At 43.7% G+C, this 144179-nt stretch overlaps 4 protein-coding genes and 1 long non-coding RNA gene across 6 annotated transcripts; 1 reads left to right on the forward strand and 4 right to left on the reverse strand.

Moving 5' to 3' along the window:
- Positions 1-14197: 14197 nt before the first annotated feature.
- ACBD3 (acyl-CoA binding domain containing 3) lies at positions 14198-32655 on the reverse strand. The gene is made up of 8 exons (XM_027713018.2): positions 32382-32655; positions 24910-25051; positions 23784-23924; positions 22893-23051; positions 20917-21091; positions 18083-18275; positions 17116-17400; positions 14198-16313 (listed from the first exon to the last, which is right to left on the reverse strand). The coding sequence occupies exons 1-8, from the start codon at positions 32638-32640 to the stop codon at positions 16102-16104; spliced, it is 1566 nt and encodes a 521-aa protein (XP_027568819.1). The 5' UTR covers positions 32641-32655; the 3' UTR covers positions 14198-16101.
- Positions 32656-40372: 7717 nt separating this feature from the next.
- On the reverse strand, positions 40373-57679 carry LOC113983624. The gene is made up of 3 exons (XR_003539153.2): positions 56523-57679; positions 41332-41435; positions 40373-41127 (listed from the first exon to the last, which is right to left on the reverse strand). It is a non-coding gene; the product is annotated as an uncharacterized LOC113983624 (long non-coding RNA).
- Positions 57221-58509, forward strand: MIXL1 (Mix paired-like homeobox). The gene is made up of 2 exons (XM_027713011.2): positions 57221-57622; positions 57699-58509. Exons 1-2 carry the CDS (start codon positions 57335-57337, stop codon positions 58110-58112), a joined length of 702 nt encoding a protein of 233 aa, XP_027568812.2. The 5' UTR covers positions 57221-57334; the 3' UTR covers positions 58113-58509.
- A 1788-nt stretch (positions 58510-60297) lies between these two features.
- Positions 60298-100573, reverse strand: LIN9 (lin-9 DREAM MuvB core complex component). Of its 2 annotated transcripts, XM_027712933.1 has the most exons (15): positions 100495-100573; positions 90745-90777; positions 89615-89709; positions 87223-87327; positions 85154-85287; positions 80963-81088; positions 74743-74900; positions 73502-73635; positions 72414-72533; positions 72107-72208; positions 67152-67232; positions 63666-63791; positions 63142-63324; positions 62936-63033; positions 60298-61670 (listed from the first exon to the last, which is right to left on the reverse strand). In XM_027712933.1, exons 1-15 carry the CDS (start codon positions 100571-100573, stop codon positions 61565-61567), a joined length of 1680 nt encoding a protein of 559 aa, XP_027568734.1. In that variant the 3' UTR covers positions 60298-61564. The 2 variants fall into 2 exon arrangements, with proteins under 2 accessions (XP_027568734.1, XP_039234613.1); XM_039378679.1 differs by lacking the exons at positions 87223-87327; positions 89615-89709; positions 90745-90777; positions 100495-100573 and adding an exon at positions 85625-87135.
- A 5826-nt stretch (positions 100574-106399) lies between these two features.
- Positions 106400-140615, reverse strand: PARP1 (poly(ADP-ribose) polymerase 1). Its single transcript, XM_027712932.2, has 23 exons — positions 140445-140615; positions 136324-136486; positions 135316-135434; positions 134039-134253; positions 128566-128662; positions 127022-127138; positions 125322-125498; positions 124733-124874; positions 122936-123076; positions 121953-122195; positions 120746-120814; positions 119869-120001; positions 118477-118672; positions 117078-117206; positions 113770-113853; positions 112829-112951; positions 112228-112356; positions 111398-111496; positions 110705-110857; positions 110302-110429; positions 109859-109920; positions 108657-108771; positions 106400-107244 (listed from the first exon to the last, which is right to left on the reverse strand). Exons 1-23 carry the CDS (start codon positions 140562-140564, stop codon positions 107163-107165), a joined length of 3036 nt encoding a protein of 1011 aa, XP_027568733.2. The 5' UTR covers positions 140565-140615; the 3' UTR covers positions 106400-107162.
- Between the last annotated feature and the right edge of the window lie 3564 nt (positions 140616-144179).

Here is a 144179-nt window from a genome sequence, read left to right on the forward strand (position 1 = left end):
CTGGCTGCTGTGATGCCTAGCACTGAGTGACAGAGCAGGTCACTGCAGCTTTACCTGAGCAACCCAGCCCTGACCACTCACCTGCAGAAAATGACAACTGGGGATGAAAAGGGGAAGATGACAGGACCGGGAGGTGATTTTGGGTAGCAAAGGGAGAAACTGTGGGTATTTACTCAGCAGATGTGCTGAGGCTACCTGGCACAGCAAAAAATGGATCCCTTCCTTCCTCTGAGCCAGATATATCAAAGGAAAACAAGAGGCCAGAGGCTGAGGTTTATGGCTGGTGTGTCTGAAACAAATCAAAGGACAGAATATTTGGCTTGTCCAAGAATGGCAGGGAGCCTGCCAAGTCTTTCATGTGGGAGCACAGTCAAGGTGTTGCTCTGTGCTGTGTTGGGGTAGCAGGTCCTGATGTACAGGCACTGATGGCAACAGCAAGAAATAGGCCAAAAGTCACAGATATTGGACCAGAATTTAAATAAAATCTCTAGAATAAATTATATAGCTCAGTGGGACAAGGCTGGGAACAGAAAGCTGGATGTCACCCCAGGGGACTGCAGTCCCCTTTAGGGACCTCCAGTTGTACTGCTCTGCTTATCTCCTGTCTTCCCAGTCCTTTCCCCATCCCTCCTCCCTTCTGCAGCAGAAGCTGACTATATAAAAGGATGGGATTTCAGAGACAAAAATGGTTTTTTGTTTCCATCCATCTGTGTTTGCTCACTCAGTGTCTGTCTGACTTCCTAAGTCAGAATTTAGCACCTATTACCTCCCTCTGCCATCCCCATTAGTTTTCCTGCATTATGATCTGGGTTTTCCCTGGTCCTTATCCTACTCCTTGGGATGCGAAATTTCCTGCCATGGCCATTGCTTGAATTTACATGCATAATGCAAAGGCTGACAAGGGGAGATGAGAAGCCTGGAAGCCCTGTGAGGGGGAATATTGTTTGAAAAGCTTCCAGAAATGACAAGAAAGCACTGAGCTGCATGGCAGGAATGGCTCTGCAGCCTGAGCACACCACATTGAGCCAGCTTTGGGAAGGAGGTGGGTATGGTGCTGGAGGAAAACATCTCTCCTTGCGCAAGTTACTAGAGGAGTAGCAGAAACTCCAGTGCAAGCTGAGCCAGACAGAAAGAAGCATTGTTGTGTCTATTTTAGGATTTTGTGCTGCTGCTCCTCATCACCCTGTCCAAGTACATCCCTTTAATGGATGTTGCCCGAGAGGAAGCACATACATTCTCCTGTGAGAGGGTGCCTGGGCCCATAAGCCTGTTTTTCCAACACTATAAATTGGTCCTATAAAAGATGTTACTTCTCCCTGCCTCTCCTTAATAACTAGGTGCTGTGGCTATAATAGCACTTTGTTGCCATCATATTTTTCACTAGGACTCCAGTCCCCCCTCTTTTTTCCTCATGGGTACTGAACAGCTCTTAGTGAAACCAAGCACTTCAGCATCCCAGCATCCCAACATTCCAGCCCCAGGGGAATGTGGTTGTGAACAGAGAGGTCTGGTGAGGATGCTTTGGGAGGAGGTGGGACACTGGGCACAGAGGGAGGGCAATGGCAATAGGGCCACATGAGAATTCAGGAGATGGGAGGGGGTGGCTCGGGTGCATACTGCAAGGCCCTTGGCAGCTCTCCTGGATCCGTCTCTGCAGTCACAAGGGTAAAACCGCTGCTTTTTCAGACTCTCCCTCCTGGGATGATCACTCTGACGATCACAGTGCCCCGTGGGAAGCCCGGCCCCGAGACAGTAGCTGCAGTGGAGGTTATGGGTTCATCCTTAGGGACTCAGCATTCCTTGTTGTGTGAGGAGCATCTCTGCTGCCCTCATCAAAGGAAGGCATTAAGAACCTTCCTGACGGATGGTGCTGCCCCCTGCCAAACAATGCAAAACTCATGGTGAAACGGAGCAGCGAGAGTGCCCATCTGCACTGTGACAGCCCATCTCCTTCCCATCCCAGCCTCAACACACCCTTGGCACAGTGCCAGGGCCCACAGAGAGCACCAGAGACCCTACTGATGACCCTTGCAATTCAGAGAGGAAGACTCTCAGTTTTATTTAAAAACAGTAAATGCCCAACTCCTCCCCACAAGTGACCAACTGGGGAAGTGCTCACCTGCACCCAGTTCCTCCCTCCCCAGTGCCACTGGGACCAGTAGTAAAGTGAGGTCCTCTGCATGACAGGCAACCAAGTTGTGACACCTGCTGGGTTGTTATGTGGCTGCTGCTGAGGGCTGGTCCTCTTCCTTGCACACACAGGGAACATAGCGACAGGACAAGGGGAAATGGATTCAAACTGACGGAGAGTAGGTTTACATTAGATATTAGCAAGAAATTCTTTACTATGGGGGTGGTGAGGCCCTGGAACAGGTTTCCCAGAGACACTGTGGATGCCCCATCTCTGGAAGTACTCAAGGCCAGGTTGGATGGAGCTCTGAGCAACATGGTCTAGTGGAAGGTGCCCTGGCCATAGCAGGGGGTTTGGAACTAGACGATCTCTAAGGTCTCTTCCAACCCAAGCCATTCTATGATTCCATGAAATTGCATCTGGAAGTTCACTTTCCCACATTTCTTTTCCTCAAGGGCCATAGACTCTTTCACTGAAAACTAAAGATGTGATGTATGCTCCTTCAAAACCGAATGTATTCCTTGGGTGCACAGTGTGTAAGCAGAGTGTAATGCGGTTGCTGAAAATCTGCACAAATCCAGCATCAGAGAATTATATATTGAGATAAAAAAGGTTTAAAATGAACCATTAGAGGTTACTCTTACAGCTGAAGCTTTGAGGTATCCTTTGGCACTGGGTAAAGCCTTGGTGGGGACTTTCAGACGTGGTTCACCTCTTGTGTCACTTGTATGCATGGCTGGGTGCCTTAGGGGCAACATGGCAGGGCTGTATGCTAGAGAGGATTCACGTATCTGGGGTCAGTTGCATCTTTATGCATAGAAATGGGATTTAACCACACTGATCCTCTTTGCTGTTTATTGTGGGAAGGAAAAGGGGAACATCTAAAAGCCAAGAAATCTTGTCAGCTCACAGCTGGCATATCTGGTCAACAGGTTGAGGAAAACCAAACAGCTGCAATGTCATCTCTCTCACTCGTGCCTGGGTTCTTTTTACAGAAGAACCCACCCCCTTGCTGTATGTTCATTCCCTCTCAGCTGAGCTGTGACTCTCCCACTGCAACCCCGCAGTAAGTTGCTGTCAAGAGCAACCTCCTTGCTTTGTGCTCTTACAATAAAGCATGGCCAAGTATTTGCATGAGGGCAGCTTTAATGAGCTGGTTTTCTGACAATGCATAAAATCTTCTCATCCTCCTGACAAATTAATGCTTAAAAAGCCCCCTTTTTTAACTAGCTGCAGTGTTAACCATTATTACTTTTGGGCTTATTAACATTGTGGTGTACAGTAGCGACGCTGGGAAGACTCCAGGAAGTTGTAAGTATTAACACTTCTTTGCCTGTCAGGGTATTTAAGTCTTAGGTGCGGGACGTGGGTGATTTAAATAATTCCCATAGATTCTCCAGCTCCCCTTGTCACATGCGAGGGGACGGGAGAACGTACAAGCATGATTAACTAATGAGCTGCCTAATGAAGCGCTTTCGACTACAGGCATTAACCATCTACTGTCAAAGAGATGGGGGGGGGGGGGGGGGGGGGGGGGAAAGGCATAATCCAATGTCAAAATTCCGTACTGTGTCACGCTGCCTTTGATGACAGCAGCTGGTCCCACCCCACATGTGAGAGGTGCTCCCAACAACACACGGGTGTTCAGTGTATTTGGCCACCCGTAAAACATGAGGGCTCCAAGTAAAGCAGACACGGTCAGTGGGAAGCTGGTGAATATTATGAATAAACTAAAAAAACCCTAAAACTGAAGGAACTGAAAAAACTAAAAAAACCTCCCACTTAATAGTCTGATAGGAAGAGGCTTATTTAACAAACCTCAATGAAATCTTTTAATTTAGCAGCCTTGAGCAGGAGGTTGCCAGCCACAAAAACCAGAAGAAACCCAAAACTAATAGCCTATAAAATGAGGAGAAATTTAACATGAAATTAATTTAACAATCAAATTTTTTCATAGCTGCATGTATTAAATAGAGGCTTTCAAAAAGATGCTCTGACAACCTAAGGATAAAATATTTGTAAGGCCAGGCCCTGCTTCTGGAACAGGGCTTGCCAGCTGCAGGCAAATGGGGATGGTAGGGCCAGGAAACCAATGCACTGGGCAGCTCTGCTTCCTAACAGCATGGGTAAATCTAAAACGTTCCATGGAAGCGGGAAAAATATTATCTGCAATTTGCTGAAAACCCAGGCATTGGTCAGCAATGCTTTGGGGGGATGTGAGATGTCACCTGCTGCTGTGGGATGCAAGTGCGTGCATCAGCAGCCACCAGCTCCTCCTGCTTGCTGCAAGGAATTAAGGCATCTCCTGCAGCTCCAGCCTTTCTGCCCCCAGGTTGAGACTGAGTTATTTATCCATGCATGACATTTCTCAACTCCTAAGCAATCTGGCTCCCTGTTTTCCTCCTGGAGCAAAAGGTGAGAGTGGAAATGAAGGGTTCCCCCTCCAGGCTCAGAGAGGATCAGTGACATTGCTGGTGGCTGACTCCTCGCTGGGCTGTTGGGAGGGGCTTTGCTGATGGGATGGGATGTAGATTAGATACGGGTCCTGCAGAGTTTGGTCTGCCTGTTTTCTGAGGTCTAGTGCATATTCATTAATCTTCCCGAATCCAAGGTTCTTGACACATCAGGTGGAATTTTTACTCTGGATGTGGGCTGTAAGTTTCCATCTATTTCCCTGTGCTTTAGTCTGTGTCCCTGGAGGCAGCCTGGGGCCCTGCTCAGCCTGGGCTGGGCATCTCTTCTGTGTTTCCTGACTCTCCACGTGCAGGAAGCAGTTTTGAGGGATGTTGCGGAAATTCTTTGTCTCCGCTTCCTATTTCTTTTCCTGCTTGCCTCCCTCATACAGGCACGTGTGCTGCCTGCTCAAACAGCCTTGTGCTTCCTTGTTCTGGTCCATGTGTGGTCATCCATACTTTATGAAAGATGGGAAGGGCTGGTTTTTCAGTCACTGGTGTTAGCCTGGGCGATGCCCCATGCACTTGGGCATGACCAGGTGCTGGTGTGGTGCTCTCTGGCAAAGCACAGTGGATTTCGGCCAGCCTGCTCCATCCTTCCCAGAGACCAGGATGGCCCAGTATGGCTCTGCAAAATGTCCTCCCCTTCAGGTGCCAGGAGAGCAGAGTGGGTTTGGGTGCAGGCTGAGGGCACCCCTTCTTCCTCTCATCCTGGCTAAATGGCTTTATTCCCACAAATAACAGGATGTGGCATGCTGTGAGCGCTGCCAAAAATCCTGGCATTTTCTGATAGCATTGTCAGCAGCTATTCTTGGGCGCTCATGTCCTCAAAAGGGGGCAAGGGCTGGAACTAAACTGCTTGTTAGGAAGTAATTTGCATGCTACAAAGAGGATTTCTGCTACACAGAACGCGCCTGTGCAGGGAGCAGGCCAGTGGACATCCCTGCAGTTTGGTTTTGTGGCTTATAATCCAGTAGTTACCACTTGGTAGGAGAGATGCTGATGCTGCTGGGGCGAGGGCCAGCCCAGCTCCTCTGCCTCCGGTGGCTCTTCAAGCACTGAGAAGGCACCTGAGCTTGCATGGCAAAAGAGATGGGATGGCCCCACAGTAAAGGGATCTCACTGTGGCTTGGCAAACCCTGTGCAAACTGCATTGCATGTCTCATCCTCCCCATCAGTGCCGTGAAGATGCTGATGCCCCCAGGGATTGCTCAGCTTGGTATCATTTTGGAGCTTCAAAGTCTTCAGACAGATTTTTTTTTTTTCCTAAGCATTTAACCAGTACTTGAAGCCTTGACAGTTCTCTAGTTTAGGTCAAGAATTGGGGACATTCATTCTGTAATCCAGAAGGAGCCCATGGGCAGATTAGCACCAGGCATCTCCCTTTGCCAGAGGTCTTTCCCATTGCTGTGATCTGTGTACTGCACCAGGGAAAAACAAGGAGTATTACAGAAAAATCAGAGTGGATAAACTTTGCAACACAGACAATTTGGTAACTTTTCCCACCTACAGCTTCCTGTGGACTCTGTGGGACTCCCATCCCTCCTTGCTATGCCTCTGCATCCCAGAAACATTCACCCCCTGTGGCAGAGGGCCAGACCAAGGTAGAGATGACCAGTACTTACCTGCTGCTGGTGGCCAAGTCCCACTCAGAGTCCGAAACATAATTTACAAATCCAAACCTTTAACTATAGCCCCATCTAATGGCACAATCCCGGCTGCTCCCTGTACAATGCCTGTGTTTGGGTAGATGTGAATCCTCCTCTGGAGCTGGGGGTTCCTCATTGGCATGGCATGCCAGCAGTGCTGCTGGGCCATACTCAGCCTGACAAATGTTTCTGGCCAGAGACACAGCAGCAGCTGTCACCTCATTTGGGTGCACCATCAACTCCAGCTGTTCTCCAGGATGCTCCTTGCAGTACCAGTGTGAGGGATTGCCCCCCTCTCTCCCTTTTCACTCGTGTGAAAAAGCTACAGCACCTGCAGATGCTTTGATGAGGCTCTGATTCCTGTCACCCAAGTGCAGCCATGCTGGGCTGGACACTCCAGAGCTGATGCAGGCGGCTGTTGGGAGCAGCAGGATTTGTGCTGTGGGAGCCTTGTGCCTGCTCTCCAGGAGGCTTGACCAAGGTCCTCTTCTGGGCCTGGGCAGGCATCTGGCATGTCTTCTGAGGTGCCTCCATTCCAGAGCAATGCAGAGACAAGGGAGTCTTGTGCCAGTGCTCCCACACATGCCATGGGAAGGCGTGGGGTGCCCAGCACAGCGGGCACTGTGACCAGGGGAACGCATTTATGGGAAATCCCTTGTCTGGAGGGTCCCCTGCACACACGCAGGAGCCACATGCTCTGGTTGCTGCAGGGGCTCTGGTGCTGATGGAATCCCAGCTCTCAACCCTGTCCGGCTCTCAACCCTTTTCAGCAAGGAAAATAGGGAAAATTTCCAGCAAACCCATGGGGAGTGCCATGGGATGTAGAGCCGGTTCAGCCACTCCCTCCCCCGGGGCCACCTGCTCCTGGGCTGAACCCCTGTAGCCAAGCAGAACCACGCTCTAGTGTGGCAGTGGCAGCAGAAAGTTCACCTGACGGTGATTTTAGTTGAATTTAAATGCTATCTATGGTTGAGATATGAAAAGCCATGAGAAATTAGGGCTGTGGGGTTTTTTTTACAAAGATGGCTCAGTCTGGCTGCTGCCTGGAGGATGGGGTCCTGCGTCTGCTTTGTGCTTTGCTGGCTGAAGCATCCCTCTCCCCACTTCTGCAGGCAGGGATACAGGCACTGATGGCACTGGTGCTGGGTATGGGGTGCTGGTGGGGACTGTCCTGAGCCCGAACCAGGTGTTGCTGCTGCCTTTGGAGGACAGTTTCATGCCTGGCAGGTTAGTAGATGGTTTAGGTTGGTTTTCTGGGGGTTTTTTTGAACTGCATTTGCACATATCTTCAAGTGTTGGTGGCGGCTGAAACCTGGCCCCCAGAACCAGGTGTGGCTGACCTTGTCATCCAGGGCCTTATTGTGGTGTTGAGATGATCTAACATTGGAAAGCCTGGATCCTCCACTGTGTCCACTCAGGATAGAGAAAGGTGAGTGGGCAGGAGGTGCCCTGCTGCCCTCCATGATGCTGTGGGGATGTTTTAGTCATCATTCCACATGTCTCAGGGTGTGCACTGGCACGGTGTGTGCATCCACAGCCCTGTGTGTGCGTTATCCAGCCTGCCTGGGTAAGTTTGTTTGAGACTTCGTGCTGCTAACAGCATGGAGATGGAAAATAAAGAGGACAGATGCCCAGCAGAACCCAGCTGCTGGGCTGCAGCTCCCTGCCTTAAAACAACTGTTGGGTTGAATCCTGGAGCAGGATTTTTCCAAACCTGGCTCAGAGAAATGCTCCTATGGCTGGGAACAGCAGCTCCTCTGTGCAAGAGGAGGTTTTCTACACCACTTTCAGTGCTGGTGAGTATTTCCCTTCACCTCCCACTTTCTCCTTGCATAAGGTTGTGCCTGGAGCTCTCACATGGCATGGTCCCTAAGACCCTCATGCTGGTTGAGTCTGAGTGGAGATGGTGATGTTTGGGTTTTGGAGAGCCCTGAGGACACAAGGGCATTGAGAAGGAGGTGGCATCATCCGGCATCATATCATCCCTTTGCTTCAGAGCACACACCATGGTGAGAGTGAGCCCCAGCTCTCCCACAGCCCAAACCCAGCTCCAAGTTATGCCCTATCCCACAAAAGCACAGAAATGTAGCAAACTAACAGCTGGAGCCTTCTGCTATTACTTTTTTTCTACTGTTTTGGGTCTTTGCCCTTCCCTTGGCACTAGGGAAGGGGCTCCTCCAACAGCTGGGGCCAAACCAGGCTGCTTGGGTAGTGCTGTGGCTTGCCAGGCTGGCACTCACTGGGACAGCCAGTCCTGGCTGGGCTGGACTTGCCAGTGGCTCTCTGCTCCCCTGTGGTTTTCATTTGCTTTGTGGCCACTGCAAGTCCCACCAGCAAGGCTGGTGAGGGAAGCCTGGCACACCTCCTCATGGGCTGGCTGGCTCTGGGGGAGCAAAACGTCGTTCTTTGTGGGGTCCCTCCTGCTGGAGAGGGGCAGCTCACAGCCCCAGCCCCCCATTTATCCAGCACCAGTGGGCTGGATACCAAAATCTACCTGTAAAAATTAGTTTTTGCATAAGTATCCCTGGGAAAGCCTTTGCCAAGGAAAAATACTGTCGACAGACTCTAGGAAAACAGCATTACTCATCCAGGGGAAAATAACCCAGCCAGGTTAAGCAACATGCACAGATATATTCAGCACAGCTTTATCTCCAATTTAGCAAAGGCATACAGTGCTCTCGGAAAGCTTCATAAAAGAGTTTGGCGAAATAAACACCTGAAGAAAAGCACAAAGATCGGTGTTTACAGAGCCATAGTGCTGTCTGCTCTCCTATACGGATCTGAATCATGGGTCATCTACCGCCACCACCTGCGTCTCCTAGAACGCTTCCATCAACACTGTCTCTGTTCAATCCTAAACATCCACTGGTCAGATTATGTGACCAATACATCTGTTCTAGAACAAGCAGCAGTCACAAGTATTGAGGCCATGTTGATGAGAACACAGCTGCGATGGGCAGGGCACGTCTCCAGGATGAAGGACCACCGCCTCCCTAAGATCCTGCTTTATGGTGAACTTGCCACCGGCTGCTGCAAGAGAGGAGCCCCGAAGAGGAGATACAAGGACTCCCTGAAACAACATCTCAGCCTTGGCCATATTGCCCACCATAACTGGTCTACTCTGGCCTCCAATCGGGAGGCCTGGAGACACACCATCTATAACGCTGCTGATGCTTTTGAGAAAGCACGCAGGATCACCCTTGAGGAGAAAAGGCAATGCAGAAAGAATCGTGCCTTGCAGAATATACCATGTAAGGAGTCTTTCTGCTGTGCCTTTTGCAACCGGACATGTCTATCTCGTATTGGCCTTTTCAGCCACCAACGTGCTTGCAACAAACGTGGGTAGAGACCTTCCCAAATCTTCGTTCGCGAAGCCCGGCCATGAAATCTCCAATTGGCAGACGTGCTTTCAAAAGGCTGGTGCTTTTCCTCAGTGTTACCCCATGTCACCCAGTTTGCCTCACCTTGGGTTGCTGTGGTCTTGAGGGTCCCCAGTCCTCACCAAGGGACACAATGGGCCAAACTGGAGCATTTCTGGGATGTAGCTGCCTGGAACAGGGGGTGGTTTCTGTGCCAGAGTTGAGCTGGGATATTCCCAGTGCTCTGCTGTGCCAGGGCAAAGCCCAACCCTAGGGCACTGGCTGGGGGGCAGCTGAGTTTGCTTCCTGCCTTGTTCCTCCCAATGTTAAGTCCCTTCCCTGTGCGTATGAAGCAATCCAAGGCTCAGTGACATTTTTTTTCTTTTAGACATTAAAAACCTCTATTCTCTTCAAGCCAGAACCAAATTCAACGAGCAACACGCAAAGCTCTGCTAGTTGCTCTGTGATCTTGGCTGTCCTGATGCAGGCTGCAAATAGCTTCCTGATGTTTTACAGCACGTGCCAAAGATCAGAGCCTGAGAGATGGGATTTGAGACTCTTGAAGAAACCCTCCGATACAAACTACGGCTGCCCTGCAAGGGGCAGAAAGACCTCGTGTGGCTTATGAGGTAGGAGACTCTTCTTCTTCCCCAACATGTGGTTACCCTTTGGTGCTGAACACACCCGGACTGCCAGCCAAGGCACAAAGTCTGGTTTGCTTCATGTGATACAAAAACCTGGTGATGAGGAGGAATGGGGTTCCTCTCCCATAAAGCTGAGGTCCCCCTGCCTCGAAAGGGAGATCCCCCCTCGCTGCCCCTCACCTGGGGCAGTGGGTGTAGCGAGTTGCATGGTCTCAGCACCACGGCTTGGAGGCCATGCTTGCAGGAAGGGGCATGAGCAGGGGCTTTTCTCAGCGTGATGCTGCAACAGGCAATAAACATCAGTTTGTGATGATTTTTATTTTAGTTTGTGGTAATTCCGGGAGTTACTTTCCCCTAGCAAGGCAGTGCATAACGTCCATCCAGGCAGGTCTAGAAAGCACACCTGGGTCACAGCTGGCTGCTTGTGTGGCACTGGAAGGGTTTGAAAGCCATGGCTAAACCAGTTTCCTGAACAGTGACAGCCAAAGGGGCCCATGCCCATTCCTGGGCTAGAAAAGGGTTTTGCTGGGCTCCCCGTGGCTGCATTGGCAGAGCTGCCCCTCAGTCCATACTGCAGAGCCTGTTCCCACATGCCCTAAATGCTGTCCCATGCCTCCTGTGCCGTAGCTTGATGGCTGTACAGGCATTTTACTAATGAAATGCTGGCAGAAGGCCAAGCATTTGTTCCACTGGGTGAGCAGTGGCAGCCCTCCTGCCCACAGTTTCGTCAAGAGTGCAGGGGGAGAGCCCGTGGTTGAGCTTCCCCAGACAGACTAGATGCCAGCAACCCTGGTCAGGCTTCTCCAGCACGTTCCTGCCGCACCAGGGGATGCAGCCACAGCGGGAAAGGAGCTGTAAGCTGGACTGAAGGGGTGGTACAGGAGCTCAAACATCCCTGGGGAAAGGGAACAGTGAACTGGCCAGGCCAAGGGAATCAGCTTTTCCATTCAGACCAGGTACTCCATCAGGGGAGCATAGCCAAGCCGAATTTTTGCTCAAATGTGCTGCGAGGGACAACATCAAACCTTCTCCTGGGCCCCAGCATAGATCAGCTGCCAGGTCAGATGAGAGCAGTGACCATTGCTGAGCAGCCGCTTCCTTAAAACAAAAATGTATGAAACCTGAAGTCTGATGCTGAGGAAAACACTGAATTCCAGAGAAGTGGAGGCTGGAATAAGGGGTTACTCCTGCAAATCTGAGCACCAGTTAGGCATGCCAGTGTTGAGCTCCCTGAGTAAAAGGAACAGGTTTCTCACCAACTTCATGATGGAGATGATACAACACAAAAATAACAGGGGCCAGGAGAACTTGTTACAGAGAACCACTGTTGACTTGTTTTCCCTCATTCCTTGCAAGATTCTTATTTTTAGGATACCAGACAATAACCTTGCATATGCAGTATCCGTACTGCATTGTTGTATTTAATTAACACTAGTCCAAATAGTTTAATATACTTCTTTAAGCCAGTCTGATGATGTTTCAACAGAACACCTTTGAAAGGCTTTTGATGTCCAATTGGCAGGTCTCAGATGAGCAGTATTTGGGGAAAGATTTGGGATGTCATTTCATGCTTTGCTTAGTCTTCCAGTACATGGTGTTGGATGTAGACGTGGTGTGAATTTAGAAGTTTTATTTTTTTCAAACAATGGACCCAAAAGCAGGTAGTTAACATTTGTAACCTGCCCTGTCAAACCAGCTCTTGGTGCAAGCAAAACTGGCACACCTGAGCCCAGGGCCAGCACGCTGCTGTCACAAAGCATGGGACCAGCATTTACCACAGGAACTTGCACATCTCTGTGACAAATACATCAGCAACCCAGTCCCAAAAGTTCTCCCTTGTGTGTGCTGCCTCCCTGCACAGAGAGCAGGAGTGAAAGCGCAGGCAGGGTGGCTGTGGAAGCTGAAATCTGCTGCAAATGAACTAACAGCAGGAGCTGGGCTTAGTGATCTGAACTGTGTTTTGGCGGGGGGAAAGTGGAACAGAGGAGATCAGAGCAGAAAGAGCAGCTTGCAAGAGAGAAACTGTAATTTCCATGAATCCTGGGGGTACATGCATGTTCGCTGGGCTCTTGCTCTATCGGGCACCTTTGAGCAGTGCCATGTGGAAGGTGCTGGCCACGTCCCCACAGTGTGTGAATGAGGCAGCCAAACATGGCAGAGGAGCTCAACGAAGGGCAGGAGTGACAGGGCCTAAATCCAGAGAACAGGAACATGAGTCAAGCAGGTTGGGAGGGATTAGAGATCTCAAGTGGGCTTCTCCCAGCCTCCTCTACAGTCTTTTCAGTGGGAACATAACAGGAGGTGGAAAGAAAAGGATGGGAATCTCAGGATCTGGTGCTAGAGAGCATCAAGCAGTCAGAAAGCAGCCTTCACATTTCTCTTTTGGATTAATAAGGCTAACAACTGCTTGAGCTGTCAGCCTGGAGCTCAGCTAGCACTTTTGTGAAGGGCAACTACTTTGCTGCTTTGTACTTTTAAGAGGCCTGTGCAGCCCACTCTTACTCCTCCTAAAGCAACAGCGTAAGTAGGAGGTTAAATGGCTGAACCCTGCCCATTACAGTTACCTCAAAGGTTGCATCCAGCTGCTCTAAATCGGTGTCTAATCGGTGACTTACAAAGCAAAGTACAAGGCAGAAAGTGCTAAAAGCCAAGGTGTGGGAAGGAGAGCAAAGAGGATAGCTGAGGATAATTTCACAGGGCAGCTAAGTGGTTTAATTAGCAAGTTGTTTCAATTGCAACTGCTTACCCTTCTGGGACAGCAGAGTCAAGGAAGACCGTGCCTTGCTGTCTCCTACACAACTGCCTCAAAGAAACTGCAGAAGGAACATCCATGTTGATGGTGCTTTTGAGAACAACATCATTTCTAACAATGGCTTGTCCCTCGGATTGCTTAGCTTTCCTCAAAGGACCAGCATATCTGGAACAGAGCTCTGTGAACCTGTTTATGTTGCACCACCTGGAGTTACTGGCAGTGACTCAGTTCTTTTCAGAAAGTGTTTATGATTACTCTCTTGTGGAAGAGAGCTGCCTTGAGTGAGCTGCAAGGAGTACAGTGCTTCACTTTTAATTGGAGAAAGGGGAATTTATACATTCATGAGACAGGTAAAATAGGCCCAACTGGGGTAGGCTTGCTGCTGTAATTACTTCAGTTTTCAATGCAGTTGCACATTTCACGTGAAATGAGCTTGTAACAAACTCAGACTACGGTACATTGAACTTCTCAGCATCTTGCCTCTCACAGCACAGCACTTGTTTTGTTCTCTCTGAAGAGATTTCTGCTCCTCAGGTGAAATCTGAGAGCACCAGCTTGAGAGGCTGCCGTCCACAGGGGCAGATGGGGCCACGGACCAAACTAGTGCACAACCTACTTGCAGCCTCAGATCTGGGATAAGCTACTTACCAGCAGCAGGTAAGCGGTAAAGGGTGATTTTGGCCAACAGAAACCTTGGAATAACTTGCCTTTTTGCCTCTAGGTCCTTGCTTTTCTTCCTGTTCAGTCTAAACTGTAAATGGTCCTGCCTGTCTCTTGCCCTTCGGACCAAAGGCTTCTCAGGACAACTCACCCAGCCCCTGCTTCTCAGGACAACTCACCCAGCCCCTGCTGCCCTCGGGGTCTGGGTTCATTATGCCTCAGGGGGAAAGGCAGGCGCTTTTCTTCTCGGCAGAAAGAGAGCTTACAGGTTCTAGCTGCCCACATCCAACCCCTTCTGCTACCCATTCAAAAACCAAAGCGATGATGCAGTTCAAGCTGGGCTCTTCCAACACTGACAGATGGCCTCATCCAGCGAGCCAGAGACATTCTTGTGCAGAGCCTTTGGCCCGAGCAATTTGGTTGCTAAGACCACAGTGTGAGCATGGTACTGAGCCTTTAAAAATGAGGGGGAAGGTGACAAGCTTATCTTAGCTCAGTAGCCATAAACAGCAATGCCAAGATTTGCAAATTAATAAAAAGCCAACAGCATTACAGATAAATGTCTTTTAATTAGGATTAAATACTATCTCAAGGTATCTTGAAATCGCACTTGTACTGTACTAATCAACAGCCAGAGGCAATAAAAAAAAGTCTGAAAACGTAAAAGTTCTAACATCCAACACATGACAGTAAGTGCTGCCATTTAAAGCGACAAACACCGCTCCCAAGAACAAATATTCTTAGAGGAAAAAGTTGTAACATTTTTGTATGGACAAAAAAAAATGTAAATTGAAGACCAGAAGAAATATATTAGTGCCTGCCTTTTTAAAAGGTGTTTGTTTGGGGTTTTTTTTGTTTCTTTTTTTGTGTTTTTTTTTACATTAAATACAGTTTCCTTTAAAAGCAAGGTACTTTCTAAAGTCATGGTTTATATACTGTATGTACACAAGAGCAGAACATTGTACAGTGTTTTTGGATAAAGCAGCACTAACTAGCTATAAGCTGGTACGGTGTTGCTGAACCAAAAGCAAGATGACAAGTTAAGCACTCTAGGAGAAGTATCTCCACGGTTGGTATGAGAAAAGTAAAAGTATCATGTATGTACAAACTGATTATTCAAACAAATCCCACAAACTCAACATCATTTGCCGTGAAACTGCACATGCTGCAGCTAATCAATGGAAGTCCTACTGCAAGAGCTGATCTGAGACCCAAAGTAACCCTTTCCTTTCAGCAACAAAGTGCATTACCCATGCAGAGAGCACTTGCACAAGTCATTATTGCAACACATCACCCCTGGGCCCCGGGGGGTGTGGATTCTTACTGCAGCCTCAAGCCAAGTTTTTTTCACTGTACAAAATACAAAATGCCCCAACCAAACCATATGAAACTGAGATTAAAGCTACGTTAAGTATCTGTATGTGCACTCTGCCTTTCTGCTGACAGTTACAAATTAAAGCAGAAAGTTCACACCCCAGTATCACCAGTTCAGACTAAAATGGAGTGGCAGTGATTTCTGCAATTAGTGCAACATTAACTCCTATACTTTATCAAAGTGACTTACTGCTCTTCAGATGCACAGCGTGCTTATTCAGGTCTTACAAAAACAAACCAGAACGCTGTGCAGAAAACTGGTTTCAAGCCTGTAGACTTCTTTTTCTTAAAGTCTACCCCACTAAAAACCCATCAAACTCAGAAACAGTTTGTGCCCTTGGTTCTAAGCCAATTGCATCAAAAATGACTTTTTTTATTTTAGAGTTAGCAGTGGGGCAGAGATTAAGGTTCTTCTTGTAACATACACTTTTAATTGTCGTTCAGTTTACACCTTCAGAAGAGGTTATTTGCTGTACTCTCAGAATGCTGGTCATCCTTGTCTTAGACACTACACTGGTTTAAGGAACTGAATGTTTCTTTGATGAGGACAGAAGTGAGACAACTTGTTTCTAAACTGCATCAACTTAAAGTTTCAAGTTTTAATGGTGTAAAAAAAAATCTGACATTCAATTACAGTTAAGAGAAACTTGCTACACAGCAAACTGCATCCAAATCTACCAGTTATTGATGGGACCTTTAAATTAACCGTTAACAAGTTATTCAAAGCATCCAGACCTGGAAACATCAGATCACCCAGCCAGTGAACCAGCAACTCCCTCCCCCTTTTTCATGAGACTCTAACAAATGCAACTGATGTGACCTTAGCACTGGAGCCAATGACTTCCATTGGTTACCTCCAATCCCCAAATAGGTTAGGGAGATCCTGTGTTAAGCCCAATGCAATATGCATTAGTGTCATGGAGCAGGAAGATCCCAGTGTCTACTTGTTAAAAGTTCACACAAACCATACAGATACAGACAGGATAAAACACAGACTCAAAAGGATCCATTATGCTTGAAGAAAATTCCAAATAAAATGACATCTTCTGCACAGCCCAGCCTCAGACACAGCCACACCTTTATCTAGTATAATAAACTCTGTAGTAAACTGTTTTTGACCTCCATAGAGAGTAGGAGTTGTCAAATTTAAGAAGATAAACTCCTCTCCCTGGGTACTGGTGGCTGCCAGCATACACTTCTTCATGACAGTCTCGTCTGTACACAGGCACTATTTCATCTAGCTGAGGCTTGTTGGTATTCTTTTTGGCTTTTTCTTCACTGCTAGTATTTTCTACAAGAGAAAAGAAGGGTGTCAGTTAACATGGGTGGACGCTTCACGAGAGAAAGTCAGACTGATCTACAGTGGACAAGGCACCCTTTGTTAAAGGGATTCAAACCAAGGCTGTGGCTAAAGCACCCAGAAGCAGGAGGAACAGTAAGCACGATCACTTTACTGTAATTTATACAGCTTGATATTAAAACTCACCACATCCATCTCTCCAGGAAAGCTGGGTCAGTTTGTAGAGATGCCAAGCTCTAGTTTTCAGTAACACGTTACCCCACACTGTCTGCTACTGACCTGACATACTTACTACTAGAGATTAGTTAGTAGTAATTCCCAGAAAGCCACTGCTTCCTCTATCAGGGCAGCTCCTTCTAAGCAAATCACATGCTCACTGCAAAACACTTTTTGTGATGGTTTGCTAGACTCCCCTGCAGGCAAAGGCTGTGACTTGTGTCCCAGCCACTGACAGTATTGCTCTTTGAAGCTGTTTTGCTGAAGCCTCAAGGGCAGGATTTTCCTTAAGGTTTTCAGCGTGCACATCCACTGTGCTTTATTATGGCACAGGTTTCAGTCTAGCTTACTGAGTAGTTGACTTAGGAAAAGGATTTCCCCAGACTCAACTCCTTGAACCTATCTCTGATCAAAGGAGGTGACTGAAGGTACTTTCAGAACTGCACTTCCTATTCAAAATTGAAAGCATGATTCCAGCTAAATGTAAGCCAGGGAAGCCAGGAAATTACACAAGACAATCAGTTGGGGTTTTCCCTCACAGCAAACTCTGACAGTTTATATAAATCAGCATGCTTACCTTCCTCTTCCTCCTCATCATCACTGGATTCACTGACATGCACACTGACTGCAGTATTAGGGGAGTCTGTCCATTCAAAATACACCCCAAAACCAATGTCATAATTGTCTGTAGCAAACTCCCAAAAGAGGTAAGACCCCTCTTCATGAGTTGGTACTCTGACTGTAACCACTTCTCCTCGGCCCACCGTGATCACAGAGTCTGCATCCTGACGGATTTTTTCCTTGAAGTCTTTTATCTGGGGTCGTGTCCACATTGATGGGGCAGCTATCACTGGAACAGAATCTGCAGAGATGGGAGGAAATACTCCAGTTAGGGTTTTTTTTTCAGTTATTTATGCTGGATACTTAAGTGTGCCTTGAGAGCATTTGAGGACCACAAGCATCAGATTTGCTTCCAAGTAATTTTTTTTAACTGAAGAAGCAGGTTTCAACACAGAAAACATGTATGAAATGTAGTGCAAATTTAGTTATAAAACTACTAAATGCTACCAGTTCCCCCATCAGTCACATTTAAACCAACAGTGCTTAGACAGAAAAGACTCAGAAGACAGATGTACTGCCACAGGTGACGGGTTTATACTGCACAGAACCCTACACTGAAAGGATCTTTAATCAGTTTTAACCTGAGTTCACATAAGATTGAACATATTTCTGCCCAGAACAGCTTTTATTCTAGAACTTTTATGCTCCTTTCCTTCAAGTTCAGAGTAAAAGGAGGTTCTGGATCCCATCGGCTCTGTTGAAATACTTTTGTTGCTTCCTCTTCCCCTCCCCTCCCAGAGCTGTTTTGCCTACACAATATTGCTCTGCATTGAGAGACAGCAGACCCAGGAATCAAACCTAGCTTTTCCATAGCCCAGTGAAGCCAAGCAAAGAACCACAGTAACCATCATGTCTTAAGACATCTGAATCATAAGAAGGGCTTTTGCTATTTATTTTTAATTAAGAAGTCCAGCTAGTCCTACCTTTTGGTCCATTTTCTAGTGCTTCTTCCAAAGCCTCTGGATCCAACTCTTTTTCGGGGCTGTCTGCGTGTGCACTGGCCTGCCCATTAATAGATGGGGTGTCCCCTGGGGCAGGTGTATTCACCTTGGATGCAGTAGTCAGAGGTGCTCCTGTCGCTGCCACCACTGCCTCCTGCTGCTTTTGTAAGGCTGCCTAAAATGACAGAAATTAAGTCAAGGAAAGTCAAACCCTCACAAGATGTCAGTTTTATACCTTCCAGCAGAAGGTGTAAAGACAACTTAAAAGAAAAAATCTCCCCCTGCACCCCACAAGGGGGCTTGACTCAAAAGACAGAAGCAGCACACATTAACCAGTGAGAATAACATCTACTTTTTATCAAGGGAAGCGAAGCCACTTTGTTCTAGACTGGTGGATACAATCTGAACAAAAAAAAAAAAATCAAATTAATTAGGGTACACACAATAAACTCCTGCACGTAACTGTGGAAGTTCTGCATTCCTATAACATATATTCCTAATAATAACAATGAAATTTTGATGAACAAATGGATTATAGGTATCCTGCAGGAGTATGAAGACAATACAGTCAAACATTAGTTAAATTTAAAATCTGAGCACTTGTACAGATGCTGTCCAGATCCACTTTCTACTACAGCAGTTCTACTACATCACTGAGAGAAAGTGGTGAGAACTTTTCTAAAACCTTATTGCATACAGCCTTTCCAAAACTAACTGCATCACAAGCCGATCTCTGAGCCACCATGGGAGAAAACCACTTTGTAACTGCACCAACAGATCCCAATGCAGTTGAGTCACAGGCATCCACACAGAAAGCATTCCTTGGAAGTGTTATGGAAGCTACGTGAGTCTTCAGGGGAGTCCAGACTTGAATTAGATAATTTTAGCTCTGTTACATGCTTCTTTTTCATGTTTTCCTCTGCATGAGTTGCCCAAGTAGAGATTTGAAAGATCAGCTTCATTGCCTGGCAGGATTATTTTGTAAGCCATTATATAAAGGAAAGGCTGTTTCGCCTGGGTTTTGGAGGGCATTAGGTCTTCTGTGTGTAGAAAGCAGCCAGCCATGATCTAAAGGAACAGTGTGAATAGCACTGGAAAAATCTGGCAGGAGCTTCTCCTACACCTCAGTCTCAAGGGAGCAGCATCAACTACAGAAGACATCAAGCCCAAGTCTGATGAAGCTGTAGCTTTTGCTTACCACTGTGACACCAAAGCACTGGTACCAAGGGCTCATTAATCTTCAAGAGCAACTAGAACAGGGCAGACTCTCTGCCCTTTCTATACCACTTGAACTCCATCAAATCATGGCTTGGCTTGGAAGGGAGCTTTAAAGATCATCTAGTTCCAAACATACTGCCATGGGGAGGGACACCTTCCACTAGATCAGGCTGCTCAAAGCTCCATCAAACCTGGCCCTTAACAGTTCCAAGGACAGGCCTCCCACAGCTCCTCTGGGCAACCTATGCCAGTGTCTGACCACCCACACTGTAAAAAAATATAAATTCTCCCTTTTGTTCAATCTAGACCTACACTCTCTCAGACCAAAACCTTTGCCCCTTGTCGTGTCACTACAGACCCTGGTAAAAAGGTCTTTTTTCATGTTTCTAATAAGCCCCTTTAGACACTGAAAGCCTGCAATGAGGTTTTCCCAGAGCCTTCCCTTCTCCAGGCTGAACGACCCCAGCTATCTCAGCCTGTCTCCTCAGCAGAGGCACTTCAGCCCTCTGAGCATCTTCTTGGCCCTCCTCTTGACCTGCTCCAACAGGTCCATGTTCTTCTTATGTCAGAGACCCCAGAGCTGGATGCAGCATTCCAGGGTGGGGGGTCTCATGCGAGCAGAATAGAGCGGGGAGAATCATCTCTGTCCCTCAACCTTCTAACCACATTTGTTTTTATGCATCCCAGGATATGATTGGCTTTCTGGGCTGCAGTTAAGTTCTGGATATGAACTGCATTGCCAGTTCATATCCAGTGTTTCATTCACCAGCCCATCTCTGCAGGACTGCTCTCAACCCATTCACCCCCAAGTCTGTACTGATAATGAAGAGTGCCTTGAACTGGTGCAGGGCCTTGTTTAACTTCATGAGGTTCACATGGCTTCCTTCCTTGAACGTTTCTTTGCTGAGGGCATCAGCCTCAACAAAATGCAAATGACTTAACAGGAAATTAATTACTGTATTTTAAGTCCTTAGCTCAAGAATAGACCTCAGGCTGGCAGTTACAGTCAGTCCTCCCACCCAACTCACAAGCAGCTTATTGCAGGCAAGCAACTTCATCAGACACTGATGTCAGACAATAGATGCAAAAGGAGAGAGAAGTCAGGAGAGCTCAAGCTGGCAGGGAGGAGCAATCTCAAACCCAGTAGTGATGCATCAGTGCTGCATGCTCAGCTGGAAACACAGGGCTGAACAAAGCCTGCTGCTCTGCACAGATCTTCATACCTACAGGGAGAGTCACCTGAGTAGGTCTGTTCATGCTCAGATGCACTGGTATGTACCCCCATTAAATTACCCACACACCACTGATGCTGTAGCAGAGCGTTTCACATCGGTCTCCAATAATAATAATAATAATATCGGACCAAGTCATTAGTAAAGACTGCTTAGAATTTTCTTAATTAACAGCTGCTTCAGGAAACTACTCGAAAAGATCAAATAAAGGGGCTTTGGTGTTTGAATCTGAAGCAGCATTACTCACTAGCACAGTAGCTCTCCTCGCAGCAATTATCTTTTCAAGGAGATAACAGCAGTCAAGGCAACACCTCCCAGTGACAGCCTGGGACACAAAATCCAAGTTTCTCGGCTGGTCAGCCATACCTGTTGCTGTGCGAGCTGGACTTGATACAACTGCTGCATGTACTGCTGATAATGCTGTTCCTGGAGCTGCCGAATCAGGATCTGCTGCTGCTCATAGTTGCCCGGATACTGCTGGGCTGCATATTGCTGGAACTGAATGGCAGTCTGGGAGTTCAGAGCTGCCATTATCTGCTGCCTGGATTGGTGGGAGGAGAGTAGCAGATTACAAGCAGCTGAGGGTATTGGGGAAATCCCTGTATTTAAATGACTTAAGTGGCCTCAAAGACAGTTAATTCTGTTCCTGCAAAACCCAATTAAAATAAATCTACATAATAGAGCAGTGCCCAGATCTAATGCAAATGTGAATTTGCCTAAAAAATATGCTGAGAATATACAGAAGGAAGCAACAATTTCTACCCAATGTTTGGAAACATCAAACGTTAAAACAACAAGACCTCTTACATAATTCTAAATCTGTAGTCTGATAAAGAGGTAAGGCTACAAAAAATGCATGGCTAAATTTCTCCATCAAGCAAAGGAAAAAATTCACCTGTGGCTCTTCCAGAAAACATCCTTCTAGTGGACCTACAAATATTGATAAGAACAAAACTGCTGTGGTACAGCATGCCAGTGCTTTTTGGTAAGTCTAAGAAAAACATACCACATGACTTTCTTAATTTTTCCCGGCCAGTATGAAAACAGGTATGAAAAACATGACTGATAGTGGACTAATTCAGGAACAAAAAAAAAAAAAAATAATGCTGCCAGCTAGGGCACCTGCACCTCCAGTAAACTCAACTGCTGAAACTTCAGGAACACATGGGTAACTTATGTGCAGACTCAGTTTTGATCCTCTCCCCAAAAGATTAATAGAAACTATAGAGTAAACTACTAGCTAGATCCAGGGTTTGTCTCACATGTTACATCCATCAGTAACCAGCTATCAATGTTTCAGAGGAAGAAAGAAGTATTACACAAATGCAGAAGTAATTTTTTCCTTCCCACTCATTTTCCGTCCTAAAGAGCAAGATTGAATACTTTTCAGCAAACTATGACCAGTTTAGATACACTCGGTCGGTACATAAGTATCCACATTCCTTTTCTGTCTGAATTCTTTGTCTCTGTAACCTTCTACAACCACTTAATACACAACTCTTATTCCTGTAAAAATCCCTCTTAGCTTCAAGGCATACCACACTTCTTGTTACTTAGCATTGTGCAACACTTTAATCTGTTAATCTATGTCTTTTACACTCTTCTGGCTCTCACCATGTTACACCAACAGTAAAACTTGTGGATTAATTATTTGCTCCCTTCTCAAACCCACTACATAGCAAGTACAGGATCTACTTCAGAGACACCCCCTGCGAAGACATTTTTATTATGGAAAATGACTGTTGACTGATGTGGAACAGCTTTACTGCTCCCTTAAATATTACATGTGCAAAGCCAGATCCACGTTTTCAGCATCTGCATGTGATGGGAACAATGAAATATAACTAGAGTTTATATTCCAAGTAAACAATTTAATTCAGGCTACAAACAGTGATTAAGTGCATTTGAATGTGAATTCTGTACTCCCCTGAACTGCGGTTATCCGATTTCCAAGGCTCTGCCTTCTGTGACAAGTTAAGAAACTTTCAAGTCACAGTTCAAACAACACTTCCAGCTGGACACAGCTCTGCTCAGCTGAATGCAGCATTAATCATTTAAGAAGCAGAACCACAAGTTTTCATGAGGTTCAGCCCTTGAACCCCAAAACCTCCAGAGCTTCTCTTTAAACAAAGCTTCTCTGGCACTTTCATCTGAGAAAGCTGCATACAACAACACGTTAGGATAATTTTTTTCTGCAAACCGTGTCCCTCTTAACTAAGGATGCAAATGTTACTGCCAGGCTCGAGTGCTCTGACCTTTAGCAGAACCATTTAAACAGATACAATTGTCTCAAGTGCAATGCAGTTATTTTCTTTTAAGTGTTGTTTGCTTCTGCTACTCACTTCTGTTGTTCCATCCGAAGTCGTTCCTCCTCTATTCTCCTCCTCTCCTCTTCTTCCCTTCTCAGTCTTTCCTCTTCTTCTCGCCTACGCTTTTCTTCTTCTTTTTGTAAACGCTCACGCTCCTCCTCTTCACGCCGCCTTCGTTCTTCCTCTTCTCTTCTGCAACATCCACTCAATAAGCTATTTCAGCATTCCTACAGTCCTAGGATGAGTTATTTTCAACATGCTGTAGCCTGCTTTTTGCCTGCCAATAAGGCTTTTTGGGCGGTATGATCTCCTCCCACTTAAACTGGCCTAGAGAAGCGTCTTATCGGACACATGAAGAAAACACATTATTGTACAGTTTTACTGTGCTCAGCAGCATGACAGGTGTAAATCCTGTGTCACAATTTGATATTCATGCTAACCTGTTACTATGCTATCTGTAGCAGAGGGCAGTAGAAAAAATTGCCTGAAAACCTTATAAACACATCTTCCAAGCTTTAACACATGTTGAATAATGATGTGGATACTATAGTTTAACAACCACATGACACGTAAGCAATAATAAGACAGCCTTTGTCAAGTTGCTAACCCATACTAAGAGTTTAAAACACCTGACAATTTAGTCCACAGAAATTGGGACAGACATTTTGTGAAGCATCTCTACTTAAGCAGATGACAGTATCAGCAAAATTTTTATAATTCCTTATATTTTAGCTGTCTTCATCTCAGAAACAATCATTCATTTCTGACAAAGTAAAAAGGCTTAAAGAGATCAAATGGCACCACGGCCACCTAAACTTCAAGTATTTATCTTCCTAAGATAACTTCAGCCTAGGCCAGCTGTGATACTCTCTGCAGGTCAAGAGTTACACAATATACACCAACACCAAAGCACTGAAATGTTACCTTCTCTTTTCTTGTTCTTCTTTCTCTATCTTGTGGGAAGTGACATACGTTGAAAACAAGTGGCAGCACCTATGTAGGAGCTTGACAAATTCTGTCATAGCTTTTTGCTTTGACATGTTTCCAAGAGCAGCCCATTCCTTCCTGAGAAAAAGGGAGAAATCACCTGAAATAACACAAGACTCAACTCTTTTCACATCATTAGTGAACTGAGAACACAGCAAAGAAAAAGAAGTTGGAAGACCAGGGACCAAACTTGGTCATATGCAGTTTCAGAGAACCAACAACTTTTCCCCAAAGACAGCACTGCCTGCATCAGAACAAGTCTTTCAAACAGACCTAACTCAGTTCTTACCTTGAATTCTGAACTATGTCAAAAAACTTCCCAGCTACAAGTGAATCTGATGTATTTTTTTACCCTTCTTGCACTCTAGTTTGTGGAAAAAAAAGTATACACTTTCCTGAACGAACAAACACGGTAACAACTATTGATTACAGCGCTCCAGTTAGTTAAAAGCAAGAGCTTGGTTCTTCCTAAGGAAAGCTATATCCATTTGTCCAAAAGCAGTGCACTGGGTCCAGCTCAGAGAAGCCACTGCTGTGTTGCACATTGCCTTCACACGAGAAATAGCAACAATGAACACGAGGAGTGCAGCCTGAACTGCAAGCAACACCAGAGACACACCTGAGACTGCCCAGATCTCATAAAAAATTTACTCAGTGTGAATGCATCAGGTGTCTAATTTCAGAAATTATCTTTGGTATTAGGACAAGCTATGGTGAATGCTTCTACCACTGGCAAAAGGCTTGGCCTGCTGTAACCCTGGCATGGAGTTAGGATGAAACATGGGCCTGCACTTTAATGCAGCCTTAAACTGCTATGAGAAACTGGACTGTCTGCACAGCAGCATCTCCTAATGCGGCTGAAAAAACCCGTCTGTTAGTTCCTGTACTCAACTGTGACTCAAGAATTCTAAGATGTATTTGAAGAGGCCACTTGCACTTTCCATTAGCATACACACACACTGAGATAACCCACATACTTGTACTCTTCTTGCAGAAATTGGATGATGTTATCTTCAGACAGGAAATGCAGAGTTAAGACCAACAAAAGCACCAGCCTTTTTACCTTCTATCATTCCCCAGCACATCAAAGAATCCAACTTCAGGGCAAGTGTCAGGGTTGTAAGGTCCCAGCAGAACCTGCTTGTGCAGTGCCACAAGTTTGAGCTTTTCTTCATAGGTTGGATGAAAGGCTTTGCCATCTTTTTCTGTAGGAAAAAAAAGAAAATTTCACTGCTGTGATTAATTGATTAAATGCAGGAGAGGAAAGAGGATTTTGTATAACCATTACCATAATTTTCTCCATAAAAAAAGAATAAGTAAGTCAAGTCACAAAAGGTTAGACAAATTGCGACAGCTCTATTCAAATAAAATATAGATCTGTCTAGAAGAAACATATCCATTTCAGCTGCTAAAACTTCATTGTGAAATGTTTTTCCTCATACTATCTACATGTTTTCATCACACTATCTACAGCCAATCTTAGCTAATAAGTTACCACAAATATTTACGTTAATTTGTTGAACATTGTACCATATAGATCTACATCTCCGAAACATTTAAAAACCCCAACTGAATTCAAGTGTGTCTGCCAAGTCTCCTCTAGTGTGGATAGGAAGGATTTTCCACAAAGAACGATGTGATGTTAACTTTATAGATTGCTCTCCTTTTGCTCTTCACACCAATGAAAGCAGAACAACCAAGGTGGAAGGCAAGGAAAACTGCACAGACAAAAAAATCAGACTTAAGGAAAGCTCTCCTTGAGGGAATTTGATTGCTGCACTTTGCCAAGGCAGCTGGAATAGCCCATCACAATGAAAAACCTTAGAGCTGACTCCATCAGCATCAACACGTACAGAGATGTAAGCATAAGGCAACATAAGCCTGAACGTATTCCAGTGGCTCCACACCAACTCCTTCTGAAGCATTCCAGGTTAGATCCCGCTGCACATTTACAGGTAAGAAGAGTCTGGCATTGATTTAAAAAAGATATATGAATTAGTCAGCTAGGATTTATCTCAGCACATTTAAACTGTCAAAACAAATCACAGAAACAGCACTGCTATATGCAGCTACACTGCTCATTAAGAAAAGACATTTGTCTTGAACAGGAAAACAAATAAATAAGCATCATCTCCTTTTGGAAGGGCTGAAATGAGGAAGTTATTACCAGAGGTAAGCGACAGTCACTTCATGACTGTAGTGCTCTCTGGGTAGTCAGGAGCTGGAGGCAGAGCTGCCACTAGTTTCCAGTTCTCCTTTGGAGCAAGTTGTTTACAGCCCCAAACTGAACAGTCCACACCTAAATTTCAGAGCTGACACGTATTGCAAAATGGCTTGGCTGATGCTTGTGAACAGAGGTATGAACAGGAAACAAAGCAAATCTTAGAACAAGAGAGGATGGAAAATACCTCTACTTACAGCTTATCAAGAAACTGAGAACACATACTTCTGGAAATCAGAAACAATCCCAGAGGGAAAGTGTGTGCAGGTCACAGCAAGAAGCTCTATTTCTGACAGAGAAAGTTCAGTACGTTATTGGACTTACTCAGTTAAAACATCACAAGGAACATGTATGCCATTTGTTTTGAAGCCAGAATCAAATGATTAGGAAGGCAAATATTTAGTTACTTATTATCAATTCCTAGAGGTCCACATCACTCTTGCAGAATCTGAAGTATTTGCTCTTGTTCCAGTGTCCCACAACCTTACAGCAAATATAGCTTCCAGCCTCAAAAACAGAAGCCTTTCTCCACAAAAATATCTATTTCCAAAAATAGCTGGAGAGATATCTCCAGCTATATCTAGTGGAGAAGGGGGGGATATAAAAACTGAACCAGAGTCTACTCAGTGGTACACAGTGAAAGGACAAGAGGCAGCTCACACAAACCAAAATATAGGAAATGCCACTTAAGCATTTTTGTTGGGTTTTTTTGTTTGGTTGTTTTGGGTTGGTTTTTTTTGTTGTTGTTTTTGTTGGGTTTTTTTTTAATACTTTGTTTTGATTTTTAACTGAGAGTGATCAAGCATCGGAACCCACTGTCCAGAGTTTTTAAGTCTCCACGATAGCAGATATTCAAGACCCAAATGGAGACAGTTCCACAAAGCCTGATCTGAAACAGGAGGGCTAAACCTGACAATCCCCAGCAGTCCCTTCCCACCTCAAGTCTGTGATCCTTAAGAGATGCAAATCACTACATGCTGGTAAGCTCTCTCCATGGGTCTTGGGTCTCCTGCTCTCAGGCCTCCCAAAGAGCCCTTTGGCTTTTCCTCAATTCTTCACACTTCATATTTAACTCGGAATTTACTCATTAGGTAACAAGCATTTCCATTAGCCTCAATAAACAGCACACGCTTTGAAATAATACTTAATATCCTGGGGCACTGTGCTAAAAGCATGTCAATTGACAAGGGCACTAAACTGAAATTTTGCCAGACTTTTGAGCAAAGTGTGATTCTCAAGGGGTCCCTATAGCACAGTTTACCTTGGACAACCTGTGTACCTACAGCTGTCTGCCAAAAAACATACCTATTTGATGTACTAGACTGCTGCCTAAGCCAGATAACTTCATCAGTATTTGAACTCACTTCTGAAGAGAATTAGAGTGAAAAAAACCCCCATCATTTCCCATGCTATGCACAGCACATCTGCATTTTCACAGAACAGAGAAGTCAGACCTCATGCCCTAATTACTGAGAGAAGCCAAAATCTGCATTTACGAAGAATGGTGACCCAAGGGAAGAACAACAAACAAGTTAAATAAGAGAGGAAAACAGACAGATGAGAAAAGTATGAGAGGCATTCAGTGACTTGTAGATAATGCAGATTAGAAGCAAATTATCAGAAAAACCACTTGGAGCCAGTCAGACAGTGAAGTTGCACGCTACTTATTTTTCAGTTGAATTCTTCAGCATGAACCACGCTGCATAATCATCCCGAAGATTTGGAATTGTTGCTGTTTAACTGAACCAGAGGACCTGAACTCATCTGCAGAGTCAAATACGCCAAAAAGTGCATTAGTGTGTCCAGACAAGTAGGACTGCCAAATCTGTTCAAGCATCCGTGAACGTACCACTTAAGTAGGCATTACCCACACACCTAACACAGCTGTCAGGAAGCTGAAGCTCTAGGGAACACACTGAGAAATCCAAAGGATGTGTGTGCACAGCAGTAATACAGCAACTACACAACGCTCCCTACGCCACCGGTATGCCTGACCCAAGAGGTCCTGAGAGAGGCTCAGCCTGCAAACACAACAGAAAGATGAAGCTGCTATAGTAATGAGAGGCTGGTAACAGGGGCTTATGCCACTACGTGGCACTGTATTATTGACATGAATTGACAAAAGCCCACAAATTTAGACTCAAAGGAATTTAAGAACTATGCTTAAGAGACTGTATTGTGCAAGACACTGTTACTCGTGTGTAAATTCTGATTTTTTTTCCCCCTGTAAGAAACATGGCACAACGTGCTGCACCTTCTTCTCCAGCTTCACCCACTCTAAACACCTAATTCCTGTGGGATGGCATTAGGTCAAGTCATCTAGAAGAAGCTAGAAAAGTTTGTGAAATGTGATTTTTCACCTCAGCTCTTAAAAGCAGAAGTAACATATGTTAATTCTATTCACTTGCAAAGTTTTAATGAGCAAGACCAAAACTGAGAAGTGCGAGGACTGAACTGCTACTGCAGATCCCAGTACGCTCTAACACTCCTAATTCTCCTCTCCTAAAGGTGTTCTGCCTCACCAGAAGAATTACCAACCAGCCCTTCCAATTAAACATGATCAAAGCTCAACTTCACAAATGTAGATAAGTTATAGGGGTTTTCATATCTTGAAAAAAAGAGCCTACTTAACTTACGAATTACAATCATGCCATCAAATTAGTGCTCAAAAAAGAGGTCAAACAATTAATTCAGAATGATGTTCTGCTGAGGTTGAAGATGCATTCTTGTTAGGATAAGAGGAAATAACTTGAGCAGTCAAAGAAAATTGGAGTACTTAACATTCCAAGAAAGCTTTTAGATACCAAAATGATATGATTTGTGTACTGTCTACTCAGATGTGTTGCACTGCAAATCACTTTAGACAGTGCATGAACACTTCAGGGACTGTCATATATTGAAGGTTGGGTGCAATGGTATTTCAATGACAGGATGTGGAAAACAACAACGCCAGGCTGATCCTGGAAGATATTTGCTGGCAGAATTATGCAAGCCAATGTCTCCTACTGCAGGACACAACTTACATCTTGAACAGGCTGCCTTCACTGGCATAGCTCGTACCAGCTCAACGAGCAGAATAAGCCATCAGAGACACTTGTACTCTGTCAGCTGCCCCAGGGCACAATTACAGACAGTCCTAGAGACAAAGACATACACAATGACTGTAACATGACTGTGTTCTCCACTGTACACTGGATCCAGCACAGTGGAGCAGCTCCTTAATGGCAAGCCAAAACACTGGTCGACCTGCACTAGGCTCGACGGAGCAGTAAGGGAAAGAGTGCATAAGGGAAAGAAGGCTCTGGTTTCCCACAGAAAAATGGACTGGAACACTATTACCATCTATTTTCTACGCCTCTGTTCTTCTGAAAAGCTCTCTTCACAAGCCATTATGAATGCTAAAAAAAGGTAGTGCACATCTCCTGCACAGCCTAAGGCCTGACAGTGGAAGTGACACAGGGTCAAGCATTTTAGATCTGCTTTAGATCTGTCTTTATCAGAGACAAAGTAAAGTAGCTCTTGAGTCTCTTCAGTATCCTAGCCTAGTTCAGTTGCATTTTGCACATTGTTTATGTCCCTCCCTCCCTGTCTTGTCTTCGAGCAATTCTGTTCCCTGCAATATGCCACCACAGGCAAGTGTCAGCAGTCATTGTAATAGGCAAATCTGAAGTATTTTGATCACATTCAACTTTTCTAGGAAGAAAGTGTATCATGAGTTCCAGACAACTCCGTCTGCACACTGAAGCAGAAAGGAAGCTGCTTAACTAGAGATTGCTGCTTACCCTTTGACCTCACACAGGGCTCCTCTGGCATCCCGACCCAAGATCCTTCCATCCCAATCACCATAGTTAAACCAGATACCATCATTCTCCCAAACTAATACTGCTCCGAGTCACTCGTTTATTCCATGGAAGTTTTTCAGAGCCACCTCTATCTCCAAATCAGCACAGTTTTAGAAGAATGACAATGAACAAGGTCTCAGCTTTGACCTATTAACATCGGGGAATCTTCAGATGCCTCATATGTTGCTACTTGAAGTACAGGAGGAATCCATATTTGCTCCTTGGCATGTACAAGGCTGCTAAACAAGCATGCCCACTCCCACAGTTGTTTTGACAGTGGATGCATGAAAATCATTTGGAAACGAGACCAATTATTTTTGGAGCCATGCAGATATAGAACAAGCTGGCAGAATCAGTAACCCAAGTATTACAAGCTCCTGTAACTCACCATCACATCTATAAATAAAAATCCTCCTGTTACGTCACTTTCAGGAAAAAAGCTACAGATGAAATGATGGGCAATGACTTTGTGTGAGTTACTCCAGCCATAAGGATAGAGAAATAAGGTCTTTATTGGAAAGTCTGACAACTTAGTACAACGTGGAAAATTCTCCTCTTTTAAATAAAACCATGAGTTACAAGAAATTGCAGAAGGTTAAAAAAGGAGCAGCAGTACGTCGAAACATGTTGATATTTAGTTTTGATTAAAAGGAGAGCAACAAACACTGCTGAGACAAGATAATGCAAGGAACTGGAACCTACACACAAGTAACACTACACTGACTTTTCACCATCCAAAAGGAGATAAACTTGAGCATAAATTCCATTAAAACGTGATATAATAGATACAGGGCATTGCTTATCTACATAGCAATAATGCAGATAAATTCACTCATGGTGTGTAATTTTTATACCCTAAATACAGGTTCCAGTAGAATATTCAGCCCAAGACAGACTAAGACCACAGTTGACTGAGACAAGGAATTTGCTGCTGCAGAGATGTTTCTTTCTCCATCATGTTTTAAGAACAAACACTCATTAAACCAAACCAGTATTCTTCTAAGCAACTCGTTTTACAGAAAGAAGAAAGAGATAGAAGGTACAATGCTTCCTGGTAACCAGTCGTAGCAGCTTCTGATACAAAGGAGAAATAAATTTAAAAAAAAAAAAAATCAAGATTTTAGGATCTCTTCTGGGTGTTTATACAGCTTAAAAAAGTAATATCTCTGTACATTAGCATGCTAACAAAATGCTTTGTGGAAGGGCATTAGAACAGGGTCAAAGAACCAGGGCTCAAGAAACTGCTTAAAGCCTTACATGCTCCAAACAACTAAGCAATGTGAAGAAAACAGACAACTTTGTCCTTCCAGCACAGTTTCCACCTGCCAGCAATGCTTCCCCTCAGAAGAGAGAGCCTTTCTGGGAGGTCATCTAACAACTGACTGCCGCAAGACTGACCTTTCCAAGTACAGAGCTGTCTTCCCTAGTGCAGGCATGTTGCTGGACACCCTGCTCTGCACCCCACATGAAGCAGCAGCTGCCTGAAATCCTCTGAGCGACACATCACTCAACGTGCTGAACACAGCTACAGCGAACACAGCTCTTCTCTAAACCACACAGCTGATTTTCTTCTCCTGAAGAAACCAAGAGTGGCAAGGTACCTCTGGCTTCCTGCAGATGTAAACCTGGATACAGGGAATCCCAGGAAAAACGCTCCAGGTCTACACCCTGGAGCCACTGCTGCCTCGCGCAGCTGCCTGCGGGAGTCATGACGGCAAACAGAATCAATTAGGTCGGAAAAGACCTCTCAGATCATCGAGTCCAACCTATGGTCAAACACCACCACGTCAAGCAGACCACGGCATCAAGTGCCACCTCCAGTCTTTCCTTAAACACCTCCAGGGAGGGTGACTCCACCACCTCCCTGGGCAGTCCATTCTAACGTTTAATCAGCGTTTCTGTACAGAAATTCTTCCCAATGTCCAACCTAAACCTTCCCAGCCGCAGCTAAAGACTACGTCCTCGCGTCCTGAAGCAGCAAAGCCAGCCCCGGAGTTGGCATCCTGCGGAGACGGCCCGACACCTCCCGCCGGCATCCCGGCTGCCAGCAGACACGGCACCGCTCAAAGCGAGCGCTCCTCGCCCACGTCTGCGAGCTGTGCCTTCCCCTGCCACCAGCAAGGACCTCTGTAGCTCCGTTTTTAGGTCGGGCGCTGCAATCCCCCGGCAGTGCCCTGCCGGCCCCGCGGCCCAGGGCAGCCTCTCCCGGCTCTTCTGCCGCCGCCCGCCTCGGCTCGCGTCCCGAGGAACAAGGAAAAGCGCATCCCCAGGAGCCGCCTCCGACGCCGGGACATGCTGCTCGCCTCTCGCCCGGCACACCGAGTCCCCCCCCGGGGCCGCCCCCCGCGGCTCTCCGGGGCTCCCCCTGCCCCCCGCAGTCCGGCCCGGGCGATGCCGCCCGAGGCTGCCCCGGGCCCAGTGGCTCCCCCGGCCCGTGCCGGGGCTGTGGGGCCAGGCTGGGGCGGGGCTCACCTTTGAAGAAGCGCAGAGCCAGCCCGTACAGCTCCTCCAGCGCGAAGCCCCAGCTCCGCTCCAGGCTCAGCGCCGCCTCCTCCGCCGCCTCGCCGCCGGCCTCCGCCGCGCCGGGAGCACCGGGGCCCGGCCGGCCCCGCCCCGCCGCCGGCTCGCCCTGCGCCGGCCGCGCTTCGCAGGGCGGCACCTCGGCGTTGGGGCTCAGCGTCAGCCCGTCCACCGAGACCTCGAGCCGGTCCGAGCTCAGCACCGCCGCCATCCTCCGCCGCCTCCCGCCCGCCCTCCGCCTCCTGCTCCGCTGCGGCGGCCACGTCCCGACTTCCCGTCCCCTCCGACCCGGATCTTCCGGGACCGCCCACGGCCCCGCCCCGCGCGGCCCCGCTCCAGGGGCACGGGAAGCGCCCGGGAATGGGGCTGGAAGTGAACTCGCCTCCTTCCCTCGGGGTCACTGCCCTCACCAGCAGTTTGGGGAGCTTCGCCCCCTGCAAATCCCGGGTGACGGGAGTGTCTGGGGGAGCCGCCGCTGGACACTTCGTCAGCGCTGTTTGGTTGCTCAGTAGAAGGGATAATGATTTTTCGACAGCGTTAAGTCGCAGACTGAAAGCATAGGAAAGACAAGGAGCTACTGGAGAGGGTCCAGCGAAGGGCCAGAAAGATGATTAGGGGTCTGTAGCATCTCTCGTGAGGGAGGTGGACCTACTTAGTTGAGAGAAGACGGAGAGGGGATCTCATTAATGCATATAATATCACAAAGGCGGGCCAGGAGGACGGTGCCAGGCTCTTTTCAGTGGTGCCCAGCGACAGGACAAGGAGACATAACCATAAACTAAAACACAAGAACTTCTTTACATTGAGGGTGGCAGAGCACTGGGACAGACTGCCCAGGGAGGTTGTGGAGTCTCCCTCTCTGGAGACGTTCACAACCCACCTAGATGAGCTCCTACCACCTGCTCTAGATCACTCTGCCTTGGCAGGGAGTTTGGACTGGATGATCTCCAGGGGTCCCTTCCAACCCCAATTATTCTGTTATCCTGTCATGTCACAGACTGAAATCCTTTTGCTCCAGAAGAAGGTGATGTGGGGTCTGTCGCTGACCTCTCTTCCTCCTCTTCCAGGAATTGTGCTTCAGGCCTCACACGGGAAAGGAAAGAAATGAGCTAGAGAAGGGAAAAAAGAGCACAAGGCAATTACTTCTCCAAGAGCTGTATCTGCAATTAGCTCACTCCCTTGTGACCATGAAACACCACTCACAATACTACTATTATCATGTGCTGTGTAAGGGGAGAGAGTTGCTCTCATGCATGGCTGAGGAGGTTTATTCCCAGCACAAGCAATCCTCCTTGCAGGATTTCGAGAGGGGCTGTGTTAGCATGGAGTGCTTTTGGTCACATTTCTCACCAAGGCTGCACACCTGGGAAGTGGCGCATCCCTGTCTGGTGGTTCGTGAAGCCAATGCAAAGGAAGAGAACAGCACAGCTTTGCAGCCTCCTGAAACTCGGTTTGGGGGTGGGGAGTCCCTCCTGTCCCCAGGCTTCACCAAATCCTGCGCCCCTTTCTGGGGTTATCCCCCGAAGTCTGTCACATTGCCTAGGTTATCTACAGTTCAAGGTAGATTTGGATCCATCTGTTTCTCTCTCAGGAATGTTGAAGAGATTTTATTGTCACACTTATAAAACGCTTTGAAGCCTTTGGAAGGTGAAAGGGAGAAGAAATGTAAAGTACTTAATTTCCAGTTAGTATTTCTTGAGAGACCACACAGGGCACTGTTTACAACACATGAGGCAGAATTTGATTCAGATGATGAATCACCTAAGCTTCAAAAGAAATTTTGCAACTAATTGGAAGTCCTTTGTAGCTCCTTCACTAGCATTTTTTTCTTATTGAGGATCAAATGTAACACCATATTGTTTGCTTTTTTCCTACCAAAGACTGGAAAACAGGGGTGTACTGTCCTCTTTTGATGGTTGGAGCTCTCCAGAGCACACAGTTCTCTGTATTGACCATTTGGTGCTACCTCATGGACCAGACTAAGAGCATAACAGATGATTTTGTCTCCTCATACAAGCCTGCACCCTGCCTTATAAGTCTGTCACTTCAGCATCCAACTTCACTTTAACATTTAATAGTTCATTTATAAAATCACTTGTATTGAAATATCTGTTTTCAAAGTTTGATCTGGCACATTTCCTGCTCGTCTTGAGGAGTTAACACTTCATAAATATTTTTTTATGGCATAAATTCTACACTTCAATCCAAAATTCCTGCTTTAAGAAACTCTAAATTCTTTATCCTTAAAATGCATCCTTAGAGTAAAAGAAACTGAACGTCTGACTGATCCCTATTGATTTGCTGCATTTCACCCATATGGAAGAAAAATCTCACTTTATTTACTGTTAAAACCAGAGGTGTTTCTGCCTCACGGTAGGAGACTGGTCTGAAACCAGGCAGCCCCTAGTTTGTGTGTTTGGAGGTCAAGCTAAATCCAGGATGCTGAAAAGCTGGTTTTGGGAATAATTACAGAAAACTGATTTATCTCCTGACAGGCTGTCTCCTGTAGCAAATGTTTGGTATGCTTAGCAAATGTGAGACTATGCCTCTCTTCTCGTGCCAGCTTTGCTATACTGTGCAAGAGGCATGTGAGCTGGCAGCAGTGGAGCAGGTTCCTTCATGAAGGGCAGCATAAACTCTTGGAAGGATCCCAGCTGGAGAGTGTAAGCAAGATGTCTTTGCTTTGCCTCCAGTCAGGGAGCCACCAAGCAGCACAGAGCTGCCCTCAGTGGCTCTCAGCCTGCCCTCTCCATAACACAGCTGCTCTGGAGAGCGGGGAATGGACATGTTACATTGACGTTCCTCTGTTTCATGGTGCTTCCAAGTTGGATTTACAAATACGGAAACTTGCTGTTACACTGTGGTGTCAGTAAATGCTGTGATGTGCAACAGGGTGAGTGCCTGATCAGGTGTAGGAAGGGGATTAGCTGTGAGATGATATATTAGAAAAAAATGGAAATTCAGATTTTAAGAGGCGTCAGGAAGTTCTGGTCTGTGATAATTTAATAAAAAATTATTAAATATTTTTCCAGAAGAAAATTCTGCATTTTCAGAGATAGTTATCTGTGTTACAGCGTAGAATCCTGGCTCATCAAAGATTTATCCAAAGCCACGTATCCAGGCAGCCGTGGGGCCCTGTGTACATCCTCCTTACCGCTGGAGGTCTGGCTGCCAGGGCTCAGGACCTGCCATGGGGAGCACTCCCAGGCAGCTTGGTCGGGAGGCCACTGCCAGAACCAACACTGGCTCCCTGGCCCTTGGGAGCTCCTTCAGCTGAAGCTCTTGTCCTTGGCCCTCACCTGAACTATGGCCACAGGCCCCCAGGTTCTCACCTCATCTTGCACTCCCAGCCCCCTTGGCTCCCTGGCCCTCTGGGAGCAGCTGGTCCTGGCTGTTCCCTGCCAGGCAGCTAGTATGACTTCCAACACCTTCAGTGAAATGCTCATCAATCCTGTAAATGAAGACATATTTCCCAAATGATTATGACAAATTCCCAATATTTTATGTATTTGAGAAAACCCTTAGCTTAATTCACAGATAAGATGAATATGCTCAGTTCAGCCAGTAAATTATTCACTTGTTTCTTGGAACAGCGGGTTCTGCATGGGAAGGGAAACACGGAGGAAATACAAGTCCCAGAGAGGCAGTCTAGTCCAGCAACAGTGCCCTCCAGTAAGAAACGTAGACCTAGAAAGTTTATAGAGAATAAATCAACTATTTAATTCAAGATGCTGAATGTTTTGACAGTTAAAAATACCAAGCTACTCACTGCAATTATACAATGAAGCATTAAAACATTCATAGGACATTAGCCTCATGTAAACAAACAGCTATTCCACTCTTCCTGGTGCAAGAGTGAGGAACCTACTTCTTGTAGGTACCAGACCACCAGCTCTTCCTCCCAGACACCCCTGGGAGAAACCTGTGTGCTTCCTGTGGCTTTGGCTGTCCTTTGAAGAGTCTCACTTGCACGGTGGTCTCTAACAGAGGAAGGAGCCTCAATTTGAAAGATGTGGCCTAACGTGGTGTTTGCTACAGCAACGGCTGCTAAATATTTGATTATCTCAAATGAACATCTCTGAGCAGCCGGGTCTGGCACTGTGCTATGGGCTCAGAAATGCAAATCACTCACTGTGGAAATATTGTTATCAGCTTCTCAGGAATGGCTGTGTTAAATAAACTGGGTGTGAACATCACTCCCAGCTCTAGTGCTATTGTACTAGCCCAAAGCTTCCATAACTGGGAAGGACTGGAGTGTCTGGAAAGAAAGGCTACGTGTACCTCTGGGAAGATGACCAGGTTAATGGATGAATTAAATTCTCCAACATTTGGCAATTGAATAGCATTTGTGAGTATTAACAGGATTTACCTTTTTCTAGGACATGACAGTTCTGTTTCTCTTTTTATTGTCTTCTTTTTCTATTCATGAGAGTTGTACTCACTGAACAGACCAAGACCAGAAGGAAGAAAGTGTTCAAGTCCTTTTACTTTAATTACAGGCTCTCTCTTTGTCTGTCTGCCTTTCCTTACAGGACAGATACAAGCTGTTTGGTTAGGAGCAGATCTGACACTGTAAAACCACCCAGGGAGACACCGTTACAGTGTAGTGGATTCCAAGCTCTGCTAGCAACACAAAGGAAAACAAATTTGGTTTGTGCTTATGTCTGATAAAATCTAGACTAAGAGTATATGTAAATATTTTTGTTTTCCCCTTGTAGTTCTCTTGATCACAGTCATTTTACAGACATCATTTTTTTTTTTTGGAAGCATACTGGAAAGTATCTTTGTCCTAGGACTTACAGTGAATCACAGAATCATCTTTATCATCTGCCAGTGTTGCCCATTTTGGTGACCACTCAACCTCATCTACCACTGAGCTCCTTTTTTTGTGTGTGCTTGTTGGTTTGCCTTAAGTTTAAGAGCTCGTGGTGACCCTAATGTACGTGTGACAGACAGCAGATATTCTCAGTAACTTTTTAGATGTTCAGGACATGTTAAACTCAAGGATCACACACCAACCATTCATGTGTGCACAGTAAATTGGGTTTGGACTTATTGGGTCTGGAACAGCAAAGGCACAACAGGAGTCACAGAGAGAAAGTTCTCTAAGTCATTTATATGTCCTTTTTCGTTACTACTTGTTTATGCAAATGTCTTATGTCTGTGGAGGAAAATAAGCTAACTCAAGATTTTATGTTCCTGTTTTTCAGTGAAGCAAGAGAGCACTCTAAATCCAATTCTGCAAGACCTCCACCACGGTCTCCTCTGAATTGAATAGTTTCAGTTTTTCTAGGAACTAATCACAGAATAGCAGAATAATTAGGGTTGGAAGGGACCTCTGGAGATCATCCAGTCCCACACCCCTCCCAAGGCAGGGGCACCTACAGGAGGTGACACAGGAACATGTCCAGGTGGGTTTTGAATGTCTCCAGAGAGGGATACTCCACAACCTCCCTGGGCAGCCTGTCCCAGTGCTCTGCCACCCTCAATGTAAAGAAGTCCTTCCTCATGTTGAGGTGGAACTTCTTGTTTTAGTTTATGACCATTGCTCCTCCACCTGTTGCTGAACACCACCAAAAAGAGTGGCACCAATCTCTTGGTACCTGTCTTTGAGATATTTATATGCATGAATGAGGTCCCCTCTCAGTCTTCTCTTATCCAGACTAAACAGGCCCAGCTCCCACAGTCTCCCCTCATAAGAGAGATTCATTTATGAAAACTGAAAACCTGAGAGAGAAGGGGAAAAAATGGAGAAAGGTAATTTTCCAAGTAGAAACCTGCATGCAATTTCTGAGTGAAAACCTCTATGCAGTTTGTGTCAATGCCTGAAAATAAGTGCAATTCCATTTTCTTGTTCCTTCAGGAGGTCTCCTTTAAAGCATGGTCTGCTGTTGCCTGGCACACAGAAGCAAACAGTGCCACGTGCTGCACGTCCTGTTGGACAGCTCTGAAAGACAGCAGTAGAGCTGCAAGTTTGGAAATGAGTTGTGGTTCCTTCTGGGGCCTCTCTACAGCAGGTGGATAATAGTTGTCTCTGCTTTGAAGCCAATACTGTTCACTGCGCTGCTGCCTCGCATTTATGCAGTTATTTATGGTGATGTTCACACTGATTTCTCTAATTTACTATGTGAGGTGTAGAATAACAGTCAATGGGATGTAGGATCTGGCAATACATTTTCAGCTATGTCAGCAAATACTGCTGAAATGACATTTATTGACAGAGTGCTAGAGTGACTCCTGAGGAAACATACACATGCTAAAGTCCATCTTCACTAAATATTCTCATTTTGACAGACAGCAAACATCCCATAGCACGGCCACAGTTATACCAGCTACAGGTGACTGTAAAAGAACAGTTCAGTCTAATAAATGAAGTGATACCATTTAATTATCTTAGGCTGATGTGATTGCATCTGCTGCAGTGTAACTGTGTAAACAGTCACACCTTCCACAGGCACATGAGCTGGGAGAAGTACTACAGCACTTTTATCAATTAGTCTTTGCCAAACAAGATACGGCAGGAAATTTGAGCACTTCCTGAATTTAACCAGCTCCCCTTAATAAAGTGATTTTACAGAAGAGAGAACAGCGAAATTGATGCAATTAGCAATTGCATTTTTGGCTCTCTGCCCAGAGAAAACTGAACCAACAGCCAGATGAATGATTTCTATCCATGTAAATTTAGAGCACATATGGATGGTCTTTTAAAACACCTCCAGAAAGCGAGTTGTACCTCTGTGTCAGGGTCTGACCCCAACTAGCACATGTTCCCAAAGGGGACAGGAATGACACATGCCTGCCCATGACCTCTGATGCTCCAGACATGTCCTCCTCAGCCCTGTGCTACATACCAGCTTCTTCCCTCCTGTGTCCTTTCCTTTTGGCTTTATTTTCAAATGAGCTGTACCTACCTTTGGGACTCCAAGCTGTCCAGTGGCACAGGAAATGATAGGCAGGGAGATTTCTTAGCAAAACTGCTGACTCTCCTGCCTCTCTCTTGGGAAGAGCAAGGCTATGTGTGCAATACATGGCATTATCCGTGTCACTCCTTCCATTCAGCAAACAGAAGGATAACACACCTTTCAAAAGCATGCATTAAACCTGTCCCTTTTCATCTAATTATCAGATGCGGTCTTTAATGGAGACCATGCAGCTGGTTCCCATCTGCTCAGCTGTGGCTCACTTTTGTATGTTATTGTTTGGGATTGTTTCTCCTGCTTTGGGTTAAATTAAGAATGAGGTTTCAGAAATGGCTGCAGCTCTGGCCTGCTCCCAGCCCCACACCACATGCTCCCATCAACATCCTGGTTGCCAGCTCTTAAGCTCATCGGACCTCTCAGGAATCCCTCTCACCTTATCATGCAGACAGAAAATTATTCGCTTCCTAGGTTAGTTCTCTGCTGGCTTGGAAAGCAGGCCTGGTTCACCAAAGGGTCAGGAAAGCACTGGCAGCAACAAGAACATGCTGCCAGGGACAGGGAGGCAAGGATGGGTTGTCCCTTTGGGGGCAGCTTGCAGTTAGAGCTGGGAGCTAATGCCAAATAGCGGTGGTTGCACTCCACCACTGCTCCCAGCTGCGTTTCCTGCCCTTTCCCTTGCACCAAATCTATTCTTGGAGTGGCTTCAGGGTGAGTTGTTTCAGCTGGCTGATCTGGCTGAAAACTACTCATTTTTATGGCATGGTTAGTTTGCTGCTGTTGTCAGCCAGATGAACAGATTCACCCTGTGGCCACACAGCCACTAGATGCAATGTAAGGAAAGCAACACAAACAGGAAACACAGACCAGCTTGTAGATACCTCAGCTGCAATACCAAACTGCAACCTAAAGAGCAGCCACACCGATCCAGCCATCCTGCTGTTCCTGCAATAGGCAGATAACTAGATAGTTTGCTTCCCTACCTGTGCTCTTCTGCTCTAAAGAACATCTTTTCAGTACAGGAAGTGTATTTTTATCTCCCTTTATTCTGTGTGAGTAGAATTGCACTCCAGCAGGCAATTTCAACCTCTTCTGATTTGTGGACTGCTAATGGAGAGGCAGGTCCTGCACAGAGGGACTAAATCTATTGACTTCCATTCTTTTGTGGACTCTGGAAGGTACTCACAGGGGCAACAACCACAGACTGAAATGTACCGCACAGTGGAACTGCTGAGAATCACACAGGTCCCACCTGACTGGCAATAGTCTTTTGACATCTTTTTCTTCTTTCATTTCTTTTTATTTCTCATCAAGGATAATAAAATCAGAGCAAATTACCGGGGTGAGGCTGGTGAACAAAATCAGAAACTTTGAGCTAAAACCTCCTTAGTCCAGTTTCCTAATGGATAGTGCAGAACAAATTACTGAGACAGAACTTTCCATTCTCTCTATCTGTGAGTAGGCTGTCCTCACAGGAGATAAGCAGTAACATCCTTTTTTACAAAAGTAGTGCAAGATCTTTTGTTGCAAGGCAGAGTCACAAAGCTGAGTCTGTGTAGGGACTGCACTAATAACTCTGCCTCCTCTTGGCTTATAGATGCTCCTCTTGGCAAAACTGTGACTCCTCTCTCCATCACTGCAGAAGGCTGTCTTTTGGTATGAGGGGGTTTCAGTGGCAATACTGGCTTGTAGCGAAATGCAGCCTCCTTCCTTTTATACTTCTCTCACTCTCTTTCTCCTGGCTTTATTCCCAGATCTGGTTCACTGCCCAGCCCTGTAAACTGAGTCAGTACAATTGTCAGGGTGAAGGGCTGCAAGGAGAGGAGTGAGATGAGGGAGATGGCAAAGGGAGAAGGCGGCAAGATCTCCTTAAGCTGCCAAACCCTCACTTTTCACCAACCCAGAGTTCAAGACTGGCACATTTAGTACATCCATAATCTCACCCAGCATGTTTGGCTTAAATTGTCTGTAGTTTATTTACACACCTTCTGGTCTCTATCTTGCTGATGATTGAGAGGAATTGCTGCTGAAGAACTGTTTTCTTCTTAAAGACAGGGAGACATGAATCCTCTTTCTTTCACATGCTTTGCTGCAAGATAATGAAATCTTTGAATGAGGAAGGGAACAACATATTAACGTATAATTTAAAGCAGTCATGAAGTCATCCACTGGGGACCTCATCATGTATCTCTTGTTAAATGGGGTCTGGGATGGCTGGCATGTGTGGGAAAAACAGGGCAAGAGTTCTCAAAGGGAAAGTTTAACCAAGGTGATTACATCTCACCAGCCAGTTTTCTGAGCCCTATTCCCAGGAGAGAAGAATGCCTGTTTCAGTGGTGATGCACTCCTACACACCAGTCCTAAAACAGCAGAGGTTAACAACATTCAAAATATCAGCACTGCCCCCTGAGATAAAACACTATCATGATGAAAGGAGCAATTCTCTGGCATCCTTCTGCCTGCAGAATCTGTATAAGCTGGGCTCCACTAAAGGAGCATTACCAATGCAATTATGTGAGTTAAGAGCTGGGTCTTTTGGTGATAAAAGCCCTCATTTAGGTGTAGCTATACACACATAGGCAGGAAGTGTGTGTCTTTAACCTCACTGAGATACAGCAAAAAAACATATCTCTAGCATAGACAAGCCCTTAGGGTCAAAAATACATGAATATAATATCTCCTTTTGTGTGTGGCTTATATCACAGGCCTCCATAGAGTGCCCATCATTGTAATCCTTGAGTAGCAAACAACATTATTTTCCAGCTAGGGAACAGGCTCTGATATTCACAACAGCAGCTGGCATTTCTTTCCAGATCAAAACCTGTGGAAGGAAATTCCTTGCCAGATGGAGTCCCAAGCACCACTAGTAGTGTGCCCAGTAACCTGTTATCCATGACAGACAGCCGGTTCTTGCTAATCCTCTCTACTCAAAAAGAGGGCAGTAGCAATCTTTGCCAGTTGAACCTTATCACTGTGGTGTGAAATGTCACTTGCAGGTCAGTGGCTGTTTGTTCTGACCCCCTCACTACATTTTACTGCAAAAAGTAATTATCTCACTGTTGATCACTTTAGGAGACTGATCTAGTCCCTCAGCTTTAGTGGTCATGTTAGGAAAGGGCTGGTCCTGAATCCCACAAAAGTAAGTAAGAGTATCCAATATGACTGGTTTGATGAAAATAACACTTATTTAGAGGCAAGTAATTTAAAGCACAAAATATTTAATAATTTTGATCTTTTTAACTGTCATCTACAAGTCAGGAGAAAAATCCTTCAGGAGGGCTGGAAAGTCTTGAAGATCTGAAGAAGGAAATTTCTCTAACCACATGTGAAAGAAGGAAGATGTTTGCTTTAGCATCACATTAATTTAAAAAAGATCCAAATTTTTGGTTAATTTTACTTTTTGAAAAATCTTGTTTTCATCAACTGGTATATTAGAGGGAAAATATATTAGAGGGAAAACATCTATTTTGTAAGAAAGTCCTTTTTTTTTTTTTTCCCCCTGTGGCACATTACAAGATCTTCCCTTTTAATGCGTTGAAGGAGTTGGTTTGATGATTCTTTCTGACACCTCAAAGAGCCGAGACTCTGCAAATAGGTAGTGAAAGGATTAAATAAATTACTTGATCACTGTGGAAAATCATAGCCAGGGAATCAGAACACCAGGAGCCTGAGGTTTCCATGGCTATTGTATGAGAAAGACACCTTCATCTTGTAACCCATCTAGGATTGCAGTGCTATTTTTTTGAACAAATGGGATCATGGCCAATGATTTACCAGTCTCAATTCTAGAAGTGTAGAAGTCACTCAGTCGTCTCAAAGCCTCAAACAAAGGCAGACAAAAGCTTTGTAAAAAGTCTCATCTGTCCCTACTTAAAATGGAGACTGCTCAATAGCTAAAGAACTGAGCTCTTAGTTATCAAGGGGTATAGTAAAATCCCAAATAATCTGCAGACTATTAGAGGACCAGTAAAGCCTCTGGCTGGGAAGATATTCAATGTTCAAGGATTTCCAGTATCCTGTTTCCTAGGCGCCATTAAAAACCCACAGTCTTTAATTCCACAGCAACTCGGCTCTCCCTGTGATACCATTATGTGTACATGGCTGGATGCAAAAATTGTGGCAGTTCTCACCTGACAGCATATTGCTACACACTGTAACATGTAAATTAGTCTCTGTGCGTTGACACCAGTCACCCTTCTTCAGTGTCACTTTATTTAAACAACCATGCAGTGTGTATTTGCATGTGTATCCCTACGTAGAAGAAACCACCTCCCCAGTCAGCTCTTCATCCTGCTCACGATCCTTGTGCCCACAGCACAGCGAACAGCCGAGAGCCCTGGTGAAGTAGGGGAGCCTGAGGGATTTCCGGAGAGCTGCCAGGGAAGGATGGGGACTGGGGGTGCTCCCTGGCTCCCTCCCAAGCTTCCCGTCTCACTGGAGGCCGCTTGCTTTCATTTCTGGGTGCCTCTGATTTCCTCGTGGATAAAATATTCCTGCTTGGGAGCTGGGTGCGGCCAGTGCTCAGAGACACACCCAAGCCCGGCCTGTGGTGTGTGCACTTCCACCCCAACGGCTTTGTCTGACACCAAATCGTTCCTCACATTGCCTGACTGTCCTGTCACCTTTGGTAACAGCCGTGTTTGGCAGCCAACCATTTCCTCGCAGACTGGTGAGCTCACGACTGCTTCAAACCGGTGTCAGAGAAGTTTACACGTCCCTTGGAACAGGCTGTTCCTCACCCACACTACAAAGGCCCTATCTGAACTACAAACCACACAAAATCAACCTGCCTGCAACACTGTGGCCACTTCGTTTAGTCCTGTCAAGGATGCAGAAAGGAGCTGGAGCCCAGGCTGATCCATTCAGCTCTGTGAGGCTGGAGGGTGTTGTCCTCCCTCAGCCTGTCTTGTCCCCATGCTACACCCCACCAAGCCAGGGCTCACTCAGCCCAGCAGGATTTCAAGCAACCACTCCAGCAAACTGGGCACTTGTGAATTTTTTTCTGAAACTTTCTCTGTCTTTTTGATGTAGCTGTTGCTTCCTGGACTCCTATCATTTGAGCTGTCTCATGTGGTTGCAGAAAATGGAACTGCATGGACCACTGGTAACATCAGCTCACCATCCAGTAGGCCAGTGACTCAAGGGAAGGGGGAAAGCAGAACCAAAACAGCCAGGCTCTCCTTTCTGCTCTTCCACTCACTGGCTTTCACATAACTGTGAGCAGGCCACTCAGTCTTCCCATGTTCTAGTAAAACAAGGACACATCCCTGGAAAATATATCAAGGCCCTCAAGAGAAGGAATTCTGCAGAGTGAAATGTGGGGGTTACTCCTAAATGCCCATTTCTCAGATTTTGGAAAAGAATTGGCTTTACTAGAGCATCCACCATTTCAGGGCTGTCCTTAACAGCCCTGAAAGTCAAGACCTCTCTCCAGTGCCAGCACAATTCCACAGTCATTCACTTCTCTCTATTCACCCTAGGTTAACAAATCACAATTTCTTAAGTAGTCCTGCTTTTATGGGAAATTTCGGCCTGGTTGGTGTTTTTTGACATAAATGTGGCTCCATCCACTTAACAAAAAGGTTTCATATGTTGGATAATGTATTTCTGGACTTACCCCATGCAAGAAGTCAGTTTATCCAGAACTGCCAAAAGCTTTTCTGCTTGGTTGTCACTGTGTAGGGATCACTGATAGCACATAGTCAAGTGTGAGGTAGAAGTCACGCTATGTTGCATAGCCAGATAAAATTACCTTTCTGTTAACAAACTGTGTAAAATTACCCAGTTTGTCTAACCTTGAATTCCTCCTGGTTTCTGGGGAGATTTTGTCCCAAATTCCTTGAACTATATAATGATTGCTACCGTATTTTATTTTGGTTGTGTGCACATGAAGTAGGGCGGACTTGTAATACACCAGGGACTGTGTAGAGCGGCAGCTGTTACACTTTCAAAGAGCATTACTGAGCTTTTTATAGTTGGCTGCAGTTGACATCATGGCTAAATTGAGTCTCGCTCTAAAATATATTCCACCCAGCCTGTGCAACCTTAAAGCCATGCATTGCTGGGAGAAGAGAGGGTCACAGGAAGCAATGCAATACCGGCATGGAAGTAAAAGCCTGGGGATGTGTTTGCTTCTTTTTCCTGTATCCAGTAGAAATGGTCTTGAAATATTTCTTCAGGAAGAACAGCCACCTCTGGAGAAGACAGGATGAAACCTTTCATCTTGGGATCAGCAATCCAATCTGGCCCAGGTGAGCAGTGACTGACAGCTGGAATGACCTCGCTGTAGGAAGCTCTCTTAGTGCCTCACAGGTGGCTGTCCAGATTGAAAGAGGCCAAGTGCTTTTACACTGCTATCACTGGTGCCACCGTGATGCTGCTGGAACCTGGGTAAAAGCTGCTGCACAGTAAAAATCATTGGTGAGGAACATCACACACTCAAGCCCCTTTCCAGACAGGACCAGCAGCTTCCAGAGCTTTTGGGAGAGATCTCTGCACTGTACTTCACTATTAAGAAAATAACAAAGCTAAGTTTGGGGAAAACTTATCCAGAACTCAAGGGTATTGACGATAATGGTCCCTGAGGATGGCACCTGCTGCAGCACAGATTTCCTGGATGAAATCTCTGCATTGCTTTAAATCCTTGCAGGATGGAAAACTGCTGCCAAGGACCTTCTGCAGTGGCCTGAGGGAGAACAGCTGGGAACAAGTCCCATAAACCTGAAGCTGGGGACTCACCACACTGATTCAGAGCAACTCAAACCTGGCCTGTACTCTGCAATCCCTGTAGCTAACACAAGGGGATTAGGGACTAAGAAAAGTGGGCAAGGGTGGTCCTCCACACTGCAATGCTCTATGAACTCATCTGGGTTACTACAGTGTATAAAAAGCCACACAATTCTCCTGCCTGCTAGAGATATGGGGTGAAATACATGATGTGCTTCTTCCCTGTGCCTGCCTGGCATTTCTGGTCAGCTAGCAATGATCACAGCCCTTAGAGCTGAAGTCACACTGGAGTCACACATACTAATCAAGTATTTTTCCCCAAAGTATCCAAAGTGTTGCCCGGACTCCTTCCAGGCTCCCTTTTCTCTTTCCATCATCACAGCTGTCAGCCAAAACCAGAGGTCATGATACAAGAATAGGAGCAGCCACTGTGACTGCTGTATGTAACTGGTTTTTTTGCCATGGAATATTCAAAGGATACTTCTGGTTCAAAAGGGTGACTGTCCATGGGGTACAGGACACGCAAACTAGGGTACAATAAAATAGGGGAGGCTGAAACACTGCTGAATAAAGGTTTAGTGCAGAGGTTTCACCAGTGTTGATTGGATGAGGTCTAGCGTTCAAAATGTCCAAACCCACTCTGTACTTGTCTGAGCATCTATACTACTGTATTGCTGGATGTATTCCATGTGAATGTGCTGGGTTTCCTGGGGTACCTTTCACAGTTTTACAATCACTGCAACTCCTCTCCGAGTCTGTGACTCAGAATTGTTTGTTTTTTAGCTGTGGTTTCTTCTGAGATCCTAAAAGATCCCATGAGGGAATGTCAGTGTCCTAGTATTTCCTGTCCTACTCTGTCCTGACCTGCTGTGTTGCATCTTGCAGGGACCCACCACCCTAGGAAGAAGTCCTTTTAAAAGGTCAAGCCAGGGATATCTAGCCTACCTTCACCAGGAAAGGCTGCAAAATGCAAGGAGACAGTGCATCACCCGTCTGAGAGCCTTCCCTGGGCGTTGGTGAGATGGCCTGCCAAAAATGTCACAGGTAAGAGTTACTGGTACAGCCCTTTTCACAATCTAACACTTGTTTACTGTCTCAAGGGTGTGATGGCACAATTTCTCCTTAAAACTACGTGGACACAAGCCTCCTCTGTGCTGCAAAATGCATCATCCTCGTAGCCAAGTGAATCGGCACGTACCCAGTGCAGCAGCCAGGAATGATCAGCGCTGCCTTCCCCCTTCCAAAATGTAAAATTAATTTCTGCTTAAGCAGATGACACCAGCAACCATAGAAGTCTCCCAGCCTCACCCCAAGGTTGTTTCTGTCTTCTTTATGCTGTACTCTCCTTCCTATTCCACATCCAATGGTCAATTGAATGGTCAGTTCCCAAATGGCCCGAACTCCACCCAGAAGAAGAAAAAAAAAGCCATTATCTAAACTAAGGCTATTCTGCAAGTGCTCCAAAGAGCACCTCATTACTCCTTTTTTTTTCACAATTCATGATTTCTACATCCCTACATGGAGAAAACCATCAACCCAGACCCACAGAGAGGATTTCACAGGAGTGCCTGTCCTTTTGTCATGAAGAAAAAGTGAATAAGGCTCTCCTATTGTGTGATGTGGTCCATGGTTTCTGCAGCTGCTGAAAACACCAGTCAGAGTTTGAGAACTGACCCTGGGAAGTGTGGAGAGAGAAGTTCACGCAGACCTGGAATGAATGATCTGTCTTCTGCAGCTCTTTGTGCATACACATTTCATATAGTCCTAAGTAAAATTCCCACCTGAAACCAGCTTTAAAAGTTCAGTTAGCCAAAGGAATCTGGTGAAGCTGCACTGCTGCAAGATTAGATAAAGGCCTGGAGAGCAGGAAACGGGCACCAATCTAGCTCTGGAATAGGGATCTTCTAGGAACAACCCTGTGTGTCTCTGCCAGCATGCCATGCACCTTCCCTTCAGCAGTAGAGCCACAGGCAAGTTACAGTGGCATTTGATGTGTACGTTTGGACAGCCCAGACTTGGTTTTTCACTGTAAATGGCAACTTGCTGCTGTGCAAAGCTGAAATGCAAAGATTTGTTTGAGATGAAGGAGGTCAGGTTGGTCGGATGAGGAAAGAGTGCAACACACAGGGGTTTGCTTGCTTGGGCAACTGTGTGGCTCTCTGCATCTCAGTTAGAAATTATCAGTCCCTCAAGCAGGAGCCTGCTCCATGCAGCCAGAGGAAAGATGACCATTTGGCTGAAGAGATGTAAAATCAAGCTCTGTGGGCAGGGCCTTCGGTCTGTCAGGATTTTCAGTGGTAGCAGGTGCCCTGTTTCTCTTGGACTGCTCTATACATGCCAGGAGTCCTGCTGCCTTGCCTGATAAGAAATACAAAGCATGGAGGAAGGACAGTTCGACCAAGAGAACTTAATCAAAGGAAATTCCTTATCTTCTCCCTTCTGCCCTTATCCTAGCAAGATTTGAGAGAAATACAGCCTTTCTGAAATGCTAGAAAACCATGAATGCTGCTATGCTGGCACTGACCAAGACACACAAACTGTGAAACACCAAGGTGATGCTGTGATTGATGTGATATCGAGCCCACTTTTGCAATTTTCAGCCATGAAGACTTTGTCTACAGCCATACTTCAGGCAATGTCAGTGAGCCCAAGCGTGGTGACAAAGGAGGACAGCAGCAGTAGAACTGTAAACAGAAACCTACACTAGGATGCTGCTGCACCCTTTTTTGATCACTCAGCCTTGCAGCAAACTCTCATTTCTCCTTTGTGCATTCTCTTACCTGAAATACCTTAGGATAGCCTCCTACATGTGAAAATATGGCTGCAAAAGAGGAAAAATGTGATCTCAAAGATATGGGGGATGGCTAAGATATCAGTAGAGAGCTGCTGTGATCACTGCCACCTGGAGTCACTCTCCAGTCTTGGATTGCAGTTGTCTCATTTGGAATAATGAATTTATCTGCTCTTTGGCATGTGTCCAGCAGCACGAAGAACCTTCCAGGGGCAGGGAAGAAAAGCTGTCAAGGAGAGAAGTCTTAAATCCCCCAAGTAACATGTGCAAGACAAGCTTGGTCACATGCAAAAGAGAGGGGTAAGAATCAAGGGGACTAAAAGATAGTGGAGAAAGAGATAAAAGTACCAATAAAAGGAAAGAGAGGAAGACCTTTAGATAATGAAGGAGAGGATTAGAATATGGAGGTGACAAGGGTGCGCCCTTGGCAAACAGGGCCAAAGTCAAATAGAAAAATAATCCTACCAGAAATAAAAGCAGAGGAGTTGATCTTGAATAATAGGGGAAGAAAAACAGCTGTCATGTAAAATGGGAATGAGAGAACAAGGCATTTTGAATGTCTAGGGCAGGAGCTGCCTGAGCAGGGCAGCCCAGGGGGTGCTGGGTGGAGGGCAGGGATGTCTCAGAGAGCGTATTTGCAGAGAGGAGTGAGGCAACATGCAGGATGCTATCAGACAGCTTATCTGGGATGGTTGAGGCAGGAGGATGGATAGTGGGGGAGGAAGATGGAGATACTTTTCTATGCAAATATATGGTGCTTCTGTGTGAGTCAGACACCAGAAAATTGTGCTGTGGGCTTACAAAAGTCAAGATAACCCACAGAAATAATGTCTACCAAGTTTGTTGCATGGCATTTTCTTTTTCTTTTCTTCAGTGTGACTTTAAATAGCAAAGAAATGTGAGTCAATTCATGCATAGAAGAGAATTACTTCATCAAATGGCACATTAACCACTGCACTCCCCAGCTATGATCACCTGAAACTGCTGATTTAATGATCAACTACAAATCCCCAGCTCAGGTGGAACTTCCCACCCTCCATTACATATTCAACCTGAAAATCTACCAAACTGTACAGAGGCTTGAAATTCTTTGAAATGAAAGAGCCCAGAAAAAATGCAAGAGCAAACCAAAATGTTTGGTTTTTTTTGCAAATGTCATGATACACAAGAGACTAAGAATCTCTCATCTCCAAAACTAATCAGAAAAGAGGACGGGAAACATTTAGAATGGATGATAAGTCTGAAGCCAGAGCACTGACCTTGGCACATGCCTGAGAAGCAGCAGGGAAGCACAGAGAAGCCAGCTGAAGAAATCTCCAGTCAGTATCACTCAAAGAGGGAAGATTTGTGGGGTTTAATAGCACAAGGGCAGCCAAGGGCAGAGAAAGACAGTGAATCCGTGTTCATATTGAAACAGGCATCTGACCCTACTGGGAAAGTTCAGATGTTTTGCTTTCTGGTTTTGAAACATTGGAGCAAAATTTGCTTCACATTTGGATCCTTTTCTCAATAACCATGAGACACAAGCTTTGACAAAGAAAAAAAAAAAGTAAAATTCTCATAAACCCCCATTAATTTCAGCAGCTCAGGCACTCAGATACCAAACATTGCAGGACAGAAACAGAGAATCTTGTGACTGTCATTTGCTAAGTTGGAGTAGAAGGAAGAGCTCACCACATGCAGGGGATGATGATAAGGGTTTAGGAGTCTGCCAAAAAAGGTACAAAACAGTATCTTAACACTGCTTGCTGAGGCCAAGGAGCCTGAAAAGGGAAGAGAGGGGACTTTTTGGAGAATTTTTGGTGTTAAAAGAGGATGTGGCCTTTCTGCTATCAATCACCCAGCCTTCCCCTGCCTGCCCTGCCCTGTGTGAGTATTCTGGATGCACTCTGGAAGGCTGCCTCTCCTAAGCAGGTGTTGTACAAAAGGGAGGTAAACAGGGTCCTGTCTTTTTCCTTAGATTTTATGTTCTTCTTTCTTCTTTCATTCATCTGCAGAGATAGAGTTTTTTCCTTTGCTTGCACAGTGAATTAATGGCAGATTACTGAGAGTTCAGATAACTCAGTTATCTTATACGGACAACCACCTGCTGCATCAAGTTCTCATAAAATTCTTCATTAAGGAAAATATCTCTAAGAGTGGGGTATGACCTTGTTCAGAGCATGCAATAGCAATATGATAAACTATTAAATAGAGGCTTCAAGTTCCCTCACAGTACCACATGCTACAAAATCAGAGAGAGCACAAAGACAATAGCAACAAGGATTTGTTTAAGCCTAGGGCTTGCTGCTACAGCAAGCTGTGGGATTGCCCACTCACTGCAGAAGCATCAGTGAGAGTCAGGTACACACATCCTGCCATTCTCAGGGTATCTCAAAACCCAAAGGTAGGTTGAGTTTTAAATGTGTCTAAATTCAACAGTAAATATCTCCTGCTCTTTCAGCCAGTCTCTCCTATATCCAGGTAGCTTCTTCCCTATTGCCCTTACCCCCATCCCACTCCCACCATTTGCTCTTATCTCCCTCCCACTCCCAAATCCTTGATTTTCCTCTCCCTCCTAAGGTAGGGAGCCAGGTGCCAGCCATCAGACATACTCTGCTCTTGCCCTGTTGCTGTGTCTTCTCTGAACCTGGGCATCTTGCCCCAAGTCTGTTCCTGTTGGGATTTAGCAAATGCAGCCCCTTGATCTTTTCATATGCATTTGCCAGGTTCTTACGCCTCCCCCACCGGCGCTTTCTTCAAGGCTCTCTGTGTGTCTGAAGCTCTTATCAACTCCTTGGAGCAGAATACACGAACAGCACCACCAGGTCTTGAAGTCTTGTCTCACACCTCTCAGGAAATGGCTTAACCCACCAAGTCACATCCCCCTCCTAAGCACAGGGCTAAAGTCACAATATACTATTAGCTTCTTGTTGCCAAAACCAAAGAGAGACAGCAGTTTAATTTTCAAAGCAAAACAGATCATGCATATATAGAGGGAACCAGGTCTGAGCCAAGCACAGTCATCTTTCAGAGTGGGCACAACCACTTATCACATTGCATTTATTTTAACCCCATGGAAGATCAGTGCACAGAGCTGCTGGGCAAGCCTGGCCCTTTACTCTGGGATCTGAAATAACTGGTGGCACTGCACTGGGCTGGGCTGCATGAGCAGCAGCCTGTGCTGGGGACTGATGTCACCAGGCTCTGACATCCTTCTGGTTCTCCAGTGCAAGGGGCTCCCTCCCGTATTTCTTACCCGTTGGTACAAAAGCCCTGAAAGGGGTTCAGCCCAGTCCCTTGGTCACAGGTAACATTCAGGACACCATGGCTGCACTACCACAGGTCACGCTGTCAGACAGAAAATAGGGACAGCACTGCTCTCCCTTTCACTCCTCAGCCACATCCAAGCACCCACTGCCAACTGGGACAGTCTGGGGACGCCTGGAGTGTGGCCAAGTCACACTTCTGGCCTTGAAGTAAGATGCTGGCTGTATCCACCTCATTGTCTCCCAGGTGGAGGCGAATACACTTCCTGGGCTGACCAGAAGGGCAAAACTCCTCTTCTCTGTAGAGGGCTCTGGCAAGGAAGGGCTCTCAGGAGCACAGCTGAACATCCACAATGGACAGGCAGCTCAGGTCTCTCAAGAATACATCTCAAGCCATCTGCAAACCATGTCAGAGCAAGGACTATAAACAACCCACCTGCTCAAGCTCTTCCTTATTACAGCTACGAGGGATAGAACAATGAGAACTGTAAATTAAAAACATGACATCACTGTGAGATCTCAGAACTCTACCTAAAAGCCTCAGTATATAGATCTTGGTGTCTGTACATTGGGAAGACCTGATAAACCTCTAAAAGCATTTGGAGGCTGTAAAGAGCTTTGTCAGAATGACTAGAAGCCATCAAAGGGAAATTAAGTATTCATCCAAAGATTTCCTCTTAGGCATAATGAAAAAAACTCAAAACCTTAGTCTAACACGCAATAACAATTTCTACTATCAGGACCCTGCTAAAGAAGCTGGAAATTATGTGGCATTTTCATGCCAGCAGAAGCTCTGAGGCAAATGCAGTTATATGCACAACCATACAAATGTCTCTGGTCTACAATTAATTTTATTTGTCAGATAATTATCCAGGGATTGCTTCTTCAATATAGCTTAAACTTAAGCTACGTCTTAACAGCAAAAGTGTGGTTTTGTTCTTTCTTAAACTTTTTCTAAGTTAATGAAATCAGGTTTGTGTGACCACTGTTCCTTTTATTTTGGTCAGTCTCCTAATATAGGGAGAGGAACTTTTTACAAGGGCATGTAGTGACAGGACAAGGGGGATGGCTCTAAGTGGAAAGAGGGCAGATTTAGACTGGATATTAGGAAGAAATTCTTTACTGTAAAGGTGGTGAGACACTGGCAGAGGTTGCCCAGAGAAGTTGTGGATGTCCCATCCCTGGAAGTGTTCCAGGCCAGGCTCGATGGAGCTCTGAGCAACTTGGTCTAGTGGAAGGTGTCTCTGTCCATGGCAGGGGGGTTGGAACTAGATGATCTTTAAGGTTCCTTCCAACACAAACCGTTCTGTGATTCTGTGATAAGATTTGAGCCTGTTGGCCTGTTTCTCTGTAGATGTAGAAATTGAGATCCCTGAGATACCAAGTCTTTGCAAGTTTAGTCAGGTTGACAAGATACTGCTAACTTTGCACTACTGAAAACTTCCATCTCAGGTTTAGAGATCAGAGGATTAATGGTAAAGACAGCCACCAAAAAAAAAAAACAACAACCAAAAAACAGTAAGTCTTGCTGGGATGACAAAATACCATGCAAGAGCTGTGTCCCTGAAGAGTCCTAGAAGGACCAAGGTGATGAGAGAAGCCAGAAGAGTTTGAACACATCAAAGGCTGCACTAGCAATTACAAACCACTGCATGATAAAACCCATCATGTCCCATCCCCTCCAGGACTGAGCAGCAGAACTGCTCATGTGTGTTAGTTATCTAAACGGGTGTGTTTGTTTTGTCAGCAAAGTCACAACTGGATGTCACACTACTGCATACTCTTGCCATACATTCTGGGATGCTTCCCAAGCTCCAGTTCCTCAAGTCATGTAAGGCAGGATCATAGCAACACAGGGCAGTTTGCTCTTCCCTCAGAGATAGCTCTCTCAGTTTTAGCCATCCTAATTTCAAAAAGCAAGCCACTCCTGGACTTATATCATACCTTCTGCATCTGAGGGGAAGAAGTAAAATCCCCCTTTGTATCTAGACAGGACAAAAGTAAAAGCAAGTATGCAGAATAGGAAACAAGGAAGTTCTGAATGTCTTCCTAAATGCTTCCAGCCCTTGCCTAGGTATAACTCCATGCAGATATTGGCACCTACAAGACGTTGGAAACTTCCTTGTCAGACTACCAGGGGCACAGCAGGATGCAAAACTACTTGTTAGGGAAAAGAAACTCCACTGAATCCAGACACAGCACATTTTCCTTGCTGCAGGAGGCACACTACACTACTCCACAGGCATGGCTTTTAGGACATCAGTGGGATGACACTGTAGGAGCTGTGAAGTGTGCCAATGTTGGGAGGGAGAGAACTGGCAGAAAGAAGCAAGCAGATGTCTTTCTGCCATTCTGCTTGTCTAGAAGAAGGCAAAAACCTCCTACTCTGATCTCCACCTAACAGCACACTCCTTTACAATCAGAGCACCCTTGCCTTTATTCAATCTGAGATCCCTTTTAAACCAAGCCAATACAGAAGGGTGGCCACCAGGATCCCATGGAGGAAATTAGTGTGAGCAAAAGGAAAGAGAAAATACGATTCCTGGGCTATGGACCCAGAATTGCTCTGCTTTGCATCCAGCACATACCACTGGTAAGCAAATAAGGACTCATCACCAAGATATATCATCATGCTGGTATTAGCCCAGAAAGAGAAACTGAGGCAGGCCAGAAGTAAACAGAGGTCAGCACCAAAGGTGTGCAGCCAAGCAGTGCAGCCCGACCTGCTCACAGCAGCCTTAGCCCTCTCAGGTACATCCGCTAGAAAATGCAATTCTCTGCAATTCTCTGCAATTCTCTGCAATTCTCTCATTCTCAGAGCCTGAGCATGAACCCCACGCCCTGGAGCCTGTGTGTGTAAACCTGGGCTGCACGAAAGGCACTGACTGCTTTGCCCACAATTCGGTGACACAGGCTTCCTATTCCACACCGCAGAGCCAGCGGTTACCCTGCACTCACGTACAACATACATTGCAACAACATTTACTGCGTAAAAGTTACCTTTCTTCTGCTGTAACAAAGTAGACTTGTTTTTAATAGTCTATAAATGTTACATCTCTATCTCCTAATGAAAGCTTTCAGGCCTGGGAAACCTCACCATTTATTTCCTCATCAGGGGAAGCACGTCAGCTGCTGTCGCAAGACAGCCATTGGAACAACTCTGAAACCATAAAGGGAACCAGCAAGGGAACTGAGAAGGCTTTTTGCCTGAAGGATGTCACAGCAGTCAGAGATCAAAGAGTCAGCCCATTTCCAGATTTATGAGTTGGGAACAGGTCTGTTAGCTCTTTCCTCAGTATGTATTCAGTATACATTGATAGTCATCTTAATGGGAAGTCTGACACTGAAAACCACTACACTCCTGGATAGTCTGTCTCAGTTTTGTTCTCTTCTAGCTCAGCATTAGATCCATGTAGTGGTAGTCCTAGAAGCACCCCAGATGGGATCCCCTCATCTCCCTCTTGCTCCATCTGGCAGTGTGCTCTCGCTTGCACAGCTGTCCCAGGGGCTGCTGGTAACCCACAGGTGGGATCCCAGTTCTGGATTAAAAAAACCCCCCCAACTGCTGTTACTGTACAGTTAATTTAACTTGGATTAATTCCTTGATTGCACTGTGTGGAGTGACACATAGCTTAGACACATGCTCAGCTAAAGGGAAGACATCAGGATGGGGGTAAACAGTGGGGTGCCTGTGGTGCCAGCAGCTCCTTAAGCCCGGGCTGTTCCTGAAAGAAAAACATATGCATGTGTCTGAAAAAACACATTTCCTCAAAAACCTGTTTTCTTTCTGGCAAACTTAATCAACCTTAACCAAATCCTTGAAACTAAAGTCAATGTTCCTATAAGGGCAAAGCAAGATTAAATCTTTCAGAAACCTAAAGGATGTCACATCTCTATTCTTCATTACTCAGAAAAGAAACTTCTGCTATGTTTTTAAGCAAATATAATTAGATGTAAAATCGGATAAAATATTCATCATGCAAATGCATTACGAAGTAATTTCCCTTTTGGTGCCACCTATGGCATCTTCTAAATCTGCACAGAGTCTGCAGAGGAATTTAACCCTTCTGTAATAAAAATGTAAAATAATGCTGTCTTTGCTTTCTGGATCACCACTCACCGTGTCCTTTCTCACCACTATGTCCTCTCATTACTCCGCTAATTGAGAACACTGTAAAAATCTCATGTTTCTGACTTCTGTCAGAAGTTCTGACTACAGGCCATGATTTTGGGAATAACCCAGAAACTTCTGTAATGAAAGCACCTGGATTGCTACATGTGCAAAAGCACAAATGTATTAGAGCTTTAGGAATAAAAGTTCCAAAAATGGCTTTTAACAATCAAACCACAATTTTCCTTACAAAGTCACTTTTTTTAGGAGACAGTCGTGTAGAGCAAAATGAGGGCAAACCGTTTTTTAAGTGCCTTGGTGTTGGTCAGAGTGTGTGGGCTGGGAAACAGTCACGGCAGAACTGTGCGATGAGCAGGAGTACACAGGCATTAGCAAGTGGGTGGGAAAGGCGATGACACCCGCGGCTGCCTCTGCCTCGTCTGGCTCTGGCTCTCCAGGTGCATTTAACTTGCATCTTAAAAAGAAAGAGATGTTTTTGCAGCAGCAGGCACAGCAGGAGGCCATACACCGGCGCACAGCTGGCAGCAAAGCACTGCAAGCAGAGCAGCCGCAGCCACGGGAAGAGATAACTTCTGTTTGCTTTACGTCTCACACCATGCAAGGTTCATCACTCGCCAAAGCAGACAGCTGCTGGAGGACATCTACCTCCATACCAGTAGATGGAGGGAGGGAACTCCATAACCCTGTCAGCCCAGATGTTTTATCAGAAATAACCCAGCTGGGGGACAGTCCTATGCGGGGTGCCAGCCTCCCAACACCAAGTTCTTTTTCCCACAAAGGACAGATACAAAGCTCCCTCTCCCCTCTCCCTTCTGCTGTCCATATTCCGCGCAGGGAGCCGAGGGCTGCCGGCCATCACCCACCCCGTCGGGCAGGCCTAGGGCTGCGGTGCCCGGCCACCGCCGAGTCCTCTGGGCTGAGCGAGGCAGAGGCCGCCCCAGCCGGGCACCTCCCGGCCCCCAGCCCGGCGGGGCCCCAGCGCTCACCTTCCCCGCGGGGCAGTGCCGCCCCCTCGAACCCCCGCCCCCGCCGAGCCCCCTTCCCCGGCTATAAAGGGCGGGGCACGGTCTGGACCCCCGCTCGCCGCTGCCATGGCCGCGCTGCGCTTCGGGGGGTCCCCGGCGGAGCCGCCCGCCTTCCCCGCGGGCAGGTGGGCGGGGGGCGGTGGGCCCGGCCCGGCCTCGCCCGCCCTCAGGGCGCTTCCCTCGGCCGAGCCGTCGGAGGGGGCGCCGGCGGCCTCGCAGCGTCGGAAGCGGACGAGCTTCACGGCGGCGCAGCTGGAGACGCTGGAGCTGGTTTTCCAGGACACCATGTACCCGGACATCTATCTGCGGGAGAAGCTGGCGGACGCCACCCAGATCCCCGAGTCCCGCATCCAGGTGAGGGGCGTCGGGCGCGCCGCACCCGCGGCGCCGGGGCCGCCCCGCCGCCCTCACCGCCGCCCTCTCTCCCCAGGTGTGGTTCCAGAACCGCCGCGCCAAGTCCCGCCGCCAGCGGGGCCCGCCCCGCCCCGGCCCCGCCGCGCCGCCGCCCTGCCCGCGGCCGCCCCACTTCGCCGCCCTGCGCGCCCCGGAGCGGCCCCGCCGCGCCCTCCCCGGGGCGGCCCGGGCGGAGGACGGCTCGGCCCCCTACGAGTGGCCGCCGGCCGCCGCCTTCCCTCCCTGCCCCGGCTTCGAGGGCTTCCCGCCCGGCCAGCCCGGCCGGGCCGAACCCGCCCCGTTCGCGGGGAGCGCCGCCGGCCCCTTCGCGCCGGCCCGCGCCTTCTGCGGGCAGTACTCGCCCGTGTCGGACGCCGAGGACACCAGCGGCTACTCGGAGTCGGGCTCGGAGTGGGAGGAGAACGCGCTCAGCGCCTTCCGCGCCCTCTGAGCGCCGCCCCGGCGGGACGCGGCCCGGCCTGGGCAGAGGGTTAAACCCGCAGCCCAACCCGCCAAACCCCGTCCCGGGGTGCGCTGCTCGGGCGGGGAGCAGCCACACAGCGCGCTACCTCACCCCAGCTGCTCTGCCACTGTTGCACTTTATCCGGTAGTAACTGATTTTACCTATTTATTTAAGAAAGATACGGGTCGGCTCCATCAGCTGAGGACATCTTTTTACCCTGTACTTAAAGCTTTCTGATAGCGTGTTTTGTATTTCTATTTAACCTTCTTTAGCCAAAAAGCTAACCAAATCCACTGTGTTTTGGGGGTGGGGACTGGTCTTAGAAAAGAGTGGGATGGTCTGTCGGGGTTTTTTGAAAAAAATAAAGGTTTACATTTTTGCTCTGCTTGTGTGTGTTTTAGCAGGGTGTATTACCTTGGCTGACATGAGGTAGGAAAGTGATAGATATCCCAGCTACAAGTTCTCTTCTCGGGTCCTGGAGAGCCACAGCTGCGGTTCAGCTGCCAATGAGAGACCTAAGGGGCCTGAAGGATAGGTTAGAGAAACGGCCTTAAACCTTCTCTGTCAGTATTTGTCTCAAATCTGCTCTAAATGAACACCCCCATCCCTGAACTAAAATGCAAATTTATGGACTAAGTAGTATGAAACTCCAAATCTCAAGTGCTCAGACAAAAGCATCCAGTCTGCCACTTCAGCCAATGTCAGTGTTAAAATACAGAAAAGTAGAACTATTTTGTGGACACTGTAAAGGTGTTTCAGCTCTGAATTCTAGTGACTCCACAGAAGCTGTTCAATGATGAGTTGTGGGCTGAATGGCTCTGCACTGAGAATGCCAAAATCAGTAGTAACAGAAGCCTCTCCTGTAATTCAGTTTATTGAGGAAGGATAAATTACTGCATATGTATTCTGAGGATAAGGCCAACCTACAAAGTGGTACATCAGAGCCTACCAAAGCGAGCTGTAAGACTACAGTTAGGGGAGAGCACCTGAATGACATGAGGGTCAGAAGCACAGGAAACATTACCCATGTACTGGTGGCAGAAATATCCTATGTCAGGAATCACGCTCCTGCTAGAATAAGGCTACCACTGCACAAAATTCCTCAGTGCCACCCCATAACATACCTGTGCTTGTGAGATCTGGGACAGCTGAACCCTGGCTGGACTGCAAGCTTGTAAGTGAAGTGGCATAGCAGGACTGCTGATTAATATTCTCCCTCCAAAAAACACGGCTGCCCTTGAAAAAACATGAAGCAAAAACCATCTAACCTCAGGACAGCACCTGTCTCCCAAATGGACTTGGGTGCAAAAGGAGCTGCTATGTTGAGGGTCAGGAAGACCCCTGAAGAGAAGCACTCACAAAAAATGAAACCATCATTTCTTGGAGGCTCACGGTAAATTCAAGTTTACTGATTTTAAGAAACGAAAGTAACTTGTTCTGCTCCTGCAGACTTCAGTTATAGTAGCTGCAGTGAGTTCTTGAGACTCCTGCTATGCTTAGGGCACATTCAGCAAAAACAGTCATATTTGTTACTGTCACCAAAATTCAACATTATCTCTAACCCAACATATTGGTACCCAAGGAGAAATGCAGCCTCTCAAAGAAAAGATGTGTATATTCACATTGACAGCAGGAATAGACAAATGACAGGTGAAAGTACACAGATATGCGTGTTACAAATGGTGTATCTTCCTATTACCCTGCAATAATTAAAGAAAGGATAGTGGGTTTTATGAGCACCAGAAGACAAGGACAGGGGTGCAAGGGGATGGTTCCTTTTTCCCGAGTTAGCTGTAGATCATATTAGTTCCTGTCTACTAAACCTATGTACCTTAAGTTAGGTTGTGGCACCTTTCTCTGTTTAAATGAAAAGGGTGGTGGGAAAGGACACATTTCTGTCTTCTTTACCAAACAGATGGTAACATCACAAAATAATGGGTAACATAATTACAGAAGCAATTGCAGGGACCACCATAATGTTCTATTGCATTATGAGAGGTAAATTTCCATGGGTAATTCAGCTAAATTACTGTTTAGCATTATTTTGTAATACTTCTTGTAAAGTTTCTAAGTACCTTTTAAAACAGCTACTCACCTCGCCCTCATAACATTTCTTTTTTCAGCAATTAACTTCTCTTAAAAAAATGACCTGAGACCATCTGCAAAAAAGTTTGCATTTTTGTGAAATATATCAACTCTCATAGCTCAATTTATTCAGTTACAAATTTCATTGAGAATAAAAGATTTATGCATTTCTCTCAATTAACAGAACAAGTTTAGCTAAATATAAACTCTGCACTAAAGTTTTGCAGTGGCACAATACCAACACAGAATACAGAAGCATCTTTAAACTATACAAAATTTTTAAATTGAAAATAATCCTGTTTACATATTCTTTATACATTAACATATAAAAGACCTTATTTAATGAGGCATCTAAAAGAATCAAAAACATCTCTACAGCTATCTCTGAAAATTCAAATCTGGAAACAATTCATTACACAGAAGCTTTACAAGACTATTTAAACAAACCAATACACACTTTTTACAAGATTAACATTCCAAAAGGTTAATTCCAATTCCTAGGCAGGTTCTCACTTTTTATTTTTGTAGTTTACCTCACTGGGTATATTTCATTATAAAAATTTTCATATTTATATACGTTGGGTACTGTTGAATAACCAGTAATCTAATTTAAAAGTTGTGCAAAACAAACAAAAATTTGGAAAAACAATATGTTTAACCAGTCATTTATATAAAATACCAACCACGGCACTTCTTTTGCCCTGTGTGGAGGGAAAAAGCCATAACCAATTTCTTTCTGGAAAGTTACCAGTTACATTTTTATATTCCTTCATTAGACTCCTTCTATAAGTTACGATAAATTAAGAGCTCCAACAAGACACTGACTGATTGACAGACCTGCCCAACATCCTCATGTTTACAGCTTATGTTTGCTGCCTGTATCCTGCTGCTGCTTTCTTAGATCAGGGATGGTGCTGGCAGTTCTCAAGACTTACACAGAAGTGTAGCTTTACACAACAAAGACCTGCCATGTGGCTACTAAACTGAACCATTTCCTCTTCGTCACTTCTAACATACCAGGAGACCCAACAGCAAGAGGTGCACAGAATTAATCTGAACTTTCAAAAACTAAGTTCAAATTATATGAAAGTATGTTTTCAAGTTTACTATAATAAATGCAATTACTAAGAGATTACCAGTTAGCAAAACTACTGCATGTGAATAACAAATGGAGAAATCTAATGTAACGCTGGCCAGTAATGCTGGTTTTCTTAAGAAGCGGATATAATAGATTCAAAAGGGTCCTTTCTGAGAGGTTTTCTTTTCCCTTATCTTCTGGCAGTTAGGATATTTGGTGAAGCCTATAGAAAGGAAGGTTTTCCAGAACTACTTGCTGTACACTTGAGAGGAAGTTTTCAGTCTCTGTTGGTGTTATTAGCTGCAAAAGCATGTAAATTTCCCATCTGGCTCAGACCACTCTGAATATGTGCAACATGGATCTCAACGTTGTTCTGAAAGCAACTATGGGAAGAAAAGAAGAAGGAAATAAATAAAAGTGTTTAACCCCATATTTAAGAGTTGTGTCTGAATATTTTTACAGTGAAAATCAAGATGTGAACACAGCCAGTATAAAAATTCAGATGAATTGGAGAGCGGTAGAAACAAATGCAACCTGACAGAGAAATACGTGAAAACAGCATTTGCACAAACCGCTGCATGAAATCAAGAGTTACTGACTTGGGTACTTTAAATAAGGCTTTAACATGACCAGAGTTAGTGAAATCAAAATATTATGAAGACATGCTAAAATGCCCAAAATAAGTACAATGAAATGGAAACATCACATTCTTCGCTGGGTACACCAACCTTTAGTCGAATCCATTCTAATGTGTAATTTGCAGTGTTGATCGTAGAGAAGTTTCACTAATGCTTGGGGTTTTTGTTTTTACTAATGAAAGATGCTATAAAATAGCATTTCTCAATAATTGTTTTGAAATAAAAGGCTATCCTACTATCTTTGGGAAAAAAAATTCAAAATTTAAAGACTCGTGCAGCCTCCTGTTTAAATGCAGCAATACAAGTAATAAGAGTATAAGAAAAGGTACTTAGCACTTAGGTATATTTTCTAAATGATGTAATTTAGCAGCACTTAGGTATATTTTCTAAATGATGTAATTTAGCAGCATCTTAATTATTTAAAAAATGCCGGTCACAAATTGCTGGAGGCTGCAGTGTACTCCAGACAAGTATCACCACATTCTAGCTATTTTTATAATGCCTCCTCTGGCACCTGCTTGTGACAACTGTTGAAAAATGGCCCATCTAGTCTTGATCTGGCACAATATTGCTGTTCTTCTGTTTCTTGGCTTAAAATCTTGCTAATGGAAGCTGGTCTCATGTGCCAGCTTTTGGTATTTACGGACAAGAGGTTGAGTATGCTAAAAGAACACTGAAGTTGTACTGTTCTGTAGTTTAAAGAACTTGTAAGTGGGATTTCAAAATCTGAAAATGTTCTAAAATGACTAAAGAACAAGAAAGTCTAGTGTTGCTGCACCAATTCAGCGCTTTTTTTTTTTTTAACAGGTTACTTCACTGATAGGTTCAAACAGAAAACTGCTCCTTTCACATATGCTGTAAGAAGCCCCTTTTTAGATGGTACCCTTCCTGTTAAGCAGAAGTTACCAGATTACACCTCTGAATTTTAATCAAATGTACATCTCTAAAATACAGTAAGAACTGCCTGCTGGCACAAAATGGGTAATTAAGAAATATTCGAAAAGTAATACCTGATATTTGAGGAGTCTATTGAATTCTTAATGTCATTTAATGAATCTGTTAGTGATTTAAATTCAAAGGAATTCAGATCACCTCCTTCTGCTAGACACTGTAGGAGAAGAAAACAAAAATGTTCTCACAGTTCAGCACAAAGAAACTGGCAGAGCTTTAATACTATGTATTTTATGGGAGATGCTATTTTTTGCAAACACCGTACCTTGATTTGCAGTAATATTGCTGTAAGCCTAGAGATAAGATCAGTCAAATTTTCACTCTCAACACAAAGTTGTCCTGTCGATGAGGTATTTGCTTGCCTGACGACCTCCTGAGCTTCCTCTTCACACCTACGCCTCAGATCCGTGGGTTGGTCAGCAGGCTGGAGGCCCTGGTCAGGAGCAAGCTGCATAGATGTAACAGAGAGAAATTAAGAATAAAAAATGAAGAATTAAAATGTCCTTTGCATTTGGTGGATGTGTGAAATGAAATTATTTCAAAGAAAGTTCACAGGTTTATAATATGCAGTATTTTTTCTTCATGTATGTCTATTTAAAAACAGGCCACTGGTATCAGCAAAAGTGTCTGTTGCTCAGACAAAGGCAGAGACAGAGAAGGAATCCAACACAGCTACTAACAGTTTCATTTCAAAGTGACCCCCACCTATGCCCTATTCCCAAGGAATTCTGTTTTCTACTTAGATTAAGCAAAACCAACAAGTACATACAGATTCCAGCAAAATCTTACCTCATAACAATACTGTTGAACTTTATGCAAAACTTTATTTAAGTCTTTGTTGAGCTGTTCTAGATCTAGAACAATAGTTGCATATCTCCTCTGAAACTCAATGCTTATTGGCATGGAATAGGATTTCTGTGGAAAACGCAAAGCACATTAAAGTTAATGCAGGAGTGAACATTTATAAATTTGGAACTCATCAAAAGGAACTTTCACTGGAAAATAATACTGAGAAATTTGAAATCCCAGCGTTTAATAAAAAAAAGTTAACATACAAAATATTAAAATGCAGTATTACTATTTATAATTCCAAGTGACAAGTGTGTAGGTAACAACCACGCTTTTATTCTCTTCTTAAAAGATAATCTATGGTGGTAAATGCTACAGAAGATGACAGTGGTCTGACCTGCTTATTCTCCAATAGCTGGGCATAGCTTCTCTCTACTGGTTCAGCAGAAAACTATCCTGTCAGCCTGTCAGCAAGGGAACAGTATAGGACAATATGGCCTCGACCACCTCTGCTGCAGGATGGGAGGCACATTTGGCTAGTAAGTTAGTGGTCACCTGAGGATGACTCAGTGCTACACACCTTCTGTTACAGCTAACAGTTCTGCCAAAAAAGAGAGTTACTAGAGCTTATATTTGTTAATGTAAGTATTTTGTAAGCACAGTTTCCACAAAAAGAATAAATACCAGAATACAGTACTTTTTTTCTTATACTCTTTTCAGAATATAGCTTGACATTGTTTGAGTGATATTTACGGAAATTGAAACAAAACATACAATATATTATAAAAGTTCCTCCAAAAAATACCTTTTGCAACATAAGATGGATGTACTTCTACTTCTAGCCACTAGTTTGAGATACAGGTATCTCGTACAATCAGACCTGTAGCTATAGATTTTACAGCACAAGATAAACCAAATTGCAAAGCCAAGAGCCTTCATCAGGAGGATCCTTGTCAAAAACTCAAAATCAAGGTTTCAGTTATCAGTTCAGTTCAAAGTTAAACAATCACTGAAACAATCTTCAGGGATTTACAAGTCTGAATACCAAATTAACAGGGCTTTAAACTAACACCATAATTTCAGAATTCACTGGAAACTAGCATAAATTTGACACACTTCCTGCAGCTCTGGAACACAGGAAAAAAATTGTAACTTTCAGACCTTCTCCAATGATCAGCTTCCCTAGAGCAGAGTAGACTACTCCAGGCTAACCGTGAAAGCTGCAGACAATTGTGGATTCCCTATCAGGAAAGGTTAAGGGCATTCTATGGTAGTGATGGTGAAAGGAATATTTCTCAGCACCAGCACTGTTTCTGATCCAAGATCTGGAAACAGGGACAAACAGCTGAACCGTTAGAAAAAAGATGGATTGGCTTTCAGTGGATGGAAACAAGTAACACCTCTGTCTGTCACATCTAGATGCTTCTCTGAAACAACCAGCATTACCTCTACCTTGTCTTTATTGCAGATCAAGTGAAAAAATGAACTGTCCATCCTTTTATTTGTATTTGTTTATCCAAATGTTTACTGTTTTATGTACATGGTAATTTGTTTATAGCCTGCAACCCTGACTTGTATAGTGATGTCAAAAAAATGAAATAGAAAATGTGCAGTTTTATGCATTAATAGCTCCTCTGAAGGCATCTCATGAGTTGTGTAGATTAATTATTATTGCCAAATAATAATGGACTACATTCAGTATCTGTTCTAATTTTGGTCAGTTCCATTTATTTCTATATTGAATCAGTCATTAAAAAAAAAAAAGTCTTAATAAAAGGATTACTTTAAACCAAACAGTGGTTTTACTCTAACAATTATCAAATCACAATTGTATGAATTATTATCGAAGTCTGACAAAGTCTACACCTGAACGAACTCAAAGGATTTGATTTTATTCACTTTTGGGTATGCTATTGATGTTGAAATGTATTTGGGCTAGAAAAAGATTCTTGTTCAAAGGAAATATATTTTAAAGGAGAAACAACACATATACAGTGGCACAAATGTAGATGGGATTGCCAAGGGACAAAGAGGATTAGAAGACAGGCTAAGAATATGGCCCAATAGGAAGGTATCACATCCTCTATTTTTATCAGTGCAGCCTTGAATAGTAACAGAGGTTGTTTTATGATTGCTGGTTTACAAAGGAAATAGAGCAGGGAAGAATTTCAAAAGTATCTCTAAGTCCTTATCCAGGCTACAAGTGACCTAAAATATATCAAATTTAATGTTTATTTCTAGATTCCTTTCTTCCCCATTGCTCTTTTTTGCTCTTTCAATTTTGTGGAATAAGAAGACCAAGAAAAATAACAATACAGTTAATTTATGATTTAGTAGCTGAAAGATGCATTAACATCTGGGTTCTCGTCAAGAGGAAGGCTACTGTCATTCCTATGATTTCCTTATCTATGCAAAAGTACCAATATCTAAGAAAAAGCAAAATTTTTTTTATTTTAAGAAGAGTTGGTAATTTTTTCATTATCACAGTTACAGGTTGCAATGGTATGTTTTAATCTACTTCTCTTTGCATCTCCTTTAGTTACTAACACGCAAAATTACAATACAAAACATTTGATGCACAAGAAAAATAATGTAGTAACTGAAATGACGACAAGGTTCTGAAGGGCTTCATCACAGCACAAAACAAGATAATTACAGAGACATGGGGATGGGGCAGTAGGAAGCAGAGTAACAGAATGCACATATGCATATGATCGTTGAAGAGGCAAAATCAGAAATCTTACCACAATCAATCAAAACCTTCAACATTCAATATTTTACATGAAAAAAGAAGTCAGCGTTTTGGTTTCAAGAAATAAAAGGGACTCCTCTTCCTCTCCACAAACCTTTAGCCTTCTGTCTGTACGCTGCAGAGACAACAGCCTGAATGGGCGCTGGCAGAAGGTTGAGACTGATATCTTTCTGCTTTCAAGTTGATTTATAGCCACGGGTGGTAGACAAGGCATTCTTATCATTTTGATTTACTGACTGCTGATTAGATAAAGTTAGCAAGAAAAACTATTCTGCTGCTAATTATGCTGTAGCTGCTCTGGTACTGTAATTTTAAATGCTGGTCACGGGCACTCAGAGCTTTACATAGAAAATCTCTGAAATGAGTAATTGTTTTAGTCAGAAAGCTAAGAAAATAAGCATCTAACATCTGCAAAGTAATATTATGATGAATGTCTTACCAGACAAACTTGTACCCCACGTTCTCAAAGTACATAGTATTTCCTTACTTTATGTGTCAAGTGACAAGTGCTATCCTGATATTAACATTAATCAGTTTCCAAACGCTTTCAAAGGAGAATCATATTTCAAACTACTGACCTCTCTGACTTGTCTTTAAAAAAATAAAAAAAAAATTTCATGTTATAGGAAGCAATCAAATACAGATTTTATCTAGACTCTACTTCTAATTGTATCTATTTGCATCAGCTGTTAAAGCATATCCTGTTTTAAGAATTGAAAAGAGAACATTCTCACCAGCTTTTCTGCTTCTGTATTCATCTCTCTCAATTGTTTGATGTGTTCCTTCTTGATCATAAGGATTTTCGATAACCTGGTCTAAAACAAAGGAACTATTTTTAGAATGAATAGGTCCTTAAGCAGTTTCAAAATGCCATAGAAATTAAAGATAAAAAACCATATGTGTTTCTTTCATAATTTAAAATTTATTTCTCAGTTGTTCATCAAGTTAAGATGCAGAAATTAAAATTAATCAGAATTAAATGATGGATTTTCTAGATATTTTTAAAGCATTTCCAAGTGCCATAAATTGATGAGTTCTAAAATCCGTCAGCTGAAATTCCCTCTAGGAAGGCTAATATAATTTATGGCCAGCAAGGGGCTGAAGAACCTTCTTTTTTTTGGTGGGTCTTTTTTCAGCCTGAAGGAGAGCAAAGGGTGTTATGGTCATGTACTAAAATTAATATCACTCACCTTATCACACCTTTTTTCACACAGGTCTCAGCCTGTTCTCAGCTGTGCCCTCTACTGAGCTCCAGCCCTTTGTGTAAACTCTTGCAGTAAAACCTGGTATAGGGATTGGGTCTGCTTTATACAGAACAATTCTGGCTTTCCATTTCCCTTTTTCATAATGGGAATACCCTGTATACCCTGCCCTTGGTACCTAGTAGGCTGAAGTGGAAATCACTGGGAGGGCTCTCAAACACACACATCACTCCTAGAACTATTCACACTTGAGGGCCCCGAGAGAAATCCTCACTCCACTACAACCAGCAACAGTTTTATTACTGATGTAAACAGAGCCAAGATTTCAGGTTTCATAAATTCCAAAGGGGTTAAACTGCATCCTAGTAGTAAAACACGTGACTGGGAGAAATAGGAACCTCTAGTTCAACATATATCTGACTCACGTATAATCCCTTTTGTTGATTTTCAAGTTCAGTCTTAACACAGCCAGGTTGCTTGCCCTCACAAATTGTAATAGAAAATTTTTCCAGGACCTCTTCCAGCTGTTGAGGAATATTCTGGGAATTTCTATGCTAAATGCATTCTTTTTCACTTCATAGCAATTTGTTCCAAATTGCCAAACAGCCAAAGCTGTTTTTCAGCTAAATATAGCTCTCCCTCCTTATATTTATCCCTGTTCATTCAGAGACAATAAAAGCATCTCTTCTCCACTGTTCTTTCACTATACTAATCACAATACAATCCCTTCCAGACTCCACTCCCATACAAACTTCTTCATCTCCTAAATTTTTGTGGCCCTTTCTGTATATTTTTATCCATTCACTGTTATCTTTCCTGGTTGTGAGCACAGGAAGTCTGTACCAGTATTCTAAATGACACACCTGTAAACTAAATCTGTAAAATGGCATCAATACTTCTCTCTTTCTACCACAAATATTTTGCCAGATGCATATGATGAACTGATGACGAGCCATGGTCAGAGTCACAGGCAATACTGCATTGGTTGTCACCCTCCCTATTACAGCTGCTCATTTCTGTCCTTGTGCTGTCCCCCAATGTCTGTGCTGAGCCACCACCTGCATTTTTTGCACTTTGAATTTTGCATGAAGAACCCAATCACGGAACCGATAATGACAAACCAATAAATTTAAAAAGGCAAGAAAGGTTTAAAGTTGTTACTTGTGAGATGGATTATCTCTCTGAAAACGCTTCTAACACACCACACAAGTGCTCACGTTGCCAGTAAAACACCTGGGAGGAAGGAAAGCACTGTTCACCATCTGCCACTGCTGCCAAAAGTTACTTGTCAAGCTTTGCTGTTGTCACCATCCAGCAATTGCCTAGCAAGTTTTCTCCTTCATGAAGTTGTTGAGTCCCCAAATTAAGCAGAATATATTATTTGCTCCCCAAATTTGCAAGGCATTCATTTCTATGCTTTACTTCCACTTTGAGGTCCAGACATACTCGAGGATGCATAGCCCTAGTTGTCCAGCTGATGAGCTTGGATTTTATATTATATTCATCCTATTCCCAGATATATTACAGATATATAATCAAGATAATCTGATTCTTTCTACAAGAAACTCTGACCTTTCACTGTATCTATCATATCCACCAACTTTCTCTCAGAGGTACATTTTATTAATTAGACTCCCATTTTCATTTGCCAGTGTCATCTGTGAATGCTTTCAATCTATCCCTATTTTCCTTGAAAAATTCTTCTATAACAGTTCTATTTTCAGCATAACTCATCCTGTTTATTCTTGTAAGTAAAGAGTATTTTATTTACTCATTAAACCAGAAACAAGTTTTTAGTACAATGCTTTTCCACATTAAGAAAGATGAAGGAACAATCCTACCAGTATGTTTAGATTTGTACTTAAGATTTCATTTTTTAGTCAGAAAATACAAGCATTTCAAAATGAAGTGCATGATAACTCACTACGCAGTGTTTTCAAAATTTTCATCAGCAGAAAATGGTCAAAAATCCAGTATCAATTTTCAAGCTGTTCCTCCTGCATTTAAGCTGGGAAGATCCCTGTTTTCCCCACAGTGATCAGGCAGACACCAGGTCACTGTTCTGCCCGTGCTGCATTAAAACACTCCCTCTACTGGACACGCAGCGACCCACTGAACATCTGCTTTGTCCTAGAGTGCTTCCTTTCAAATCGAATTTTTTACCCCAAAACAAAAAAACAAAGAAGGCAAGAAGAGGAGAAACATCCCAAAACCAAAACCAAAAAAACCCTCCAGCTGAGCGCTTGGAAAAACATCCTCCAAATTTGTTGACTAGAATGTAAGAATGTAATCTATTGATTTTGACCTGCTCATATAGCTTATGAAATATTTAAGGATACATTATATATTGAACTAAGTATGAAAGACTTCTTTTAAAATTTATTACTCATTTATTGTTGACTTTATTCTTAATATCATGTTAAATTTTGAGCCAATCTTCTCCTAACACACGTCTGTCCACAGTAAAACCCAGAAACTCAGTCTCTGATATCAAACTGTAAACATATAGGAATTAATATAAAGATTTAGAAAGAACAACGATTAAAATAGTTGTTACAAGTCCCAATATTTGCTTACAACTGCAAGTTATATGTAAAGTGAATATCCCTAACGTTTATTTGTAAGTGTCTGCACGTGATTTTGGATACACTTGCTTTTCTTTCAAATTAATTTCAAAATCTGTAAAAGGGAACTAGGGGGCTGAGTTGAAATCTTATTAAAGGTGTGCTGCATTTTTTCTGTTTTGTCCAAAATTTTTCCCATAAAATTGTTTCTTCATGGTCTCATAAATAACTTGCAGTAGTTCTCCAGTAGTTCTTCAAATCAAACATTTTCTGATCATTTACTTCCTGACTCACCATTAAATCAGAAAAAGGGCTTTAACTTCTTTTAGGTATCACTATATAAGAAAGGCTAGAACATCCTGAGCAGTAGCCTTTAACATAAAAATACATCTGGTCTGGTGAATGCAGTGCAATCAATAATCAATATTCACCAGTCTCATGTATTTCACAACATCAAATTCCAGTACCTCCTTAAACTTCTACTATAAAAAACAGATGCTTAAAAATGATGCTTCAAGTCCTTCCATGAATGTTTAAGCCTCGGGATTCTTTGTCAAAAAGGTGCATAAAGTCTCAAGTTGCTCACATAAACAAATGCCAAAAACCCATGGATTGATTTTGTTCAAAATATGTTGAAAATCTTCAAGCAAAAATACATATTAATGCGGTATCTTTGTAAAATGCCACCATTTGTAATACAATCAAGAGGCCTATACTTGTAAAACTCAGATTTCTTTATAAGGAGTAAAATATACCATCAAACGTGACTGAGGAATCACACATCTTCACATTTCAAATATACAAAGTAATTGTAAAGCTCAATACACCTTAGTTGCCCAGTTTCACTGATCACAGTGACTCAAGGATAGGCTGCAGACAGTCTTTGTTTATGCTGCTAAACTATATCTTTTGTGTATTTCAATTTTTAGCATAATTAATCTTATTGCAACTATATCTATGTTAAATTTTCTTAGCTAAGCTAGATGCCAAGCCACATTTTTCAAAATAAGCTTCATAGAAGTTTTCCCTAAAAAAAAAAATTAATAGATGATTCTGTCAAATCAAATTCATTATGCTCAATGACCCAAATATTAATGTGTCATGTGAGCTACACACACAACTTTATTCTTTTGACCAATTACACAGACTTTAAAATCTGAGAGGCATTCAGCAATATTATTTCTCAGTTCTTAGTATTTTAAACGTAGGTCATTCCAATCTCCTTTGGCATGTTCAAAACTGCTTTCATTGCTAAGGAATTCAATCACTTAAGCTACGCCAACACGAGCAATTACATTCTTCCATCATCCTGGAAAGTAACTTGCTTCAGTGAATTTTGATATTCAATGAACTTCAGCTTTCTAACATTAATTGTCTACACTCTTCTGAACTGGTGTACAAAAATCATGGAGGAATTATTTCATTAAGGTGAAGACAAAAAAGTGTTTTCTTATCTATATAGCATGGTATGTTTGCTTGCAGGGAAATGAGTGCTGCTTTTCTTCTCCAACAGGATAGGACATTACATAACATAAAATATCGCATTATACAATATATGATAATGCACATGGGCAAATGTTCTTTGCACAATGCCAGTATATTTTAAATAAATAAAAGAGTCTAAACACAGTACAATGTTTGCAGGTAGAAATAATGTCTTTTTTTTTTTTTTTTTTCCAGAGCAAGTGGTAGAGCTGGGAAAAAGAAGACACATTTTTGGAGACCCCTGTGGTCTGAAGAGCGGCATATTTCAAAGGTTATGAACAAGTGAGAAAACTAAGAAGGGGCCAAGGAGGGAATAAAAACAAATCTTATTAACATCTCTTCAAAAGTTAATTTGGATATTACTGTCATAAATCAACAGAAGGTCATTTGACTGCGGAAGAATTGGCAGAATAAACACAAAAGGACAATACCACTTACCACTTGAATGAGGAATTCTACTGGAAAGCCTCCAAGTGTTTCACTATCTGTGCCCGAAATTTTGCTTTTCCACGAAGATTGTCCTAATAAAGGATCACTATCCTGTATAGGAAAAAACATTTAAATTAATAGCTTAGTTTTAGAGGGTTTTGCTAACCTTTATATCTTGCTGAATAACCTCAGAAAATTAATCTCAAAAACTGTTGAAGGTAACAGTTTCAACATGTATCAAAAAATCTTCAATGAAATGAAGATGTATCAAAAAATCTTCAATGAAATCTTCTTCTACATGAAAAAAGTAACTTACTGTAATTGGAGACTGGAGTGAAGGTGTGTATGGCAATCGGGGAGGAGTCATAAAGAACCTTGAAGGCCGTTGTTTCTGTCCGAAGGCAGCAATTGGCATGGTTTCATGAGGCTCGTTGCTCTGGAAGACAGGAAAAGGATATACCTCAAGTGTCAGATTAATTAATTTTACACACCTCTCAAAGTCTGGATGAGCCATGCCCATCCACACATCAACCAATAACACAAAAAGATTAATGTTTTCCTTTTGGTCTAGGCAGGAGCTTCAAAATCCTGTTCCACTGTTGGAGTTTTCAAAGTGTTCCAGCATCACATCAAATAAAACCTGCAGGAATATTTCCCAGAATTCTTCTGGCAAGTTGCAGACAAATTACAACTGAACAGAGGTTCAGTAGAGGTTCCAAAGTCAGATCATGACAGGGACTAGAGACTCTAAATTACACAGATTCAACACTACACAAGATACAAAAGAACATGAAGTCCTCCTAAAAGCTTGCAGTCTAGACCAGACTGTTTGGCAGGAACGATTCCTGGAGCTCGTAAACTGGTACAAAAGCCTATGAGCCAGGAAATCATCCCAAATTGTTTGACCAAAACAACATCCTCCCAGGTAGCTTCATTAGCACAAGAAGTTTCAAAATGAAGTTCAGTCAACTCTTAATAGTTGCTTGCAACTACCACAGGCCTTTCCTGACTTTTGCAAATTAAAGAGGGCCAGGTTTTCTTGAACATTTTCTGCAAATCCTGGCGGGATCCCATTGCAGAATTTTCTTTGGGATCTTACACTTCATATATTTCTTCATATTGAACTCAGGCTATTATAATAGCATGTAATAGTAGGTCTAGTAAATTATTCCAGCCTAAGCCATTATGTTTTTATCAGTAGGGTTATCCTACTCTGTAAAACGATTAACAGTAGAAGCTCATTATCCTGGAATTTCCCATGCATCTGTTACGCTTGTTTCTACTTTATGACAATACCACCTGGGTATAATATTTTTAATTAAAGCATACCACTGTAGATTTTTTTAATTTAGTTTTTTTTTTTTTTTATTACAGCTACTTTGAGAACGTGTCATTAATACTTACAAGAACTTCATAATCTGGGACTGTGTGTGTTCCAAGACCTGCCCTGTCAAAAGTCACTCTGTAGGTAGCATTAAGGGTGTCCACAGCGTCTATTTGTCCAGTGAACAGACCGTCATGGACACCTCGCAAACGCGCTTAAAAACACAACAAGAAACCAAACACTATAATGTTCTGACACCATTGAGAAAAATAGACTTAATACACCTTTTGCAAGTGATCCTTTATATGTATAGTTAAAACCCACAGATTAAATGGGAAAAAAAAACAGAAAAGCAAAAGCAAACCCAGAAAAGCAAAAGCAATAAAAATATTACCCAATTTTTTGTCAAATTTAAGTCTGCAGGTCAAATATTTCCCAAATCTAATCCTTAGCACTACACTTATGTCTAAGAAACCCCCACTGTTTAATACCCAATACCTTCTGACAGACAGATTTTGCAGGCAAAAGTCAATTTCCGGATGATTTTGCATAGCACTTCTCTCTGATCACCTCCTCTGATGACTGCATACTTAGCAAAAGACAATGTGGAACCCAGCTCAAGGATACAGCTCTAGGAGAGTGGGGAGAGGCAGTGTTGTGCACTCCTGCTCTTCAGCAAGAATCAAGGGCAATGTTGTTGAACACAAAAAAAGCAATGAACAGTAGTGGCCTGAGTGGGAGATGCTTATGTGAAAAGCATTTCAACCATAATCAGACAGTAGGGAGGAATTCAAGTTTTTATAAAATTAGACAAAACTTGAAGAATGTTTTTAACAATATTCCTTCCTCAGCTTTGTGTAAGTTTCTTCAGTAAGGCAATATTATGTTCAGCATACATGTCCAACTACAATGCAGTATCAATTGTATATCCATTTCAAAACAGGTATTTTTATATTTATGGAAAAATAAAGTTCAAGTTTTATATTAGGACAGATTTTAAACTCTCAAGCAGCACTCATTATTTTGCATTTAAGCATCTCTCTCTCTCCAGAATTTGGTAGATATATCAGACATTAAAAAACCCCACAGTATGAACAGCAGAAATAATAAACCCTACTAAGTTTGTACCTCAAAACCGTATCACTGTTTTAACTAACACTAGCTAAACCTCACAAGCACCTTCTCAATGAACTAACAAAAAACCCGTACAATTTTTTATGTCCTACATTTAATTTAATTACGTGCACTTTAATGTATTATGGCTTACTAAAAATCTTTGCAAAACATTTGGCTGCTTTTTTGTTTGTTTCTAAGAAATTACCTGTAACTTTTGTTCCTATTACAAGCGGTAATGGAATTTCTTCTGGAAGATCTTTGAACTGTGAAAGATCTGCAACTTTCCGCTGCTGCAGAAGTCTTATTTTCTGCCGTTTCTGTTTTAATGCTGACCTCTCTTCCTCAAAGAATGCAGAGGAACACCTATAATACAGTTAGGTAAAACTGTACTTAACTTCAGCACTGAAAACATACATATGCGAAGGCACATGAAATAAATAGGCACAGTTTACAAATCAGTGAGAGAAAATGAAAAAACTTGGGGTGATGTGTTCAAGGGAAAAGAATTTCATTGAATGTGTTTAGACAGTATTACTCCCCAGAATTATCACTCCTAAAATAAGAGTTTATTTAAAAATATACGAATACTAGCTGTTGCATCAGTATATCTGAAGAGTACAACTTTTTAGGATTTTTTCTGCTTATAGGGATCCACCTGGTGTCACAACAAAGCTAAAGCAGGTCCCACACCCAATCTACTCTGGATGCCAGCTCAATGCATGTGAGGAAGACGGACTGTGAGATCCCTGGCTGTCAACACTTACTGGCTGTCATAGTTTGAAGTTGGCCCCCCTGAGAGGCCGGGGGGGCTCAGAGGTGATTGGGTGCCAGGACCGTGTTCCCTGGAGAGCCAATCACCACTCATGTTGTTTGCTTCTGCTCAAAATCATATATCACAGCACCAGAAGCTGTTGGAAGTTCTGTCTTGGTTGTTTTGCTGTTGGTGTCTGCTGCGTGTAGGTGGACAAGGCCAGGGGGTGGCTGGGCTCCTTCTTCCCCTCCGGGGGGGAGAGGGGAGCCCTGTGACCCCCCCAGCTCAGCCTTTGGCTAGAGTTAGAGTCAGCATTTGGAGTGTGTGCTGTGAAAGAAGAATTTCACAGCACCTGAGGTAAGAGGGAGGAGGCCAGGCCTTCTTTCCCCCCCCCTGCAGCTGCGGGACGCTTGGGACAGTGCATAACTGAACCGAGCTGCCTGTGGCCAAGGCTAGGGGGCTTTTTCCCCCCCACTGCATTTAGGCTGGTGGGGGGTGGATTTTAAGGCTCAGCACTTGAGCAGAGCCAAGTGGACAGGCTGATAAATCAGCTCGGTGCTCAGGAGAAGAATCCCAGGCGAAATTGGATACAAGACAAGAGCTCAGGAATTGCCTGCCAAAGCTGACCGGGAACAGCTGAGAACTGACGTGGAGGAATGAAGATTCCAGGACACAGATGCTTGATAAGCTACACTACAGCAGCCTACGAACCGAGATGAGACACCGAGAGGGAGAAATCACCAGCAACAGAAGAGCAAGGACTCAAAGCTATCCTCTTGGACTTCGTGAGGAGAGAAACTGCAACGAACAACTAGAACTTGGTGAGGGGAAGTGCTCAGGAGCCCAGAACACTCCCACAGCAAATGACTGCGTTACATATCAGCCTTAAAGGCTGCTCCTGGACTAAAGTTAAAGGAGGGGCTTGAAAGGACTGACTGATAGTAATGTAATATATATATATAGCTGCCTTTAGTTTGTATAGTATTTATTTGTGTAAATAAATGTATATACTTCCCCCTTCCCCTACAGAAGCCTCTGGCCTGAAAGTTTCTCTCCGGTGTTAGAATAAATTGTGGGAAGGGGTGAGGGGAAGCCTAAAAATTGGACATTAGATTTCTAATGTGGCTTAAACTGCCACACTGGTACACAGGAGATCCCTTCCATATGTGCTTATTAGCTCAAATAAACTAACTTAGTATGAAAGGACACCAGACTCAGCACACAAAGGGGCACTTCTCTGTCTCATGTCCTTGCACCTGTGCAGAGTACAACTCAGCCCCAAAATCTCTATAACGCAAATTAACTGTTCTGAGATTGTAGTAAAAGTACAATTTTTTTTGATCTTAGGTAAAATCAGATAATCTCTAGCAGTCCCCTTCCCCATTTTGGGAGGGGAGGGTTGTTCTTAAAATGCAATATAAAAGATGGAAGACTCAATCCCAAGGCCCTTACTTGGTTTTATTCATTTTCACTTTTAACCCACTGAATAGGAATGACGCGTGAGGGAGACACTGAAAGGATAAAGACATTAAGGACTCAATCCTATCTCTCATTCTATATTAAAAAAAGGTTTTTCATTCCTGTGTCAATAAAAGAAGTAATTTTAAAAAGGCAGACAGATGCTATTGTAGGTCTGCTTAATTGCAGAAGCAGTTATTTATCAAATAATTTGCTACCTTTGTTAATTGCTTTACTGCAGTCGAATGCAATTTAAACATTTTCTGTGGAAGTCATACAGTTATATATTGATTACTGATCAATAAGAAATTCTATTTTATGAGGTTATTTTAGAAGACACTGTCAACTCAACTCCTCTGCTCGTTTCCCCTTCTACATTGCAAATTATTTTCTGATTTAAATCCCTTTAAGATCGTCCTCAGTTATTTCCCACTTAGTACTAAGCAGTCAGCTCCTATTTTCAAGTCTGCTTATTATATACTGAAACAAACATCCTCATGTTTTCTTCTGTGTACCCCTCACTGGGAGAGTTCCACAAAGCCACAGTTTCTCTTCCTTGCAGTGTGTATAAGACGACTGTAAAACACTAAGCCACCAGGATCTTGGGACCATTTTCTTTCATACTGGTCAGCAGTTTCACACTATATGCAGACATCAATTGCCTTTTATCTTATACATGTTTTCTAAGTTATAAGCTGCACAGGTCATCTGTTTTGTCCAGAGTGTCCAGTGTGAATGCAATGAGATCCTAGTCCTAAGCAAGACATGGAAAAAAAATAAGCAAGAATGAATTGAAGCTGTGAGGTCCTTTTGTCAGGTACATGCAGTAATGCACTGAAGGTTCCTGTACCAGGCTTTCCAATCACAATCACCACAAAAGTCATCATAGTCTTTGTATAGCCTGGAAACTGTGTTGTAGATTGAGCAACCATAGGTGCATGTCCCACTCACCAGTTCACCACTGAAGAGCAGAATGCGTTTACCTGGAATTGTGTATTGCCTACTGGTCCTCATCAGGAATTTAAAATATCTAGAAAGGGATATGGTAGAGAGAGAGAGGGGGTGGTGGTTGGGAGGCTTATGCAGAGCTTACTTGGATATTCTCACTTAACAAATGCTATTTGCTTCATATTTACCACTGGGGAGGAAGAGGTGTGATAAGCTTGCTGTGGGCTGTGAATATCAAGTTGCAAAATACAGGTCAGAGCTTTTCAATTCCATTGGCTAACTACAGCAAGACTACAAAAAAGGCAAAAAAAAAGAAAGCAACATAGACTTTAATATTAGTCCTTCTAATCACATCCAGAGTCTTGTATCAGAAACATGAGATGTTGTTCGACCCATGCTCTTAGAAATACAAATTCAAATGTTGATACTAATCACTGACCCTGCAAGGTCCCTACAACAGCAACTACTGTTTTGCTGCTAGCTCAGATGTTCTTAAAAATCTCTGTTCCAAATGCTGTAGATTATGGATGTAGAAAGTACTTGCAACGTATTTCTGGCTTCTCTTAAAGGAAACCTCCAACCCCACATTCCCCAAATGCATTTAATAAAGGTTATCCCATCTTTATGCCATCCTATGAAAAAATGAAGATTAAAACTATGGTACAGATCAAAACTGCAATCTCATTAATCTTCTGTAGAGACTTTCTAAGACATTGAACATTCTTCTCAGTTTTTACTTTGGTCGTGAGAATTTGAACCAACAGAGGAGTCATCATGTAGTGGCAGGACAAGCATATCTGAGCTTCAATCATATCCATCGCTATTTCACAAGCCCAATTAAGTTTAAACAGAGTACACAAGACTAACTATTACCTCTTCCTTTTCTTGGAGCATATCTTTCCCCACAGTCTACTGGAATCTTACAAGCTTTGCAGGCTCTCATGATGAATACTGCTGTGTCAATCAAACACACTGTTGATGTGTGATAGGACGTTTAAAGTAGTAGCAGACAGAAGAAAATATTACAATATATTTAAAACAAAACTTAAAAAAAAAAGAGGACAACCACGTGGACAGCTATCACAGAGACACTATTTTCCTCTGCCATCAACACTGTGGATGCAAAATGTCTTAAATTTTTTTACCCCTCATGGGGAGATATCAGTATTGACGTGGTATTTACCTTACCTCCATATGATGAGTACAGACAGAAGAAATTTCTAACGTCATAATAATGTAAAAAAATCTTTGCTCTGGAGGTAGATGAAAATTGTCTTGAAAAAGGATTCAAATTATTTAGAATAATTCAAATATTTCAAAACTAAGGCCAAAGACCAGTCACGACATCTTAAAAATGACTCCCAGTAAGGTTTTTTTTCAAATAGTAAAGAAATAAAAAGTAAACAGGAATGTTTATTTTATGTTGCTAAAAAGCAAGAACTCATGAAGTTTGATTGTTAACAAACAACCATAGAATCAGATGGGTTGGAAAGGACCTCTGAGATCATCAAGTCCAACCCTTGATCCAATCAAACTCTTCATCCAGTCAAATACTCCTACTTCAAAATTCAGACAAAACACGTTCCTGCCCATTTAGATCTGTGGTTCCTTCAGCATGAGTCTCTCTTTTTAAAGAACTAACTGTATGACATCTAAGCAAAAAAAAAAAAAAAAAATCAAAACAAAAAACACTGCCCCATGGTAAAGAAAAAAAAAAAAGGGCAAAAAAAACCAACCAAAAAAAAACCCACAACAAAACAAACTCAAAACCAGAAGGAAGTTTTCAACCTAATCATGTTAGATGGGGCTTTGAGCAATCGGATCTAGTGGAAGGTGTCCCTTCCCATGACGCTTCCTGCCCCCAGCCCTTGTTGGAACTACATGATCTTTAAGGTCCCTTCCAACCCAAACCATTCTAAGATTCTATGAAGTTTTATCAGTGATCCAACAGACTGCTGAATGAGGTGAGCTGATCTATTACAGAGGTACCCACTTTTGGCAAAAGAAAATTACTTAAAAATTACTCAGATGAGTAAGTGATGATTTAACCTCTAAATACACAATTTCCCTCTCAGAAGGAAGAATGACAATAGAAGAATGAAACGCTATCTCAGTTAAGCTCAAATGACATGAACATCTTTCCAAGAGGAGCTGTTTTTAAGTTGGCTCTGCTGCCTTCCCGTGACTGACAATTTTTACTTATGTCAAGTTGTTTATAGGTAGAGATGATGAAATGGTCTTCACAGGCAAAATATAATCTGATTCAGTACAATTCTCTATGAAATGGATTCAGTGCTTTAGTGTTTGCAAACAAAAGGCTGCTTTATTTATGAAACACTTCTTACACTTTTTTCTCCTGATCTTACACAATGACAGGGATGATTGAGTTTGGAAGGACCTCTGGAGGTCATCTGCTCCAATCCCTCCACCAGAATCACTTACAGGAGGCTTCTCAGGATCATGTCTAGAAAGCCTTGGAGGACCTCTAAGGACGGAGATCCTACCGCCTCATTTGTGCCCATTGCCTCTTGTGCTGTCTCCAGATAATGCTGAAAATAGCCTGGCCCTGTCTTCTCTATGCCTTCCCTTTAGACATTCACTCACAAAGATGAGATCCTCCCTTAGCCTTCTCTTCTCTAGGCTAAATCGCATAGATTCTGTGAAAAGGCTGAACTGAATCAGTGGGTTTCAGAATTAAAAATTCTAAACTATAGAAAAAACTATGCCCTTCAGTCAATTCTAGCTTCTTCTCTACAATGTCCAATATTTTATGTGTGACTTTACCTTTTCTCTGTTTTGCTAACCAAGCCAGGAAAAGCTGAGGATCTACAAAACAGTTTAAAAATAATAATAATAAAATCACTGAGATGAAAACGTGCAGTTGTTTTCCCCATGAAGAGCTAGTCATAGGCAGAATAAAACCTTAGTGAAAAATTGGCTGGTCTTCCATGCCAGGAAGCACTGCAGCATAGAAGATACAATAACAACTTCAACACATCCTAGCTTGGGCACTCAGTTATCTAGAGTGTGAAGAGAACATTTCAAGTATGGGCTCCTGAGAACTTCATGGACTGGACACGTGCCTATAAGGAATGGGGCAGGGGAGAGGGGGGTGCTCAGAAAACATTTCAATAAAATGAGTATGTTTTAATACTCTTAAGTTATTGTTTTGTTTTATCACTTGAATGCAAAATTACTTTAAAAGGAACAATTCCAGTAACATCAAAACTACATGTAGTAAGTCAAAAAGAAAGAAAGAAAAAGTTACCTCCGTGGTTTTCCCATTAATCGTCTGATTTTACCCCATTCCACTCTTGTCAATTTTCTGGTTTTCAAAGTTGGAAAAGATTCTTTCAGGCATATACAGAAGTCATTATCTCCTTCAAATAGTGGCCTGTTGAAACATAAGTGGTCCTATCTTAACTGCACTTAGTAAACTTTTGTCAGGAGATTCCAAAAAACATCCATCATAAGAAATACATTGAAAACAAATAGTATAAATTAGTTCCATACACAAGACACTCCTAATTCGAAGAACAATTTTAACCTGAAATAAATTCAACTGAAAACAAACCCAGAAAGTTTCCAGGACAATTGGTCTCTTTGAGCATTATCACTGATGTTTAAAAATGCTCCTATCTCTTGTTACCAAAAGGAAACATATGTATTCATCCTGCTTTGTAACATCCATAAAGGCACCAAAGGAAACTTTAGCAAACCTAGTGCAGTGTGACGAGGATACTGCAACACACTGAAGGAAACCATAAAGATATAGTGAGGTACTGAGAATAAAGGGGAGAACAATGTGACACTGAGAAAGACCGTACCTTTTTTCATCAATTCACTCAATTGTAACCCAGATTCTCAACAGAGGGTTCCAAAATACAGGAAATTGAACCAACTCTTCATTCTCTGGAGCTGTACAGGTGAGACTTTTATTGTATCATACCATGACTCCATGATGAAGCAGAGGATCGGTATTAGAGAAGTGACAGCTCAGAGAACATACCTACACAACTTACAAATTTCTCTTTGATGCTATGACCTGCCTGTATCTCTGTTTTATGACTGCCTTTACCTTTGTAGTACCACATCCTTCTTAGGCTGAAGAGACAAGGGAGCAGCAACAGATATGCCCATCTAATAGAAGGTTAATCATTAAAGACTACGTGCAACTGAAATAGATCTCACCCGGAGAGAACAAAAGAATAACTGAATCCTAGATAAAGCCACTTTTCTCCACTCTCTGCTGGGTACAGGGGTTTGGAGGGGAATATTCCCAAGCACAGAACAAAGAGGATCTTGGAAGCAACACTGCTTTCAAGTGAGTGTCTGGGGTGGCAGGAGAGAGGAAAAGTTCATGGAGATAAGGAGACTTGGGCAAGAATGGAAGAGAATAGTTTTGCAATAGAAGGATCTGCAGCTGTGGCATGAAGTAAAAAGGAAATCACAAAGAATGATCAATGAGGCTCAGGAAACAGGCAAGGAAACATATACAAGGGTTTCATTTGATCCATATTTATTGATGCTACTATAAGATATCTGTATAAAAAACAACTGCTTTGAGTTTTTTCTCCTTTGAGAAACATAATCTGATTGTTTTTACTATCACTTGTCCCTAAGGAGGCAAACCCACAGCATCCACAAGATTGGAAGCTCCAGAAAATGTGGTGTAAGCAAGGTGTAGGTGCATCTGCTTCCGAGGGCCTATGATCTCACTGCAGTAGTAAGTATGTCTTAAGAAGTCTCTGCATGTCTTAAGTCAATGGAACTTTACAGAAAACAGTCCTTTGCAGCAGTATAGAGAGAATCCTACCGAAACAGCTTGAATAATCTAATACCCACTGATGATAGATGTAGAGATATTATATTTTAAAAACTTACAGTAGACATGGCACTTAAATTGATTATTTCAATTTTGGATTAGACAATTCGATTAAAATATTCTGAGACTTGTACAGTGAGCCATATTTTGTCAGCTGACAGTTCTATGGTTTAAAGTTTAAGTTTTTCATTAAGTCTGGATCATATCACTCAAAACAACATATATCAAAGTTTTTCTTCCAAAGATATGAAGTCTCTTAGTAAACAATATTACAATATCTTAACATGGTCATATCTTACAAGTCCTACAAGCTGTATTTGGTTTGTGTGGCAAGGTTTTGGTAGAGGGACGCTGCAGGGGTGGCATCTGCCAGAAGCTTCTCCTATATCCAACAGAACCAATGCCAGTTGGCTCACAGATGGAGCCACTGCTGGCCAGGGCTGAACCAATCTGATGGTGGTAGAACCTCTGGGATAACAGTTAGGAAGGGGAAAAAAACCCTGAACAATTGCAGCAGGACAGAGGAGTAAGAATATCTGAGAGAAACAGCTCTGCAGACACCTAGCCAAGGTCAGTGAAGGTGGTGCTCCAGGTGCTGGAGCAGAGAAGACCATGGTGAGGCAGCTGTGCCCCTGCAGCCCACGGAGGTCCACCATGGAGCCACCTGCAGCCCCTGGAGGGCCCCACATCAGAGCAGGTGGATGCCTTAAGGAGGCTGTGAACCCCTGGGAAGCCCACACTAGAGCAGGCTCATGGCAAAACCTGTGGACCCATGGAGAGGAGCCCACATTGGAGCAGGTTTTCTGGTAGGACTTGTGACCCCATGGGGGACCCACAGTGGAGCAGTCCATTACTGAAGAAGTGCACCTCATAGATGGGGGCTACACTGGAGCAGTTTGTGAAAAACTGCAGCTCGTGGAAAGGACTCACATTGAAGAAGTTTATGAAGAACTGTGAACCATGTGAGGGATGCCACACTGGAACAGGAGAAGAGTGTGAAGCTTCCTCCCTCTGAGCAGGAAGGAGCAGCAGAGACAGCATGGGATCAACCGACCACAACCCCCATTTCGTGTTCCCCTGTGCTTCTGGGGGATAGGAGGTAGAGAACTGGGAACAGAGCTCAAGAAGAAGGGAGGAATGGGGGTAAAGTGTTTTAAGATTTGGTTTTATTTCTCATTATCTGACTCCGATTTTATTGGTAATAAACTAATTTCCCCAAGTCGAGTCCGTTTTTTACATGACAGTAACTGGTGAGCAATCTCTCCCTGTCCTTATCTCAACCTATGACCTTCCTGTTACATCTTCTCTCCCCTGTCCACCTGAGGAGGGGAGTGACAGAGCAGCTTTGATGAGCACCTGGCATCCAGCCAAGGTCAACCCACCACACAAGCACACATTGATAACTCTCAAAGAGGTTTTCAGAATTACCTGCTAAACTCAAATTCTAGTCTACTGACAGGCCTGAAGTTTCACAGGCAATTATTTAAGAATAAACTAAAAGTTCTTGGACCGTTGTAAACATCATAATTAAAAATGTCACATATTAAAATTACTACTAGAAATAAGTAAGGTTTGGGGTTTTTGTTTATTTTTTTCAAATAAGGAGGGAAAATGGCATGCAAAGACTACTTCTTTCAAAGGAATTAAACTCTACAGATGATGAATTTAAAACTAACTAAAATGGACGTGTAATTTTTCCACTTCTGATGAATATATGCCAGAATGTTTTTCTGTTGCTATGACTGCCTTCCCAGTTAAGGAAAACAGCTACAGCAATTGTGATTAAAATAGGAAGGAAAAACAGTAATTATTTTGTTTGTACATTCTGGAAAATAATGCTTGTTAACTCCAAAGCCTTTCTTTAGAATACTGATTACTAGTTTTTCATCCATTAGTCAATCAGTGTAAATTTTAAGATTCCATTCAATAATGATTTTTACATTTCAGAATTTTTAGTTTTTCATGACTATGATAAATTAAAATGGTTCTTTTAAACAATTTACACCACTGTGCTAGTGCTGTTAAGGTTAAAAATGCCACGGATTCTGACGCACAAATTGCAGAAACAGTCTAGGAAATATATTAAGAGATCCAAGAAGGATGCTGATATCTAGAGAAAAGCTGAATAGTCACAGCCTGGAGCTTTGTTAGTGATCACGGTAAAAACAGGATGATGGGGAAGAAATATCCAATATCAACATTTACCCCTTTTAGGGAAGCAGCACCTTATGAAGAAGCAGACACCTTCCTATCTCCCCTGTATAACACTGATCCAATGGTTCAAAGAAGTCTAAGTGTTCTGATAACTTCGTGCTTCAGATGCTAAAAACATTATGAATAAAATCTTGTATCAGGTAGAGGCAGATGTGACAAAAAAGAAAATTATATCCATGAAGGAAGACTTTCCACAGACAACTTCCCAAAGTTGGTAGTTCCAAAGAACTACCCACATACATTGTTCATGATAAAAAAGATTAAAAAAACCCAACACCAAAACAATGATATAATTTTCAGTAACTAATAATTTAGAATAAACTTTGAAGTATTTAACCAATATATGGAACTACGCAGCTCAATTTCAGAAAATGACTTTTTTCTATACTAATAAGAGAGAATTATATAAAGCAGACATACTTATCTATATTTGAATAGAACCATTCATATATGCACCACTTGTGAGCTTTGGGAAGTTTGAGCAGGTTGCGAAGCCGTAAACCGATCTTCTGTGATACTTTCTTTTCTGGTGTTGACATTGTTGTACTAAACTTCTAGGTAGGGAAAAAAAAAAAAAAAGGAAACGGTTAAACACAGCCTAATATTTTTCAGTATTCAAATAACCAAGCCAGATTTTCTTGATAAAATTTTGCACATTAATAATTGCTACATTTTAATAGCACGTATTGTTTCGTGGCAATTTTTCTGTTGCAGATCTATAACAACCCTTACTGCATTATATCAGCAATGCAATTAAACAGAGCAGAAGCAGACAGCAAACTTCAGCAGGATCAATACAATCGATGATATCTATACAAGGCTCTTTTAATGGAAACATTTTCCAGCACTGAAAACTACATTATTGCTAACAATAGCATGGCACTAAAATACCTGCAGACTTCCAAACCTTCAGGCACCACTGAACACTGTCTCAGGTGAGCATACATGATGTTGCTCAGATGCCAGCAACAGCAACTGCCTCATTTGCACTGGGGCTTCTACTCTTGCTCGCTCTTCTTAAGCCGAGGATGAAGCTAGCACAGGAATATAATACAGCCAAAGCTTTGAGTGGAATGTCTGCTTTTTAAAAAACTGCAAGAGAAACTAGCATGGACATAAGAAATCCAGTTCAAACTACATTTGGAAGCTATTTCACAGACTGCAGAAAAGACACTGTCTTAGATTGCATGCATAATACATAGGCCTGTGTTTAAACAAGACCATAGAAAAATAATTCTGTAGTTTTGTTCCAGCAATGGTTGTCTTAACTGACAGAAAGAAAAACTTATTTGCAAAAAATAACAGCTTTTTGAGACTATTAGTTTAACTGGGTCCCCATGCCAACATCAGTTGTTATTCTTCCCCAAACACTCAAAAGTATTTTGGCCTTTAGCAGCAGCAATGATAGGATAAAGCATAAGGTAGGCACCTTGCTGGCTCCTGCTACACTAGATACAGGTCCCCTTTCTCCCACTGGAACTCCAGGAAACAAAGCCTAGTGGGACAGCAAGATCTGCAAACTATGGCAGCTGCAGTCCCTTGCAAATATTTATCCAGCAATCATTGGATCTCCTGAACCAGACATTTAAGCACAAACTAACTGGGTTTAGAACATTACCCAAGTCCTCCTACTCTTACAAAGTCATGGTAACGAAGAGAAATGTCGTGGTCCTCCTCTATGGCCAAATGGACCCAGCAAAATGGCGAGTGCTAAGTCTTCCCCATTCGACACTGCACACGCAGTCCAGAAGGCAAATAAGACCAGTGTTCAAACAGTGCTTTTTCAGTGAGGTAAATTCAGGCTCATAAGGTGATGGTATAGAGAAGTGATTTGGATGACAAAGGTATTACAGAGCCAATTAATTGAGACTAAGAGATGTTGCCCTGTCTAACATAGCGAATAAAGGCTAAAAGATATTAACAGCTGTTCTTTCATGCTGTATCAAGGAGTAGACAATCAAGTGGAGAAGCAATAAAACAAACTGTTTGAACTGGAGTACGTTACCATTACAGGATCCAGAAGGTACAGTGGTATAGATGGCCATAAATACACTTAAGCCATAAATCTACAGCAAGTTCCTAACTGCTGAGATGCATTAAGTCCTATAGCAGCCTTCTAAATGATGTAGTCAGTGCAACACACATAGTCAAGTTTTTAAGTGAAGCTGAATAAATTTATGTTGACTACAGGATACGATTGTTTGCAGGAGCATGATGGGCAATTAGTCTGGAATCCTTTCTAGCCCTGCATGTTCATATCCAGGATCACAAAGAACAGGTACTCCCATAAACAAACTGAGGAAACCAGTTGTAAGGAAGAAAAATATTCATCTGTTTTGAATTGCGGCTTACTCCCAGCAATAGCTTTCCTCACAAGAACATTTGTAAGCCAAAAATGTAACTTAAAAAGCAAATCTATTCTAATTTTCAACTAACACAGGTAGGTTTGTTCCCTTTTTTGGTAAAAATATCTCCATACATGTAGGTACCTGTGGAACCATCGCAACCTTCTGATTTCTTTTGGGTGACCTTGTGTTTATTTGTCTGTCATCTTCTTCGCAGAAGAGTCGACTCCGTTTTGAATTTCTGAAGGGCTGTACGTATCAAAATTAAGAATGAATTGCAAGGAAGAAAACTTGATTTCTCTGTTCATGCACAAAATTCACAGTGAGGGAGACAAAATGCCTTTTCTCTTGCCACCTATTGGTTTTAAGGCACATGGTACACAACAAATAGTGCCTCCCAGCAGTTAGAGATCTCAGGATTGAGAGAAGGAGTTCAAGACTCCAAGCTTTCCAATGCTAACTATAACCCATTACTATACTGCTGGCCCAGTTTCACAGAAGTATTTAGAACTTAACTCCCACTTGTTTCCATTAGAGTTAGGTGTCTAAACACTTGTGTATACAGGATTGCTTTGGTTATAAGTACATCTGTTTGTTCTAAATTTCAGGTCAAAACCATGGTTTATTCAAACAGTGGATTTGGTTTATATGTTCTCAGTAAAAACATTAGCTGCATATAACTTTTTGCAAGGATTTCTAATGAGCCTAATAAATTGCTGTGGGTTTCTTGTATTTTTAATTCATTGAAGGTCCCTACACTGCAAAATGTTAAGAAGCTGAAGTCTGAAGAAACTAAAGCTTGAATAAGTTATGTGAAAATATCAGAAAAGAGAAGAATCTAGAATTTAAATTTTGCTAACTGAAATTAACTTGTGTGCTAAGATGTTACAACTCAGAGAGAATTAGAAAGCTGAGTGAAAACAAGAAACCATATTGTAAATGTGCCATAAAAAATATGTTTAGTTATTCCTCAACATTTTACCCTATGACAAAAAACTTGTGCCTTCAGTGAGGACAAAAGAGTAACCTATGACTGGCTGTTAGTGCTGAGGGGAAGCAGCTTTTCCCTCCAGGACTTTGTGGCCCAGCACAGGAGACAGCCACCACTGAAATGGATCTCCTTTACAGAATCCCAAAACTGCACTCTGTGGTATTCCTTGCACTTCAAACTACTTACAAAGGTGACAAGTAAAGGCAGAACAAATGCAGATTTGACTTCTTTCAATATAGAGGGTGAAAGTGCTGCAAATTGATACGGGGTATGAAAACTGTAACACCAACAAAGTGAAGAATACTGATAACAAATATAAGTCCCTCACAGGAGTCAGAAACAAAATAAATCAACAAAGTGAAATAAAACTTCACTATTAAGCATTTACACTTAAGAAAGATATTTAGTAAGTTTGTAACCAAATCATTATGATCCAGATCAAGCAAACCGTTTTACAACCCTCAACAGGAATTGCCAAATTCTATTCCAATAAACTATCCAAAATGGTAAGAGTGTTTCATCATTCTGGACTGTCAGTGTCTCACACAAGAGCATCACTTAATGTACTACTAGATGCCACTCAGATATTTTGATTATTTGCAGAGCAGGCAAGCATGACAGTTTTCAAATAAACAAACTGTTAAAAAAATAATTTTAATAAAAATCAGGTGATAGTTGGCAAGTGGGTCTCAAATACTGTAGTAGAAGGTGGCACCAGGAGTATGGGAGAACAATCTGCCTAGCAACTGAGATGGTATTTCATATACTCTCCAGAGTGTAAAAATGAAAGCACGCAGTGTTACACATGTAGACAAACCAGGTGCAATAAAGCTGGTGGCAAAACCAAACCAAAATCCCATAATTTTCTAAGGCAGAGGAGGTTGAGAACAGTCAAGAAAAGCTTGATTGTGATACAACAGGGAAAGAATATTTCAAAATATTTCGAGAAGAGAGAGGGAAACTGTCAACCCAAACACCAGATATGTCCTTGGCAGCTGCAGGCTCATTTCATATCCCCACCCCAAGGCTGTTCTTTAATGTAAGGCCTCCTATGAGACTTCTCAGAACGCCACACACCTCACTGACATTCCTCTACTTTTATTAAAATCTACTCCCCAGAAGGCACAATGATGGAAGTGCATTATGATGTTTCCCCTTCCTTTCCTTTATGTGTCAGTTCCCAGCCGTAATTAGAAGTGAGGTATTTACTGAGACGCAAAAATAGTTGATCAGAAGTGGTGATTCCTAAGCTCAAGGTGGTACATACAGTACAAATACTTCACACAGCACTTGCTTTACAAAAAACACAGAAAAAATTATTACAAGCTATCTTGAACAAGGTCAGCAATTTAACTTGTTCAATTATTCATTTATAAAATATGTTTGTCCCTCATATTCAAACTGTGCAGAGTGCTTGTGAAGGACATAGTTTAACACTTGGACATCTGAAACGATAAATCTCAGTCAAATTTTGTGATCCTTAAATTTCATTCATTCTACAGTATTTTACTAATTCTGAATCTGCTTTTTTTTTTTACTTCTTACCATTTCCACTGCAGAACCAGCATTCTTGCTTCTCCAAATGTGCGTTTTCTGCAGAGGATTGTACTTTTCATTCCATGAACTTGATAAGCTTCCCTCTGTTGTGAAGAAAGTATGTCATTAATATATGTATAGGTAAGTGTACCTTTCAACATAATCACTGTCCAAAAGCTCGTATAACATCGACTAATAAAATACTTTTTTTTACTTGCAACATCTTCTTTGAATTCAATTACAAATGGATTCTAGATTTCAATATTTTCATTAAACTGTTCTGAACAATAATTAAAAAAAATGAAGGAGGTTTTCAGTACAAGGAGAAACACGAACAAAACATTTTTTACTTGTGTCTGTGTTTAGGTTTCTTGAAACCTCCTTTGCTGGAATCAGTTACTTCCACTGTCAGGTTGACACACATTTAGACAACTGAATTGTGGCTGTAACAAACCTGCAGAAGGTACAGCTCTACAAGACTTAGCCACCTTCTGGTTCTAGAAATGTATGAAGTGGGTGCAGATCAACAAGTAAAACAAATTTTATTACAACAAACCTATATTACAACATATTCAACAGATCATGCCTTCTTCCTTATGTAACAGAGGCCTTGTAATACATAAAGAAGCTTCTATTATCGGGCAAACTAAAAGTATTCAAAATTTGTATGAATGCTCCTGAAGACAATTTCAAAGAAAAAAATACAAGCAGCAGTAGATTTTTGATTTAGCCCACAACCTGCTGACAGAGAATACAATGCAATTGTGAAATGCCTTCCTAATGTAAATTCTGTCACATACACAGGTCTTGCTAAGAATCCTTCTCGCATCTTGTCCTCAAGAGAGGAAAGATTATCCCAATCTTCTCATCAAACCTGACACCTTGGTAGTACTTACAAAGAAAAAAACACATTTCAGGAATTTCATCCAGAAGAGCAGTGTCTAAATACACCACAACATATGTAGTTTCAACTGCCAAGGAGTATTAGTCTAGAGAACTAACAAATATCTACAATAAACCAAATCATATTTCAACAAAAAACTTTCTTCAGTGGTATGTTCTCGAACTTTGTGAAGCCAGAAACTAAGTACACCTGAAAGTCAGACTAGGTACAAGTAAACAACACATTCATTTCTTACCTTTCAAGCTCACAAGTGCTTTTGCTGAAGAACCTGCAATATATCAAGAAGTCAACATAAATCATAAGCTGTTTCAAGTCATACAACCTATGCAGAGTCTACTCATTCTTAATTAATTCTTAGGCAGAAAGTGGAATTTATTTAATCTTTCACAGCTGAAACCAGTGCACCTTCCATGGCACTAAGTACAGCATTATATGTTTATTATCACTAAATCTTGAAAGTATATTCATGTTTTGTTTTTTCCTTTAGTTTTACATCAAGAAAAAAACTTAAGATGTTAAGCACTTATATTTAACACAGCAAATTCTGAAAAAGCTTTATGTCCATACTACATACCTCCATTTGGCTGCTTGTCTGCTGCACTTGCAAATATATTTTACAGCTGACAAGGAAACTACTGAACACTTTTTTAATGATTTCTACCAATTCAAAATTCTTCAGTGGCCAAAATTTCCCCAAAAGGAGTAGCTTATGCTCAGAAGGAGGCAGATGGATAGTTAGTTGCCCCCTGGTGGTATCACTTCATTAAGAAAAGCAACACATTCAGGTCTCGAATGCAGACAGGACCGTTAGTTTGCTCAAACTGTTCAAATGGTGCAATAAACACATCAGAATTTCACTGTTCCCCTTCCACTGCATCTCTAGGACCTCTGCAATGCTCATGGGCCAGGAAAAAACAAAACTGGGCCTGACAACACTGGCCATTCATGCCCTGGAATTTTCAAATCTCTCTCTAGGAATGAGATGTTTGAAGCAGCTGCATTAGCAGAGGGGAAAGATATTTCTGCACGACAATGCAGATTCATGGTTTTCCCTCAAGTCAACTTTATCTTTCCAGTTATGTTCCAGTACGGCAAACGTTTTTTCCTCTCACTTTCTCCACTCCCTCTTTCAGCTTCTGTTTGCTGTTCCAAAAACTTTCTGACTTCCAAGGTCCAGAAATTCCTTTTCTTGTGGCTGCCCTTTATCTAGCTCCTAACCCCACTAACCTCACAGTGCCAGAGATATCTGCCTCTTAGAGGATCCCTTCCAGGGAATATTACAGAGCCAAAAGAAGAAATATTGTCCCTTTCCAGGGAACCAAGCATTTGGGGTTGGGCTGGACTGTTGAAGAGAATACAACAGCAGCAACAGCAAAAAATTCCCCTACATTCCTTATTTCGTCATCATAGTATTTTGTTTGCTGCTATTTTATTATGCCATGTGTTACCAAAAAATCCCAAACCAAACTTCAGTTGAAAAAAGAAAGTTTCTATTTTTTTTCCCCAAAAGATTAAAAAAAGAGTTTAAGATATGAAAGGGAACTAGTTTTGACTCCCTGGTGTTTTAGAGGGCCTCCACCCCAGTATCTCCCAAGCTGTTCAAATCTACAGCTAACACATATAGGGTTACACGCCAAAACCAAGATGACACACCTGGGCTATACTGTTGCTCTTCTTGCACATTTCTTTTCTGATGTATCACCTTTGTTGGGCTGGGGACCTATCAGCCACAGGAATAGGAACATGCTTCTATGATGATCTGATTTACAGTGAATTCAGCTCTTGAAACTAAGCTGTATGTTAAAGGTATCACAAGGTTTTTTTTAAATTTCATGCTAGAAATCCAATACTGTACACCACGCTTGCACATGGGTACTCTGCTATCAACCAAGAATAAACAGCCCTGAACTGTAACAGTAAGAACAATAAAGAACTACTGTGTCCCCCAAATTTATATAGGGGATGGTGGAAAATGTGTGCAGAGATAAGTAAGTACATGCAGTATATGCAGTTTAAGAACAAGGGAAAAGTAATTGCCATTGAGGATGGAGGGGCAGGAGCAGGGTCATCAGGACTGTCAAATGGAGGAGATGCTGCCCTTCCAGAACAGATCACCACTCTGAAAGATCTCAGGCACTTCATTTGTAAGACCAAACATACAGTCATTTTCCTCTTTTTCTCACTATCTTCCTCACGTGAATCAAGTTCAATGAATTCAGTCCAGGGTGAGTATGTCAACAATGCAAAAGAAAAACCTCAGCAACAGGCAGCAAAGCTTTATTTGGGGGTGGTGTCAATCTCACAGCTTTGCTAACCCTGATGCTTCACCTGTGAGGCTGATGATGGGCCAGCAGAGCAGGGCATGAGACCACTGGCATCAGAAACAACATGTAAAGAGGTGATGAACACAGAAGGTTATGTGCCACCTCAGAGCTTTACAAGATTACCACTCCAAAACAGCTTTAATTACCAAGGAGTTTTCCACACGTGACTGTTAATCTTCAACAGCCATGCTAGAACAGGGTTGCTCATCTGTTTTCACTTAACCTGCAATTAAAGTAATGTAACCAGGGCATTTCTACTTAGGAATACAAGTGTCCAAAAAAGAAACTCCTGATCTATGGAAGTTCAAAAGTTAAACTAAGCTATTTTAATGTAAGAAGGTGCAGAAAATTAACACCAACACTTTTGTAGCTTAAAGCTTTAGGACATCAAAATGACAATGGAGATGCCCAGAAGCTTAATTTTACCAGAAAGGCAATAATATGATACAACGTGGCTTTTCTTGTCAAGTTCTTCTACACTGATTTTAGGGGGTATCTGCAACAACACCAAACTTCTAGGAATAGAGTACATCTCCCTACTTTTTCCATTTAGTTTGGCAGTACTGTACATACTACTAGGGCCACAAAACCAGCAAGTAGGATGATGATCTAAGCAATACTGTGTTACAATAAAAAACAACCAATGTTTAATACAGATAGAAGTATTTCAGGAAGTATAAAAGTTGTGATGTGATGCAGGATAGATTTATTACGCTTACTAAGTTTTATTGTTTATTAAAACTATCCCATATTTTAGTTTAAATAATGATTACATTTATAATATCTCAGTCTCACATTAAATGCCAATAGTCATGTATACTCCCGTTCTGAATAACAAATATATAATCACAGGCAGTCTTTTTAACCTGCATTTTAATTATAAACAGAGATTAAATTAGAATACAACACGCACACTTGAATGTAAATATCTATTATGACAATGACACGGATTTCATTTCCAGAAACACTTCAAAAAACAAATGGGTGGAAAGGAAGAAATCAGGCCTATGAATCATTTAGGGTATTACAACCAAAATCTACTTCCAGCTCCTCCTGGTTCAAAGGATCTCGGAGGTGACTTTATTAACACTGAGAGTAAAAAAGCCCCTCAACCTAGGGAGGAAGTACAGCCAGCTCAGCACAGCAGTGGCTCAGGAATTAGAAGGCCTGTTTTCAGTAGGCTACACCAGCACACTATTCCAGTGCGAACTGTACAATTGACTTAGTCTCATCTCAGTACCCTACTGAGTATTGCTTGGCATATGTTGTTAGAAAATTAATTACCTGAATACAGTATTCACACTTGACTAAGTCTGAAAAATTAGGAAAGGATTCAGAAGAGATATAAGAAAAAAATTTCAAGATCTAAAAACTTGCCCTACTGCAAGAAAGTTAAGATGCTCCAATCTTATTCTTCCCAAAGAAGGTCAAGATTGTCACTGATCAGAAGTATCCACAAAGAAGATAATTCAGACGGGTAAACAGCTCTACACCCTACAGGAAAGGCACAACTAGACCTATTTTTTTAAAAAATCACACTGGATAAGTTCAGGTTAGCAATGAATGCAAAGTTTAACAGATTTTATGTAACTATACCAAGAAAGGGCATGTTGAGCTCCCTATAATTCAAAATCCTAAACACCAATTTCACATATATTTTTAAAGAGAAAACTATAGCTAAAAAGGAAGCATGGAACTGGTGCACAGAAATTCCAAACAAGTATCATAGCATGCTTAATGAAGAATCTAAGATGATTATAATGGCCTTTCCTGGCCATTATAAACCCCCCAATGATTCTGTAAAATATGTGCACCACAGATGTGGTGCAATAAAAATAACTGTGCTAGATTATGAGATATTAAATAGTATGATAACAGGAAGCTCATCAGTAAGTAAGAGTCAGGAACAAGTGTATTTATGTGTTTTATAACACTTGCAAGAAGTGATTTTCATGAAGTCCACATAAAACCAAATTGGGAAAAAAAAAAATCAACATTAAAATAACCCCAGCTTTGCCAAGCCTAGTGTGAAAAGGGCCCTGATATTTTCACACTTAGCTAGTTAGAAACCAATGGGCTTCAGCAGCAGCCAGCGTGGGTTCCTGCGGGTGGACAGCTCCTCCAGTCCTGAACCACCGCTCCCTCCGAGCACACACAGTCACCAGGAATCCTTCCTCCAGCCCCAGCCTCCTTCTCCCAGCACAGGGGAGGACGTTCAGAGCATTGCAATGAACAGAACTTAAAAAAACCTAACTGCTCTAGAAGCCTTATGAACAGACTTTAAAAGGATCTCTGATGTGGACATAGGCTTTGAGGCATGGGAGAAAAGCACAAAAGCTGTTACCTTAAAAGATTAAAGTCAGGTTTAAGTTTAAAAACAAGTACCTATTGCTGTTCATTTGAAAACACCATAACTGAACCACAGAGGAGGAGTTCAACCACAATTCAATATGGGCAGTTGCAGATGCCCTGATGTATATTTTCAATACTAACATGAAGCAAAGGAGTTTAAATACGGCTTCTGAACTGCTGATCTTAAAATCTAAACAGGAACACAGACAAACATATTACATTTTTGAAAATGTTTTCATATTTTTCAATAAGGAACTTGTAACAATTATTATAATTTTGATAATAATTGTTACAAGTAACCACAGGGATATTCCATAGCTACTGATTTTACTAATGTGTGGGGACAAATCTGTATCTAAATCAATACAGAAAATTCTAGGATCCAGATAAGCAATTACATAATGTAAAGCCTTTCCTCTCCAGACCATTACGTTCCTTTGTCTAAATTTGCACAGGTGAGCAGTTATTTTAGCCCTGGTTGCATGACTACCTCAAAACCCTATGTAATTAAACTACATTGACAGCACGAAAAATGGTGTGACAGAGGAAACTCATGGAGAAGAAGGGAAAAACATGAGTCTTTACTATAGACTGAGTCATTAACCCTCCAAGAGATCATTCATCTACACAAGCACAGCACAAGCATCTCAAATGATTGGGCACTATTAGGATAGCTTATTCAGGAAAACTTAGAAAATAAAAAGCACACATCAGACGGAAAAGGGGCTTAGGGGAGCTTTTAAAGCTTCCCTGAAACTTTGTGTTTATTGAAGAGGTAAATAAATGAATAATTTAAATGAATATAACTTTTTGCTTCAAGCATGAGTCAGTATTTCCCTCACATTATGAGCCCACTAATAAACTGACATATGTGTATTTCCAAACCCTGATTTAACGACTGGATGGAAGTAAATTTTTCAGCCACGCAAACCCTTCTACAGGACTTGTGGAGACAATAACCACAATAACAAAGCCCTCTTTTTGAAACACTGTTCTCATAAGGGACAATCCGCTGATACCATGGTAACATACAATTTTAAAGGTATGCAGCACTGTAAAGTATTTGTTTTGGGTACTATATAGGAGTCTCAAAACTAATCTGGAGCCTTCTCCCAAATGTTGGGATCTCACACGGTTCTGCTGACTTTTTACCTCAAACATCCAGAGCACACCAGTGTTAGGCTCATGGCGCCTTGGGACTGGAAAACCAAAGTGGCAAGAGGTGTGCCATATCCTTCCTGCAGCTATCCAGGAATGCATCAGAACACAGCCAGAGCACATGGTTATGTAGGGGCAGGGTGCCTGTGAAACACAGCATAATGTTGTACTGGGGCTAAAGAGAACAACTTCTGCACGAAGTGCCGCTCTTATGCTGCAGCCCCTGCCCATGGGATAAAAGGCTCCCTTCCCTTCTGTCCTAAAACACAGATCCCTAGAACCAGTGATGTTTTAGCAATACATGGTATTTGGCAATATCCTACTGTTTGCAGTATTTGTACTGTAAAAGTTGAACACTTTGACACCAATCACCTCTGCAGTCTGGCTCCTTTCTCCGATTCACCTGCCGATCGTTGGTGTTTGCCCACACACAGCGCAGACACATTGTACTCCAGTGGTTCACTGCTGGCCCCGTGCTCCTGATCCCTGAGCTGGCTAAGCATCCTTTCATTTCTGTCAAAAATGGGAGCTCATCCTCACTTTTACAGAGCCGATTCCAGGCATCCTCCTCCCTGAGACCAGCTCGTGGTGCCAAAGGACGCACCACGACGCAGCTTTGCCTGTGCTGTGTCTGCAGAGTTCTGCCTCCACCGGCACCAGGACAATCTTCCAGTCACATCTGCTTCATCAGAGCCCCACCTCAGCTCCCCTGTGTGAACTTTATAACCAAGTAATCCACAAATAAGATTGCTATTACGAGGAGCAAGAGACAGGGCAATATTATGTACACTCCAATACAATCAACTGTTTCCCTCTTCTGACACAGAGAGAAAAAGCCATCTGGTCTGCAGCAGTAAGGCTGCCCACCATTTACCTCCGCTGAAAAGTTACCAGGAGATAAGAAGAGGGGAAAAAAATGCATTGACTAAAATTAGTCACTCGTTGGGCACCAACCCAACAGTCTGCAGAATCAAATTTTGTCTTCAAAATATGAATCCAATTATTAGTATTGGAAGTACTTCTGCAATTGAGACCTTTAATACAGAGGATTTGCCATAGCATTGTTCTTTCTTCACAGCACTTTGTTGCATCCTGAGTTACTACATCCCTCTTCCTTGGCAGCCCTACTAAGAAAAGGTCTCAACTACAAGAAATGCATGTAAAAATATGCACTGCCATCTTCATTTTTTTAGGTTGTCAGTGTGAACCCTCTTATCATTTCAAAAGGTCAGAATATCAGCTTTAGAGAAGAATGAGACAACAGTAAAGTCGAACACGTTGACACCCATCACCTCTGCAGTCTGGCAGAGACAAGTATGTGCATTACATTCATCTCCTTCCTCAGTTAAGGAATAGTCACTGCCCAGTTGCATTACAGAACCCGACAAGAGGGCAAGTAGGTGCTATTAAAATACTCTGGGACAAATTCCACTTCATCAGATATCCAATCTGAAAGTGAAACTGCATGGTTCTTACCATAACAGCAAAATTTCAGTTTTCTTATCGCTGAGTATGTTGTGTTTACTTATAATTCTTTTTACATGAAAACTCAGTTGTGGTCTACTATAAACTATGCTGGAGAAAATTCACAAGTATGATACATAAATCTGAAAGTCTGTTAGCCATGAACTATTCTAACTTTTTCAGGAACTTATTTTTACACCACTATAGAAGATTCCAAAATCAATTTTGCGATGCTTACTGTTACTATCCTGTATAAATTAAGCTGCAGATAGAAGTCAGTGTTAAATCAGTGAGGATTAAGTTTACATCCTCACTCTAAGTATAGGACTGGAAATGAAAGAACTATGTGTGGCAATAGTGTAATGTGAAAACATCCAGATCACCAAAACTGGATAGAATAGGATTTACAGCACGAGGCAAACACATTTCAAAACTTTCACATTTCTAGCAGTTCACTACACTATAGAAAACATGAAGCTCCCTATCTGACAGAAAACATCCCTTACTTGCACCAAACTTAGGTAAATACAAACCTTAGGGCCAAGTCACCACAGCGGAAGCTTATTACCTTCACAAATACACACACTGTCTGCTTCACCTGCCGAGCAGAGACTGTACCAGTGATACTGCTGGCAAGAGTCTCCAGGATAGCCCAATCCTAAGGGAAACTGAGTCACACTATTACAGGATCTACTATAGGTGAAGCAACAGACCTGGCAAATCTTCCTGGTGCCACTGTAGGCAATATAAAGGTGGTAGAGACAAAAAAGTTATTTTTCTTACTTCATGTTAACTTCTCGAAGCGGACAGTGCCTTCCCTGGAAAGCAGGTGGAACAGTAACTTAAACACTGCTCATTCGAGTGAAGAAGGAAACTTCAATAAGCAACAAACTGCTGTTAATTACTAACTATGATCTTGTCAACTGGTCCTTGACTTGTATGCTGTACCACATTTAAAGTCTGATTGATATGTGACTGAGCTACACTAAGTTGAGTGTGTCAGTTCTATCCTTAATTTATTATGATCCTTCATAAATCTGTTCTGTTAACACAATTGCACCAGCCACGTGGGCACACTAACCAATTTTCCTCCTGAGAGTTGTTGGAGTTGTAACAAAGACCACACAGAGTAGCCAGAAGCAAGATTTCCACTCTGAGTCACCTCCCTCTGAGAATCTTTGGATATGGAAAGAGTTGGTATGTTCGTGAACTCGCATGGTGATCCACAGAACAGCATCACCAAAAATATGTCTACTCCACTGTGTGCAGTTACTGAAGCTACAAATGCCCTAGTTTTAGCTTGGCCCGAGTTGACAGTTTGTAAGAGCACATGTCAAGGTAGCATGCACACACATTTTACATTGAATAATTTCCTCTTCTGTAACACTTAAGTGTTATGTGCATGAATCCATATACGCAGCAACAACACGTTGTTTTCACCTACACTAAGTTTTTATCTAATCCTCATGCTCATTGAAAACAACATCCACACAAACCCTATGGAGATGATAGAATCAATAAGGTCGGAAAACACCTCTGAGATCATTGAGTCCAACCTATGACTGAACACCACCATGTCAACTAGACCACGGCACCAAGTACCAAGTCCAGTCTTTCCTTATACACCTCCAGAGATGGTGACTCCATCACCTCCCTGGGCAGTACGTTCCAATGTCCAATCACCCCTTCAGCGAAGAAATTCCTCATAGTGTCCAACCTAAACCTCCCCTGGTGCAGCTTGAGACTGTGTCCTCTCCATCCAGTTGCTGGCTGCCTGGGAGAAGAGACTGACCCCCACCTTACTACAACCTCCTTTCAGGTAGTTGTGGAGAACAATAAGGACTCCCCTAAGCCTCCTCTGCTCCAGGCTAAAAACCCCCAGCTCCCTCAGCTGCTCCTCGTAGGACTTCTGCTCCAGACCCTTCGCCAGCTTCGCTACCCTTCTCTGGACCTGCTCCAGCACCTCCACATCCTTCCTGAATTGAGGGGCCCAGAACTGGACACAGCACTCGAGGTGCAGATGTACAGATCTGCATGTATGAAAACAAATGTCTATATACTGTCTTCCTATACAGCCAGCTTTCATGTGCTGACACACAACACACGGTCTCCGAGCTCTTCCCTATGCATTTATCGGTGACCCCCAGACGCACGCCCTGACCCCCCCGCCCCGCGGAGCTGCTCGCACCGTGCACAGCACGGGCTATGAACACACGAGCCTTCCTTGCCCCCGAGGGCGACAGCAGGGGCAGGAGCGGGGGGCCGCTCACCCCTTCCCCGGGGCAGGACGCCCCTTCCCCCGCAGTGCCCCGACCCCCGCGGGCAGGGCGGGCTGTCACCGCGCCCCGCCCGGCTCCCGCTGCCCGCCCCGCACGCCCGGCAGGTGCCGCCCGGGCGGGGCGGGAGGCCCAGCCCCGGCACCCCCGGGGGCAGCGGGGGTCGCACCCTCAGGACGGAGCTCCCCGCCCGCCGCCCGGGCCGGGGCCTCGCCCGGGAGGGGCGGCGGCGGCGGCGGCGGGGGGGCCGGGCCGGCCCGATTTCCAGGGAGGAGGCTCGGGCTCCGGCCCCGCACGGCGCCCGCGGCGGGAGGGAGGGAAGGAGGAGGGCGGGCGGGCGGCGGGGGCGCAGCGCGGGTGTCCCGGCGGGGCGAGGGGGCGGCGGGAGCGGGGGCACCGGTCCCTACTCACTCTCGTCAGGCAGCTGATCCAGCTCCGCCATCTTGAACGAGCCGCGCCGCTTTTTCAAAGGCTGCCTGGCGCGGGGCATTCTGGGGGAGGAGACGGGGCCGGGCGCGCGGCGGGCGCGCGCGCGGGGCGGGGCGGGCAGAGCCGCGCGCTCTGAGGGGAAGGGGCGGAGGGTCCCGCTCGTCCCGCGCCCCCGTCCCGGGGAGTGCTTGGCGGGCGGGAAAGGGGCGCAGCGCTTGTCACAGGAACCGTGCGGTACCCCCGCGGGCCGCCTGGAGCCTGGCGGGACCATCGTAGTGAAGGAGTTGGAATGGACCTTAAGAGATCACCTGACCCCAGCCCCTCCTGCCATGGGCAGGGACAACAGCCAGTAGACCGGGTTGCTCAGAGGCCATCGAACCTGGCTTGAACCCTTCCAGGAATTAGGCATCCACAACCTCTCTGGGCAACGTGTGCCAGTGTGTCTCACCACCCTCACAGGAAAGAATTTCTTCCTCATATCTAACCTAAATTTCCCCTTTCAGTTTTGTACCCATTACTCCTTGTCCTGTCACTAGAGTTCCTGATGACGAGTCCCTCTCCAGCTTCCCTGCAGGCCCCCTTCAGATACTGAAGCCTGAATACGAGGTCTTCACACAGCCTTCTCCAGGCTGAACAACCCCAGCTTTCTCATGGCCTTCCTCTGGACTTGCGCCAACAATTCCATGTCCGTGTTATGATGAAAGATGAAGGGCAATAGGTGACTGGCAGTTCAGGGAGGGTGGGGAGCTAGGCTGTCACAAAGGGTCACCCCAAAGTAGCCATGTTGGCTACATGTCTTTAAGCAATCCCTGTGTTATATCCATCCTCCTTCATTAATAACTTTTTGCTAAACTCTGCCTTTCTTCCTTGTCTATGCTTTTCATAAATGACTGCAAAGTTGAGGTTCTGGGAGAAGTAAGGGATAACAAACCCAGCACAGCCAGTCCTGGCCCTGCTGTCACAGTCTGTGTCACTCTTCCTCCTGGGAGGCAGCTGAAACGCTCACTGAGCCCAAGGCCTGAAGGTCAAGGTCTCACTTGTTCTCACCCAGTGCCAGGGAGAGCCAACAAACCCCTGACTGTGGGTGGCTGTTGCCCAACAAGCTCCTTGTCTTGGCCTGCCCTCTTATCTCACACCCTTGAAAGTTTCCTTTGAGCAGTACTGATTTTTTTTTGTGCAGCCTCCTTAGATCTCTGCACCACAGTGAATTTTAAAGCTTATCCATCAAGAAATATAAACATGGAGATACTATCATGAACCACAAGTGCCTTAAATGGACCAGATTCTCCATATGTGTTGGGCTTTGACAACACTACCTACTATTACTTATACCAACCAAATTTCCTGTTTTTTTAAATATATGAAAATGCAAATTGAGCTTCAAAATAAATCAACAGTACATCTTAGTGTCAAGGCTAAGCCTCTGTCACCTCTTAAACATATTGCCAACAGCACAATGGTGTAATGCAAAATGGATGCTATGCCTGTTTGCACCTCTTTAGAAGCACCTAAATGAAACCAAATATTCTACAAAACATAAAAAATATGTATCTTGGGATAAGGAATAGAATTTAATTTGTGTTTTTAATTTGCTAATGAACTCACTCTGGCAGGTTGAGAGGGGCAGGATATAGGTCATGTTACTAAAGAATTTTAAATACATAAATAAATAAAATCCATTGTGCTCAAGAGGGGAAAAGCGAGTTTCTAAGCGAAGAAACAAATTGAGTAAAATCCTTTAGAAATTCCCCCCAGGGCTTTCCATGTACATTGTAGCAGAGTTAAAAAAAAAAAAAAAGAGTAAAAAGAAAAGACAAAGCCTAGCTTGCATTTCAGCCCCTTTTTCAGGTCATTCTGAAAGGCTGTTAAAACAGCCTTCCCTCCCCTTAGCCCCCAAAGGGCTTAAGACATTTCAGTGAGAGCTTTACATACTGCACAGCTCAAAAGAAAGCTGCTACACCAGACAAATGCAAAGCAGCGTAAGCATAAAACTAATTAAACTAATAACAAAAAGCAACACAAGTAATCTGTGCTACTTCAAACACAAAAAATTACAAAACATTAAACCCTGCACAATTTTCCCCTTTAATAAAACACCTCCACCACCCAAAAGGCCTGACATGGACCAGACCTTCCAGGCTCAGCTAAACAATAACGTGTTAACAACCCTAATATTTTTCTGTATTTCAGCTATGCTTGCCTTGTTCCAAGAGTTGTATGTTAATGCTCAGCCAGGAGTGGCGACACTGAGTCTTCCACAGTTGACAGAAGACACTGATCACCAGCGAGGTTTTTACTGCTGTGCTTTGTAAACCTTGTCATCAGGTCTGGCTGGGCTGAAAGCAGCATTGCCCAGTGCCACCCCGATGCTAGAGCTTTCACTGAGGCAAGGGATTTTCAGGGGAGGGATGAAAAGTTTTCTACAACACAATCGCATTTTGCAAAAAAGTCCTCAAGAGCCTGAATTTCTGAAAGGGAAAGGAAAAAGGAAACCAAAAAATCCAATGCCTTCAGGCGTCTTTGTAGATGGTGATAAAACCAGAAAACACAGATTAAAAAGCTAAGAGACATTTCGCTTTGCCCCAAATACCTCCTGCTGATCATCTTAAAATTACCAGGTGAGATGGTAGAATTCAGCTTTCAACAGCATGATGCTGGGTATTCCTCCATTTCATTTAATTCCAACAGCTGCATTTGGAAAATATTTAACAGAAGCTATTGCCATTCACTGTGCTGAAAGGGCAACAATCAACACTGTATTATGACTCCTGCTATAAAGGACCTTATACATCTTGGCCTTTTATAAATGCTGCGGTATCTCTATGTTCTGGTTTTTAATTTTTCATGTGCAGGCTATTTCTAAGTCACACAAACACGACCCTGTTTGACAAAGCCCCGGCCAGGGCCATTTGACAGTGTGCACACAAATACACCGTGTTTTCAGTGCAGCCTTCTACCATTCTGGCAAATTTGTGGTTTGCACTTGGGTGACGTGGAAATGGCACAACTCTTCTGACAAACAGGCAGGGTGACCAAAAACACCTGAGCTCATTGCCAACAACCTGCCACTAGGTGCTGCTGACTCACCTGCTTAGCACAGCTGCAGGGAGATCTTTAAACTGGCTTCACTGATGCCATTTGCTTTCACCGAGGGTCACGTTGGGCAACTGCTCCTAATGGTGTGCGCCGAAATGCTGCAGAAAGCACTTCCACACTCCCATTTACCCTTAATTGCTGCAGATGATATTAAGACACGAGTTACACCACCTACTAACCAATGCATTCAGAGTCTTGTCAGCACAGAGCAGGTAGTGCTGCATCCTGGGGACAGGAGACAGATGCTAGGGTGTCATTTTCTCATCTGCCCTAGGCAGGCCCTGGCAGTAGGAAGAAAAGCACAGACAGCTGGCAGAAGAGTGTGCTCTTTAGTCACTGAGGCACCTTCTTCTTGTGAAGTCTGAATCCTGCTGCATTAATCATGTTATGAAATTAGACTTTGTAATGAGGGGGCGGGGGAAGAGCAGTAGTTCCCCCATTCAGTTGTTGGGAAGCCATTCCTTCTTGCCTTCAGATTGTACCTGTGTATCTCACTTTCTGTGGAAGGGACCTGCAATGCCTACACGTCTGCAAGGTACCTTCACACTGGAACAAATGAAACTCATCACAGCAACTCACCTTGACTGGGACCTACATCTCCATTGCTTCTCATTGGTGCTGCTGCATCTCCAAAATGACCATTTCTGGAGAAGCAGCCTGGCGTTAATTTGAAAGCAAAACCACACACAAGCTCTTGTTCAGATGCATGTACTCCACAACACTGGAAACTATTTTTCTGTGGGCATAACAGAAGGAGTATGAGTATAATGTACTAAGTTAGGGGCCTCACCACATATTATATAAAAGCAAATTAAGCAAAACACTGAGTGGGATTTAAATTGATTACAATAACACTTCAGTAGACAATTATGTCATTATGTCCCCAGAATTCATAGAGGGAGGTCTGTAACAGTCTTACAGAAAGAAAGCTGAAGCAGAGACCTCAGTAGTTACAAACACTGCATGCCTCATTTAAGAACATAAGTACAACTCTTTATGGTATTGAAAAAGTTTGATCTGTCCAGAGGTCTTTTTTGTATCAAAATTATTTGTTTGGGGTTTTTTCCTCCCACTTCTCTCTAATTAGAAACCAAAGGGGGGTGAGGGCAGAATGTCATTGTTTTACGGCTAAAATACTAGGTTGGGTGACTTAAGCTCTTTTTTTTTCTCAGCCACTTCTTTCCTGCATAAGCTCAGGCAAGTCACAAAGAATTTACACTGACTACCAATCAGTAAGCCTAGGTTGGCTTCCTTCAATTAACTGCATTCATATAAACTGCATGGACTATCTAAATGTTTATGAGCCACTGTACAACAGATCCTCCAGCCATGCTGAATAATGATAAAAAGGTTAAATATTTATAGATTGCTGCTTTTGGTAGTTTAATATTTAGATCAGAAGCCATTCCTTAACATGCCTTCCCTGAAAAAAGAAGAGGATGTCATGGGACCTCATGTCTTGACAACTCCTTCCTTTCAAGTGCTTTTGACAGAAATGGGACTACCTATTCATCCAGCTCCACTCAGTGCAAGTACTCCAAAAGCAACGCCTTCAGTGGTTGTCATTATGCTGCTCTTCTCAGCCTGGCCCTGGGGACAGGCTCCCTGTATGCTGGTTCCAGCAGCACCAGTGCCTTTCAGGAGAGCAGATCCTACTCTGTGGTTGGACAAACTGGCAGGAGAAGCAGTGCCTGAATTCACATTAGATTTCACTGCAGGACAGCCACACCAGGGCTCTCCTACAGACCCCAAAGGGCACCTGCTGCCTCTTCAGAAAGTCCTGTCCCTCTGTATCTTCCCCTGCCATATCTGCGAGGTTAGAGGCAGCTTGGGATGTACTTGCTTGTGCTGCATAACTGAGGACTACATACACAGTGTAAAGCACTCCTTGTGATGCTTGGGTTGGATCAAAAGGCAACTTTGAGCCACCTCCAGTACAGGTAACAGAGGGAGCAACAAAAGCAGCTATCTTTAACTCCTGGTCCCAAACTGAACTGCAAGCTGTTTTTTTGGGGGGGGAAAAATAATTATCTACCTCACAACTAAACTCAACCAGTTCTCATGTTCTCCTTCAGAGACTGACAAAATCATACTTTAAGTGCCTGGCCAGAAGTTTTTTTTTTGGAAGCAAACCAATGATTAGCCACTGGTTAAGCTACTTAAGAGCCAGAAGACATGGGCCACTCTCTTCACTTCCTCTCAAAATCCATTAGCAGCAACCTCAATCAATTCTTTTCTATCGAGCTATCCTCAAGCCATACGACTTACCCAGTCCTTCCACATTTTCTTCTTTCTCTGACAGCATCTTTGTTTTCTATCTATCATTCCTCATCCTCCTCTCCTTCAGGGGGTCCTGGAAAGATCTGTGCCATCAGCAACCACTTTGGATTTGAACTCCTTCTGCAAAAGGCACTGGGACCTGACAATACTTTAGGAAATAGATCTCCTGCTTCCACGCAGGTTACTAAAGACTGAAGCCACAACCATCAGAATGAGTTTGAAGTGTCCCCTTCTTAGGAATTAGGCAACTCTCCCCTCAGGGAAATCAGTAATTTTTGAAGAGAAAGATCTGATGTTGCTCTATAGTTAAGTGCTCCCATATTGCTCAATGACTTACTGAAAGTGAGAAGTAAAAAAACGTTAAACATGGAAATTATCAGTTTATATTGCTGTTTCAAGACTACCCACAGCGTAGCAACAGACCTCACTCCAGGTCTCGATGAATGAAGCTGGAGCCCAAACTCAACTTACAGCTTTGTTAGGACGTCTACAACAACCAACTTACATCATGTTAAAGGTAGGTATTTAAAGGAGGTTTATTGGGGCTAATACTAAATTCAAACAGCCACAAGCTCATTTTCCATGTTTACCACACCAACTGTTGACAGATGAAGTCTCAGCAGAAAGTTCAAATTTTCATTTCACCATGACTTCCTGAAATGTGACTACAGATTTCAATATTTGGCATTTGATCTTTGAGAGAGATATCACGTTTAGGAACATTCTACGAAATACATTTAAATCACAACTCAAAACCAAAACAATTTGGAAGTTTTGAAACGTAAAGCTGTTAGTATGAAATTAGCTTTTATTTTTTTTTACCTCAAAATAAATGCACATTTATCGTTTATTCAAATGAAAACTGAAAAAGTGTATCTTAAACAAGGGGGAACCCTAACAGAGCAAATATCATAAACACCATCAATTGCCTTCTCCTGCCGTTGCCCAGCTCTGTTTGGCTAAAAACATCAGCTTAATTTATTTTTCTTTTTTCTTTCTCAGTATGATCAATTAAAAGAAACACTTGAAAGCACCGAAATTAGAAGTGGTATAAAACAAAACCAGATACTCCGTTCCCATCAGAATTCACGTCCATGTATTGCCACACTTTTATATAAAACTTTCACCTAAGTGTTGTACTAAATGGGATTTAGTAACCTCTTCTGCAGTTTAGCTCTTGATATCTTGGTAAGAGAAGTCAATGCATAAGCATGTCAGAAGTCAACGCTATAGTGTAACTACAGTATAACTCTAACAGGGCTTCTAAATACTGTTCACCAGAGTGATGTCTTATAGTTGAATTTCAGTTTCAGCAGGTACTTCAGATTTACCTGAGCAACATCATACACAATATATCTGGGAAGAGTGTTAAGGAATAATTACAGTAATTGATATTAATAACACAGAAAAAACTCAAAACACAGTCGAACTTCACCTTTCAATTTACGTTACTACACAGATGCCTGTGTGATTAACCAGCTCTAACAGCTCAAATCACAACATTTTAAATCTGACTACTCTTTTAATCTGAAGTGTTTTACACTATAGTTATAAACAAGCAATTAACAGTCGCAAGGAGAACTGACGTTGGTGCAGCAGAATCCTGAGTGACAGGCAGGTGAATTGACTTAGATATGGGGCTGTAGTTCTTGAAGATTATTTTTTGTCAGACAGTAACACACATTTCTCTCGCTGTCTAAACAGCAGAGTGACGTAGCCTAGATGAGATCTTCATTTACAGACCCGGCATTTACAATTATAATTGCAGCTCTGTTGCTATTTTCCAGCACCAAGTCATTAATGCCCTCTTAATTTCCCACTAAAAACCCCAAACTGGAATCACAGAGAAGAGCTCTACAATTGTTGGCAGTGCTTGCACATTCTTATTTTTTTCACACAAAGTCCCAGCTCACCTATTTGTTTCTCAAAGCTTTAGGCCTCAAACTTACCTCTGATCCCAAAGTGTAAAACAAAATGAATGCACATCATTTTACCTCAATTAGCAAATATTAATTGTATTACAATTTATTGTCTGACCAAGACAGATACTATATTTAAGAAAACTCAAGATAAAAACAGTATTGCCCTGAGGTGTGTTGCCAAGACTGCTTGTCAGAGGAAAACAGCTCACCAAGAGAGAAGACAGTTTCTACAAACCCTGAGGTTGCATTAATGGTTTTCCTGCTTCACTGGCAGTGAAGAGATTGACTCAGGACCTCAGACACCACTTATACATATTCTTATTACCTCTTGTGAACGCTAAGCACACATTTGGAATGAATACCCACTCAAAACCTGCAAAGGGTCTGTGGAACACATGCGATGTGATGACAAACTCCCTAAAGCACAGAGCTGGCTCCCCCTACCCTCCTGGCCACACTGGCCAGCCACAGCACCATGAGGAAGAAACCAGACTGGATCGATGTGAAACCATAGGCTGCATTCCCTTCTCCTTGTCCTGGCACATCTCTAGGCAAGACACTACTTGGCAGTGTTGCCTGGCCACTCCAACGCCTTCAGGTATTGAGTCCTGTTGGAGCAACAGCTATTGCTACATGTATAGTTTTCTATTCTTACAGAATGACAACTCAAATGCAACAACCGTAAAATCACTCCCCTTGCAGAAGGGATTGTCTGCAAATGCTCTCCAAAGCAAATGTGAAAGAAAGTAAACACAGTGCCAAAACTCCTGGCCTGCCTCAGCAAGGTCCTGCTAAACTCAGCAACACTCAGACACTGTGTGCAGCCAACATAACAGCAAAGGATACTCATTATACAGGAGACATGTATCATTAATTCCCGTTGAGATCCCATTCCCTAGGGGAACCTCTACACCACCAAGGGTGGTAGTGGCTGTGGGATCAGGTGCAGTTTTGCCCAAGCCTAGAAAGGGAAAAAAACATCAGTTACAAATCTAGAAGGCAAATACAGACTTTGCACATAAAATGACTTAGCCAGCCAAATACTACTTCACATGTACTTTCAAATCAAGTGTAGAAGTACCTTAAAAAGAACACAAGGAATACAGTCTGTTCATTCAATTTAGCATCACCATACTTATGGCAGTTGTGCTCTACTACATTAGAAGTGACAATTTTAGACTTTCGACTTAATTGTCTAATCTGTATGATCAAAGCTAAAACAAAGATTTATAGCTCTCATATCCCAGCTCCATTAATGAAAACATGCACATTGCAGCGTTTTTAGACAAGTATAACAAACCAATTCTTATTCTCTTTAAACTTTTCAATACAAATCTGATTTGACATCATAATAACGTCTGTAGCATGTATTGAAAAAGATGCTAAATCACATTTTATTCTATTTTAGGCAACTGATGTTTTAAGCCTCTCAAAATGAATAGTTTAAGAAAAGCCACTCATTACTGAATGTTACTGTTCTTCAGTCTCCCATCTCGGTACAGAAGGTAGTCATGATTACCATTTCTTTCCCTTGAATTAAAGAGCTAAGTCTTTTCTCTCATCTTCTTTTTCAGTGCAATATACTTTTTGCAGATAGAAGTGTAATGAGAACAGCTGTTCCATCTGAACTTTTATTCTTAGCTTTTCCCTTCTCTCCAAGCTTCTAAGGCATTTTGAAAGCTAAACAATTATTCTTGTGATCTATCAAACCTCGCATCTTTCTTCTAAAATACACAGTATTGTTACAATGAAAGCGAGTAAGAAGTTTGAGAATGCACCCTATATTTTTTTCCTGGGTAATATCAAATAAAAGTTTCCTCCTAAACTTCAGGCACCTTCAATCTTAACACTCCAAGTGTACTAGCTTCCATCTTGAAACAACACATACATATATACTGATGCAACTATAGGGGAACATTATGCAACTTCTTAAAGAAGTCCAGCTCTGAAATGACTACAGTGCCCTTCACTAGCAGAGCACCACAACCCAAGTTTGCCACCAATTACAGATTACCAATGACAACTGCTAATGCTCTGCTAATGCTTACCTTTCACACTGTGTTTTCCCTTGGGCAATTTTGTGATGTGAGAAGCGTTCTTTAGCTCATACCTGGACAGCACAAAGAACACACGATAGCATATTACATTCATCTTAAACTATACTGGTGAAAAAAAAATCATAAATTTTTCAGGCTTCAGTTTATGGTGAGTTAATATAAAGTTAATCTAGTCTTCTGGAACTCAACAGCCTTCCTTGTCTCGGTTACTAATTTTGATGATGTTGGCATTTTGTACAAGATTCTAGCTAGAACAGCAACAATGATTTCCCCCCCCATCAAAAAGCTCTCATTTTAAGAAAAAACAAATCTTGTTCCTAAAGAAATACCATGTGCTCTGTCCCCACACTGAAGAGAAGGCTTGCAATTTTAGCATCACCTTCTACAAGGATATATTAAGCACAGTTGGCAAATACTCTTCATAAGTTACTTACATATTCCCAAGGGCAACTTCTCCCAGTAGTACTAAACCTATGGGATCAGCTTGAGACGTGTGACAGTAGTTGGCACTCTTGGATACCATGTCTGCAAAATAGATGCCCTTCCCAAACATGTAGCCAGTCTGCAAGCAGAAAATAAATAAATAAATAAATAAAACTGGGACAATAACACAAAGGCAGTATTGAATCCACCTGGCTGGGCTCCCGGGAGAGCAAAGCTGCAACTCCAGCTCTTATGGACACCAGTCAGCAACTCACTTGGGACACACATTGGTGTGTGAATGTTGACAGATAACACAAGGCCCTCCCCACACAGAAATTCTCTGATTTAGGTTGTCTGACTGTGGTCATCCCCAGGCACAGGGATGTAGGCAGCCAGAGAAGCTGTTTCACATACCACAGGAGCTTCAGGCGGAGCTATCCGGAGACCCTGCGAGAGGATCCCGGCGAAGTTGGTGGTGCGGGAGCCGTGCCACAGCAGCTGGCGATTGTGAAGTTGCTTAAATGGCTTGTAACGCTGGCTCTCCCCTTCACGCTCAATCCTGAAGATCTTCCGTTCACAAAGGGATAGGAGAAAAAGAACAACAAAGCAAGCCAATCGTTACCTTCATGCAACTAATTGGGGGGGGAGGGGGGAAATCATCCCATCTGAAATACACATTAATCTGCTATGAAAATTGATCTGGATGGTTTTTAGTATTTGTAATTTGCTGTGTCATGCTAGCAAAAAAGAGGTAACATCGATCACATGGTTCTTATTGATTACTTCTCCACCTTTTCTTCTGCATTTTCATGAGGCCCTATTTTCCTGAAAAATCATTCAATGAACTACGGCTCAATTTCAGATGATTGCTCCTCCACCTCCCCTTTGAGTCCAATTAAATTAAAATAAAAACACAGACACCTCTTTAAGCTTAGATTCATCTCTGCCTACACTTCTGCTGTTCTATTAAATAGGAACTTTTCTATCAAACCATCCCTTCAACAAAAGAAACTGCGCAAGCTACTCAAAAGTAAAAGGAAACTGCGAACAAGTCAACTAAGAAGAGTCCATCTTCACAAAGTTAAACCCCAGTATAGCCCAGCTTACATCCACGACTTTGAGGTCATATGCATTGTGCGTAGCAGCATGAGTATTCTTCACATATTGTTTAATAATCTTGGCTTCTTCTGAGTCTTTGTCAACAACCTACAGAGAGGCAAACGAGAAGTTTCTTTAGCATCCAAACGAAAAGGCTTCTTATAACACAATGACACCCACCCTATGCTTGCAGCTGCTCAGTTTAAGCCTCCTTTACCATTTAGGTGGAAATATATTCCCAGCTAGAGAAATGTCCATATACAGTTATATAGATAGCACTCAGTCACAGAATGTCTGAGACAGGAAGGCACTGCTCGAAATTGAGATGATTTTTAACTCCATTACTCAGAGCAGGGTAAGCTGGAGGAGGTAGCCAAGGGCTGAGTCCAGTCAAGCTTTGAACACCTCCAAGAATGGAGCCTCCACAGCCTCTCTGGGCAACTTTTTCCAGCGTTTGACCACTGTTAGAGCAAACAAAGAAAAAACCCAAAACCTAACACTATCAACGACAAAATCTTTTTCTTTTGTTTACATATGAATTACGAATTGTATTTCAATTTGTGCCCATTGCCTCTTGTCACTGGGAGCCACTGAGAAAAGTCTGACTCTGCCTTCTTTCCTCCCTTCCCCCATCAGGTATTCATAAGCATTGATAAAATATCCCTTGAGCCTTCTTTCCTCCATGTCAAAAAGGCCCAGCTCTCTCAGCATGTCCTAATACAACCCATGGCCCAGTCCCCTAACCATCTCAGTAGCAATACATCTGTCCAGTTACAGTTTAGTTGATTTGTTATACTCCAAAATATTCACAGTCACTCGTTTCCTTTTATTTCCTTCACCTTAATATCAGTTCGAAGTTTTTCATAGTTGATGTCAATTGGGTCTTTATCTCCATCTTCATTTCCACCTCTGAGAAGGCTGTAAGCAACCTCAATGTCAAGCAAGTTGTCCAACATCTGCACTTTAGCCTGAAGAATTCAAATAGGTTTTGTTATGTTAGTTGGGCCTTTGACATGTTCAGAATAAATCTGGAACACCCCAAATTATAGAAGTATATGACAGTCACTGGCCACATGGTAACATCTAACAACACTGCCTTTTAAATATATATACTTAAATATATTAAAATATACGCAAACCTGTATACATAACATCTCTATCTTCTAATATATCATACATATAATTATTTAGATAGACACATGCACATAAACAAAATTATATTATATTCTTAAAAAAACCAAGTTTAACCTCATGCTTTCATGAGGTTAAAGTAAGTTAAACTTCTTTTTCTTCAGAATATCTTTGTGAGGTTTGAACATTTACTTTAACCTCGTGCTTTTATGAGGTTACAGTAAGTGTTACAACCTCACATATTCTCTGTGTAAGATGTCTGATATCAGACCTATTGCCTGCAAAAAACATACTGTTTCCAGTCAATACCTGAATGTATTCCAAGTTATTTAGGAGAGGTGGTTTCTTCATCCCGAAGTCATGAGGAATCAGAGTATAGAAGCGGTTGGAGAGGTCCAAGATCTGGGATTCTGAACCACTGTCAGAAACTGCCTAGACAAGACAACAAGCACCAAAAAAAATTACTGAGTAAGACTAAGTCTCCATAGCAATAAATACACAAAAGATACTATAGGACTAACACAGAAGCAGCAATACAAATAGTGCTTATGCTGAAACTCTCACAGGACTAAAAAGTGCAATTCTACTTAATTGTCTTGCATGTAGTAAGTCACAGTATTTGCACAGAGATACACAGAATTTCTCATGTGAGAAAAATCTAATGGGGATTATGGTTCTGGAGGGCAAAATAAAGTCTTCTGGATATGGAAAGGGTGCATATCCTTGTCAAGGCTCTGGTCTGTTCTCACAACTGAAGTTCCATTCCTGTACCTAGGCTTTGCCAGGGAGCCTACGACAAAGACATGGGTTATATGCTGGTACACTTTTGCAAGTTGTTCAGGCAATACTATGTAGTGACTCTGGAATGGTTCAGATCACGATGTGTAAATACAATAACGTTATCAAATCAGACCCTTTCCTGTGTCAACTTAACCTTTATGCTCATCCTCTAATAGAATTCTCTGGGGTAGGAACACCAGCTCACTATTAGAACAAGACACTGGCTTCATTTGCTCAACTGCCATTCATGTCTGGCTCAGCCTAAAGTTTGTGCTACCAAAGGGTGAAAGACAGAAGTACTGCCCAAACTGGTACAACAGTGAAGAGACTACCCATGGAAGCCACATCCTCTTCTCCAGAAAGAGTGAAAGAAAGCACAGATTTTTATATGCACAAGTCAACATTCACCCCACTCCAAGCCCAGAACAAATTCTGAATTCCCCTTTTTTTCTAACATCTTCCATGCTCACCTGTTGAACCTCATTCAGGATAGAGTACGCACTCTGGATCTGTCGTTTGCTCAGTTTTCCCAATGGCATCTTCTGCAGGTCAATCTGATGAAAATATAAGTGATTAAAACCAAACCTCACTACATTTAAACCACTGCAGCATTCCCTCTCTGGTTTCTAGGGAAACTAATCCCTCCATGTGAGTAGGACTGACCCCTTAAGAATGGAGACATTGGACTGAGGACTCTGTGGACTGAGGAATTATGTCAGAAGGACACACCATTGAGAAGATATCCTACAACCAAAGGAATACTTAGCAATAGGAGGCTAAGCACACATGCTAGGGCAATGCCAAATTAGGGTACTAAGTGTCTGGCATGAAGTTTAATATTAACCTGGTGTCAGATGCATTCCTCAATCACTTCAGTAACCACACACTTCAGCCTGGCAAAGAAGCAAACTGAATGAAGGAATTCTTGTTCATAAGAAATCTGTGACTCTAGGTACAACCCAGACAACCTCTTCCAACTTTACAATTATCAAGGGTCAAATGCAAAGGTGCTTCATATTAATTCATGAAAAATGAACCAAAAAACTCCAACAAAGTTAAAAATGACGTCTTGGTTGCCTGCATTTATCCACTGATTCAACTCAGATGTTGGTTTTCTTTGTGTATTGACGGATTTTGGGAGAGTTTCGGAAATCCTTCATTGTTAAGAACCATCTGAATGTAAAAACATGCAACAAAAATCAAGCCCAATGGAATCTTTTAGAAAGATCATACATACACCTTCTGGACTCTTGACAATACTCAAGATACACTCTGCAGGTCAAACTAGCTTTTACTTAACTCGATGGGTTTAAGATTTAGCTCATGGACAGAAGATACTATGAAATCATGACTATCACGTACCATCTGGCTAAGTTCCACATTATTTATTCCCCATGGAGCTAGGATACCCAGTTGTATGCAAATCTTCTCTGCAAGCTGAACTTGGAAGACTCTTCCAAGCCACAGAGATTGGTGTGAAAGAAGTGATTTTGCATGGAGATTCCCAGCCTGTACTGGGTTTAGGAGAACTTTACTTTTAGTGACAGCTAAGCATACATAAAGCCAGATACCAAGAAAAGCCAAGATGGGCTGCAGGAGGGAAGACAGGCTTCAAAACCAATCATGTTTTGGGGATGTGAGAGGCACAAAGCCAAGATTAATAATCTAACAAAAACAACCTGCAATAGATTTTTAGCTCCCAAACTCTTGGGGCCAATACTCTCTTGCTGAGTACCATCTGTACCAACTTGTATTATCTAATTATCAGTTGAAAAATCATGCAGAACATGTAAAAGTAAAATGGACTATTTAACTGAGATGTGCAGAATAGCTGCAGAAACCTATACCAACCATAAGTTAAATAAATGTATAAAATAACATATATAAGCACTAAAACACTAACACCTATAAAACATCCCCCAATCATCTGATTTAGGAGTACAACTCCCACAGAGATCACAAACTGCCAAAGGGCTGGAGTTTGTGCCTCCTGCAACTCATGGGAGGTAGTCAGAGCCCTGCAGAGCTAAGCTCTGATATAAAGCTCAACTGCATCCAAAGCTTCATTGTTCGATGTGTCAAAAGAATACAGCAGTTAAGGCAAGGGGCTTGGTCTAAAACAACAGCAGCACTGCAACTACCACCAGATGTACTGAGGTTAACAAGAAGAATTAGCTCCACATCACAGATGTGTGCACCAAGACTGCCATGAGAGGCAAGGAAGATGTTTTGCCTTCCACTCAGGCAAAGGAAGACACAGCATTAGAGTAGACTCAGTCCTCTAACAAGCCCTTTCATGTAAGGCAATGACACAGATAATTGTAATAAACTCTTGTATGCTTGGTCAGGTAAAATTCTTGAAGGCTAAATTAGAAGCAGGAACATAAATGCATCAGATAAACCCATTGTCATGTAACAAACTAAGAATTTGCTGCAGTTTTGGCAGAGCGAGAGCGCCTGGATGGAATGAAATACTCAAGATCAGGCTGATTAAAGGAACCAAGCAGCCATTTCTGGACGATGCACAGAAACCTCTCACTAGGAAAAATATTATTTCCTCTAATGGAACACAGCTGTTCGGCAGCATCAGTACAGGAAGATAAATCTAATAGGAAGACAGGCCCATCTGGAGTCCCAGTTCTACTATAGATCTGCAGATGGTGTGAATAAACATCGTTTCAACAGAGTTCTACAAAACCAAATGACACGAGATGATGATCAGTTCAGAGTCTTTAGCCAGTTACACTTACAGAGAATTATTAATATTATTAATATTAAACAAGATTTGGATGTAAAGCACCTCTGAAGATACAGGAGAACACAATTAACTGAAGGTGCTACAAAATGTTGTGCAAAGCTTTCTGTGGAAAACAGTGCAAAGCTTTTCTGAAAGGCAGATACACAAAATACCGCTACAGAGAAAAAAACAGCAACTGCTTAAATAAGAAGTCTTAGGGCAGGATAACTAAGCTGGCTGAAGAAAATCAGAATTTGTTATTTAGAATCAATTCAGTTTGAATGGCTGCATTAAAACAAACAGCAGGATCTCTGAACACCAGTAAAACTGTGCAAGGAGAGACAGATGAAGAGAGAGAACAACTCTCTGAGAGCTTGTTAGAAAGATGGATCAAGAAGTATGGACGAAAGAATGATGGATGAAAATAGAGTATTATTAGAACAAATGAGAAATACAACAAAAACAATCTCAAGTTTTGCCCTGTTCAGAAGAGGATGTGGACTTTGTCAAGGCACTTAATAAGTTTGTATTAACTGGCAGCATTTCTCAAGTCTGAGCTGCATCTCAATTGCTACCTAAACCAGCGGTAGTTCTGCACCCCCCGAGCCCCAAATGTGGTTCACCACTTAGCAAAAAAAGACGTGTCTCCAGCCTCACATCACCAGCAAATTGCTAATCTGTGTTACTATTTTAAGAGCATTCAGCAAACAGTGGTCACTATGCATGTGTCACTGGAAAAAAACCACAAACAAACAAAAAGACAGAAGGATTACTGATCCCAGGACCGGCAGATGACTTTCTCACAGGTTTGTTAAACTGAAGACACTGATAGGCAAAGAATGTATCTGTGTTTTAAGAACTGCATGTATCATAACTAAGTCACTACTTCCAGTGCTTGGCAAATTCCAGCGGGACTCTTGCCTTTATTTTAAGGCTGATCTAAAACTTACACTGACTTTTGGGAAGTATGATGCACCCCAGATTGCAAAGAACTTGCAAATTCTGTCTGTGCAAGTATGATGGTTAGAAGGGAGAAGTCACCTCAAATTCCACCATCGCTTTCTTCATGCTCTCCACATCAAAGATCATCTTAATAAGATCTTGGATTGGCTTAGCAAGTTTTGATTTTGTCCCAGCACCTACTGTCAGTTTTCTGACAGCTTCTTCATCCTAGGAGGTAAAAATAGTATCAGAATTAGCAAAATCACAAAGGATAAAAGTAACAGGCTGGCTGCCATGGCAACAACTCAAAACCAATTTAGTGTATGCATCCTATGACTAGCCTGAAGTTCATGGGGAGCGTGGGACATTGCTCTGACATTTTGGAACAAAGTGGGCTTAAAAAACCACCTATTCATTAATTTGGCAGATGTTATTTCAAGAGCTAGCACAGTAAAAAGTAAGCATAAAAGTAGAACTAGGGGAATAGAAACTCTCTTTGCATCTCTGCTTCACCTCAAGCAACAGTATTAATTACTTTTTCTGCAAGCCTTCTGCTGCACAGAGACTTTGATATGAAAAATAACTGTTTACTTTACTGCTTTTATGACAAAATAGACGTAATAACTAGTTTCACCAAGTTTTTGTAATAAAAATTGTCACAGATGCGTACAAGAATCATCAATTACCCAAAATACCATCTCGATGCCTTCTTGGAGAGAGCATTGTACAAATAAAGCATCTGCCAGGTGCTTTGAGTAACACTGTACATTGCAGTGAAACAGACACTTTGCCACTGAAATATTCAAATTTCCGGAATTCAAGCACTGAAAGATGACATCCATTAATTTGGCCACACAAAAACTCAACAGCTTGAAAACATGTTTTCTGGTAACTTTATAGCTTACTAACAGCATTCAACTATTTCATCCAAAAATAGTTTAAGTTACAGGTATGTCTTTAAATAAACACATAAACCCTCACTGGGTAGAAAGAAGAGAATTCTTATTTGGCTTAGCTGTCTAAATAGCCAAACCTTACTGGCAGCAATAATTTCTCTATCTCAGACTGCTCAAAATGTGCACTAAGCAGAATGCTGCATAGGAGTTGCTTCTGCATTTGGGAGGATTTTGGAGGCAGAAGACAGATGAGAAGTATCTATTTTAAATAAAAGAAAATCTGGTTTTCAGACAATATGTATGTGAACTGACTGCTGAATTAGGTTCAAATTAACACCCTTGAAACTACAGAGTAAACAAGAACGAGCACTAAACGGACTTCAGACTTGATAACAGAAAACTCCATAGTTTCCCAACAGTCTGTTTTAATGGATGGCACTCCTTGATCTACAGTTCTCTCCTGTAGCACAGAGATGCAATAGCTGCACTTCATTCCTCTGGTTTGTTAAGTGTAAGCGATCCAACAGTGAGCACAGAACAGAACAGCTGTAGCAAGGCAGCTAAGCAATGCTCCACCTGGTACTTGGACATCTCACAGTTACCTGTCCATAATCTATTTCCAGGGGGTAGAATTTTTTCGGATATTTAGTGAAGTTCTTTGAATGCCAAGAATTGCCAGTTTTCTCTTCATACAAATTCAGGAAGTGTTCAACAGCATCTTCTTTTGACGGCATCTGCTCCAGCTTGTTACTCCCAATTACAGTGCCCACACGGCCCCAAGATCTGAACACCCAGTATCTATAGAAATGAAATGTGAGAAGAGAACATAAGACACTCCAGTGCTGGATCTCAGTCCAAATGAGACTGACCCTGCAACACCCACACAAACGATGCAATCAGCCCTTTGCATACCATTAATTTTATGGAAGACACTGTCTATCAGTAATTGTTGGAAATCAACAGAGGAGTCACCACAGAGTGTATGTCCAAGAACTGGCAAGAAAAATGCCCAGTGTTAACACACCAGAACTACAGCCCTGAGAATAAACGGGTGCACAGCAGGAAAAGAGAGCCTAGCACCTCTTCAGTCTTAATGGTTTGTAAATAAAAATCTTCAGGCTATTGAGATCATATATTTGAAAAACTAAGACAATGCACCTGTAAGCCTCAAGCCCCAGAGTTGAGTATTTTAGAGAAACCAGAAGCAAATCAACTATTTGTTTGTACTACCTCCACCACCTTGGGTGAGCTCCCATGGTATTTATGGGGATACAATCAGTCAACCTTTCCAGTGTGTCAGGTATGAAATGCAGGCACAGAGATCCCTCCATGTACTGAACCACAGATCTGATACAACCTCACACACAAGCTTATTATGAACATGGTAAAGTGCAATAAATCTGGAGCTGAACCATGGTTACTGATGACAGGCATCAGCTACTCTGGATTTCTGTGCCACTTTGTTTGGCAGGGGCAGTTTCATATTAAAGCACTCTCACAATTTCTTTATCTCATCAGCAACGCAACCACTGGACAGCTCTGCCATGCACCCAGTGGGACTGAAAAGCTAAACACGTGATCAGCCCTGACTATTTCAGTGCATTTTGTTAAGCCTCAGGGCTTAATTCAGGACTACACCGTGGTAGAACAGCCAGAATCTTGTTTTGTTTCCCCAGGTTACAACTCTGCAATTAGAAGACAAGATTAAGTTGGAGAATATGGAGAAACCACCCCCCTTAGGTTTTGTCAACATCACAAAGGAATGTCTCCATGCAGAGCAGAGATTTCTCCATGGGTGGCTTGTTGTTTGGCAGGTTTGGAGGAGTTCTTTTAGTTTTGTTTTTTTTTTTTTTTTTGTTTGGGTTGCGGTGGGGTTTTTTAAAAGTATCTCCTCAAAGACATTTAACTCACAAGTGGCTTTCGGAGATGTCAAAAATCCAGTATGTATTAGGGAAAATGCGAACGAAAGTATTTCAAGGGAAAGCTAAACTCACCTGTTCTCTCTGTCATCCTCTAGCAGCTGCAATTTATAATAGGAATTGGTTCCTTTCACAATATCTACTAGTCCCAGGGTTGCACTGAAAATTTTTCCACCTTTTTCAAAGACATGAGCAGAATCCTCCAAACCTGCAGAGAAGAAACAAATTAGAACACAGAGGAGGTTACTGTTTTAGCTCTCCTTCCTGCATTCGTGCTCACCCAAATGTTTCATGTAGTGTGATTTAACAAAAATACTGCAAAAACAGTGACCATATGCTCATTCAAAACTACCTGAAGCACGTTTTCCTTCTAATGAATTGTGAGCACGCATCTTTAGATAACCGGAGTGAACACTGATCCTAACAAGAGGGGAAAAAATTGTAACCTTTGACAGAGGATGATCTAAAATCTCTTATCTAACACTGCATGACTGGCTGAAGGAATTCTCAAGAGGTGCAGCTCTGTAGGTGTCACATTAGCAAATGGACTGAAAAGCAAAGCTTGGCCTTGGATGCAGTAGGAATTCTCAGAACAACATCCATGCACCATAGGTTTGGAGAGTGGCATCAGCTGCTCCCCAAAAATTCTGGGGGCAGATGTTCATGCCAGACCTGTGGCCTCTGCTGACTGGGCTTTTATTCACCACAGTGACAGATGCTCCTGAAGCTGAACAAGGTACATGCTTTCGTTTAAAAGGTCCTTCTGAAAGCTCCACTAAAAAAATCCTACAATATCCAGCTTCAGATGTCAGTCAACATCCTTCCTTTGACAGCAACGAAAAAGGTTTAAAAATTCGTGTTCCTTTTATGGAACCCCTATCCTTTCACCAAAACAACACTTTGCAAACAATCACGCATCCTAAAGACTGTGGGTAGTGCAGTTATCACTCACCAGAATCAGGATCTACTGCTGCTCCACCCTTCACTGTTAGCTTCATTTTCTTTTCAGACTTGCTAGGTCCTGCAGTGAAAGACAGTTAATTTCTTTCCTAAGTGAGCAACAGTCTGACTTGAATCAACACTTAAATTTCTCAATTTGCATAATTATCACCCTAAAGTGAATCAGATTACCAATATATGAGCACAATGACTTCAATGGCTTTTTTTTACCTAGCTTTAGCAGTCAAATTACAGCCTCCATCCCACCAAGTAAATGAAAAATAAGATTTCCCAGATTCTCTCTCTCTCTCCTTCTGGCTCCAAGGGGTGGACCATACCATTTTTTCACCTGCACAGCAGATAAGCACAACCAAGCCTGACAGAGTTCAAGAAGTGTTTGGACAATACTCTAGGGCATATGGTGTGATTCTTGGGGATTGTCCTGTGCAGGGTCAGGAGCTGGACTCAACGATACTTGTGGGTCCCTTCCAACTTGGCATATTCTGTAACCACAAATCCCAAAATGGGATTTAAAAAACTCACAGTGCATGGGGGGTGTTCAGATTCCCTGGAGATGCTACTGCTGTGAGATAGTCTGGCAATCACATACCCAACTGTATGACAGAAACCTCTGCTTTGGAGGATACGGAGAACAGGTTCCAAAGATAAGGGAGCAGACCTGATGTTTTTGTTCACGATCCAAAGTTAATAATGCAAGCTCTCTCTGGCATTGGTGAGCAATGCCACTAGTGGTGGATATTTTTCCTCCTCTGTTAAAACAACATTATGTTCTTAATCAAGTAGCAGAGACCCAGTGCTCTGGATTCCAATATTTTCTCACTTGCTAACACCCCTCGGGGGTCATGGTAGTCTCTGTCATCTTGATGCCCCAGGACCTCCCTGGAGCTGCAATATTGACCAAAACTGGCAAAGAAGCTGATTTCTTATGAGGAAGAGACTAGACTGATGTCAGGGAAACCTGGACACATACAGCACAGATCTCTGAAGCAAGACTGACCTAGGGAAAACAAAAGCCAACTCAGGAGACAGCTTCACATTTACTTAAAGCCAGTTTTGCCCTAAGGTCTCATTATTTAAATTTATTACAAGAAAAAGGGCAGAGAACTCAAGAAAAGGCCAAGGACAGACCACACCCAGGTTTGCTTTGTGCATGCACAGAATTGAAAGGCCTGTGGATAAACAACCGCTTTGTTCATCACCTTGTTCTTCTTTGACCTTGCCAGCACTCTTCATACTTGGGGGCTTGCTGCTCTTTCCATCCACAGCCATTTCCTCATGCTCCATTTTCACCTCTGCACCCCAAGGGGAAAGTGCATGGAGAGACACAAGCTCCTGGAAGTCCTTGCTGGAGGATTTCACATCCTGAAGAAACGCCTCTGAGACCACACGGACTTTGGCCTCCTTCACTTCTTCCATCTTCTTGCTCATTTTCTCTACATCCTCTGCAGAGGCAAGGGTAGGAAAAGGGAGGAAAAAAAAAAACAACAGTAAGGATTTAGAACTCAGCCTCTCCCTTTGGCCACGATTCAGGGCTCTGTAACACTTTGTGGAAACACAGTTCCACTATATTTTGGATTCAACATGTTCTTTGGGGAGGAAAATCGCCTTCGGCTCAAATCTGCAGCTTGGACTAGAGCAGGAACACTCCTGCTTTACCGGACTGGTCCAGCTCTCACCTTCCCAGAGCTGGGCTGGGGCTGTACAGTTCCTTGGGGACCTCCTGGCAGGTGGGAGAAGATCTATCTCAGCAGTCAGTTTGCACCCCAACTCCAACAGGGAGCAAGAGCAGACCCTAACTTGCCAGTAGAGAAAACAACTGCCCTCAGGCACCTACAGTCAGCTCTGTAGCTTCTCCAAGGCAAGCACAGACACAGCCCCCAGCACCTCTCATCCCAACAAGGGTGGCTTGCACGGCACCACAGTCTGCACACAGATCCCAGCTCCAGCTGCCAGACCCAACAGAGCCTTAAGGCACAACCCACAGGGTTAACCCGCTAAGCAAGTGAAGTCAAACAGCACACAGCTGTCTTTAGTTTTCCAAGCACACTAAGGCCATGTGTGCACACAAAACACTCCCCCTAATCCAAACACTGATCCCCAGACGGTTCTGAGGACACATGCCCTCTGTAATCTTCTCAGCTACCAGTACAGTGCTACCAGTAACCGAGGCAGGGCTGCTCACTCTGTGTGCTGATGCACAGGGTGGCCTTGTTAGCTGTTGTGGTCATCTTTCCTCCCAGGTCCTCCACAATGCTCTTCACCTCCTCCTTGTTCTTTGACAGCTTTCCAACAACCAGGATCTTCATGTTGGTCAGTGGTTTGTCTAAGGGGTTTGGAAATAACACAACATGGTAGCAACAGGCATAGAGTTCCCCACACAACAAGCACAAAGGGACAGCATCCCCCCCACTCCGTACAATCAGCCCAGCTGGCAGGGGGACAAGGGGCCAAGCAGGTCCCAGCTGTGCTAAGCAAGTGGGAGGAAGTTCCCCTTCACATAGGAAAAGCAACAAAGCCTGGCAGCTGCCAACAAAGAGAAGGGACGGAACACAGGGAAATGGATATGTAGGCATATTAGTTGCCCTTTTTTTGTTTTGTTAAACGAAAAAAAAAAAAATCACTCTGCTTCAGTACTGTGCTACTAGAGACTGTGCTCTGCTTCCCTCTTTTTTGATGCCTGAACAGGATGGGAGAAGCTCACTGTCACACAAAAGCTCCTGCCTCTTCAAAAGGAAATCTGTTTTTGAGGGGCTGCAGAGAGGATTATCTCTCAAGCAACAGTGCTCCTACATTACAGTATATTTGAGTCTTGATCTTATAGACAGTACAAGGCTGTACCATGCAAACCCCATAACAAGTCAGGAGTAGACTGGTAACCATCTGAGGCACCATCACATTGTGTTAACACTCTGCAGGTGGGTCCATTCAGGACACTGCAAGTATCTAAGAGCATATTTGCACTGCTGAAGATAAATGCTATCAACTCTGATTGACCAACTGAGGGTTGTGTTTCCTCTGCTCCTCTCAACTCAGATTTGTTTGGTTGCCAGCAAACAAAGCAACCTGGCTTTAAAATCTGGTCAAACTTTTTGAGTTTACTGTCAGGGGGCACTGGGGCTGGAATCAATTTGCTAATCAGAATCAAGACCTGGGTTATTTTGTCTTCATTGCTAAAATAACATGATCTGGCTGAAGTTATCCGTGCAGAATTACTTTCACCCTTTTCACCAAGTAACAATAATGCCTTGCTCCCAAAACTATGGTCAGAGCTAGAAAGGCTGAATAAGAAAGAATTCAGCATGGATCTTAATGGACAGGCTATATCACCAAAGCATACAACTCTTCCAACAGCCTACAGGGAGTTTCTGGAGCCCAACCTTTTGCCAGCTTGTGGGCTGGAGACAGCACAACTATTTTGCATAAGGGGAGTCAGTGATTGGTAAAGCCAAATCTCAGTGGATGATTTAAAAACAAACAAACAAATAACCCAAAAACCAACCAAACCAAAACAAAAACCACACCAAAAAAAAAAGAAATCACAGAAACCCCTCTTGCCCTTAAAATCTAAAATGATGTGGAATATTTGGCATTATGCATGTCCCTGGATGTTCACCAAGAAACCAAGCGACAAGGCACTTTGCAGCAGGTCTCCATTGGGACACATTTTGCAACATCGGCATTTTAAGTTTCTGATTCATTGCAAACACATCATTTCCTTACCATCAACAAACACCCAAAATGATTTGTGAGTAAACAACCAGGACCCCAAGTCCATGTCCCCAGGCAACCCACTGTACCAGGGCCCACCTGTGCTAGGAAGATGAAGCACATGAGACTGTTTTTCAACAGGAGAGCTCTGCCTGCTTGAGGACAGGAGGAGAAGGGCATGCCTGTTCAGGGTGGCACGTTTGTCTGGCTGGGAGTGGCAGCCTGAGCATCATTCCAAACTCCACCAGCCCATGCCCAGCCAGACACTTACCTCTGGGTGCAGACACAGCCTCTGACAAAGGAGCAGATGCAGAGGGAGGAGGCGCAGAGTTCACAGCTGCAGCATCTGGAGGGAACACCCTGTCCTGCTTCTTACATTTAAATTTCTTCAGGTAAGGAATTTCCCGAAATTCCTGTGGGATGGAAGCATAAGCAGAATTTAAAACCAACAAAAACTACTGTTAGATTTGAAGGCTAAATTGAGCACTGGCCAAATGTTGGCATTTACTGCAAGTCTTGGAAAGGATTTCCGAGAGATTCGCACTAAGGCAGGCAAACCCTCACTTTAGTGACTGTGAAAACAAAGCTGGAAGAGGGTAAGTGATGAGTTTTAAATCAAACCAGCAACATCTCTTTCAATTTAGTGTTACTGGAAATTATATGATTAATTTATGCATTAGCTGCCTGCTCCTGGAGGGATGTGGCTATGACAGGACTTCCCTGCTGTCACAGCTGCTCAGCACCGCAGTACACTGCTCTCAGGCATCCAACACTCACTGCTGCTTATTCAATCTCCTCACAAGAGGTAACGTCAGTTAAGAAATGTGCTTCAGAACATGAAATATGCGGTAAACACCCACCTTTGGGATTACCCAGTCTTTCCTGTTGGGAGTCTGCGTTTTAGCAACGCACTTGGTCCAGGCAGTGATATCCCCTGAGCAGTAATATGCATCGCTCTTGAACACAAACTGCCCCTTACACTGCTCACAGGGAAGCAGAGCTCCAAATGCCATCCCATCTGCTACTCGGTCCAAAATCTAAAGCAACAGAGAAACAACAAAACAGGTCACGGCAGGAGGAGGCTGGAAGCCCACACACTGCACTGCACTGCACACGAAAATAATTGTCGGGCTGTTGGCACGCAGACGTTTCCAGCGCATGTCAGGCATAAACTAAACATAAACCACAACTCTTACCCACACTGATTGATATATGATGCCTTAGAGGCATGACACAAAGTTTCTCCAGTCACCCCTATCTGCTCACACTTCTGGCTCACAGTCTCTCCTGTCCAGGAAGAGGGAGGTGATTCTCCCCCTCCACTCCACTCTCTTGAGACCCTACCTGGAGTGCTGCCTCCAGATCTGGGGCTCCCAACATAAGAAGGACATGGACCTGTGGAAATGAGTCCAGAGGAGGGCCACAAAAATGAGAAGAGGGTTGGAGCACCTTTCCTGTAAAGACAGGCTGAAGGAGCTGGGATTGTGCAGCTTGGAGAAGACAAGGCTCCAGGGAGACCTTATAGGACCTTCCAGAACCTAAATGGGGTCTACAAGAGAGCTAGTCAGACACTTTTTACAAGGGCCTGTAGTGGTAGGACAAGGGGGAATGGCTTTAAACTGAAAGAGGGTAGGTTTAGATTGGATATTAGGAAGAAATCCTTCACTCATCAATGGTGGTGAGGCACTAGTTGCCCAGAGAAGTTGTGGATGCTCCATCTGTGGAAGTGCTCAAGGCCAGGCTGGACGGGGCTTTGAGCAACCTGATCTAGGGAGTGACATTCCCTGCCCACAGCAGGGGGTTTGGAACTAAATGATCTTTTCCAACCCAAACCATTCTATAATTCTGTGGTTCAGGAGAACATACCTACCACACAGCACCTGATCAGGCTGCCATGCCAGAACAGCCAAGGAGGAGATGAGCTACTGCCTCTGAGCACATGAGTAGGTAGGTGGGAATGTAGGCTGAGACAAGTCCAGGTTTTCCTGCCTAGAGAGTATTTCATGACCATTTTGAGTCTAGACACTTCCCACATCCCAGCCCACACTCCTTTCAAAGAGTCTTGATAAATACAAATACTTAAAGCAGTATGTGGCTCTGAAAGAGTACAGACTTTCACACCTTACATAGACTGAAACTGGCAGTTTTTAGAAAAGAAACCGGGAAAGAAGTTTTACGGTTTTTGCTTCATTTTCCATAATGGAGGAAGGCAATGTGAAGTGCCTTAACTAACCTGCTCTTAAAGAGACAGCAACAACAACAAAAAAAACCCACCACCACAAAAAACCATGGACCACTTTGAGCATAGAATAAAGGCACATCACTGCAACCAAGGTGCTGAACTCAGCATCACACACCACCACACTGCCCTTCACAAGAAGCCTAACAGCAATATCACCAGGGTCCTGGGACAAAAGGACTGGGCTTTGCACCAAATTTCTTTCTTATGTGTTACAGGAACGTGCTTCAGATTCATGGACCTTGCAGCAATATTGGGTCGAGTCAGCTTCACTGATTCAAAGAGCTGGTGCACATGCAGAGCAACTACAGATCAACTCACAGCATTCTCCCCTGAAGGAACCTCCTGTTTGTTGGCGATCAGCAGCTCTTTCAGGTCATTAGTGGAGCAGACCTTCCTCAGCTCATCCTTGATGCCCCAGATCAGCTCTGTCTGCTCCTGTTGACAAAACCCAGCAGCTTAGAAAGCAATCGACTGCAAGTACCTGAGAACACTCTTAAAACTGCAGTATGTGGACAAGGTTTTAGCAAGTCCATGCTTGCTAAAACCATCTCACACAGATTGTGAGGTGAAGAGCTTCAAGAACCAGTAGCTTTACCAAAAGGGAGTCACATACTTCAAATTGCAGCATTCTTACTAAGCAAGCTCTCAACAGCCTTTTCAAATACCACCTAACTAGTTGACATTGATAATAGCAGGGATGTGGCTGCATTTGAGCCTTTTATCAAAATAAAAAATCAGAAATGCTGATTGTCACTGTTTTTATTTTAAGGTAACTAAACATAAGAGGAATCTCTACCAGCTCAGTCACCACAGCAGTGCAGAGGAGCATGCACATCCTTTTGGGATCTTCTGAAAAGTTGAAAGGGTTGGAAAGCAAAGCAGCATTCTAAAATATCTCAGATAGTTTTTGAATGTTATTCACTGGCTACGGTCAGAAGTGTAGTCTACCCTAGAAGAATTGGTTAACTGGGTTAAATGGTTTCATTTTCAGTGTTAATGATCACGCTCCATGAAATGTTGTTAAAAAAGTAAACCCAAAGTTAACCCTAAGAAGTGCTCATCCATGAAGCGGACTCACAAAGTACCTTGATCTGTCCTGAACATCTGCATTGCAGCAGCAAAACTTTCAAAATCTCTCAGCTAGTTTTTTTTTTTTAATTAAGGTGCTGCCACACAACAAAAAAGAAAACTTTTGTTCAAAGGTGGAGGCACCATTTCTCTACGGCTCCATTAAGACTTCAGTTGCAGCAAAAGCAGCTTGTTAATTTTTTTTCTTGGGAACTTTCAATAAATACAAAATTCCTGAAGCTCTACTGGGAATTCTTCCCACAATATTCTAGAAAGTGAAAGGCAGAAAGCTGTGATCTATCACGATTTGCACCCAAGAATGAAAACATCTCCCCAGAGGGTGAAAAATGTATGATTTCTCATTAATGTAGAGTTGCACACTTTATCTCTGTTTAATTTTTACAATGAGCTATTTATTGTTTCCCAAGCTCTTCTGCAACAGTGCTTGGGCTCTGAGCACGAGCCACCACAGCCAGATGATACAGGAAGGACAACAGAAACAGCCTCTCTGAGAGAAAAGGTATTTAACCTCATCTATTTAAATCCAATAAGCACAAGTCCTAGACTAGAAACATCCTTCCTGTCTCGAAAGAAAGGGGCAGGGTGAATTGCCTTCAGCAAAGCCTTAGTGACAGGGCACCACGTGTGCCAGGACACAAGGACCAGCTGTGCTGCAACTGCTCCATCTGGGCACAAGGTACTGCCTTCTCCAGGTGCTACAGCTCTTCAGTTAGTGCCTGACACTGCACTGTTCTAACAAAGAAGTTTTTAGGATGTGATCAGCTAAAACTCACCTTCAGCTGTTTTTCCTGCTTCGACTCTTTCTCTTTTTCTTTTTTCTGTTTCTTTTTTGCAGTCACATTTCCATCTACCTCTTCTCCCTTCCTCTTTCTAATAGAGAAAAAAAAAAAAACAAACATACAAATGAAAGGAAGTTATTTAAATGCCTGTCCAGCAGTTACCAGAGCTCAGATTACTGACTGCCGATATCTGCAGAGGCTTGAATATCCTCAGTCTTGGCAGGCAAACCCATTTTTCAAATTCCTCAGTGCTAGACTGTATGCATGTATTTGGCTCCACAACATGAGTTGCCTCAATCAGGTCAGATACATTTAGAGCTTTTCTATGGGGTAATCATATGGTCTGGCAGAAAAGTATATCAAATACTGCAACATTTCCAGGCATCTTCATATACACCTATATTAGTTACCCTAAAGACACAGCTAAGAATCACTGAATAGCTCTCCAAATCTAAGGTGGTGTAGCAAGGTTAGAAGACCACAGTGTCCTTCAGCCGAATCAACAGCTTGATATTTATTTCAGCTTAGACAGCCCATACTGAAATGAAGGGCAGCAAACTAAGTAACTTTAGTAAGTTAACACACTGGGAAATTAGATATTTCCCATCTAGTTTCTCTTCAGACTGGAATATTGGCCTGCCTCTGAAATCAAACAGGTGGAAGTTTCTGCTTGAAAAGCGTTCCCAGGCCAACAGTGGTTTTGTGACGTACTATTGTGAGTTGTGTGTGTGGAAATTTATTGCTATTAGCTGGGGTCCTGGAGCTTCACAGGGAGAAGTTACAAAAAACACTGCTTGAGAAAGACTAGAAAGAGGAAGCCAAATGAAAACTGGGGGGGTTTTGGCAGACTTCAGAATGACAAGAGACCTCAAAGGAAGATCTTTTGTGTTTCCAGAGCTGTCATCCCCTTCATCTGCATGGTTTCAAAATACATCAATATTAATAAATCAGTGTGTACTCTCCCCATGAGAATACAAAGGGAAATTTTGCCCCAGTTGAGGCAGGATGGGCATGCAGCTCGAGGCAGAGAATGAACACAGCTTCAACCTTGAAATTCATTTTGAGAGAGCTGCTATCATATTGAAACATCAGCCAAGTTTCTTTTTAAGAAAGCATCTGTTTTAACTTTACAAGCCGTGGCTGATGGTTAAGCCATAAAGTTGACATTCTTAACTGCTCACCTACCTACAATTTTAAACAGTTCACTTTTTAGTATTTTGCTACCGTTAAGACTAACTCTGTATGACAGCTTATTTAGCTAAAAAGCTGCAGGAGGATGTCAGAAGGTACTCTTCTCCCAGAGACTCACATGTGAGACCTGTACATTCTAATGACCATCCTGGCCCTATAACTGGGCCAAGTCCTCATTTTAGTTGCAGGGGTCACCACTAGCCCCATCATTAGCACCTCTCACCAAACCGTGGTTCAGAGCACTCTGCAAGTCTTTGAGGGCTGGTTTTGCAGAAGAGCTCATCTTCCAGCTGTGCCCCTGCCAGGTCCCATCAGTGAGCTGGGGCTGTGCACTGCCTCGGGGTGGGAAAACAGCTGCACTGTGCTACCAGCAATTGCTTGAGAAAAACTCCTTATTGTGTTCTAAATCAGGCAAGCAGCAACCAATGTGGCAGGACTGGCTCCAGCACACACAGAGCAGTGCCCAGGCCAAGCAAGTCCTCCCTCCTCCCCAGCTGCAGCCTCTGCCAGGGGCAAGACCAGAGTGTTCACTGAGCCCCACTATGAGGGTAGTGACCTCCCTGAGTTTGAACAGAGTCAGGGGTACACAACACAATCTGGGAAAAACATACCAGCTTGAGTACAACACACTCTGCTATAGTATTAAGCCCCCTGGTTTGGGAAGGGGTAAGTGCTTAGGATGGCTGCCCAACCCTGTGTATCTGCAGTGTCTGCTGATGGTCAGGCTGCCTCCAGCAAGCCAGCACTCACTCCCATAATGTAAGTTGTCTCCTAGTCTCCAAGAGAAGCAAATCCAGCACGCTAACCACTGGAAGGTGATCACTCTGCTGAGAGGCCCTGTGACCCAGGGAAAGCATCCAAATTCCAGCAGTGACTCAGTTTTGGCAGCTTCTCCTCAGAGTTAAGGGGACAGCAGTTGCTCTCCCAGACAGAGCGATTACTGTACCTGTTCCAGCCACTGGAAACAAATGGAGCGAGAAGGATCATCCCAACTGCAGAGAGGCATAAAGCTTTTGGTCACCTTCTCCTTTGTGCCTGGCTATGCCCAAGGCTAAAGCAAACACTAATCATTTTATATAGCCTAGAGAAGGGAATGGCAAAGCTGAACTCATCTTGCACCTTCCCAAAACAGCAAATTTTAGAACAATCGACAAAATACATTTTCAATGACACACACATTAATTTTATCTTCCATCCTTGGGACCAAACACTGTGCTGCTCACAGCAGCTGGGTGGTACTGTGTACACCCTTTTTCCTGCTGAGAAAAAGACACTCTTCCAACATCCAACAGGTACAGCCCAACAGCTTAGAAGGACTGGTACTTCTCAGGCAACACAAACACCACTTCTCACCTTCATGGAGGATACACAGCTACAAGACTTATTCCAGCTTTGGAATAAGATGAAGACGGAGGTGAACTGTCCTGTCCCATTCTAGCCTGGCCCCTCTTTACCATCTACTCTCTATTTTTCATGTTCCCCGCCTTACAGCGGGAATGAAGGGGTCGAAAGGACAGTCACAGCAACAGCTGGGTAAGGCAAGCAGCCCGCAGGGAGGAATAAGAACTCCACTTTTCACCTCCTCACAGTAAAGCACTGCCAGACTGTCAGTGACCTGAGTACTTACCATTTGCCTCAGGCAACCTCTGCAGTTAATCCAGTACTGCATGACATCTCCAGAAGGACACATTGCTCCTGTCCTGGACAGAAATTTTACCCAAACAAGAGAGGCAGAAAATACAGGGAAGTCTTACAGCTCAAAGCAGGAGGGTGAAACACATGCTACCAAAAGAATACTGTCCAAGGGTGCTCGCAAGCTGCTATTGCATTTGCTACATCGGCATGTGAGCACTCCTTCCACAGAGAAGCTGCAAGCAAGGACACAAGATCATCCTCCTCCGGGCCTGCAAAATGCTGGTGCGTAGGCAGGACAGCTCCTAGCCCAGGGGAGGGTCAGCATGCCTCACCCAGAGGTGGCTGAGGAAAAAAGAGACAGAATCCTTGCAGGAAACCTTCCCATTTCTGCCCTTCAGAAGAAAAGGATTTTCCAACCTGTTCTTGGTAGCCCTGCTTGGCGCCTCACCTCTCTCATCTGCAACAGACACACCAGAATGCCAACCTTACAGAAAGGGCTGACAGGGCAGTCCCAAAGATTCTCCTCAGAGTATGGGCTGGACATGCAGAAGCAGCATTTAAACTTGGATGGGTCACATCTGAATTGTAGAGACTTCTGATTCAAGATATAATTTAGACACAGCACAATTAGGAATACCTTTGAAGATCATTTTGAGAATCTCATTTGCAATAGATGCTGTAACATCATTTCAGCAAGATGTTGTAGTTTCTGTTGTTAATTCCTGTCATCTGACTGAACACACAGGGTGAATGATTGGAGGTAACTGCACCTCTCATTCAAGCCTCTGGTGTGTTTTTCTTTTGTCTTCTCCATAACTGCAGTGCCTTCTTGGCAGAAAAATCACAGGTAGTTCACACACCACACCTCTCCACCTCATTCTGTTTATCTACACTCTCACTCATTCAGTTTGTTTGACAACTGTTTTTCCAATTGACCCCTGCTATCCTTGGCTCAAGCACACAGCCCAAAGAGCAGAAGGTAGTGGAGCATAAGAGCCAGCTAGCACCTTCAGGGTTGGGGGGCTGGTTCAGGCAGTGATTAGAAAACGGGAAAGATGAGACGTCCTGCTGCTTTTCTGGTTCACATTACCCTACATCACCAGTGGAGCTTTTTTCCACTGCAATTCTAGGCTTTTATTTACACAGTGACTTGGCAAACTACTCTGTGGTCTGTCTTTACAAAGCCTTCATATTTTGCATAGCATCCCAGAAGTGGCCCAGAAAAGCAGAGTCAGGGCAGAAAAGAGAAGCACTTACACAGTCAAATCTCTAGAGCTTTGCTGAGGACATAGGAGAAAACTACAAATAACACCATGAAACTCACACACTGTTCTAGGACAAAGTGGGACATGCAGCTCGGCACAAAAAGCAAAGGACTACTTGAAAAGTAGCAAATGCATTAAAATACTGCACTTCTGCTTACACTCTGTAATGCACACAGAGGTAAAATCCCGTGGAATGCATGGAAAGGCAGCAGACTGCCCAACACATGCACACAGCTCCTCTTGGTCTCCACCAGTTTAGCTGAGTGAGGTGAACAGCACAGAACCTGACAGGGCTCCAGTAGCACTGCAGAACCCTCCCCACAGCACTGGCACCACTGCCCAATGCTTCTGGAGCACCTGCTATCCAACCAGGAATAAAGCAAGGGGGTTGCAGCCTCTTACCACCACACATCGCTGATGCAGGCTCCTCTGTCACCTATGCCCAAGGAGGGCATTCACATACACACCAGGCTCTGAACCTACACCACACTCATCAGCTGCATGTCTGGAGGACCAGTATTGATGAAGACCCCACAGATCTGACACGGCCACAGCCTCTCAGAACCAAAATCAGTCTCACGGGACATTTTCATGGTGAGTAAAGCTGAATTCAGTCTAAAATGCACAGAGAAGCCCAATGTTTTCCAACTACATGATCTTTCTTATTTGTAGGATTCAGAAATACCTCAGGTTCCTTCCTCTTTAAGTTCCTTGTGTTCACTGGCTTGTGTTATGAAGCATGACTCAAGGCAAAGTCATTTCAAGATCAAGTAACAAAAGCCTTCATTAACAAAGAAAGATCCACCAGCACCAGCAAGTCACCTGGAAACACTTCTCTGTCAGTACAAGTTCTGTCAAGAGCCTCCACTAAAAGTTTCAACGCAAGGCAATGAAATTTCAGATATACCATAAAAGATTCAGCAAATAAAAGCATCCAAGTGTAAGCACTACATGGCCAATAAACACCATTATCAGATTTAGTACCTGTCACAGATCAGCAGCTCATAGATAAGAGATGTCAAATCAATTCTCTAACAAGTGGTTTGAGTGGAGAAACCATCACTGATAACAGTATCACACAAGGAGATGGAGAGCCCAATACCCATTCGTATTAAGCTTGCATTATTTTATGGTTGAAAGCTCTACTTCAGCCCTCCAAGTCACAGCTGCAGGTCTCTGCATTTCCTCAAGGCAGACATGGGGGGCAATGCTCCCACAGACAGGGAATGTGTGCTGTCATCTGCTTCAGGTCACAGGAAGGACCAAATCCTCCTGTGACCAATGTTGTTTAAACAACATCACACAACATTTATCACGGATGTATTTGAAGACAATGGCTCCTCTGTACAACCGAATTTCCTACACTGCCCACATACCCTTCACTCTTGGTAGCTGGGAGCTGCTTCTTCAGAGTTTCTTTATCTTCAGCTTTCAAGATGCTGAAGCCCAGGAGCTGAGTGGCCCCGTACGACGGCAGGAAGCCCAGCTCTGCTCGGCGGCTCACAAAGCAGTCCGGGTGGTACCAGTTATCTATCATTCCCAGCTGCGGCTTTTCAGGATGCACCATCTTCTTGGAAATCCGGATCTGGCCCTGAGGTAGATTAAGGTAACACAAGAGCAATTGTTAGGCCATTCTGCGAAGAGCAGAATGTTAACAACATGACGCTTCCTAAACACCTTTAAAACAGCAACAGTTCTATCAAAGTCTGCAACTTTTGTTCAAGCTCTTTCACTATGGTTCCTCTGCTTTCATCAATACTCCTTCTAGGTTGAAAAAGTCACTTTTTCAGGTAGTTTTCTGTTCAAAACCCACTCAAACCAGGTAATCCTGTTGTATTTTCTCCAACTTCCAGTAAGCTTGAACAAGTAAAACTCTCATGAACAAAACCCATAAAGGTAATTCTAAAAATTAATTTTATGTCCCTACCACTCAAACATCCATGATAATACGATCTTACTCTGTCTTACTGCAAATTACTTTTTAGATGTCTAACAAGTAGTTGGTTTAGCTGCATTTAGACTGCAGTAGTTTGTGCTCCAAAAAGGAAATGTCTACACAACAGTCACCAGTGTTTCTGCAGGTAAAAGCATACCTGCACTGCTGTTTGGCCCTTGCCAGCTTTAGCCAATTGGCAGGCCTATTCACACCCATCAGAGGTTTGCAACTTCATTTTGCCAACTACCCTCAGAAGCAGAGCACCAAGACACGTTCAACTACAAGGCTGCATCGTTAATTAACTTCACTGCTGGTTTTGTCTGCTCTCATGGAGTTGATATGGATACCCTGCACACACACATATACACAGAGCTGGTCTGGCTGAGGAGGAAGGAGAGGCCAACACCTTTGCAGTGCAGCAACAAGCAGTTGGTGATGGCTCTCTTGCGACAGAAAAGCTGGTGAGCAGCGTTTCAGCCTGTTCTAAGACCTAAGTGAAAGGAAAGATCAGCAGGTTTGAAGCCCAGGCTACCACTGCCTGAGGGATGCCTTTACTATCAGCTGTCCAGGACACAGCTGCTCCTCAGACACAGAAATGTATCTCTGCAAGTGCTTTCCATATGCAGGACAGGCAGGAAGCAATTATAAAAGCCACTGTTTGAATCAAAACCGGTGGGATAAAAGATAAGAGATGGAGAACCAAGAAAAGCTTTTTACCTTTTCTATTTTCTGCTCACAGCCTTTGCAAGTACTTCTGTTAGACTTGGCATATTCTGCAGCAAAGTCATTTAGGCTCTTCTCAGCCTTGCCACCTCCTTCCTGTTCCCCTCCTTTTCCTGGAGAACAAAGCAAATAAATACAGAGTTCGGCTTTAATGCGCGTTCCCTTATTTTCTTATTCTCTGTCCCAGATTGTTAGAAGTCTGGATTAATAAATCTCTTGTGTTCCAGTCACTCATTTGCCAAAAATCTGAATACAGAGCAAGATAAGCAGTCCGTGCCTAAAAGCATTTTGAAAATAAAAAACAAGTTCTTTAAATAGCCAAGTAGCAATTGCACAGAATTGCTTATTTAATTATTTTAAAACACTTGCAAAGGTGCACACAGCTGACCTTTTCTGTTTCTTTCCCGAAAGCAGTGTAAAATGAGATCTTACTGAAAAACCAACTGGAACAGGAGTCACAAACAGCTCTGCTTCAAAGCAGAATTCCTTTTCCCAACCACAAGTTGCCTTTCACTTTTTGTATTACTACATTTCCAGAAGCAAAGCTCAACCTAAAGCTGCCCAGTATCCTTGGTTTACACTGAGACACAGTGAGTTTAGCCTAATCTGGACTTCTACCCTTCTTACGTGCTTGCCTGACTCACTAGTTCATGGGGTAACAAAGAGCCACCATAACGACCACACTGCAGTGAAGATATCATTAAAACAACATACTACAGCAGCATTTGTTAATGTTAGAGAACTGAAAACAAAATACACCAATCATGATTACAAAAAATACTTTTCAATATATCTGCCAACTGACTTGGCTTTTTCCCCCTCACTGATTTAACATGCTGGATGATACTGCTGGTGTCCTAGCCCTGGAGTGTGGAGACACTTCAACAGCTCCTCTGACATCCCTTGCTGAAGGGACACGGAAATCAAATCACCATGATAACCGCATGAGAAGAAGGAGCAAGTTCCAGCTGAACCTCCAAACACCACAAGGCCTCTGCTTACCTCCTCCAGGGCCTCCAGTTTCAATGGCTTTCTTGATTTTCTCCTGATCTTCCCACCGAAGCTCAGGGAAACCGTCAATGTCTGTGTGGGACACGATTCGAGCCCGCTTCCAGAAGCAGCTGTAGTGGTGCCAATGAGGGACTTTGCCATCAAACATAGGCGACTAGGAATAAAGCACATTAGGCCAAGATGAAGCAATTCAGGTAGAATCGAGGGAGGAAAAAAAAACCAAACCAAAACTCAACATAAAAAAGAGTATCTGAGCAAACACAAGTGATTTTTTTTTAATTTTATTTTTCTTTAAATTAAGAGATGGATACTATTTAGGACAAAGTCTAAGAAGAAAATCTACTAAGACAGACAAGCTGCTGGAGAGATGTCCCAAAGGGGATAGACGTGGAAGGAGCATTTAGCTAGCTTAACCAGTTCATCTTCCTGCTGCTTAGCCCATCTGTTTTACTGGAAAAAAAACAAAGGTCACAGCCTCAGCATGGCTGCACCAGCCCCTCTGAGACTGCTGCAGCACGAGAGGCTGCTGATATCACTCCACTCTGAGCGCAACAACACGATCCCTTTGAGAGCCACTTCTCAAGCAAACTGCCCATGTCCTGGAGAACCCACATCAGGCACAAGACAAGAAGGGTAGCTCCAAGGACTGAAGAAATCCCTAAGTGGGCTGCAGGAGGCAGAGGCAAAATTTAAAGGAAACACCAAAGCCCAACTAAGTCCTGCACCAGAAGTCCAGAGGAGACCACAAAGATGATCAGGGGGCTGGAGCACCTCTCCTGTGAAGACAGGCTGAGCGAGTTTGGCTTGTTCAACTTGGAGAAGAGAAGGCTCCAGGGAGACTTTATAGCACCTTCCAGTACCTGAGGGAGGCCTACAAGAGAGCTGCAGAGGATGTAGTGATAGGACAAGGGGAACAGCTTTAAAGTGAAAAGGGTAGATTTAGATTGGATATAAGGAAGAAATTCTTTACTGTCAGAGTGGTCTAACGGGTGGTATTCCTGCCCATGGCAGGTCAGTTGGAACTAGATGGTCCTTAGGGTCCCCTGCAGACCACACCATTCTATGATTCTGCAATCAGGACAGAAGAATCACCCAAATCCTCCCTGAAGTGCAGCTCCAGAGTGCCCTGCCCTGCACCAGCCTTATCATGCAAGTGCTCCACTTGCTTATGACTCAGACACATTAAGTACCAGTCTGGCATCACTCCGGTTACCCATCAGACAAAATACCTGTATAGTGGTTTGGCCCCAAATAACACACACAAACAACTCAGTGCTGTGTAATTACTATTACTGATGATACAGAATCAACAACCTAGGAAAGCTTTTACTGTATCACTCACAAACAGGAGGGAGATTTCCAAGCTGAAAACAACAGTAGTTTCGTGCATGAGCAAAAAGGAAAGGGCTCTGAAGACCACAGCATGGAAACAGGAGAGCTGGGAGCCCAAAATACAACTAACCATCAACCAAAACTGTAAGAAGACGTTTTTATTTCCAGCTGGACTCTTCCCACAAGCCAGGATTTGGATTACCCAGTTACACTCACAGCACCACAGCAGCCACCCTGCAGTTGCTCTCAACATCTCTGGAAGTCACAAGCACTTTTGGCACCGAAAGTTGGACACATCTGGGCTTGTGTCTAGTTTTCCTGAAGGACTTCTCAGGGCTCTGCCCCCAACAGAAAGATGCTGCGGGCACAAGGCACTGGGGTGTATGAAAGGGAGCAGAGCTGGCTCAATGTACAAGATAGCCACGCATGCAGTGAGTAGATCTCCTCCTCTATATGGAGTTGTAGACTTACTGAGTTCTCTGTGTGAAAAATGAAACCTTCAGGCAAGCTAGGTCTTGTTTACACAACTTCTCTCAGCTCACCTATCTTCAGACCAAAGTTTCCTAAACAAACTAAGGAAAAAAGAGACCGATTCACTTTCACATGCAGATAACAGAAACCCCTCAGTTCTAGCTGGAAGCAAAAGGCAAAGCTGTGCTGATCCTGCAGTGCCTGGGTGCCCGCCCTGTTCCAAACATTGAGCACCCCACTGACGACATTCAGAGCTCTTGAGGAACCAGAACAAAAGGGGGGTCACAGCTAACCCAGCTAAGGACTTGGTCTGGGCTTCCCTTTGATTTCTTCTGCACATTTTGCAAAAGAGCTGTGTGCATTGATGGCGGCACAGAGACTGCTCTGCAGGGGATTTCCCCAAGAGGAAGCAAGGGGCCTGCGTGCTCTACTGAAATTCGGGAGGGGGGATGCTCAGCAGCAGGGTGTGAGAAGTGCTCTGCTGGTAGAAAAACTGGCAGTGGGGGGAGAGAGCCTTTTGCAGAAAAGATCAAACAAATTCAAGAGATTGTAGGGGAATAAATAAAATTACAAGTGTTTGGTGCAAGACTTGCAGTTTTGGGGAGATGGCTGGCAATAAAAGGCAGTGGCTCTGTGAGGAATGCCACAGTCCCTGCTGTCTCCTTCCACCTGCCCTCAGGAGATCGCTCCATAAAACAAACCCTACAGAACCAGAACACAGGCACACCGCGGACCCCCAGGCCCCTGTGCTGAGGAAGGGCAGCCCGCCTCGCATCAGCTTAAACTGCTGGGGAAGGCAGGAAAGGATAACAAACGCGAGGAAACCGAGGAGCAGCAGCTGGAGCAGGGGAGGAGGAGCAGCTCCAGCGAGCGGCTTAGGGCAGCCGGAGAGACAAAAGGAAAAGGCAACAGCAGGAACACGTGCGAGCAAACACCGCAGCCTGGCACCGCATGGTCCCACATTTTTCCCAGAGAAAGGAGGCTCTGGGGAACAAAGGCAGAGGCAGGTATTTCCCCTGCGGGGAGCCAGCTGTGCCTCCAAGCCCGGCAGACCTGCCAGCCCTGCCCCGCATGCAGCAGCCCCCGCGGGGGGCCAGGCCCCGGCAGCCCGGGCGAGGAAGGACCAGACCCTTCCCCTCCTGCTTCCAAGTGCTGCCTCTCTCCGGGGCACAAGGAGGTACGTCCTCCAGAACCTGCTCCTCAGGGAACCACAGCAGCCATCCATCCGCAAGGCTTTCCTCTGGCGTTCGCACTCCACGTCCTTGCTCGCCTTCCACAGATACACATATATGCCTTTGCTTATCTTTCACAGCAACAACCCCCAACCTCAGCCCGCTGTCCTCCCGCATCCCCAGAATGCTGCAGGTGCCCTCTCCCATTTCCCCTGCTGGAGCCAGGGGAGATCAAATACCCCCCTCCCGGGAAAGAGGCGTATGCCTCCCCCGCAGAGAGGTGACTCTCTGCCCATCCTCGCACAGCAGTGTGCGATGTCGACTCCGTGCACGGCCCCCAGCTCTCCAAAGCAGGACGGGGCCCTTCCCACCATTCCGAAGGGAAGCTGAGCAGTTTCTACTCCAAAAGGCAAATAACAACGTGAGGGTAGCTGACAGCAGGACGTGCCTTCGCAGCCAGTTCGCTGATTGCGGTTCGGCTGCTCCACGCCTGCCCTGTGCCAGCTGCTCTACAAGACCATCCGGCCCGCCCGCCCACCCTGCGGTGTTACTGGGAATGTCAGGGGGGTTCGCACGGGGCTGCCCCAGACCTCCCACACCTTCGGGTCGCAGGTCCTCTGTCTCGTATGCAAAGCGCCCACCCGGCGGAGATTCCCCGGCCCCGACACCGGGTGCCCCGAGTGATGACGCTTCCCGGGGCACGGAAAAACCGACCCACGGAGCGAACTCACCTCCCACCTCGCCCCCTGGGCGGCAACAAAGCGCCTCTGTGCGGGCCCCCGGGCCGCCCCCCCGGCCCTGCCACAGCACCGAGCGGTGAACTTTGCACCGCTTCGCCTCCGGCCGCCCCTGCAGCGCGGTGGGGAGCGGATCCCACCCGCGCCGGGGAGCTGCGGGCAGGCTGCTCCGGGCAGGGCTGCCCCGGGCACGGCCCCTGCGGCGGGCACGGCACCGAGCGAAGGCGCCTCCGCTAAAAATAGCCTGGGCTCGCCCCCGCGCCAGCGAGCGGCGCGGCCGGGCGGCTCCGGAGCGCCGCGGCGGGCGGAGGATGCGGAGCCCCGGACTGGCCCCGCCGCTGGCGGCACCGAGCGGAGCGGCCAGCCCAGCCCAGTCCGTGTGGGCCCCGCCACGCTGTACCTGCACCATGAGCGCCAGGCGCAGCGAGTCCTTGGCGATGCTCTCGCCGCACTTCTTGCAGGAGGCGCGGCCGCTCTTGGCGTACTCGGCCCGGTACAGCTTCTCCGCCGGCTCCGCCATCGCCGCCGCTCCCGCCGCCGCGGAGCCGCCCCGCGCCGCGCGCCCGCCGCGCCCCCCGCACGAGGCAGCAACAGCCGAGCGCCGAGCGCCCGGCCCCGCCTCGGCCGCCGGGCGGATCGGCCGCTCGGGCATCGTTTGAGCATGCCTGGCAGGCTCCTCCAGTGTATCAATGGGGGGCGGGGGCGGCGGCGCGTCACGTGGCGCGGGGCCGCGCGGACCCCGGAGGACACCGGTTCGAGACCCTCCCGATCCACATCCCGTCCCCTGCCGGGACCCTCTACATCCTTCCGCCTCCCTCCGCCTCTCTGTCTGCAGCCGCACAGAGCAGGCTCCCCGGCTCTTGGGAGAACCTGTGCTCAGCAGCTCTCCCGCAGCCAAACACTGACCGCGTGATGCCGCTCCCAGGCGGGCGTCTCAGTGGTGCCCAGAGACAGGATGAGGAGCGATGCCCATACACTGAAACACAAGAAGTTCTGCCTCAACATGAGGAAGAGCTTCTTTATGTTGAGGGTGGCAGAGCCCTGGGACAGCCTGCCTAGGGAGGTCGTGGAGTCTCTCTCTCTGGAGGTATTCAAAACCGACCTGGATGCACTCCTGTGTCACCTGCTGGAGGTGACCCTGCCTTAGCAGGTGGGTTGGACTGCATGATCTCCAGAGGCCCCTTCCAACCCTAACAATCCTGTGATTCTGTTTTCTCCAGCCTCTGGGGATAACAATGAGACTACTGACAAAAGCAAAAGAGAGCGATTTGAGAAGTTAAACCTGGATTTTTTTTTCTCCCTCACAGGAGGTAATTATCCCCTAATATCAGCAGAGGGCATTGGCTCTGCAACTTCATTGGAGAAAGGAAGAGGAGAGCACTAAAGTTACTCCAAACCCTTTCTAAGTATTTGTCCTGAATTTTATAGAGATTCTGGAAATAAGGTTCAACTAAGGCTGGATGTGCAGCTCCGGCTGGGCTTCAGGCACCTCGCAGGTGTCACTCAGAGTTGCACACCGGCATCTCAGCTAAACCTGCCATGCTGACAGACCTCTGACCTTGTGCTGCCCATCTCCCCGGCTGTCACACGTCTGCTGTGAACCAACGCAGCGCTGCCCTCACAGCGAGCCCCCCAGCAGCCTCCGGACTAGCGGCGTGCCAGTGAGGAAGCATGGACCCTGGATACATCACTGCGGACTTGGGGAAGGAATAAGAAAAAATCTCTGTGCAGCACTAGATGGTGCTGCGAACACACAGTCAGATACACAGGTACTCAATACAGCGGAGCCTTTGCTGTTGCCAGTTACTTCTTAAAGGAGTTCTTGACCCAAACACCAGTGGTTCAGAGGCACATCAGCGCATCTGGTCCCACACTGGGGAAAACTGACGGACCCAGGAGAGCTCATCTGGATGATCTGATGGGCAGCCGAGGGTGGTTACACCCCACACTGTCCAGCACGGCTGCCAGAGGCTTTGCCCGCTTTGAAGGTGACCAGAAGAGAAGCGTGTAGTGGCACTCACCCATTTTAACAAACCTACTGCCACCCTGTTCCATCCAGGGACTTCCAAGAGGAAAGCCAATTACGCACAAATAAGAGTTGACTCGAAAGAGTCATCCTGAGTCAAGTCAATGGCCTGGTTAACTCTGATCCTGCCTTTGCCAGGAACTAACATAAGAAAGGCCAAACAAGCACTACTTGATCTCCCAAATATTTCCCATCCTCTTGAGATTTGTAGCTCAGGGATTTCCTGCATGCCATCATCCTGGGGGGAATTTTTCTTCCCAGAAAGTGTCCAGTTTCTCTGAAAATACTCTTTTGTTTATATGTTATTTATTTATAGGATTTGAGCAAAAGAGAAATGGCTGCTTGTTAGTGCTTCCTCCAGCTGGGGCCATTTTCACTTCTAAGGAAAGACAGCCTTGTCCAAACACCAAAGTGCTGCTCCACAACCTGCAGCCTAGAGACTGGCAAGGGATCTGTAAGATATCACGAGGTAGTCAACAGAACCACACACAGAAGTTCACAGGCATGCGAGCATGAAAACAAGCAAAGAAAGTGCCAGTAACAAATGACTGTTCAAAGTTTAACCTTTTAATTTTTTTTTAGTTGTGAGTGCATACTACATTAAATACTATTCAAAATGGGGTTTAGTGGGTTTTCTTTTTTAAAAAGAGTAGGTGGTTCTTCTGTTTGAATGAGTTCAAAGACTGGTTGGAAGGATCAGGCACAAGGCTCTGGGCACTTTACCTTTTCAACCTTACTTTGAGAATGTCCACAGGAGTTCATATGGCTATAACCGGTGTCTTGCTTTGAAACAGGAATGTCTACATAGAAGGAATTACATTGTTATGATTCTTCTTATTGCAGTGTAACATCCTCTGTAGGCAAAGTATCATCCTGATTTGTGTTGCTAAGAGTTGCCAAATCATGTTAATCCCTTTCAAAATCTATTTTAAGTCAACAGACCTGCCTCGCTCTGTGTGACATATGGAGCACAGCACATCCCTTCACCTCTCCCAGGGCAGTGGGGAGCCAGTGAGTTAGTGCTCACGTGGGGCCCTCAATAACACAAACAGCACCAAGGATACCAAGTTTTGTTACAAAACAGGGAATGCTTTGGCAGCAGCCAAGAGAAAGTGGCATTTGCAAGGCCAATTTCCTGGGGGACTATCCCTTTAAGTAAGTCCAGTGTTTCTTCAAGAGCCCCAGTATTTGGCTGCTGGGTTTTACCAGAGCCTACATGCAGCAGGAGCAAGGGCAGTTAAAGAGGGAAAGATTTTTATGATCCCATGCGGGCTGTCTACATCCCTTTCTAACATTATTCCCATCTCAGTAGACTAGTGACTTTTGGGATACTGTTGGATGACAAGTGCTGCACTGACGTATGAGACCAATGGTTTGTTTTTCCTCTCTGTTGCCAGAGCAGAACTCATGGTTATCCTTAGAGATAAGTTTTGTTTATCTCCATATACTGATGCTGAGATGCCAAACTGACTTGCTGGTGCTTACAATGCGGCGCTTGCCAGGAAAAACCAAACCATATCACACATGTGACACCACGGGGTCCCATGGCTCGCTGCGCTGCAGACAGGAGCGTAGGTGAGGAAGGGATATAATCAAAGGGTCTGGTTTGCAGGCTTCAGCATAAATGTCAGGATATTTGGTATTTTTCTTAAAGCCTCTGTTTCTGCAATCTCACTCACCTTTAAGGATGCCTCCAGCAACTTCTGACCTCCAGAGGCAAACCCCAGAAAAACAGTAAAGAAGAAAAAAATGACCCAAGAAATGCCAGCTCTGACAGTTTTGAGTGTCTCAGGATGTAAAACTCAATGCCTTGCATTCAGGTGCCTGGCTTGTGACTGCAGGGCACCACGAAGAATTATATTTTCTTTTCTGGGTCATTTTGCATTAGATTCCTCTGGAAGGCAGAAGGAAGTGGGTCAAAATCCTGGTACCAGGAAGACATAAGATATCTCTTCAGTGTCACAGGACCAAATGCTTCCCCTCAGATTGTGCTGACAGTACCCTGAGCAGTAAATTTTCCAGACTGTGTTGCTTTGGGCTCCATTTCTGACACATGCTTGAGATGCCTTCCTACAAGATTTCCACCCTGCTGTGCATCTCACAAAGGGT

This window comes from Pipra filicauda, unplaced genomic scaffold, assembly GCF_003945595.2.
Source record: "Pipra filicauda isolate LSUMZ 115617 unplaced genomic scaffold, ASM394559v2 scaffold143_size2779998_pilon, whole genome shotgun sequence".
NCBI classification, from domain to species: Eukaryota; Metazoa; Chordata; class Aves; order Passeriformes; family Pipridae; genus Pipra; species Pipra filicauda.

Excerpts from the sequence above, each read along its gene's own strand:
- ACBD3 (XM_027713018.2), bottom strand. The coding sequence starts at position 32,640 with ATGGCGGCGGTGCTGAGCTCGGACCGGCTCGAGGTCTCGGTGGACGGG. Across the intron at positions 23,052-23,783 it reads GAAGAACAAGAAAAGAGAAG|AAGAGAAGAGGAAGAACGAA; the intron begins GTAACATTTCAG and ends TGGATGTTGCAG. Across the intron at positions 17,401-18,082 it reads ACTAGAAAATGGACCAAAAG|ATTCTGTTCCAGTGATAGCT; the intron begins GTAGGACTAGCT and ends CCATCTCTGCAG.
- MIXL1 (XM_027713011.2), top strand. The coding sequence starts at position 57,335 with ATGGCCGCGCTGCGCTTCGGGGGGTCCCCGGCGGAGCCGCCCGCCTTC. Across the intron at positions 57,623-57,698 it reads TCCCCGAGTCCCGCATCCAG|GTGTGGTTCCAGAACCGCCG; the intron begins GTGAGGGGCGTC and ends CTCTCTCCCCAG.
- LIN9 (XM_027712933.1), bottom strand. The coding sequence starts at position 100,573 with ATGCCCCGCGCCAGGCAGCCTTTGAAAAAGCGGCGCGGCTCGTTCAAG. Across the intron at positions 63,792-67,151 it reads ATACAGAAGCAGAAAAGCTG|AAATCCTATTCCATGCCAAT; the intron begins GTGAGAATGTTC and ends CGTTTTCCACAG. Across the intron at positions 61,671-62,935 it reads ATAGACTCCTCAAATATCAG|TTGCTTTCAGAACAACGTTG; the intron begins GTATTACTTTTC and ends TTCTTCCCATAG.
- PARP1 (XM_027712932.2), bottom strand. The coding sequence starts at position 140,564 with ATGGCGGAGCCGGCGGAGAAGCTGTACCGGGCCGAGTACGCCAAGAGC. Across the intron at positions 117,207-118,476 it reads TGGAAATAGATTATGGACAG|GATGAAGAAGCTGTCAGAAA; the intron begins GTAACTGTGAGA and ends TTTACCTCCTAG. Across the intron at positions 111,497-112,227 it reads AACTTCGAACTGATATTAAG|GTTGTTGACAAAGACTCAGA; the intron begins GTGAAGGAAATA and ends GCCTCTCTGTAG.